General features: G+C 45.4%; 3 protein-coding genes across 3 annotated transcripts; all 3 read left to right on the top strand.

Moving 5' to 3' along the window:
- Positions 1–1,796: 1,796 nt before the first annotated feature.
- Positions 1,797–54,661, top strand: ACER3 (alkaline ceramidase 3). The gene is made up of 11 exons (XM_026097900.2): positions 1,797–2,011; positions 22,757–22,867; positions 30,709–30,761; positions 34,736–34,788; positions 36,830–36,911; positions 38,085–38,120; positions 45,903–45,961; positions 48,730–48,831; positions 52,112–52,216; positions 53,390–53,435; positions 53,662–54,661. The coding sequence occupies exons 1-11, from the start codon at positions 1,909–1,911 to the stop codon at positions 53,713–53,715; spliced, it is 804 nt and encodes a 267-aa protein (XP_025953685.2). The 5' UTR covers positions 1,797–1,908; the 3' UTR covers positions 53,716–54,661.
- Positions 54,662–79,225: 24,564 nt separating this feature from the next.
- CAPN5 (calpain 5) lies at positions 79,226–142,222 on the top strand. The gene is made up of 13 exons (XM_064505208.1): positions 79,226–79,309; positions 99,912–100,088; positions 119,453–119,584; positions 130,752–130,960; positions 131,886–132,078; positions 133,016–133,209; positions 133,978–134,055; positions 134,578–134,773; positions 135,803–135,925; positions 136,978–137,174; positions 137,548–137,669; positions 139,715–139,851; positions 140,188–142,222. Exons 2-13 carry the CDS (start codon positions 99,927–99,929, stop codon positions 140,368–140,370), a joined length of 1,926 nt encoding a protein of 641 aa, XP_064361278.1. The 5' UTR covers positions 79,226–79,309; positions 99,912–99,926; the 3' UTR covers positions 140,371–142,222.
- OMP (olfactory marker protein) lies at positions 124,855–125,502 on the top strand. The gene has a single exon (XM_026097959.2). The coding sequence runs from the start codon at positions 124,855–124,857 to the stop codon at positions 125,332–125,334; it is 480 nt and encodes a 159-aa protein (XP_025953744.2). The 3' UTR covers positions 125,335–125,502.
- Positions 142,223–142,654: the final 432 nt, after the last annotated feature.

Raw genomic sequence — 142,654 nt, 5'->3', positions numbered from 1 at the left:
GGAGAGTACTACAAAAATACATCAAATAAAAATATACTCATTCAAATAAATGGCTAGCTGTATATTTTTGCCTTTCTCCTTTCCATCTAGAAAAAATAGAATGGATAACATCTGATGTTATTGTTGCTGCCTACTCCATAAACTCGTTAACTTATCTTGCTCAGTTCTAAACCAAGTTTCATTTCTGGCTTCTGCTTCTATTATGGTTACAAACCTTGTCATTTCCAGCATACACTTGGAAAAAGGAATAAACATCCATATTTTTAATTATTTATTTAAAATCAGCTGTAACTGGATACCGTACATATTGCTTGTTCTTTACATTGCTCCTGTTTTGTGCTCCTGAATCTGTGAAGGGGATTGTTAACATTTATTTCTTTGGTTTCCTAACTACTGTAATTTCAAATTTCAAATTATTTTTTGTTAAGAACTTTTAATCTTAGAACAGTTATCCATGATGAGAAAAAATAGATGAGAGCCCTGCTAATTTCCTTATTATCTACACAACACAAAGTGAAACTGAACCTTCAAAAATCAAAAATGCTGAAGTGCATCAGCCAAGCTACAACAATCCTCACAGTTTGCAGCCAGTCTTGTGCTTTTCAATCTGTCTGGTGCTTTTCCAAACCTCACTCTCAAAAGCCTAAATATAGGCATGATAATCTATTTCAGGGGGGAAAAAAAAAAAGAAAAAAACTGATAGGTCTGCATGAAAAAATCCACAGCGATTTTGACGATGTTTTCGCAATCTAAATATTTCATCATTGCCATCACTAAAATCCATCTCATTTTGAAGTCTAGGACTTGGTATCACCAAGAAAAATGTTAAATGCATCTTTTCCTGAAAAGAGCGTATATACCAGCTGCACTGAAGTAGACAGGTTATTCTTCATGGGAGCAGGTGTATACATGGCAAAGCATTTGCATTTATACAAGGAAAAGTTTGTAATTAGATTCGATTTGGAGAGCTCACGGGAGATGAGGAGACACGAGACGTGGAAGAAGAAGTCAGAAGTTAGTTTACATAAAAGTGTAATAAATCCTTAAGGCTGGTGGGGCGTACGCCCTGCACGTGACCCTCAAGACCCTCCCGATGCTTCTCATCTCTGGACCTTTCTCCGAAAATATGTGACGTTATGAGGACTTTACTTGGCGGTTTTAGTCTTCACCCATTTTCAAGTCTTTTCCCATTTCAGATCCTCCCCTTTTTAGACTGTCTTTGCCTCTAGTTGCAAACCCTGTCTGCAAAGCACTTTGCATCTGCTGGGTGTAAGTATAGTACGCGCAGTGAGCACCGAGGAAACTAAATGCGGCTCCGGATCGGAGAAACCCCCATGTCGTAGGCAGCGCTATAAAAAACCCTGCTCCCTCCTCCCGGGCTGCTACTACTAGAAACACTCTCATTTAAAAACACACACTGGAGCCGCAGCTCTGCACGGGGATGGGGGGATCCAGGAGGAATAACCATGAGCGGGGGGAACACCAAAATGACCCTGAACCGGTGTTTTTTGACAGAAATGGGGATGATGAGAGGCCTCCGCTCGCTAAAGCGCTACGAGGCAGGGAGGCGGCCCAAACCGCGCCGATGTTTTCCCTGCCACCTCCTCGCCTCATTGAAAGAAAAAAAAAATGTTTATTCATGTTTCCACACACGCATGTAAAAAAAAAATGGCGCAACTGGCGGCCCCGCGGCCAGGCCGCGGCTAGGCCTCAGCCCGTCGCCATGGCAACGCCCGGGCTCCGCTCCCGGCTCCTCCCCCGGCCGGGCGGGCCCAGGGCCGCCGCCGCCCCCCCCCGCCGCCGTCGCCCGCCGCGGCCGCCTGGGGCCCGGCGTCTCCCTCCCTCCCCCGCCGCCGCTCGTCTCTTGCCTCGCTCGTCTCGTCGCTGCGGCCTGGAGCGGGCGCCGCGATGGCTCCGGCCGCCGACCGGGAGGGTTATTGGGGCCCGCCGACCTCCACCTTGGAGTGGTGCGAGGAGAACTACGCCGTCTCCTACTACATCGCCGAGTTCTGTGAGTGCCCCGGGCCCCCGGCGGGGACCCCCCTACCCCCCCTTAGGTGAGGGCCTGGGAGCCCCCTGCCCTGAGCTAGCCCTGACAGGTGAAAATGGGGGGGTTCCCTTTTTTCGGCTCCCCTCGCCCTAAAATCTGCGTCCCCCCTTCCCTTGAGCAAGGGGGTCGGCGCAGGCTAGGCCCCTCCCCCGCCTCGAGTGTGGAGAGAGCGCCGGGGCATCGAGGCCGGGTGTCCGGGGTGCTCGGCACTAAAACCAGGGGTGCCGCAAGGATTTGGGGGAAAGAAGTTTTTTTAAAAAAAAAGCGGGGAATTTTTGCTAATGTTTCTTGGGTGTTGTGCTGCGAGGCGACGCGGGTCTCCTGCCGCACAGAGGTGGGAAGGACTGGCCAGCTGCGGCAGGTCCAGCCGAGCGCTGCGGTGCAGGGAGAGACACTCAATTAATGGTAAGAAATCCTCATGGAGAAGAGATGGCATCGCCCCACCAGCCTCGAGGCACTCAGATCGATTAATGGTGAGAGAACTTTGTGGGGAAGAGATGGCGTCGCCCCGCCGGCCTCCTGGTGCTCTCGGCCCCGTCGTCATGTTGCAGGTGGTGGGTCTTGAGAAGGAGCAGAGCAGGCCCATGTCCTCCTCTCCCATCTCGGTTATTCAGGTTTTAACCAGGAATTTGGAAGTATCCAAGCGTCTTTTCCTAAAAGGAGGTGGTGCTTCAACTGAAGCCTCAGCTAGGGGCGCGGGAATTGAGGTGGTCGGCACATACAGTATATTGCGGTAGTGGCTAAAGGATCCTGGACCTCCCTCACTGATGCTTTGCAGCAAAATTAGGTATTTTTGTGTGCTGGGCAGTGAGTTTACAGGGTGGAGTGGTTGTAGTTACATGCTATCTTCCTAGACACCCAAAAAGCTCTCCAAAGTCCTCTAAAAGCTCTCGCTTGCACAAAGATAAGAGGCTGCTTTTGAAACGCTAAGACTCCGGGAAATTCGTAGGAAGGCAAGCAGGTTGGTCTCCCCTCAAGTGCTCGGAGTGGGCAGTCCGAAAAGGCCGCTCGCATAGCAGAGCTGCTTCGGCAGTGCTTCGGGCGCGCTCGGTATCCAGGAGGTGGAAGTTTCTGGGCTGTGACTTCCGACTGTGAACAGCGACATGGGTGAAGGACCAAAGCCAGTAGCTGTGAAAGAGGTTTTGGAGTGTGGGAATGGGAAGGAGCACAGCAGCCGAATAACAGTAGCACAGACAGCGGGTAGAAGGAAGTTGGTTTGTAGATTTATGGGTGAAAGGGGCAGGCCTGTTTAAAAAGGAACAAAACTTAATAATTTTTGAGAACGGGCCATACTTAGGAGTTTTTAAATAGAATGGCAGTTTTGCAAGGCGTATATTTTTGTGCTTTCCTCATGATAAAAAGTAATTTGTGAAATAATCTGCATAGGGAAGAGGAAGGTATGTTACTTCCCCCATGTAAAAATAAATTTGACTGCTGGTGTGTGTATGTAAATTCTGAAATAATCCTTGCATTGTTGGACATGTGAATTGATAGGTTTCATCCTCCTCTAGATTATGCAGGAGAAAGAAGATGAGGTTGAGATCAAAAGTGCGAGGTAGAAAGGTGTTTGTTCTGAAGAATAAGGGATTAATTATGTGGTATGTTTTCCACAATCGAAAAGCTGTTTTAAAGACTTCTGGTTCCCCCTCAAGGTTTTAGTGTTTGGGACCATGGTTTGTTGTTCCTTCAGTTGTGCTAAAGCAGCTCTGTGTAAGGGCTGTGCTGTAAATTAGAGCAATGGTCCAGGTTAAAAAGCAAAACAGTAAATAGACCCTCCTTATTTTAGGGTTAGTTTAACACTAGGTAATTTCAGTGGTTATGGCAAAATGGCTTAGATAGTAGTAATAATAACAGCACTGTAAAGGTCAGAGGAAATAAAATTCTTTTTTCTTTTTTTTCTGATGATATGAACCCACGACATTTCAAACTTAGCTAGCACAAAAGGACTGGCAACGTATCTTTCATAAAACAGCCAAAGGTTCTTTCCCAGCTTTCTCTAAAAGAGTGAATTTGAAGCTAATTATTTTGGAAGATTAGAGAAAGGTTATTCTGAAATCTAGTAGGGTTAACAAAACAGCTGGGAATATATTTGGGGTCTGTGTGTGACCCAACTGTCTTCTGCCAGTTGCTCTGCCTTTATAGCCTCATTACTCTACCAAATATTCAAATGGAAAAAACAAAACAGAAAGTAGAAAAATGGTGATTCTTGTCTCTCTCAAAGTTCTTATTATGGTGATTTTTGATGTTGCAGTTGATGGTACTGTTATTAAAACTCATATATGGCCTATTTTAAGTGTTATTTAATTTACAGAAAAGTGAAAATTGGTGTTGGACTTCTTGCTCTCTTGGTAACAGCTACAGTGATGGTATATTTTTAAATTTTTTGCATTAAATGCTTTAAATTTAATTTATGTAAAGTAATTTATAAGAAACCATTGGAGGCCTGAAGCTTGAAAGATACTAGCAGGTTCAAGTCAAATATTATGTTTTCCTTAGGTTTCTAAAGCATGCTGAGGAATCAAACTGAAAGCTTGTCATGCAAATTAAGTCTTCCTGCCATGTAACAATTTGTTTTTAATATGCTAATTTTAGTACAAATTGCTGCATTGTGTTCCAGAAGCCTACGTGCAGTTCTTTGCCATTCATTCTCTAAAGAATTAGTAAATGATGGCAGCTAATCAAATCTATTTATTCAGAGATGTGAAGGTGAGGTAACATGTTACAGTGTTGTTTCTATAGCACTTCATATTTGCATTCTCTCTTGATGTACCCCAAACACAATGATTCATACTCAAAGATTCATGTTTTTAATAATGAAAAATGCCCTTTTTTTTGCCTTTCTGAATTTGCACCTAGCCAGTTTTCCTCCTTCATGATGATGGATGACTAACTGCTCTACGTCTTTCTGTAGAATATTAAACCAACTGAAATTGAAAACCTGTTGAAGAGAATTATTTTACCAGCTTAACCGTGTTAGGCGCTAAAATGACTCTTACTTCTCTATCGTATGGTGTAGTAGTTGGTTCTTCAGGCTTTCTCAGACGCTTGTTTTTACTCCTATGTGCTGGAGGGCAAGCAATATGGATGCATTTGTTTTGAACTAATCTTTTTCAGCTCCCGGTGCCTTTATGCTAAATTGCTCAAGCTCTTGTATACCAATATTAGCAAAATAATAATAAACAAAACCCTACCCTCCCACCCAAGCAAACAGAGCAAGGTCAAATGTAAGTGCTGTTGTTAAAACACTAAGTGCTTAAATGTTACAGTGCGCCCTTCTTTTAAAAGGGGTTGTGTTTCAGGTCAGTTTAGCCTATGTAATGTTCAGTTTTGGGGGTCTGTTTTGATTTGAAAGTCTATGTGACCAGTGGATTACCCTTCCTGCATCCGCTGTTATGACTGTAAGAAAGGTTTATCTTGTAGAATATGAGGAATGAGTATAACTCACCTTCATATATTTCCTTTGTTGAAAACATTGAGAATAGTGTCATTTTAAACAAACACTTTAAATTCAAAGAAACCCTCTGCGGTACCTGAGGGGTTTATAATTCTCAGTCAGAAAAACGATAGGGGTGGGGGGGATTTGTTGGTGCTGTGAACTTAGTGGTGTTTTTCAGTGCAGATCAGGCTTTACTGATGTTTTCAAGTATGTGAAATGCTGCCTTGAGCAATTGTTGTCCGTGAGCAATATGCACCGTCTACAGCATGACTGCTTTTGAGATAGTAGAGCCTTATGTTGACATTTCCAGCAGAAAACATCTGGAATATGGCTTCAGGCTTTCCAGGGAATTGGTAGAAATCACTTCTTTCTTGGCTTCTGATTCTATGACAGGATGTTTTGCTACCTTCATATAAGAAAAGGTGCTTTCTATTACCAGTGTTAAATCCACTGCTTTTTATTTTTATTGAGTATCTGTCTACCAGATCACTGTAACAGTGCCTTCTTTTTGGGATCCTTATTTAGAAAAAAAGCAGATTGTGAGAACCTGCCTATGTTTCTAGTCACTTTTGTTGATCTTTCTTAAATTCTTCCTATTTTTGCTATGGGTATATTGAAATAAGATGACTGTTACCTGTGTTGTTAGATGAGGGACATCTCATTCACACGCAAAGTGCCATCAGAGCATTCTTTGTTGCAAACAACAATGTAAAAATATTGTTTTCTTAGCAAAACTCAAAAAAAAGGCAATGTTCACTGAGCTGTCAACAAAGATACCTGCATCTCTGTTGTGCATGGGGACCATTGCTTTTGAACTTACTGATTTGCAAAATTTACTTGAAGTTAGAATAATGTCATTAATATTGAATTCTGACTGCCACACGTATACTGTTACCCTGTCATTTCAGACATCTGGCAGTATTTTAGTTCTTTTGTCAGAGGCCTTGGAAAGGGCCAGAGATTGTTGGGTTAGGTATTATCCTTGCAAATTAAAAAATAAAAATAAAACAAATCCAACTCTCTCTGTCTTCAAATGCTTACAGTATATTTTATCTGTCTGTTCGTTCAATAATAAAGTGGTGGATGAAGGAAGAATCATCAGGATTAATTGGGTGTCATCAGGCCAACCGCCTAGAAGTGGCTAAATTATATAAAGTCGTCATGACAGATGAGTTCTAAACTGGGATTTAAACGAAGACGATGTCACAGTCTCACAGATTTTTTCTTAAGGCTGAAAGGGATTTGAGTGTGCAAGTTTAACGACCTAATTGCAGGAAGCCACATCACAGGTTTCCTTTTTAAGTTTATCGGGCTCCTTCAGGGAGCTCCCTCACCTTGGGGGGCAGTATGGAGGAAAAGGGAAAATTAAACTAATTGATGGTGGCTGTAAAGTCAAGTGGAGTATATAGAATGGTGCTTCGCTGTGGGATGCTTTTTAAGATGAACACTTGTGCTGCGGAGAGAGAAAAAGTTGATAGAGGGGTTCCTTTCTTCAAAGAGTAATGTAGCAGAAGTAAACTCATAAGGCAGGCAGATGGTCCCTACTGTCACGCTTTCTCCTCTGTTTAATGATTTGAAATAACTTTAAGTCATTGGCAAATGCTGTTGCATTATTTTTGCTTCCCTTCATAGGTCATAAATGAATATACTTGATTTAAGCCATCAGATAAACCTGTGACACTATTCTGATGCCTTTTGCTGCGATGAATGAATTTTTTTTAACCCTTCCTTTTTTGTCTCTGTTTCTAATCTATGACACAGGTTTATCTTTTAACTCCTGACAGCTTAGTTTTCCATTTTTCCCAAGAATTTCATGGAAAGACAGGGTCAAAACGCTTTTGGAAAGTGCAGGTTTGTCCAATCAACTCGTTCTCATTTATCCAACACGTTACCAATGTACTTAAAACTTGATGGATGCTGTGGTAATTCACCACATGTGTGTTTATCTACTAATACTTGTGTTGTTATTAAGTGACAATAAAATTCTTAAATATGGTTTAACAAAGCGTTGGATTACACTATAATTAGCACTTCATATTCAGTTCTTGTGCAGCTGGCAATTGGACATCTGCCACTCCAAATGTTAACAGAGCAGTGGCATTTGTACAATTTAATTTTGCTGTGCACAAACTAAGGCAGAGAAGTTTATGAACTGCATGATAGGAATTTGCAGAATATATAAAAATATATGTATTATAGCAAGGTAACACGGCTGGTTTTTAAATGACTTTAAATCAGTCTTTAGTCACAAATAAAAACTACAGTTGTCATAATTGAAAGACGAAAATGTCTTTAGTCTGTTTTTCTTTGTTTTTTGTTTGAAACTGATATTTGTGAAATGCATATTCCTTATTTGCGCGAGTCTTTCACAGAACAGTGGGGAAGATACTTTTTAAACAAAATAAAGATTTTAATAATCACTCTAAAAATGTTAAAAGGAACTCTGGGAATTCTGTCCGACCCCAGCAGCTCAGCACCATGCGGTCATTTTATCTTGGAATGAATGCAAGTGCTAGCATGCTTTAATGTTTCTATAACTAGCTCAGAATCCTAAAGGGGATCGTAGAAAGGTTCATGGATCGTGCAAGATTAGGAAAATTCGAAGAGTTCTTTTAGTTCAAAACATGTGTCATAAATTTATAATAGTAGGAGAGAACCAAGAGTGATTTTTATTTTTTGTGGTGACTAACAAGTCACCAGCTAACTACCTTTGCATTTTCTAGGCGTGGGACTCTATACACCTCCCTCAGTAATTACAGCGATTTTTCAGTCCCTTAGTGGAGAAGCTGAGCTGCTGCATGAATTAAAGGTGCTTGGTTTTTCTGTGGTTACAGAAGCATCACAGAGAAGGAAGAAAGGTGCCAGAAAGAGAGAAGTTCCTAGAGCATGTTACAGCTCGAAAACCAGAGAAAAACTGCTTTAGTGTTGATCTTTTACCATTAATTGATTTGAATATGTGAAAATCCCCATGTAGGGCAAGATCTGGGTGGAGTCACAGTGATTACTCTGCTGAGCACCATCTAGATGTAAGGTTTCAGACGCAGACTCCTTTGTCTAATTGAAAATGCAAATGTAATTTACCCTGGTATTTTTTGTGCTATCTCAAAAACCTGAAGTATCTGATCAGGCTATCTTTTTCTGTCTGTCTCCCTGCCCCCCCCCTTTTAATTTGCTTGAAGAAATATGCTGCATAAGCAATATGATCAGTGACCGAAAAACTGACGTTTGCTCGGTGATCGATGCAGGCAGCCCCTGGAGAATCATCATTACCTCCTTTGCGGGAAGGTCCATGTATTTCCGGCGGAGTATTTGCTTCAGTCCGTTTGGAGCCTGGGAAGCAGAACGAGCCCTCTCCGTCGTTCGTGCACCCTTTGCGCCTCCCTAGCGGTACAAGGTTCCTCTCCAGCTCTTTGCCTTTCCGGCACCTGGTGACTCAGCCTGCTCTCCAAACTGCAGAGCTTTCCTGAGGGAAATTCCAAACTTTATTTCAACATTGAGAGTAACGTTCAGCAGTGTATCTGTTTCCCAGTTGCGTCCCAGGGCTTTAGTTTATTTTATCATTCTATTTTCTTTTGGTTTTGCTGGGGAGAGATTATTCCTCTTTGGACTTGTTTGCAGAACCTAGTGTCCCTGCTAGCTCCCAGGAGTGACCCAGAAATGATCTGTACAGGGTCAGTGTCCCTTAAAGGATCTCAAGCTGGTTCTGTGAGCAGAGGACATTTTCCCTTGTAGCTCAGTACAAACAAGGTTGCCTTGATTCTCCTCTGTAATCAGAAGAGCTGGAGAAGGGAACAAGAATGTGGGCTGGTTTTTCTGGACAGGGTTCAGCCCAGTAGTTTGATATTTGACTTTCACATTTGGGGAGGAGGGAAGGCTAAGTCATCTTTAGGCAGGAAAGCAGACAATCAGAATTAGAAGAAGTAGTGGTGCCAGAGGGGAACTGGACAGCTGCCTGCCCCTAGCAGTTCACGTAAGGTGAGGGAAGCCAGGACAGTGTATGTAACACACAACAGCCGTACCTCCCTCTCCCTCAGTTTCTTCCTTCACATCTGCTTTTCTCTGAGTCATGGGTGTTTGGCACAGGACACCTGAAAATGTTTTGTAGGAATTCCAGCGCTAGTAGGATTTTAAGGTATCAACCTTGTGGTCATAAAATATGACCTTGGAAGCTCTCTGATTCATACAGCGCTTTAATGAGCTTAATATTCGCAGCAAAGGTTCAAGATGCTACTACCCTGTAGGCTGGATTTTCAGTAACTGCTAATTCCAGTTGGATGATGATTTTCATTTGGACAAGATCCATCATCAAGGAGTCAGATGCAATATTAGATCAAAGGAATAGTCTGGACAGCTGTTATAGCATGGTTAAGCATTAGAACTAATCTTTTGGAGCACTGACAATCTTGGGACAGAGTATTTCTGTCCTCTGTTTTAGATCTGCTATTTGTTCATCTTCCCCCCCCCCCCCCCCCCCATCTTCCCTAGTCAACGCATTTCTTTGTTTAGGCAGAGGCCTGCTTCTCAACTGGAAAGCATGCTACTGTGATCTCTTCTGATGGGTATTTTGACCTTACCATGAGGAAAAACAATAATATCTGAAGAAATATTTGCATGTCATCTTTGAGAAATGGGATCTGCAGATGTGACTTTCTCTAAAGACAAATGGGTCACCTACAGCAGGGAGATAAAATGACCCAAAGAACTGAGCTTGTTGTCACAACATGGAATTCGCATTTGTTCTGCTAAGTAAAATAGGTGTCTTTTTTCCTCTACATATACTTAACAAAATTTGCTGTATAAGAAAGGGCATGTTTGTATGATTCTCGTTTGAGACATGATTGCTGCTGGAGGGAGTTTCCATGCTTTCCTCCTGCCAGTGGTTGCCAGGTCTAGTGCTGGCCCCAGCCTGCTCTGTGGATTGTTACAGTCAGAAGGAAGAGTGTTTCAGGGCATATTTTTTCAAATAGTCCTTGCATTCCTCCCACAGGATACAGATTTTTTTGAAATCTTGTAGACTTATATATATGTATATAAACTCAGAGCAGCAGCTCCAGGTCAAATTTGCTCATGAGTGGAAAAATCATGCCTTCGTCTTTTTTTCTTTGTTTTTTGCTTTGTTTGTTTTTTTCCCAAGTCTTTTTCACAGCTGTGGGAATGACCCATAGAAGCAGAGAGGACTAAGTATGTGCAATGTGCGGACCATTGCGTGAGTAAACAGTCTAGACAACTGGAGAAGTGAAACTCTTTTCTTTCATTTTTCAATTTGGTAGCAGAAGTTTAGAAAGAAGGTTGGCAATGCACTTTTGTTCGTAGCCCCCTGTGCCCGCAGGTCTGGCTTTTGCAAATGGATACAGTTTAATGCCATCTCCATAAAGCTGCGGCTAGCAGCAGCAGTAATACCAGAGTTCATGGCTTTCTTTAGAAGTAGCAGAGTGAAAAAACAGATAACCCTTGCCAGCTCGTATTGCTTGTGCCTCTTTCAAACTGGTGAGTGGACTGTCTAACAAGAATAAACTCAACTGAATTGTGTAAATGCTTTGGGAAATAGCAGACAAATGCACTGTGGTAACGAAATCATACAGCAGATGTTGTTTTTGTTCTCTTAAGCAAACTGCTGAGACTTGCAATCTGTGATATCACAGTTACTTTTCACTCCCAGGTTTGGCACTTAGTGGCTGTTAAATCTTTAAAAGCCCAAGTTTTGTTTCTGTGAGGCCTGTCTGAATATTGTCTTCAGCACAACGTCTAATGTCAGAATTCAGTTGTCTAAATGCTAAAATTCTCAGTCCATCCTAATTTCACTTTCTGGTGTTTTTTCTCCTTATTTCTCTGTTCTAGGCTGCAGAGAAAGACTCCTTTTCCTTAAACACATTCCCTTCCAAGCTGTTCAGTTCTTTTTCCTGCCATTAAATCCCTACTTGCTGATTTCTTTGTCTTTTGTATTAATTCATATTTTTCTGCTTTTGTCACACTTCCTCTGCATTAGTCTCAAACCTGTCCTCTGAAAGTTTCCTCAACCACCATTTGTGCTGGGAGCTCAGTTTGCTGTGTGTTCAGTTTTCAGCTATTTCATATCATGAACTTACTTCTGCACCAGTGCTTACCACCCACCATGTGAACTGTTTAGGTATTATCTTAAGTTTTATTTATAACAAAAAGACAATGTTTAAAGCTTGAAACTTCAGTATGTCTTCCTGTATTTGGTTTAGATTGTGAAATACTTAAGATTTGGTCTTTGATCTTGCTGTCTTTGTGCAGAAGAAGATTCATTCCCTTTATAGCTAAACAGCTTTTGTCAAGGTTTGTGGGCTAATAGGCAACTGCCAAAAATGTCTTTTCTTTTTCAAGCAAGAACAATAAAATTGTTTTGAAATGGCATTTAGAGAATGACTGAAGAGGAAAAACAGAGTTGGGGTTAGAAGTTGCAGACTGGGAGCCAAAACTTTTGAGTCTGTGGGTAGTGAATTGGGTACAGTTGAAAGTTCTTGCTGGAGGTTGGGTATTTAGGAGTGAAAGAGAAGAGTGAAAGTCATTTCTCAGATCAAAAATCTTTCTTTTATCACATGTTCTCGTTGGCTCTAGGTTTCTAATTTAAAGGAGTCACACGAAAAAAGAAGGAAGTTAGCTGAAGTAGGGAGTTGCTACCAGTATTGCCGGGAAGAGGGCATGTCACCAACCAGTGTTCATACAGCTGCTGTATATCTGAATCAAGCTGTGGTTGCTGACTGGTTTCATTATCCTTGTGTGCCTCATTCATTTTGCATTTGTCAAATATCATCTCCACTTTATGTTCCTACCGTCCAAGTGGGCCAAACTGCAAAAGAATGACATGGAATATTAGTAGGACAGACTTTAATTATGATGGACACCCAGGGGGAAATCCACGGTGACAGCAAGAAAGGGAAGAAAGCGGGAGAATTTGGATTTCTAAGAAATGCTACCCAGACTAAATTTACAAATACCTGGAGGAAAAAAACCATAGATATGTTTTTCTATGCCACCCACCATTCAGTCAGCTCTTGTATCTCAGTGCATGCTGCATAGAAGAGTCCTGCCAGAGCCTCTGAGGTGATACCCACAACATGTTCTGCCTCAAATTGATATCTCTGTGCTGAAGACAGGAAATGCTGGGCTGGATATACTCTGGTAGCTCAAAACAGCTGCTGGAAGCGATGCTTTCTGCTCTGGACAGAGCCTTAGGCTTAGAGGAGTTGGTGCAGGCACTTACATGAAGCCAGGATATGCTGACAGCAGCTCTGACTCATAGAGGAAGAACAGGGATTGAAAGCCCTAAATAAGATGAAAAGTAAATGAATGATCCCTATAACATCATATCGGTCACCGCTTAGTTTTAGCGGTGGCTCAACAGTGATCTTGCCCTTCTTGGCTGTTTCCTTCCAATCCAACATCATCAGTCTGTCTTAAAATAACATCTAAAATACATTTTATTTTGTTTTCCAGTAAAGGCTATAATAGCAGCAAATCTGCCCTTCAGCAATGAGTTTACTGGGTGTAATATTTTAACTTTACATCATCTCAGCCTGATCTGTTTAGACTTTGATTGCATTTTCCAGCTTTGAACACTTGCTTTCAGTGCACTTGCTAGATTAATACTTCAAATGATGTGCCTATGTCCACCATTTTTACGTTAAATTTACTTGAGAAACCTTTCCAGGTGTGCTTCAAAGTGACTGGTCGTCTTGCTATCATCTTAAGTGAGGTATCCTGCATGTTTGTCTGGGAAATGGTGGTTTCTTTTCCATGAGGCTTCCCATACCCCATGAAAGTAACATTCAAAGGTGACTGGATGGCATATCAGCTAACTAATACAAATTTGTTTCTTGTAGTCCAGTGACTTGTGAATATCCTGGACTGGAAAAAAATATATACTATTAAGGAGCTGTGTACCATCATGTTTGTCCAGGCTTCTTTTTGCAGTCTTAAAAAGATGGCCAAGGGTAGATTCTAGCACTTTTGTGACTTCCTCTAAGACTGTTCCGTATAGTGTAATGGTCCCTTCAAAACCTGCAAGCCATGTATTAAAGCTTCAGAATATTGTACATTTGTGAGCAGACCTAGTTATGATAGACATAGTTACAGCCACAGTGAGATAAGTAGTGAAGCTAGGCTTTGAAAGTCATTAGGAACATGGCTTTTTTGATATCGCTGGGGTAGCTACCTTTATTCTGGCCTGTCACCTCAGAGTATTTTTCTTGCCATTGTGTTCATAATGATCTGCCAAACTTCATGGTTGCTCAGCACATTTTTGTAATCTGCCCTCCAAAGCTGTGCTGTTAACTCCATTCTAAAGAACACTATCTCATGCAGATCTCAGTACAAGAAGGACATGGACCTACTGGAGTGAGTCCAGCAAAGGGCCACAAAGATGACTGAGGGACTGGAGCATCTGTCCTATGAGGAGAGGATGAGAGCACTAGGACTGTTCACCCTGGAGAAGAGAAGGCGGGGGGGGGGGGGGGTCTTATGAATGTGTTTAAATACCTGATAGGAGGGTGTAAAGAAGACAGAGACTGATTCTTCTCAGCGGTGCCCAGTGACAGGATGGGAGGCAATGAGCACAAACCGAAACACAGGAAATGCCACTTGAACATAAGGAAACATTTCTCCACTGTGAAGATGACTGAGTGCTGGACTAGGTTGCCCAGAGAGGCTGTAGCATCTCCATCCTTGGAGATATTCAAAACACAACCGGACATTGTCCTGGGCAACCTGCTGTAGGTGACCCTGCTTGAGTAGGGTGAGTTGGACTGGATGATCTCCAGAGGTCCCTTCCAATCTCAACCATTCTGTGATTCCATTATCTCGCACTTTGCTCACAAAAGACTTCAAGACAGATGCCTCTGAAAAAATTTAGTCATTCTTCCCCAAAAGAACCATAAATGCAGGTTCTGGCATGTTAGGTCCTAAGAAACCTTGTCCTCATTTTGTGATGGTCTCTTCAAATGCCAGGAGGAGGAGGACTCCATAATGCTAAACATTGCAAGAACTGGTAACAAAGATGATGTTTCTAGAAAGTTCATATTCTTATGTACTTTCTACTTTGAAGCTTTTTATTTACAAGAGCTGATGTGGTTACTAGCAAGGGAGGATGATCTGGTGGCTAGAGGAGCACTGTGGTGTTTGGAAGGCCTGGCTTTGGTTTTATGCAGGTTTCTTAGTGACTCAGCCACCTTCTTGTAACCTGTCCTCTTCTTCAAAGGGTTTTGAGGATATGTACATTGAAGACTGGGGTTGCTTAAACACTGCAGTAATGGAAACCATATAGGTAACCAGTATGTTTTAGATTGGAGGGGGAGGGAGAACAACAAAAGCTTCTTAGCCTATCAAGAAATGTTCTGCCATCCAAGGTTAAATAACTGCATTATGAAGACAAATGTTACATTTAAGGAATTGCAAGGGCATCAGTTTCTTATGAAACTTCATATGTTTATATGAAGGCTTAAAATTTGGATTTGTATAGTATTAGTTTTCATTCTTTACTTTAGTATAATGCACACAAGAGGCAAGGTCAGCATTAGTACAATCTCCTCTTAGGTTCTAATTTTTTGGTGTCTTTACTACACAGTAGCAAAAGCACTTCACAGAGAATTGAGGATAAAGAAAAGGATAACTTAATTGTAACCTAGGGCAATTCAAAAACGGTTCAATAACAAGTGCTTTTGTTAGACTAACATACCAAAGGGAGGCTTCTGCATTAGAAAATACACCCACGCTTTGCAGGTTTGAACTGAGCTTTCTTGTACATGCTTTGTTAGTCAGGAGTATTGAGAGCTTTTTCTTCTAATTATCTTCTACACTTTGTTTTGAAGAACACAAATGTAATGTGAAATACATTTTCGGAGTAATCGGAGTAAAGGCATCTGCAAAAGTATTAGCTGAAGTAGTGTTGTGAATGCCAAGAGAATGAATTCTGTGCTAGAATATAAAGTGTATAAGGCCATAAATCAGAACGTATCACTTGACACAGCATGTTGGAACCACTCCTAAACCAGCACTGGGAATAAAAATCAAATTGTGTTCTTAATCTTTTTTTTTTTCCCCCCAAAATTACCTCAATTACCCCTCCCCATCCACTAAATCACTTAAATGGTTTACCCATGCAATTTCTGTTTAGAAGAGCATCAGCATATAATTGTGTATTCCAGAGAAATGATGGCCCAACAAGGGAGAAGCAGTCTAGAAGGCCTAGAAGCACCAGTGCTGGACGCTGACTTTAAATACTAAAACCTCCTTGTTGGCCATCAGCTGAGCACCGGCGATGCTGCCAGCAGCACTTTTGGCCTTGTCCTAGCGCTTGGACATATCGCGAGCAGCTAGCTGTTGCTGCTGGGGCCGGGATGCAGCGTGCTCGTGCTTCTGTGTCGCTTCCTTGTAATCTCTGCCTGGCCAGTATTTGGATGCTTAGTCCTTTTTTTAAGAACTTCCCTTTGCTTTGTAGTACTCTTGTTTGCTCTTACTTGAAGCCCTCCGGTTTGTCCCTTAGAGATTTCTTCATAATAGAAAGCTAAGATGCATTTTGGTTATATTTGCCAACAGCAAAACAGAGCTGTGTTTAATATATTATTCCTTTGTAATGTATTTACGCCACCTCATTTCTCCATGATGTTTTATCTGTCTTTTTAATTTTATAATTCTTGTGACTTACACGGACTTGCTGTTTAGCTATCTGGTTTTATTTTAAACAGCGGGAGACGTAATAGTCACTCTAACAACCTGTTCATTTGAATTGTTATTTATCTGCACCCATTTTTATGGTTCTCCAGTAAGCTTTCATGTACAGCTTATACAGTTCAGTAGTTATTTAACTCTGTGTGCTTGAATAATTGAAGTTGCAACTAAGGCAATTAAGTTGCAACTTATATTAGCCATCATGTTTTTATTAACAAAATGGGGAAATTAATGTCCAGTTAAATACAATCAAAGTTTGCTTAGTATTTGGAAGAGACACCTGAGGAATTACGGGATGTGAGAAGTAGATCTTGTCATTTAAAGTATCCCTTCTCCCTGCCTTTTCCCTCTAAAGTCAGAATTGGTCCTGAGCTCCAGCCTGGAGCAACACTGTGTCCTGCTTCTCTGCATAACAGGAAGTTTACATTGATGCTTCCATGCTCGTTAGAAAGTAGGGAGGTTAGTATTCATATACTGGCCAAATTCCAGTTGGGATGACTTGGTTTTCTTCCCCGAGGTTATTCTGAAATATCAAATGGAAACAGGATTTTTCATTTCCTGATGTTCCAAAGTGTCGTTATTGTGAACTCTGAAGTGGAAGATATTAAAAACAGCTGGTGGAAGTGAAAATCCAATTGCTCTGCTGTCCTCCTGGTGATAAGTCGTAAGCAAAAACAGCACAAGTTGCAAGTCAGTGGCCAAAACTACTTAATTTGTGTAGCTGCGTTTTCTGAAAAATTACGAAATGTCTGCGTTTTGAAAAATCGGTGACACAAACCTGGACCTCCTCTGGGCTCTGACTTGGTTTTTGTTGACTGATGATATACAGCATAAATCGAATGGAAACTTGGTGGATTTTATTCAGATTTATTCCTCTTGTGGAAGCTTAAAAAAATACTGCGATAGGTGCCCTATGAAATACTTGTGTCTTAGCAAGGACCACTGTGAACGAGTTTCCTATTCCTTTAAGGAAATGCCCTAAAATCCTCCTCTCTCATTAAGCAGTTAGGCTTCCTCCTTCTCCAGTCCAAATCTAATTTCCAAAGACCTTTTTATCCAGTGTTGTTCCCCCTTAGCTAGTGGTGTTGAGCCACAAGACTATCCTTTCTACTTCCTTTCTTTTCCTGTTACTCTCCCGTGAGTGGGTTCATGCTTGGTTTCATATGCCTGCAGATCCTTCCAAGAGAAATGCTTTCTTTAAAAGCGAGGATATCCCTGCAGTAGGTGGTTGTGCTCTCAAGCATGCCTGAATCAGTCCTTTCTTTCTGAATTCCTTTAAATTTGGTAAACCCTTTAATAACGAGCTGCAGGCTGCACTGGAGCTGTGTGAGATGATTCCAGAAATGAAAGTTTTGATCTACAATGCCTTACACTTCAAAGTAGCTAGAGGGATGGTTCAAGTACTGCATGTTTCATGATGCCATCTGACAGGCTTTGTGCTTTTAAATTATTTTTATATTTTTCTTTTTCCATCGCTGCATGAAGAAAAGCTGCGCAGTCTGGGTAGTGCACTAAAAGTGACTATGCACTGCACTGCAAAACGCACAAAGCGAAATGGATTTTTTCAGCCTCATTTTTTTTGTTAACTTGCAAAGGGGCACGTTGACTTTATAACAACTTAGATATCTAGTTCAGAAAGTATTAGCCACTTCCCTTTCTCTTCTTTCACAGTAAGATGCAGGTGTCCTTAAAGGGAGAACAAAAACTTGTAATGAATGTCAAGTTCGTCAGTCTTGATTTTAAGTGAACTTTTTATGTATAGTCACATTTCTTATTTCAAAAATTTGCTTCTTTCCTCTCTGAGGGTAATACTAATTTATTTCTACTGTCCTTTGTGTCGTGTAGAAACTACCAGAGTCAAAAGTCTTCATTTGTTTGAGAGAGAACATTTTAACATTTGAAAAGATCCTTGCAGTTTGTAAATCTTATGCTCATTCCAAGTACAAACATAGGAGAAAGGGTTTCTTAACACTGTGCAAATCGCATTGGTCACCTTGTGAGAAGCTGAAGATATTTGCTGCTTTTTTTTTAATATAACTTTTCCTTCCTTATTATAAACTTTCCTACATTCTAACTCACTGTATTGCATTCCAAATATTTTTATACCATGCATAGTATTTCTTTAAGTTCAAGTTCTGTTACAGCTTGACTTAACTTGTAACGTTACTCGTTTTATCCATTTGACTCCGTGATCAAATTTCTTGGAGAAATGACTTTCTAAAATACAATTAACTAGATTTTTTTGGGGGGTGGGGGGGGGGAATTGAAAATTTACGTAAGTAGAGGCCTTAAAATTTTTGTGTGCTCTCTTATTGCACTGAACTCTTCAGATAAGAGTAAGAGGTACTCTGTATCGTGTGCATTATTGCCTGTAAATACTAGTTCCTCTTTAGGTTATCTTTAGATTTTTTGTGTGCATTTGGTGTGATTTCAGTATTTGTGCAGATAATGTGCATTTATGATACTATGTAAATCTTATTAAGGCCTGTAAATGACTCTGAATGAAGATACAAAATAGGAAAGACTTGTCAGTTTTTGGTATCGTACTTGCAGAACACTGTGTGCAGATGTGCTGAAACACTGATACAGCTGTCCTTGTAGGCAGAGCCTGTTGAATTGATGTTTTGCATGGCTTTGATTTAGTTCTGGTACAGTATAGAATTCTTACGATGTATTAAAAAAAAGTTTGAAATGATGTGCATTAAAATAGCGTTGAAACACTTTTGTGGCAATTTTCAAGTTCAGTCACAGAGTCTCTGCCATTTACCATGATTACCATGATAAATTAAACTAGCATTTTAGCTAGTACAATAAATAGCGTTTTTGGACAGAGTCTGATCTACTACTGTCAGAGGCCACGGTGTCATGTAATCCAACTTTCGAACTTAATGATCTTCCCCTGAAAGCAATTAAGTTTGTCATGCAGCCCATTTCTATTGGGAAGCAGTTGTAACTGTCTCTTCCTCAGCTGGAAGCTTTCCCCTGATTTCCAGCTCTTATTTAGGTAGGGCTAGTTCATAGCTATTTATTCTTTCGTCAGTATTGTCCTTTGGTTCACATAGCACCCCTTCGTCCCCAGCTTTTACCAAGGGTGTATTTACAGAGCACAGCTTTACTCTTTCCAGCCTTTATTTTGCTAGGCTAGGTGAGATAAGCAATTTTTTGTCCCTTTTTGTAATGTAAGGTCCCACTTCATCTTGGAATCTGAAAGGTGCTTCTCTGTGCCCCGATGTGCTTCCTCTTTTCTTTTATCGATAACTGAAGTAGGACGGCATACTCCAGCATATTTGCTGCTGGCTTGTGTAATGGCATTACTATTTCCCTGCCTCTACTGGAAATAAATTTAGGAGTTTTGGTGCCAGCCTTGCCGTCAGTCACCCTGTGATCTTAATTTGCTTTTCTGCCTTTTCAAGTAAATTAATCCCACATTTGTAGGAGGGCTTTGTATTGGTATTCAAAGGCATAGTCTTGGCCATCACATTTAGTCCCGTTTCTGGTCATTTCAGTCCACGAATTGATTCATTTCTTCCTGTGCGGTGATCCAGTTCTCCGTGCTGTTGGCAGACGTCGCAGTCTTTGTGGTGACAGAAGCAAAATGAGATCACTCCCTGGGACAGTGTTTGAGGAATCCAGTAGTGACATATAAGAATTCTGTACAAAGTTAAACCCAAGGTCCATCCACATGTATCCATCCTCATCTCACATACTAGTTTTCTTTTTGACATAATCAATTATTTCTTCTTTAATTATTTCATATACCTTCTACCTCTTGCCTTAGTTGCATATTCTTCCATCTCTGATTTTCCAAGTAGATTTGCTGGGGGGGTTGTTTTGTTTTGTTTTTTAATCAAGTGAAAAAGAAAAGGGTTAGATTTTTTTGACAGCTTAATTTCTTTTGTTTTCCACTTCCATCTCTGTTTCCTCTGAAACTTGTTTTACATCTGTGCATGCTTATTAAGGTTAGATTAGTGGATCCGTAATTACTTGTGTCACCTTTTACTTCTTTCTTGGTACTATTCGCTAGTCTCTCTGCCCTTGTTTTGAAGGATTTAGCAAAAATTCCTTTTAATGAATTTATGAACAATTCTATGTAAGTGAGGATAATCTTGAGAAAAAACTAGCTAGACTTTTATGAAATACGCAGTCCTAGGGACCTTGGGTTTGGAAGAGGCCTTGCAATATTTGATCTTCAAAGCGGGATGCCAGGAGACTTCACTGTTTCCCCACCCCCATTCTCTTTTTAAAAAGTTTGCACAACTTTCAATAAATACATTTTGCAAGTAGGCTTGCCTAATCCCTGCTATAAATGTTCTGAATAATACGGGCCAAAAAGTGCAGAGAAGGAGAGGCAGGAATTTATAGCTAGATTAGAGCTATGGTATTTCCTCTCTCAGCAAGATGGTCCTAGATTACGTTAAATTATTGAAAATTTATGAATGTTTAATTACAGCTTTACAGCTAGTGCTGAAACCTTGAAAACAGGCAGGTTTAAGAACTGCTTTAGAAAGCAGAAGATTCACTATCCAGGCCCCATTCCATACCACATAGCGTTTACTTTGCTTTTTGAGGCTACATTACATCTTTGCGTGATTTGTGGGAGGACACGGTAATAGCTAGCGTACCAAACAATACCAAGTTTTAGCAGGTTTCTTCTCAACCTGGTCTCCGCTGAATGCGAATCACTGCCCTTTGCATCACTACAGGAATGTGGTGCAAGGTTAATGATTCCCCAAGAAATTAAGGATGAGAAAAGCCTTTTATATTGGTACAAACTTGTGTGTCTTTGCAGAGCTGGTTTGATTTCAGCACCTCTGTTTCAGTTGTTATAACTTGGTCAAATTTGTGGTTGTGCAGTAAATGAGAAGTTAGTTTCTTAAAGTGTTCATTTCAGATGTGCTTTTTATCTGGTTGTGAAGACTGTTTCAGGTTAATATTTGCATCTGATGTTTGAGAATTTAGAAGAGCTAACGGGTTAAAGTTAAGTTAGATAGTTAAGTAAGTTAAGTAAGAAAGTTAAGTTAAATATACTTCTGCTTCATGTTCTGAAATAATCATTTTTTCCCTTTAAGTTTGAACTTTCTGTAAACCTTCAAAGTATGGTTCTTACCCCTGCCTCCCCCCTCTGCCACCCTTCCCCAGTGTGCCATAATATTTTGGGGTTATGTGATCACAGTTTGATAGTTTTCACTTTTCTTTGGGCAATAATGTTGGGGAGTAGGTTTCATGAAAAATAGGCACTTGAGTGAGAACACTAATATGGACATGGTCTGCTCACTTTTGTTCTTTGCTTTAGAAAGGGAAACTGTTCTAAGATGCTCTGCTGAATAAAAGACCCAGAAATAACTTGTTTTGCCTCATACGTTGCATACGTTGCACTCATACGTTGCACGATATTAGGAGTTTAAATTTCAACATGATATATATTTTTAACTGATGGAGTGTGAAAGTTAATTTATGTAAGCAATGTTCTGCCTTTTTTATACATCTGCTTTTTTGGCCAAATTGCATGTCATTTGGTTCCTATTACATAACCTTTATTCTCAACATTATGATTTGTGGTTAGGCTTAAAAAGCTCAATTTGCATTCCTTCTGGTGAGAAATTTACCCATTTCCTTTCATTTCACTTGCACTTCTCAGTGTTTCGCTGCATTTTTGTATAGGTCATTAGCACCAGTGCGAGGAATGTTTGAAAATGCATCTAAATAAGACTGGGAGAGTAGGCTTAAAAAAAGAAAGCAAAAAAGAAAGGTTTGCTCATCTTCCTCTTTGCAGGAAGAGTCCTCAGAGGCAAAGATTGTTCTTGCTTTCTCTGATCTCTACAACGTGTTGGGTTTTTTTGTGCAGTGCCACAGCTTCAGCAGGAGGGATAGAGACCAGCTCTGTCTTGCTGACATTTAGGCTCTTGATGAGCCATGACAGTTACCCATCATGTTGAGCGTTAGTAGCTTTTAATGTTACGCTCTTCCCTATCTTACCTTATTGCTGTCTTTGGACATACATTGTCATTTGTGATGCAGCACTAGGTTTGGGCATGTGTGCGCGTGCTCAACGACTAGCACATTAATAGTAAAGATTGAACTGGTTTCATTTGGGAATGAGTCTAAACTATCTGAAAGGAGTGTGGAGGACAGTTCCAAGAGTAGCTTAAAAAAAAGAAAAAAAGAAAAAAAAAAAAGAAAAAAAAAGAAAGAAAGAAACCCTTCTGAAATACCCAACTTGAACTATACAGGGCTTAAATCTCCGTAAGGATCTGGGCTTTAATTCATGAGCTATGTAATCAAGGCAATCCTTTTTTCTACTTCCTGCCAAGAAACTAAGTGCCGTCTAAATTAGTATTTTATTACTTTCCAAATGTGAAAAATGACATAAAAGTTACACTATCATTAGCCTTCAAATAAAGTTATGTAAGCTGTAGTGAAATTTAACTTCCTATCAGGTGTCAAAGTAGAAAAGTTTCAAAAAAGTGTATCTTTCTGGATGAAAACGATTGAAGATGTCTTTAGTCAGGGAATGCAGCTTTGTTTATTTAAGGTGTAGAGAACCCAGTACTAAATCTCTATTTTTTGTTTCTGTCCTACAGGGAACACAGTGAGTAACCTGATTTTCATTCTACCTCCAATCTATGGTGCGATTCAGACCTATAAAGATGGCCTTGAAAAACGGTATTTAGCTGCATATTTGTGTCTCACAGGTATGTGTAAAACTTAATTTGCTCTTTAATTATAAAAGGAGCTCAGACGAGTAATAAAACAATATTGAAACATTAATAAATCGAGTAATAAAATCCAAATTTTGTGTGTGTGAAACTTAAAGCTCAATTTTGTTATAGTTCTTAATGTTTTCAGAAAATTGCTATTTGTCAGAAGGATGATATAAAGTTAAAATTCACAAAATAACTTTCTGAGGTTGTAAAGTGATCCATCCTTCGCCTTATGTCCTGCTCAGTGCATCTTTGCTCACTGGGTCCTTCTGTGATGGTTTACAGAAGATGTCTTGTGTAGTCTAGTTTTATACAGTTTAACACCATATTAGTGTTTTTAATTTGATAGAATTATGTGGAACAAGAACACAACAAATGGGCCAGATCTTGGAGGAATTGGGTGAACACTCTTTAACCAGTTTTAATTTGATCTCAAATCCCCTTAGCCATATTTCAGCCAACTGCCATCGTTTGTGAAGTTCTGCAAGGATGGAAGAACAATATGATATTGGTACATGGGTGCACTTCTAGGGAGATCAGCTCTCTATAGTAGCAACATATCGAAAAGAAACTTCCTTTGAACCTTTAATTAATGTATTGTGCAACTGGAGATGATATTTATTATCCTTCCGAGAAAAGGAGATGTTTTAAGATGGTTTGGTTTGGCAGCTGGGTCTGTAGAAGTGAATTACTGTGTTTGCTATAGCTGCTATCTCTGCGAAGGCTATCTTCTCCCTTCTCAGTGATAAGAGATTGATTTATTGTAAATGTTACTTTTAAGACTGGTATACTTAAGTATTTAGGTAAACTTCATCAAAAAGCACATATCTGTATGCTAGAAGTATTCCTGATGCCAATTAAGCTGTAACATACACGTGGTACAACTTCACGGTTTTTCAGGTACTTGAAGACTTAGGTCAGCTTTACTGATGTACGTTAAAGATGAGCAGTAACAATGTACATCCATGGAATTTGTGCAAATGCTTTCTAAGTAGCTCTTTGCAGTCTTTTTATGGCTTTGAGTAGCTATTTAATTTTGTCTCAGGATAAAATAGAGTTCTGTAGAAAGAATTTCTGAAGGTCAGCATTTCCCCTTTTTAAAAGACAGGTTCTTTTCCCGGCAAAGAAGCAGTATTTAAACACTTGTTGCAGTGAACGCTTTGCTTGTTCTTGAATCAAAGAATCTTGCACTGTCTGTTCCTTTAAACTAAATAAATGTAAAAGTTCTGTATATGAGAATCGCTCTCTCCACAATGACTCGTGGCTGCCTCTGGCAGCCACTTTACAAAGGACAAAGCATGCCTCTGTCTGATCAGAACGTCAAACCAAGAGTGCTAGAGGGATTTCCAGCTCCGAATGGGAATTTGTCCTATATGTCATTTAATATGAATGTTTTTTAAAAAAGCCCATCTTCGATGACAATGAGTAGCAAGGACTTCCGCTTTCGTGTTGCGCTTGGCGTTTGAAGAGGAACTCGGTCTGCCTGTTCGACAGCAGTGCTGGAGGGCAGTCCTGAGTTCCAGCTGGGCCCTCTCTGCTCATCTGTGGCTAGGAACAAGCCTTTGACTCCTGTCTGAAGTGATAAATGCTTGCATGGCCTGACTTTCATATCTTCTGTTGGAACCTAACATGAAAGGTCACTCCCCAAAATGTTTCTCTTATCTCTGCTTCAGAAATCATAACACTGGACTGGTTTTACAGCAGCTTTTACAGCAGTTTAAAGATGTAGAGGAATATAGAAGGTTTTATACTTTCTCAGTGAAAAACAGGAATGAGATGGTTGGGAACGACTAACCTCTTGTTTTCAGTCTGCTACAGAATAAAAACAGCAAGTGAGAAGATAAATAGAATTTTAAAATAGTTGAAATGTGCCAGGAACCCTGGCATTTTTTCTGTGTTTGTGATGGAATGAGAAATGTACTGAAGTGGAGATATAGTAAGTGTACAGAAAGGTCTTTTTGTAAGAAAGTGCCAGAGGAAATACTTTTCCTTATAATGATTTTACTTATTAGCAGATTTCACTTTCCACAATTAATTTGTAACAAGCAAATACGGACTTAATCCATAAAGGAAATAATGAATTTAACATAGAACTGCTGATTTCACTTTGGGTTCCATGCTTCATTGAAGACCATATAGTTACTCACCCTTTATGGGTTGTTTTGTTAAAGTAGAAATTCTTCTCAGGTCTGCTATGAAGTTGAGAGGGGAGAAAAAGGACATCTTAGTTTGATTTTAACAAATTCAAATCATTACTGAGATTTTATCAGAAGTTAAAGACAGCTGTCAAAAAGGACATTAAAACAAAATCTGTTAGCATTTAAAAACATAAGTGTTGTTTCTAGACATTATTTTGATCCAAATCAGCTGTTTCTTTTGGATGCTTCCAAATATTTAGCTGATTGTCAGTTCCTTTGTGTTTTACCACACTGTATTCAGTGCTTCACTTTATAACCCACCATTTCTGTTGTTGACATCTATTTCCTCTTTGAACCAAATGCATTTTGAATTAGGGAAGCGCTGCTCATTTCACATACATGCAAAAATCCAAACTTGGCAGGAGAAGAAGGGAGATTTCTAAATAGCTATTTAAATAAATTCCTTGTTCATAGTGGTGCCAAGACTGAACTGCATTTTTCAGCAAGTTCTTTGAGATACAGCACACTGTTCTGAGTCCTCATTTCTGCTACATTTCAGCTCAAAGGGCATATTGTCAATGAGCTCAATAGGATCTGAGTATGATTTTTAAGCTTTAGTTATCTAAAGCTATCTAAAATAGCTCAGCTATCTAAAATAATCAACCTAAAAATTATTAAGAATATTCTTAAGAAATTATCTTAGTATTTTGCATCTCATGAAGTAGGTAGAACAAATCAGACCTCTAAGAATATGCAGCTGTTCTTTTGGATGGTTTCATTTAATGCTTTGGTATATTATCAGATTCTACCATATATAGGTTCATTTATCTCATGCTTTCTGAGGAGCCGAGATTCCCAAATGGTTCATATTCTAGAAGGGTCTTGATTGTAAAATATATTCAGTCAGGTACTGAAATATATTGAATGAAGTATTGAATCAAGAATCAAAATATATTGAATCAACTTACTGTTTTGGACTTAAGGAAAAGCAGAGTCAGAGTCATATACTTTATCTGATGCTTTCCTTGAAATTTGGGGAGTTTCGTTGCCTTTTGTATTTGTCTTTGGCCTGTTTACTAAAATTCTAGGGCTCAGTCATTCAAGGTGTGCCAAAGTGGAGAAAAAAAGGAGGGAAGAAAGTTCCTGCATTATGCGTAGCTATAGGAACCCGTAAACACCTTACTAAATGTCAGTTCCGGTGAACCTCTGCCTCTGTGAAAATAGTTGTTAGAAGCCCTGCAGTCAAAATTAATTCCTTTATTCTTACCTAACAGCCCAAGAAAAGACGTACAAAACAATGTCGATGCCAGTAAATCAGATGTGCTCAGGAATGTTCCTGAGTGCTGAAGCCAAACAGTGTGGAATGGCCGGTGTCTGTGTTAGTGTTAGCCTGCAAAACAAGGTGACCGCATGCAAACCCCTTCTGGGCACGGTCCCTGAGCTCTTCTAACTGCCAGGCTATGCCTGGGAGTCGCTTGGGAAAGTGCTAGTCGGAACAGGCCAAATTCATGCCGTAGTCTGTTCTAACAACTTATTAGCACAGACAGTTGCATTATAGTGTCTGGGAACATTCCCAGCTGTACTCGAGTTTACTTGTAGAGCTGTACCCTTGGAGTAACCAAGGTCACTCCTGTTCCTTAGGTCTTAGGGAGAAACCATTATTAAATGTACAAATGTTCATTTATTTCTACTTTGTCGCCTTACCTCATGTTACATTCTGTGACCATATATGATCTTTTGTTGTTGTTTTGCTTGTTGTTGTTTTGCTTATCTTTAGTCCAGTCTTATCATTTTAGTAAACCATAGGTGGGATTCAGCTCCAGATTCAAACACCTAAATGTGTGTTTTCTGTGCGGGAGGCATCTGTCTCCCATTGCAGTCAACATAGCCTAGAGAATCTTTTAGGTTATCCTAAAATAACTCCTTATGCTTGGCCAGCTGAATCACTCATATAATGCCATTCATTTCAGTGGAAGCTTTGACACGTAGCTCATGTGTACATACCTAAATATAGGTGTTTGGAGTGAATCCTATCCATTCCTTCAGAGTATTTTCATACAGCATTGCATAGCTTAAATTCAAACTAAGTTCATAGAATACTAATAAAATGCTTTTTTTCCATAAAGGCAGTAGGCTTGTGGTAATTCTGAAGGCTGTTGGAAAGTCTTATATCAAAATGCACTATTTTAATAAAATCACTGATTATATGACACTTCTAATTCTTCCTAAAATTATTTTTAAATTCTTAGGGGATATGTGTTTGTGTCCCTCTAAGATTCGAAGCATGAGAGTACATATAATGCGTATGTATAGTTGGATCTCATGTATAATGTCAAATTCTTTCATGGATTAAAGCATGGATGTTGCTTTGAAGTCTCTCGTGGTAGTAGAGCAATGTGAAATAACTTTGTATGAACTAGAGTTTATAGATAGCATTGCATTTATGTCTCCACTAACGCTTAAAAATAACTATTGTATCAGCTGACAGTAATCACACATTGTGTTTGGTGCAGGAGAAAAAAGGCCACATTGGTCAACATATAACACTTAATTTAACCATGCATTTCCAGTCCTTTTAAGTCCTTTTCTGATGTCATCGTACTGCATAGAAATACTGTGACTTAATGTGTAGTCAGTGCATAACACTTTTTTTTGTATTTCCCCTGTAACTTGAGAGGTTCCTTAATGTAAAATGCTGAGTGATCTGTAATATTTAACTTTGAAAACTGAGTTATAATAGTTGAAGAGGAAGTGGTATTGCTTCAGATGGTGTCAAAACTCCTCAACTAATATGTAGCCTTCAGTGAGCTGAAGCTCTTTTGTAAAAGGAAGCACTCAAAAGGAAAACCTCTGCTTAGAAGATAAGGAGCAAATCTGTTTCTCAGTTTGTCATGGGAAAGTTACTTCTATTGAAAATTGCTGTAATTCCTGTGATCAAGTTTGTTTATATTCTGAAAAGTACAAAGCTTGATAGAGGATGTCCTGGTAGAACATCTCATTGCAGTGGTATCTTTTATGAAGCACATATGCCCTAGAAATGCCTTGATCCTGAAGTTACTATGTTATGTGAAGTATATCTAAAGGTGGCTGCATTACAGTAGAGCTTCAGGTAGAAGCTACGTGTGAAGTCAACGAGCTGAAGTACTTAACTATTTACCTATTTATTGGAGAGAAATAAACGTCAAGAACCTTGTAAGTTTACTAGTTGTAATGCGAGCATGACAGAAAGAAGTGGTGTGCTCTTGGCATAGCAGAGGAAATAAAGATTTCTCTGTGATCCCTGGCATATGATACCTGATTCCCATTTTTACTTTGCAGCGTGTTCACTGCAGAATCGTAACCTTGCATTAAACCATGAGATAGCAGCTCTGATTAGCACAGCTGTTGACCACGTAGAAGCAGTTTTAAGGTATTAGTTCCTTTCTGCTGAAGTTTATCAGTAATACAGTGAAGTTAGTGGAACAGAGTATGGCTTATGCATCTACTGCAGTTGTTCAGTTCACCATCTCTTAATGCACAGTTTCCTTCTGTCTTTCATTTTGAACAGATTCATGATGCATTTTGCACAGTTCTTTGTTAAGCCATAACATATGCCAAAGGTAGCTACTCATAAACTTGGTTCTCAGCTCTTTCAATGTTTTAGTGTAAAACTTACCCTACTTAAGTTATCCCTTTGCAATAAGCAGGTGTGATGGGCTAGGTACAGAATCGTGTTTCATCCTTCAGTCTTTGTTTAAACCATCTCTTCAAGAAGATGGTGTCATGCACATTACCACCACAGTGCTTGAGGAAATGGTGGCTGTGGCTGTTGCGAGGGAGTGTCACCTGATGAATAACCGGTTTCCAGTCATCTAACATCCTGGGTTTTCTACTGAATGCGCTTAAACGCCAAACAGACTTGACCCATTCAACTAGTATTAAGGCCATTTCCAAGAGAGGTTTTTATTTTGAGAAGGACTGCATGATCATTCCCTGCAAAGTCCTGTTGCTTCCTAGAATTATTCTTTTGGTACAAAATATAGCTAAAACATACAGTCGTAGTAAAGTTTCATAATCAAAGAAGCTCAAAGTGTGATCATTCTACAGAAGCAACAGTTTTTTAATTAACTATTCTTAGAAATTAATTGTAGATCTCGGATTAATGACCTGAAATACTAGTAGCTGCAACATTCTTGATTTTTGCAAAGACTGAAGGGGAAAAACTGCTAGACATAACTGGTTATAATGGTATGGGAGGAAGGGAAGGAGTAACTGTTTGGTACAGTTCAATAACTGATTGACATATATAACCCCAGTAACATTAAAGAAAAACCTTAAGAGTATACTTTGTTAATTAAAAATTAGTTAACATTTCCTAGGTGATGATTCTGCCCATATTTGAAAATTACAGTTGTTACAAGTCATAAAGGATTTTATCATGAAGATATTAAAATCACCATGACAGCCATGATAATGGATGGTACTGTTTTAATGATGATCTTAATGCTTTTTTTCTTCAGAATGAATGGTAGTTGCAATATATTCTGTATTCACAGAAAAATGCCTATGAGAATTTTTCATTTATATCTTAATGAAGGTGAAGATAGCTGTTGATCATTCTGTGAAAACGTTTTTCAGAAGGAAAACAATTTAATCAGAAGTGCCTTGCAAGTGATAGAAGTGCATGTGGTTGCTGTTTGTTTTTACAGACAGCCATGCCTAGTTTACCCAAATCATTATGACATTCAAGTATTTGGAAATACGTTGTTAAATATAGCAATATGCAGTATTTAAAAATGCATTTCCAAATACTCGAATGTCATAATGATATTGCAGTTTTAGGTTTTGGTAGACAGTTATGGGCTTATGTACTTAATGAAGAGAAACACCTGTAATAATCCCAATTCTAGTCTAATAGCATCTCAAGAAACATCTCCAGACATGTCTATCAACTGTGTTAGGATTCCTTTACAAAATGCACCATTTGTTAGTGATCTGGTTATGCATCAGTGAAGTGTAGCTGTTGTGTTTAGAAAAGGAGGTTGTGCTCTTGCAGCAAAGCATAGCAGCACTAGCCCGTGATCAAGGATTGAATGCAAAATACTTGGCTTTCCCTGAAACTGGGGGCTGAGGTAAAGCATCATACTTGGCTTTCCCTGAAACTGGGGGCTGAGGTAAAGCATAATTTCTTGAAGGAACAGAAGACACAATAATGTTCTTTCTTTTAAAACTGGAGAACAAGCAGAAATGTCACAGGATTTTCGTACTACTGGCTGTAGAACAGTACTTTCATTTTGGGAGGATTGTCACAGATAGATCTTAATGCACTAAAAATTAAGAGAAGCAGAATAATAATACTCCATTAGTTCTGGGGTTTCCCTTCTCTTGTACTGCCAGTGGTGTCATACCAGTTCATAGGAGAGAGTGCTGAGAGGAGCCTCCTCCTCCCCCTGCCCCCCCCCCCCCAAAAAAAAAACCCCAACAACAACAAAAATTCAAGGACATCACTAATAACTAAAGTGTCAAGTAGGCAGCCATGGAAAATTGGGGATGTTTCCCTGAAATGGGATTCTGATGGTTTAAAAATTTGTTTTCAGTAAAGTTTACATGTTTAAGTTAATGTACTTGAGATTTTTTAGAAGGACTAAGGAAGGATTTTTAGAAAGAGATTTTTAAAGGACTTCTATGCTAACCATGGTTTTGGTTTGATTTCAGCTGTGGGATTGGGATCTTGGTGCTTCCACATGACCCTGAAGTATGAAATGCAGGTCAGTATTCATAAGTGGCTGTGAATCATTTTACATGTGTATATAGTCATATTATCATTTCTTGACTGGATGAAACTCGTGTAACACAGGTTAATCTACATTAAATATAGTTGCCCATGAGTCCCAGTCTCAGCAGATATCTAGCACAGGTCTTGTTTTGTTAGATACTTTCACCAGTAGGTATACAGGAATACATACTTATATCTAGAACAGGTGCTGTAATTAATTACTTGCTTTGGTAGGAAATACTTTCTCCTTTAGGCAATTATACCGTCTTTTTACTGGGGATGTTATTTTAAATGTCTACAGCTTTGGCTTAATAGCAATCAATATAGACTATTGTTTTTCGTTTTATCCTTTCGTTTGTCTTAATGTATTATTATTGACCTGGATGTGCCTTTACATAGAAAGCAGAAGATGAGTTTCTCCTTCTTTCTGTCTCTTATTTTGTTCTTAGGTTGAAGGTATTCAGTAATATTTCACTGGGCATAAGGATTTGGTCCCAGTATTTTCCCTTTTCTAAAGGGAAGAGTCTTGTACTGTTTTAGATTTGAGAAGTCTAACAAAATTCATCCTCAAACTGAAGTCAGGAGGGATTCAGTTCAAGATTAAGAGACCCACATTTAAAAATGTATGCTGCAAGTCTGTGCTCCCACTGTAGTCAGTGGAGATACAGTTAGTACGGTTGGAGTTCATTAGCAGTCTTAAATTTTATTTGTTTGCCTAAATACAAGTATTTAGCATGATTTTAGTCCCTGTGAGTATTCTCTCTGGCCTCCAGCTTCCATCCCATAGGGATGGAGGTAGTGGAGACCCCAGAGCATCTCAGATAGCTGTAGGCATCTCTGCCTTGGCAGCTGAATTGAATCCTGGATCTCTATTGACCATGATGGGACCTGAAACACTTCTTGCATATGTAGACACCAAAAGTTAGGTGTCTTAAACTTGAACTGAACTACAATCCCTAGTGATTTTTGCCTTTATAATACGCTTCTTCATGCCTCTGGCATGTGTTGGAGATTGTCAGCCTCAGAGGAGCATACTGTTGCCACCATATAAGAATATCTTGTGATTTTTTGGCATGGAAAAGGTTTCTAGATCCATTCCTCCACTCTCTCTCAACAAAACAAAACTTGGTGTGATTTATCTGTATTCTCTCCAGTGTTGAAACTGCCTCAAATTTTCACCTTTTCACCTCTGTTCCCTCAGCTCTCCACTAATCCTGCCACTGTTCACGTCATCTTTCTTGCACTGATGCAGATGTGAGCAGTGCCACCCTGTATCCCAGATCATTGAAATGATCCAGGCTTAAAACATCCTTAGTGGTCTTTCTGTGTGTAGAGGCTTTTTTAACACATGTGACTGCTGCTTATGGCATAGCTCCATCAGAGCAATTCAGGGGCCTGTGAACTGTGGTAAAAAAAAAAAAAAAAAAAGGTGGACAGAAGCAGATAAGGGGAGCGCGAATTTCTTAAATCTTCTTTACCCCTGGAATAAAAGGCTTGGTATGAGACAGAGAGAGTATATTTGTTGTTTTGGCAGCTAGCTAAATCTGTAAGCGGTCCGTAATTACTCTGACTGCTAACTGATGAATCACCAGAGAGGAAACATTTCAACCAGTAAATAATCTTTTCTTGTTCTCTTTATTTCTTATTATGATTAAAAGTCAACACTATTTGAAGAGAAAATTTTGTCTGAGCTTTGTTTCACCATCTTAGTATTGTAAATGGTCAATTTGGTTACTTAATTAAGAAAAATATAAAAACTTCTATTCTTGAGAGCGGATACTTAGAATACTTTTTCTGAAGCTATTGCCCCTATTTTCTCTCTCTCTCCTGGTTTTTAAATTTTATTTGTATGGAAACCATGCTAGATTGTGGCTTGAAGAACAATGGAAAATGCTTATTTAAATAGCTAAATCAGCTCAGCAAGTTTCCTTCTATCCATGTTTTTCTGTGTTCAAACATCCTGTTAACAGGATTTCTGTAAGGATCAATTCCTTTTAATGAAAGAATGATTCTCTTCTCCAAGCAAATTCTCATAAGGATCTTTTGAGAGGCTCTTTGCTATTACCTTTATGTCCCTGAAAAGCTGCCAGCAATTAAACTTAAAAGTGTAACCAACTGTCCAAATTGGAAAATGTCTGTTATATTTTTCCTTTCCCCCCCTGGTTTTCTATTATGAGGTCTTAAGTGAGGCACACTTTGAAATGAAGACTGGCATGAATTAATCCTTCAGCTAATTTGTATCAGGCTAGATGAGAATAGTGTTCAATTTTTAAATAATAGCTATTAGCATATAGCTAAATTGAGCTATGGCTTCTGTTTTTCTTGGCTTCTGTGGCATAGCAATGGAGATGATAAAACAAGGTGCCACTTAACAAGCTGGTCCCATTCTTATGCTGCCATCTGCGTTCCTGACACTTCATGGTGACTCTTGCAGTCCCTGACCCGACAGTGCACAGGTTCAGGGACTTAAACCAGCAGGATATTATTCCCTTTTTGCAGAGTTAGTTTTGTGCTGGTTCAGCTCTCTGAACTTGCTCATTGTGGATCAGATGAGCATGACGGCAAGCTGAAGAGAAGTGCTGGGAGTATGGGTAAAGAAGCAAGACATGCTCTTTCAGTGGCTGCCAGTCATTAGATCTGCTTAGCTATATTGTGAAACACTTCCTGAAGTTTCTGTGGCCAAAACCAAGAAAAGCTAATGTTTCACATTCCGGGTAGATCACTTTTTTCCTATATGAAAGCTCAAAATTAAAGGAAAGTTTTTGCCCATGCAGAAAAAGAAATTCTCCCCAGCTGAGCAGAATCAGCATGGCTATATAAAAAAGGTTATGTTAGCTGTTATTGCTCTTAATGTTGTTCATTATTCAGAAAAAAAGGGATCTCATGTACCAGTAATAGGAAGGGATTTTCTGTACAGACACAACTTTCAAAGTGATAGGGAAAAACCCCAAAATCAGTTTGCATCCAGTTCTTGTTGTTCCTTGGGAAATATCAATCCTGGTGGCAGAATAACAATTCTAAGATGCGTAAGTGTTAATGTTTGCTTGACATATCAGAAATTGGAGTCAGTGGATCTTAACTGATCCATTTGCAACCATTTTCATGGTTTTCGATCCTCTTTCAGCAGGAAATCAGTTAACTATAAGTTTGAGCAAACTTTAATGTTCTTTGAGAAAAGTTTCAGAAAAAAAAATGCTATGGTGCTGTCCTTATTTCTAGAGATAAATACATGATGAATTTGAGCATATGTGTACCTACTCTTGAGAGATCACCTTTCTTATGTTTACTATATTCCATCAAAATTGGTGTGCAGAATTCCTGGAGAAGTAACTGTTGTAGCTGTAACATACCAGTATTTTCCTACAAATGGTATAAAAATGATTTAAGGTAATAAAACTGCATTATTTGGCAGTCATGTTTTTGGGGGAAAAAAAAAGTCTTTGAGTTAAAAATGTAAGAAAAATTTTTAAAATTAGAAAGTAAACAGATGCAAACCCTTCACAAAGTATTTCTTAGTGGGGTAAAGTTCTATTTTATGTTATGGATGAAAGATCTTGTTACAGTTTCTCTGTGAAGCTTGCATAGAAATTAGAAAATGCTCCTCACTGTTTTAAGCAGGTTATAAATGATGCGGTCCTGTTCAGTGTGGCTTTAAAAAAAAAAAAAGATTTGTATAAATATTTAAAGAGGCATGAACATTGAAAATGGCATGATTCTTTGAAGATGTGGGTTTCTTATGAAATGTAGTATTGAACAGATTCAGTACAATAAGCTTACTAATGCAGCAAGCTTTCAGTAGTTGAATAGGATTTGGCACTGCCACGTACTTGGACACAATCAAGAAGGTGGATATCTAGATGATTCAAAAAACTCTTGTTTTCTTAAAATGTGTCTCTTTTTAATTAGCTTACCCAAGCGTGTGAGTTAAAAGTAGTTTTCATGTTTTGATGTCTCTGCTTTTTGTAGCTGTTGGATGAACTGCCCATGATATACAGTTGTTGTGTTTTTGTCTACTGCCTGTAAGTATTTGTTAAATGTTTTTCTCCTGAATATCTTTGAAACATTAATATTTGTAATATAGGATATGTGAAGCCCAGTCTAGTGTTGAGTGAAGCTGACACTGTGAAACTTCTGCTGATTTTAATGAAATGTCAGTTTTGCCAGCAGTTAAAGCACGTCATTTAGTATGTCAACAGCAGGCATAATACAATTAACTTCTGTCACACCTACTAAATTATCAGCATTGTTGTTTATTGGAGCTATGTTTCTATGATACACTCTGCCCTCAAATGTGAATCTCGGATTTCTGGTTAAACCTCCTTCCTACTCATCTCTAAAATTAAAAACAAAACCAAAAACTGCAAGAAAATAAAAAGAGCTGGGTATGTATGTTAGAGAGAGTATCTTGGAACATGCATTACAGCTGTATGCCGTGACAGGAGGTGTTCGCTAAATTAATTTAGTGACGAACAACATAGCATTTAGTGACTGTAAAGACACAGTGTGCTGTCTTTCTTACCTGTTACTGCAAGACCTAGATTTAACAAGATTTGTTCTGTCACTTGGAAAATCCAAATGTTAAAGAACTCACTGCAGACAGAAAAAGTGTCTTTTTTTCTATTTGAACATATGATCAAATCTTCAGCTATTGAAAGTTAGAGTATCTTTTGGAGGAGGTTTCTGGCAGCTTGTAGTCGAAGTGGAATGGTATAGGACTAAACCCACATCTGTGTAAATTCTCCTCGGTTTGTGGTTTATACATTAGTATGATTTGTTCAGACTCGGGAGTAGTATCACGATGTCTGTTAGTCAAAATATTTCCCTTGTAGCTGAAACTACTGTCTCTTTTTGAAATCACCTTTGGATTTATTTTGCCTGATTTGAATGTGGTTGGGGAAGGAATGGGAAGGGACTTTTTAAAAAAAACTATTTGAAATATTACTCAATGTAGTTGCTCTATCTTCAAAAGCACTGAAGTCTGTTACTGCCCATGTAGCTCTAATAACTTTTTATGTATGTATGTTTGGTAGTAATTAAAATGCTCTGAAGAATGAGCCAATGCTATTATGGAAGGCAAAACAGGAGGCCTTTAATAATCTTTTTGGTTTTCTTGAAGGTAGTTGGCAGGGTGGTTCCACACTGGCCGTTCCCTTATGCGTCATTCAGTCCTACCAGCTCTCAAGCTGTGCAATTACTTTAGCAAGTTTTGCAATGTAATGCATTATATTGTCTTGCAGATTTTTTTTCCTACATACTCCTACATTTTTCTTCCTTCCTTCCTTCCTTTTATCCTTTCATGGTGGTCACTGTTTTCAAATGGTTATAAGCCATAATAATAAACCAAACAGATGTAGTTTCATATACAATTTTCTCTAGCCCTAATAATTTTGTTCTTAAAGTTCATTTTGGTTTTTCTTTCACTTTTTTATGGTAGTGATACGGTCTGCAATGCCTGTGTAATTCCATTACAGTTGTGACTGAAGTGTAGTGCTAGGATCTTGAAGCTAATTTTAATTACCTATTTTGCATACCGGTAGCAATTAGCTGTTTTTACCTTCCACTTCTGCCAATCCCAAACTAGCAAATTAACTGCACTGCGACTATAGTAAAGCCATAAACAACTTGTGACTTTAACAGATCTCCAGAGTTCACTGTTTTGTAAGTCAGGCCCTTTTCCACACTGACTTTTAGCTCACAGATGTAGTAATGTTTTTTTGGCAGCTGTGTTGCATTTTAAATTCACTTCTAATTTGCCAACCATTATCACTCCTTAAGCACCTCTCAGAAATGCTTCTGCTTCCCAGACTATTTCTATCGACTGGATTATTTTTTGTATGTTGTACATAAGAATATTGGTTTTTCACTATGTTTCTTAAGCATTTATTGGTAAAAGTATGGAAGTATGAAATAACAAATTGTTGGAAGAGGAACAACAATTTCTTGAAGGGCCTAAAACTCATTTGGGTCAATTTTCTCCCAAATCATCTGATAATATACCTTGAAAAATATGTCCTTTATGTGGTGAGGAATGTTATTGCTCTCGTTTATGTTCTGTTCCAGGTATGAATGTTTCAAGTACAAGAACACAGTCAATTATCCGCTGCTTTTCTTGTTAATAACCTACAGCTTCGTAGTCAGCATAGTAAGTAACTTTCTCTAATAGAGCATTTTCACCTGTAGGTTGGCAGTTTTCCTGCCACTAGAGGAATGGGATACAGGCAGTACTGTATCTCCCTCACTTCCAGCCAAGAAAGGTGAATTGTTCTTCTGGTGAGAAAACTACGTTCTGGCCAGAAAAATCTGAAACCTTTCTATAAGCAAACATGATTTTAAAACGCTTTATACAGAAAAAAGTAGAAAAGTAGTAATCCAGTTGCTAGAACAGGACTGTGCGGAAAACAGTCACTTCTGACTTTGCCTTGTTATGAGGCCTTTGACAAACTGTGATTACCTGTCTGGACCTCGGTTTAACTCATCTACAGAAATGAGAATAATCCTGTTCAATGGACTGGAAAAAGTGCACTGTGATATACAATCCAGTGCATTGACTGGTGTTTTAAAACAAAAGCCAGAGTAAGAGAGAAACCTAACTGTTTTTAAACTTCAAAGAATTTTAACTGTATTATGGTTAACTCTTATAATTCCTTTTTTCAGTGCCGTGTGCTCCCTGTCTGAAAAAATGAGTTATGTACTGTCTGTCAACCACGGACGAAATCACTTTCATTATTTTTATTGATAACCACTTTTTAAAGAAGTATTCCAAGTCTTGTACCTTTAAAGAACTTGGCTGTTCTGTGTCTCTTAATATTTATTTATTAATTTAAACTCATGGCATGTTAGTAGTAGTGCCCTTCTCACTTCAAAAACAGAATTTGAATGACCTGCCTTGACAATAAGAAGAAATACCACCTTTTTGTAAAGTGAATTGAAATGTTGAAGTATAATTATCAAAAACATTAATAATACCAAATCAGACTAGAGTGCATTTCCTTCGTACAATGACTATCAAGAATGGTCTGGTAATTTCTGTGTTTTAATTATGTTTCCATGTGTTGCAACTTTATTAAATGAGATTTTAGATATTAATGTCTCTTTGTGCTTCTTAGCTTAAAATATTTCCGCAGTTAAAATCTGTGGAAGAATCTACAGGTTTTACCAGGGGAAACTGCAAATGTTTAATCAACTCTAATGGTAAATAGATAGGCACTTATGATTTTATTCCAACAGAACAAATCTTCATGATATTCAGATTAATAATGTTATGATAATTCTCTGTTACCAATTACTTTTTTTTTTTTTTTTTTAATCTTTGCAGGTTTACTTAAATTTGAAAGAGCCTGTATTCCATCAGGTAAATCTTGCTCTGTTGGAGAAGCTAATCTTGTTTAAATCTTGCTTTTTTAGAGAAATGTTTTATAGTCTTTTATGGTTGAAAGGAAAGAAGGGAGAATGGAAGGCAAACACAATTTGCTGAGTTTTGCTGCCTGTCATGTTGCCATCCTGTTACTTGGTGGTCTGAAAAACTAGAATGTGTTTAATATGCATTTTCTTTTAGTATTTGACCTAGTGTTTTTATTCAGTTACTAGTATAATAAGAGGTGATCCTAAATAAAATGTAAGGTACCTCAATTTAAGATAAAATATAATATAAACTGAGGTGTGTGTGAGAGGGAGGGAGTAATGAATCCTTGTCTGCTTTATTCCATTAGTGCCTGCTGTGAAACTGTGTACCAACATAACGTGGCTTGGGTGATTCAGCCCCATTCCCTCTCCTTTTAGTATATTAAACTTTTTTTAATTGCTCAATTTCCTTTTGTGTAAATTCAAGCTGAATTTAAACACAGGCATGTCTTTTTGGATTATAGAGCGGACTAGGTGTTACAGTCTTACAGGCTTAATGATGCATTTGGTACCTGTTCTTTTTTAGTAGCCTAACAGTAGTAATATGCATTCACTGCCTTTGGGGAAAGCATTTATATCACTTGCCTTTTCACAAAAGGTTAGAAATCATGCTTGCTTATCTATGCTGAAGTAGTTTTTCCTCTTTTATAACTTTATGATTAGGGATAACAGCTGAAAAATTGCCAAGCAAAAGCACAGAGCTCTTAGCAAGACAGAGCTTTAAAGCCTTAATTTCTGAAATTGGTAGTGCCATCACTTGTCAAAATGTGCCTGCTGGATCAGCAGTCATAAAAAGTGGTATGTGATTCGTGTTGGTGGGTTAGTAAAGGGCTGATGAATAAAATTCTCTCATAGAATCAAGAATCTTTACCTCTAGATTAAGAAGAGAAACTTGCATGCTATTTTTCATCATGTTAATTAGATGCTTTCTTTTTTCATATTTGCATATTTGGCAATAAGATGTTGGCCAGGGTTAAAATGGCAATTTCTGATGCTTTTACTGACCTCCCCATAACCCTGGTTTTGAATGAAATTCTTTGAAATAATTTTGCTATCAACAATGGCAGAATTCATTACTGATGGTGGACTGTGTTACTTCATAAATCAAATATCCATTCAATATACATTTATTGCAGTAAATATATCACAGCTTCACTATACCCTGATTCGGTGCTTACACATAGGTATTGCTCTGTGTTAGAGAGATTAAGGTGATAGATGCTATGACTTGTCTGAAAGAAAGAAATAAAGAAACACTAAACTGTTTCCCGAAAGCTTTAATTTTTCGTATGTGGTTTCTCTTAGATTCAGAATATGGATTCCTTGTTATAATTTATCCATGAGGAATCAATGTGGAAAAGATTTAGATGCGTACAAGTACTGGACTCTTTACAACAACTCTTTCCAAATTGATTTTTATAGAGTCATACAGTTATGGACAAATTCCAAGCGTTCAAGTACTGCAGTCATTTTCTGCATAATCTTTACAAGCTATGTTGTAAATTCAGAGGAAACATTTCTCTGACTACACAGCTAAGCAAGGTTATTTTCTTAATACTTTATTTTGGAGTAGATCAAAAAGTCTCTGTGTAATTTCAGTAGATATTTTCCAACTGAATGGATTGTGCAGACTTAATGTAAACTTAAATACATACATGCAGGCGTAGTTTAACTCTTAGTCCGTAGCTGTGTGAGAAAGCAGTTTTAGGACATAAATGGAGATGAACACAAATACCTGGAGGAATCAAATGCTGTTTTATCAGCCTTGCAGAAAGGGGAATAACTACACGGCCAGCTTTAAACTGTTTGTTGTTTCGGGGCATTTCTGTCGCTGGCCTTTTAGGGAAAAGAATGGCGAAGGGTCCTATTATATTTAGTAGCCAGGATCCAAGTGTCATTTTTCAGTGAATTACTTCCTACTTTCCTTCTCAGTTTATTCCTATAAATTGCTCACCGCCAGCAGGGCATGAAGGGGATTTCAGTTTGTTATTCATGGTAGAGTAACAACAGACATCATCTCTCTCTCCATTCAGATATTGCAGAACTTTAGGGGTCTCCGTGCTTCAGTTGTGGGAGGGATGGGATGCACATTTTTCAACTAGTTGGAGACTATGCAGTTAGTAGAAGAAAATACTTGCCTGCCTGACAGCCTGCCTCGGGGGGGGGGGGGGGGGATTTTTTTGTTTTGGGGTGTTTGTTTGTTTTTTCTTCCCCAGCTTTTATCAGTTAAAGATACCACTGGCCCACACAAGCATATATTGTCTTGCTTATGTCTTAATCTCTATGGCTGGAACACTATGACTGCCTAATTTCTATAGCACTGAATAGGCCTAGGGGACAGTTTCGTACCTGTTTTATAAGCCATTGTCCAAGCTTTAATGAGCATCATTGTCAAAGGAAACAGCTATGTTCTCTTTCCTGTGTGGCACAAAAATTAACCTTGTGACATGAATTTCATTGAGGAACTGAACAGGTTAAAACTCTCCTCGGGATTAGTTTTAAATCAGATTAGTTGCTCATCCCTGTTTACCACGTATGTATTTGTGCTTACACAAGGGAAAGGGTGGGGGAAGATTGGCTGCTGGTATGGACTGATCCTTGGACAGGTAGATATAAGACAGTCCTGTAAGTAAAACAAATGACCCTGACAGTTAAATTTTTAGACTTATGTCTTACAGGTGGCCTCCTTTCCAATATAAATAGCATGGATAGCTATCACCTACAAACTTTCGTTTTCCATCCTGATTTAGTTAGTTACTACATACGATATGCTGGCTATACACCTGCAGTGATCAAAACCCAGTTCATCTAGTTGCCAGGTTATGTAAATGGTAAAGTAGATCTAAATACCTGTTTTCTTTGCGTAGTCATCTGCTACAAGACTTCAAAGCAAATTTTGAACAAACAAATAATTAAAAAGGTAAATATAAAATGAGATGAAATGTCCAGGCTAACCTGATAGCTTTTGGTCGTTGCTGTTGCTGTTAGCTGCTTTTTCTACATTAGGAAATGTAGTTAAAAGTTGTCTTTTGTCTAGACATTACAAAAACATTGAATGTGGTGTCCCATGAGACACGGAACAAGCTGGAGAAGTAGAAGATCAGTGTAAGAACTGCAAGAGGGTAAGGGAACAACAACGAGTGGAAAAATGACAGAGAGCTGATGAAAAACAGCCTCTGCCTGGACTTTCTCAGAATCCATAGTGGAAGTGTTTTTGTTTGACCTGTAGCAGGGAAAAAGGAGTCACATATTGATGGAGTCTGCAATGACATGAAGTTGTGAGGCATCACTGAGTACAGCGGAGGGTGAGGAGGGTAGCTGGGATACCCTGAGGACTGGAATAACAGAAACAGGACAGTATTTGAAATGATTCAGAATGGAACAACTTGCACTTAGGGGGCAAATACCAACTGTTCTTGCTCTAAGCCATCCACTGATCACTGGCGGAGGAGTGAGTGCCTGCATGCATTCATTTGTCACAGAATAAACACGACCAGTGAATTTTCTGCATCAGTGATGAAAGTAAACTACAAGTATTGGGTTAACCAATTAAGATGACTTTGGAGAAGGGAGGGGAGGAGAGGAGACAGAGAGGCAGCGTAGGAGAAAAAGGCATTTCGTTTGGCTAAATGAAAAACGGATGAACAGGATTATCCTCCGCAGATATTTTCAATGTATAAATGCAAAGAAGGAGTAGAATGATTTAGGGGAGTATAGAAAGCATATATGGGAGCCTGAAACTGCATGAAGAAAACTTTATGGCAGGGTACAACCTTTTCAAACTTATACGACTCCTCATTTTGGGGAATCTCTGTAGACCCACTCGCTGTCTTACAGCTCTCCGGAGTCCCCCTGCTGCTAAGGCAACAGATAGTTGAAGGCTTGTGGCTTAATATATTGTGCCTTTAGCGGAACATGTTTCATAGTTTCTGGATATTCAGGTTGCCAGGCAGTCTGTTAAAAATGACCTTTTCAGTGCACGTCTTCACCGTGGAGGTCCTTATACTTCCACATTGCCCTGTTCAAGACCATGTATAAAACTAATCTGAGGGAAGTTTGAGCAGCAGTGAGTTGTGTGTCTCTTTATCATCTGTGTATTTAAACAAGGCTAAACCAGGTGCAGGTCACCTGAGTTAGCTCTGTTGTTAGCTCTGTCCTCAATGTGTTTGGACAGTGTACGGTACTAAACAGCCGTGATTTTGCTGAATTCCTAAATGTTTCAGTGTCGTGGTGAGGATTTTCCTTCCTCTTTCTCCAACTCAGATTTCTTCCCCAGAAATCCGAGAACCCACAGAAGTCTGTTTCTTTTGTTGTAAATTGCAAGTACGATTTCCAGCCTCAAGGACTGAAGATTACTGCTTTTTGATGGGTGGTTTGTATATTAATATATAAGTGGTGGCCAGGAACACCCAAATCTCTCAACACCATTCTCGATGTCTGCACTGATATTTGAGGCTGACAAATTGACTTTATTAAAAAAAGATGGGCAGAAAGCCAGGAGCACAGGGAATAGTAGCAATCACAGGCGCTCGAAGCTTTCTGTGTTAGACGTATAGATGGAGAATCCGTTTTGCACACTCCCCAGTGTGGAATCTCAGCCTTGCCTCTGACTTGCATAAGAAGTGAATTTATATGAATTACTTAACTGCCTACGCTTCGTCTTCGAAAATGCTGCCAAATAGTGCCCAAATGCTTACCTTCCCTTTGTAAGCTAGAAGCATGTTCTTCCTGTTTGGCCTTATTGTCAGGTAACATACTCCGTATCAATAACATTTGGGGGTTTTCCCCATTGCAAAGACAAGGACTTGAAAGCTGAAATACATGCAGCTTTATTTGCATCGTAAGCAGCCGAGGGGGAACTGTCTCGCAACAACAAGAGATGATGAGGTACTGCTGTTTCCTTTTGTTTAAACTGTAACACCAGTGTGTTTATTTGGCTTACAGTTGCAAGGTACTTTGAGGCAAAATTGCCCAAAACTAGCTTGGCTTTTCATCTGTCACTGAAACGATGCGTTAGTTAAAGCAGAAGATCAAAGGGACCTGAAGGAATTAAGAAATACAAGTAGACTTGAATAAGGTGGGGCTTTTGATTTATACATCTTTGGGTGCAAAGATAGCACCTGACAAATTTGTTGCGTGATTAAAGCAGTAAATCCCTAGATAGTAGAGGAATAAAAGTAAGCACTGCTGCCAGAGGAATGGGCTAAGTTACGTCACTGTGTTTACAGGCCACTAGTAAGAAACGGTTGTAGCGAGACGTGCAGCTACGGTCTGTGCGTGTCACAGCAACACCTCCTCGATGTTTGCCTTCAGTGTGAAGAGGAGGGTTGGAGCACGCAGAGAAGAACAGTTTGTTGTTCCAGTCTTTCACAGGCTTTTAAACACCAATGTGTTTTACTGCTAACAACCTGTTTGTGTGGGGAGCGGAAAATGCAAGAAATTGAAGTGTCAGCTATGGGCATATTTTTCTTCAGTCACTGTAAGGCTTTTTTTCCCCCTCCCTCTGACAAGACTATCTTCTTCTGCGAGCTGCCAGCAGCTCTACGAAGAAAGCTTTCCTTTAGCTTTTGCTCTTCCATGGTTTTAGCAGCTGCCACCAAAAAAAAAGCTTTTTTAGCCAGTGTTTTATGTGGGCTTTGGGCTGGCTGTAAGACATGTTTCTCTAGACAGTCTTAACACTGTTTAACTCCTTGTGCAAAGTGCCAGAGATAAGTGAGCAATAAAAGCTCATAGATGGTCATGCCATTAACCGGTATGATAGAAATCTGTCTCTTCATGGGTAGGTTTTTTTGTGTCTGTGCAGCAGACCTTAGCTTAGACAGTCAAAATTGTAGGAAAGCGGTAAGGAAATGGGGTAGAACTGTCTCCTGGGTTCCTTTTTATGAGTTTCTTCCTCACCTGCCTTCCCTCTCTTGGAATAAATTACTGGACTTAATTAGGAAAACAAAATAGGCTCTTCTAAATGAGATTCACAGAGTAAAATGGTTGTTGACTTTTAAAGTTAGCCTGTGTTTGTCATACAGTGGGATCTTTCCAACTGTAGCTTGGGACCGATAAGCACTTGATACTTGGGCCATGTCTAGCAGGGCTTTTTCTGGTTTATGTGCTCAGGGCTTTTTCTAGTTTATGTGCTACGCCCCAGAGAGAGGACTGGAAATTAGTTATCACTTTTGTATAAAGTTTGGTCCAGAACCAATTAGCCTTTCAAGCAGTTCTGTTTTATTTAGCTCTCCGGAGCAGAGCATACAGTAGCAGTAGCTCAGTTACTGGAGTTATTTGATCTTGCTGTGAATGCAAATAAAGGACTGCTTCTGCTGAATGACTTTACATAGTCAATACTGGAGCTTTGTCTTACCTGTTGTGAAGCCTCGGGACTGCGTTGTGTGTCATGTTCTGTATATATACATTGGCAATACGGTGTGTGCTACTAACTTCATCCCTAAAGTTCAAATGAACTTGGAATTTGCCTTTAATCTTTAAAGGGTAGTTTTTATTTCACATTGGTGCACCAATCTGTATTATGTCAAATGACTAAAGTATGCGTGTGCTTGCAGGATGGTAATAGCTGAATACCCTAGTTACAGCAGAGTAAGAAATAGTCCTTGCCTTGAAGATGGTATAGTCTAAAAGAACGGAAGGGGTGAGGAGGTCGATAGAAGAGTGCTCGTTTGTAAATAAGCTACTTCCGTGAGGTTGTCTGTTTAAAAACAGCAAAAGTTTCTCGTTTTATTTTATGTGAAACATGGGAGAGTTAGATGGGAATTGACTAAAAGCAAAAATGAGGAAGGAAGCTCTGTACGGAGAAGCGAAGAACTGAGAGGGCCTGGTGGGCAGCTGGAGAGAGTCGGAGAACAAGGCATAACTGCCTGGAACAAACGGCCTTTTGGCAGGAAGAAGACAATATTAGAGTAAAAAGCATGGGAAAATACTCTGGCATTGCCAGTGTCTGAAAATCTTCACTGCTGCAGTGGCTTCTGCGTCACTGTGTTCAGGAATGGCTCAGACCTGTATTTCTTCTCTTTAAGTCTGTATGTCTTGGGGATGGTGTTACATGGATCCTGAGCTTCTGAAAAAAGAAAGGCAGAAAAGAAATGATCACTTTGACCTTTTATATAACTCAAGCCATTATATTAAACTTCATCGAGCCTACATTAAGCCAGGTTTGGATTGTGTCCTTTTTCAGAAAATGCAGCCTTCTCACTGCATAATTAGACAGAATCCCAACAGCCTGTAATGGTTTATTTTAAACGCTTCGTGGAAAGTTTCTTCCATGGTTGTGTTCAGGGTGAGCATACTGCATAGTCTATTAAAGTTTTTGCTTTCAGTAAAGAAAATGAATCTGAAATATCCTTGAAGGAACTATAATTTTAATGAAGAAGAGATGATAGGAGTTACTTACCATTTTGACTTGAGGATGCTTACTGAGTGCCACCTAGTGTTTGCTTTCTAATTCGAAGTAAAACAGCAGTTTTACACAACTGAGTTTTCCTGTAATTGTTTTCCTGTAATTGCATGAAGAGCATGGATGTAATCATATTTTTATTTGAAATGTTTTTGGAAGACTTTGGAGAGGCATTTCAAGGGGAAACTATTTTCTTGAGACTAAGAAATAAAAATCAACAGGGGCTTCAGAAATTTTTACTTCTGTAGTATTCTGTGTATGTGTTCCTTATGTGTTATGTAGTGCTCTTTGAATACCACTGCTGAATTTTATCTCTGTTTTTATTTCCAGATCATGTATGGAACGCTAGTTTCCATTATAGTTCTACGGTCTGTATATATAGTATTATGGTAAGTAGCCATTTAATTCTTCATGATAGGATAGGCTAAAACTTGGCATTTGCATCTTTGTCAATGCCAATTTCTCAAGTTAAGCTCATAAAAAAACTTTCTGGAGCTAGGTATGTGATGCTAGCTCACATGCTCTCTTTGGTTTGAAAAGGAATGGCTCACCTCCTTGTATTTTCTTGAAGCCAGGGGGATATTGTTAAACAAGAGTAGCTTCTCTCTTCTTATGATCGGTGTTTACCACCAGGTGTTCTGCTGGTGGCTTCAGCGGTTAGCTTGAGGCTTCAAGGGGGAAAATGTTTCTGTCTTCCTAGAGCTGGAGAAAATGGGAAGGCTTTTGCTGGTGCCCAAACTCCAGTGCTGATACTTGGGGAGAAGTAAGAGTAGGACTGTGGAGATGAAGCATCAGTTAATGTTTTCCTTTCCTGTCCTGTAGTATAGTATCTAAAACTCAAATCAGAAGTATATCAATACAAAAGGTTTAAATGATAGTTTACTTACTGTTTTGACTGGGTGAAGTTAGATATACATGATGGAAATTCAAATAAAAGCTATTTATAAGAAGCAAAAGGATATTAGAAATGTTGGAAGACACTGATAAGCATCAGAGCACAGAGTTGTTGGATAAAACTGAAGACAAAGGAATTGAATCAGTATTGGAATAAATACTTTTGTTTAGCTTTCAGGGGCCCAGTTCCTGGCCTCCTGCTGTCCCTGTCCTGTGAGCAATTGGCATTCCCATGAATATGGGGATTGCCTCTGAAAATTACTGATTTCTCTATACTACATCTTTAAGCTAAACCTGATTTTTGTTAAGCTTTGTTTCAGGTTACACATATAATCGTTCAGGAACTCAAGGAAGAATTTAATAACAGGTGTGACTTTAAAGCAGACTCATTGAATCACCTTGCAATTACACTTTTAGTTCATTTGATTTAACTTTTCCTAGGAAATCTTCACAGACCAAGCGTAAATGTTCACAGACTTTAAGGGGAAAAAAAAAAGTTAAAATAGATTGAATGTTTTCCTTCTGCTATAGGAACAATTATCAGTTTAAATTCACTTTTTGAACCCATGAACGTGGAAATTCTAATCATAACCTAGAGATCTTAACTGATAGTGCCTTTATTCACTTCCAAAAGAAACCAACTTGAATCAAGTTCCAGTCACTTTAATTTTGTGTTTGCACAAGGATTTAGCACAGTTCTAGCCATTCAGTTTAAATTTATGCATGTCTGTTTAGACAACCCTTTAGGCCTGCTATCTTTCCAGTTTTGCAAATTCCAAACACTTGTGTACTGTCATTATTTCCGAAGCATTTTGTTGTCTTCTGTCACTATCAATAACACTGCCATCCTCCCTCTCAGGGTCTCATTTGTTGTTAGGTTTGCTTCAGCAAAGTGTCTTTGATGTTGCACCTGCTTTTTTCCCCACTGATTGCAGTTTTTCTGGTGTATATGTTCTTCATTGGCTACATTGCTTCATTACAGCATGGCCCTACAAAGACCAGCTTCTCCCTTCAGTTGTGCTGACGCAAACAGTGGTCATAAAGTTGAGATGGGAAAGGAGTAGGTACATTTTAAACTAATTCTGCTGCTAGAGAAGCAGTGCCAACCTGACAGTGCCCTTTTGCTTCTCTGCAAGTCAACCCAACTTCCATTTTCAGATTTACTTCCTCCACGTTGTTAAAATGTATATTCATAATGGTAACACTTGTCCAAGCCTGTTTTAACTTACATATTTCTGCTTCTTTTCAGTCTCATTTCCTAAATATGTAATGTTAGCTTCATATCACTCATACTGCTTAGTGTAGGGCTGGAAGTCAGTCTGAGCTCAGTATAAAAACCTTGAAGGAACAGCATGTTTGTCCTTCCAGAATTCTTTGGAGCGAGACTTCTACCTCCTCCTGTCCTCATCGTTTGCAGTGTATTCCTACCTATTTCACCCATGCTTTTCATCTGCTTCTTGGGTCTCTCTGCTTCCTTCCCAAGATTACAACTTGGCACATGTCGTCCTCTGTTCACAAAGCATATTCAGTGCTATTTAGTCATGCCAACCGCTCACTCCTTCACAAAACAACTCCGTTTATTCCTTGAACCATTTCATCTATAGTTACCTAATTACCAGCGTGTATAACATACTGTTTAATGCTCTTTCATGTCCTGGGTTTGCTTGCATCTCCAGAACGCGCATTCTGAGTTGGGAATGTTACAGTGTGACTCCAGTCATCTAGTGCGTGGTGCTCCATGCATTTATTTGACTAAACAAATACTGATTGTGCCAGTTTATATTGGCAGTGTTCTTGTTGTTAACATGTACAACGTGTATCTGATTAGTTTGCCTTATGGAAGAAGCTGTACCTGTCTGTTTTGCACATTTTGTGCTCAAAGCTCTGAAATGTGCGCTGTGTATGACATGTTGGAAGAAAAGCTGCTCAGGAATGTGTTTTAACACAAAATCTAAACTGTGCATTCATAATGCTTAAAAATAACTTAAACTGTATTTCATGGTAGCCTCTTGAGACTGGAATTGGGATTTTTTTTGGACTTGTCTTACTAGTGAGGAAGGAGCAAATGCCACCAACTTCTGTTACGAAGTTAACGATTCTGTGACCCAGCATGAATGCAGAAAGTAAGGGTGGGTTTATTAATGATGCTTGATTAAAAAATAAAGATTAACTGAAGTGCAGTTTATTTGTATGTAATATTATTATATATGCCACAAGCTGCATCTTGAACTAAATTTTACGTTTTGTCTCTTTCTCTCTCTAGGGTATACCCATGGCTTAGAGGTCTGGGCTATACATCTTTAACTGTATTCTTAATGGGATTTTTTCTCTGGAATGTGGACAACATTTTCTGTGATAAATTGAGGTGAGCACTTTCAATTTGTCCAGATAGCTCTCAGTAATCTTTCAGCACACAGCTTTGCTTTTTCTGTGGCGTATGTTCAGATCCATCTCGTGGTATGTGTGGTACATTACTACATTACAACTAAAACATCCACAAGGGCTTTATCCAGTTTGCTCATGACTAGATTCAGTGCTCAACAGTTTTTTGGTTTGGGTTTTTTTTTTTAAATTGCCTGATGATATAACTATTTGCAGTGTGAAATACCTTTTTATTTTCTCAAGGAAATTTTGAAGTGTAATGGAAATTAGGGTAACTTAAGGGCCAAGTAATAACAAGTTTTCTTCAGTTAAGCTGGTTCAAAAAAATTGATTTCTGATAATCTTTCTCTCTCATTTTAATAACATTCTCAAGTGCCACGGTGCTCAAACAGCACTTACTGCCTGAGAAGAGCTTTTATGTCACCCCTACAATGAAACCGTGGGTAACTTCTAACCTGTATGCCCTTAGACTGCTTTCCCACCCCTGGCTCTGGATATGCACTCGGCCACAGTCGGACTGTGTGTTGGAACAGCACTCAAGTGCATCCCCCCCAACATCTGCAGCACCAGTTTGCCCTCTGATGGAAGTCAAGCACAGACAGAGAAGTTGTCGTATGCTCCAATGGGGCTCTGCAGGCTAGACAGCTAGGGTACAAAGTGCAAGGCAACTCACAGAGCTTTAGAGACCCTTTAGAGAAGGGGTGTTTTGCCATAGCTTTGTTACTTCTGCTTATTTCTGAATCAGAACTCAGTTTTTCTTATCCATGAACAGAGTTTTTTATAGCCGATATTTCTCTTTAACTTCAATTTAAATTGAGTCAAGGATCTGTGGCATACTGAAATCTGCTGTTCACACTTGACTTCATCCGAATGAGCTTTTTATCCTGCTTTGGTTTCTGCTTTTGTCATTTCCCAGGAAAACATTAAAAGCAGCAGTTCTGCAGGTTAAAGAAATATCTAATGCAATATATTAGTCACCAATAAACAGCAGCTGTTTGAATGTCTCAAAATGAGCAGCAACTCCATGAGCCGATTCATCGTGCTTGGCTGTCATTATTAGCCTGAAGTCTTCTGGCTTAGAATTTGTAAAGGAGGCCAGGAAAGGCTTCATTTCTGTTTAGTCTATTGTCAAATGGGGTAAAAAGGCTTCTAGACGAGGCTTGTAGGAAGCCCCCATCTAGTTGTATGACTAGACATCACACCTGTGCATGTAAGAACACCAGTCTAACAGGTTATTCTCTGAATGTGTGTTCCCCTGGAACTGGACAGCTGCCTCGTAGCACCTCTCTTTTGCTCAGTTGTGATGGTCGTGTTCCACTTCAAGCTGGAAGAGATGGAAAGGTTGATGCCAGTATCAAGAAAGTCCCATCTGACTCTGATCTGTCTGTTCTCCTTCAACATACACTGTTACACACTAGAATCTGTGGTGTACAGAATTGTCCTAGTAGGTTGGTTTAGGCTTAGATCAGTGTGTGCTGTAAGGACAGAGTCTAATGTTTCCCATCTGTCCCTTTTGGCTCTGTCAGCCTTGCACTATGTTAGGCTAACTGGAACTTTATCACAACAGAGTTTTCTTTAAACTTTCAAAAATGAATATCATACACAGTGCTTCAACCCAAAAAGCACTTGATATAGCTGGCATAAAGTTATTTGCCAACACAAGTGGGTTGGTTTACAGCAACTTTGCAAATTCTGGCGTCAGGGCTGATTTTTGCAGCTGCATCAGATCAGTAGTGAGATCATAACCCCCAATTTATCGAGCTGCTGGAGGTCCATGGAGCTTTGGAAGTTGCTCCTGGACTCAAAGATTACACCAGCTGCAGAAGCACTTTTTTCCATCCTTATTTTGTAAAGGGAAAACATGCCAGTATATTTCCTGTTATACTTGTTTAGTTATGATGCTGGAAAAAAATAATTAAGCTTGTTTACTAGCTTTAATCAAATGTTTGCAGAGCCTTTGAATTTCTCAAAGTGGTATTATAACTGGAACCTTTGGAGAAAATATATTCCAGTTCCTTGTGATTTTTTATTCTCTAAAGATCTAACTTGTGAATCATCCACCCACCTGCTCTTTTTGTTTTTTAATGTTCAAAATTATATTTTGACTCTGTTTTTGTTTTTCCATATTTCATGAAGTCTGGGCTGATTTAAAAAAAAAAAAAAAAAAAAAAAAACGATACCCCTGTAGCACTCAGCTTCCCTGGGTGGATTCATGAGCTTTTGAAACTTGAACTTTGAGTTTTCCTGCCATCGAAAGGCTGTGAGGCTGTGCCAGGAGTGACAGTTTGGGTGTTCCACTGTGTCATTCCCGGCTGACTGAATCGTGACTCTGTGTTCATCTTTGTGACTGAGCGGCTCTGAAAACTCAGTAGCAGCTCAGGAATTAGCACTTAGTCAGAGGCACTGGATACTAAAACATCAAGCACTAAATAAGTATTACAGTAGCTGCAGGTTTTTCTTCCTTAAGATCTGCAGTCATTGTTATTTTCCCTTTTTGTTTTGTTTTGATTTGGATGTGAAATACATGTCAAAAAAAAAAGACAGGCAGATGTGAACATTTGCTCCACCATCAACCAAAATAGGCATCGTTATTAGCAGAACTCTGTGGTGAGCAGGAGAAGCCATGGCAATTCAGTTTTTTCCCCTTTCTTTCTCCATCTCTGTCTTTTAGCCTCTTCTTGAGTAGCTCATGCCCCATAACAGTTCAAAGATTAAATGTGTTGGCAGAGCATTTCTGACTCTCCACCTTGTGCTTCCTCACTGTACACCCACTTTGTCCCTGTTTTGCGTACAATAGAGAAAGGCAAGCTCAGCTCCCATGGAGCTGGAGGGTAGGTGGCATGGTTGCCAAACATGAAGTGATGTCTTATGGATCCCATTTCCTCTCTCAGACCTCATCCTCAGCTTTTCTTCCTATGGACAGTAGTTTATAGGATTTTATGGATGGAGAATGGTAAATTTAGCTCATTTAGGACTGTGGGATGCCATAAATATATTTCCAGAAATTTAAGTCCAGAGGTAACTGATCACTCACTCTATGGAGGAGTGGGTGCTTTGTTTTTTTTAAATACATGAGCAAGCCAGTTTGCTGTTAATTTTTCCAGACTGGCAGTAGAACTGCTGTTGCTGCCCTGCTGAAAGCCTGTCTACATGAAGCACAGGCCTGGGACAGGGAATCAGTAATACATGATCTGGCAAGTAAGCACTGCTATTTGAGATTGCTTAGCTTTGAAAAACACATCGTGTGGCATTTCTTTCTGCAGGGCACTACGAGAGAAGATGCCGCCTGTTGTGGGAGCCGTGACACAGTTTCATGCTTGGTGGCATATACTTACAGGCCTGGGCTCTTACCTTCATATCCTTCTGAGGTAGGAAATGTTTTCTAAACTGGATGGTCATAAAACAGCCTTAGGAGTTTTCCCAGGGTCAGATTTACTTCAGATTGTCATATCAGCCAGAAGAACAGGAAAATAACTTATTAAACTAGAGGAGGTGGGGATTTCTTTCTTTTTTAGTATTATTTTTAGAGAGTTTTTAGACCAGTTATATGTTCTTCAAAATGTAATCGTAAGTCTTTAAATAGTCATGGTTCTTCAGGACGATGCAATTCATAAATGAGAACCCTGTAGTAATTACACTGAAAATGTATTTGACAGTATGTTGATTTCAAAATACCTGCTATTAACACCTTTCTGTTCTTGCGCAGCGGTGCTCAAGCACTTACACATGTTTAATTTTGGAAGTATTAACTAATCTTTTTGATATGAACTGTCACTCCTGAAAGCTCGCAGGCATTGCACTATAGAGCAGGAGAGTGACGGCTGAAGTGGTTGAAACTGAGACGGCGTTCCCAGCACAGGATACTAGTTTTAGAAGGAGATTTAGACAGGAGCCTAAATTAGCAAGTTTGCAGCAGCAGTTTTTGGCTCTGTTTTTGCTCTATACCACCATCTACTGGAATGAGAACTGAAAGTGGAATTTAACATGAAAACTGAAGAATTTCTAGAGTTTGTTCGTTATGTAACGAAAACTCTTTTACCACTTAACTAGAACTATAAAATAATGTCTATTTAAGAGATGTATTCTGAGTAGCTGGGAAAACTTGATCATGTATCAGTTTTCCTACTTCAAACAAACGTATGATTCTAAACTGACTAGTAAAAGGAAAATGAAAGGAACTTTTTTCCTGGTATCTGATTGCTCAGATGGCAATTCTGCTTCATTTTGTGGTACACTGATGTACTTTCATCCTTCCAAAATGGCAGGGTCTAGTCTGTATTTAGTCTTTCCCCTAATGGAGAGAAAATTTACTTGTCTGGGATTCTCTCTTCCTCCACACATAGGGGCAGGGTAAATTAATTTGCTAATCATAGTCTAGCACTAAGGGATTTTGCTGTAGGCTAACCTGTTCTAGGGCAGAATGGGTATCCCTGCAATCACAGAGGCAATTCTTTTCTGGTTGGAAAATGAAACTAGGATTAGTACATCATTATTTTATATGCTTTAGAGAATTTTAAGCATGCTTCTCCTCTCTCCCTCAGTTTATACACAAGGACACTCTTTCTGAAACACAGGCCAAAGGTGAAGGTAAGCAACCACTATTTTGTGTCCATTGATGCGCTGTGGCATTCAGATGTCTTGTGTTTGAACATGCATTGAGGCTCAATGGTTGTCCTTGTTAGGGTTCTGTCTTTGATTTCTACATTGATCCCAAGAAATATGGTTGAAATGATGTTAATGGTATTTGATTTCTGTTCCAAGAGGCATAACATTCCAAGAAATCTTTCCCCTCTTCCTATTTTTCTTTTAACAGTTTGTTTTTGGAATATGGCCTGTCCTTCTTGTGGAGCCGCCCAAGAAGCTTTGACTGAGATCTAGGCAGTTGCATTCAACCACCTAGCCTGGCTGAATAAAGAGATTCAACAGTTACTACAGCTGAGGTGTCAAAATTATGGATCAATTCAAGTACCACTGCTATAAAAGGACTTCTCTGTGTTAATTAGCCTCCCAGCCAGACCAGAGTGAAGAGTCAACACATTAGGGAAATAACATTTAGTATGGTTTTATTCTAAGTTGTTAAAAAAAAAAAAAGATTAAGACACAATATTTTTATGTATATATTGTATAGCTGATGATACTGAGCTAATATTTCGTGCTGGTCACAGAAAACTAACCGTTTTTGAAGTGGATTGCGTACATTTTTCATTCAGTTGTTGTTCTTTCTGTGGTTTAAGCTAATATTAGTAACTGAATGGTAAAAAATGGGCCATTGCTGGCCAAGCTAAGCATCTGTGTGGCCTATAGTGAACTGAATGCTTAATCTGAACTACTTTAATCTTGCACTTTTATACAATTAATGAAGTATGTAATGATTTAGGGCTTTATTCTGTCTTGCTTCTCTACAGCCTCATTTGCAATTTATATTTTAAGCAAAATGGTTGGGATACATAGTGCCATTTATTTTATTTTGCACCAGGTTTCCATTATCTCTGTAGTCCAACTGAGATAAATCGTGGAGGATGTACCAGGGTGTGATCAGGAGAAGATACTTAAGATGTTGAAACCCTTAAAAGGGTTCTTGTTTTGTATGTGGAACCTGAATTCCTAATTTTTGACCAGTAGTGATCTATCAGGAGACTGCAGGGTCCTTTGGGTGACTCTATAACCACAACACTTTTGTTTCTTATAATTATTACTTACATGCCTCCCATTTTCTCTCCTCATATCCCATTCCTACTACAGATTCACAACCACTTTAGAAATATGGTAGTGCAGCTTTGAATTCATGTCTTTCCCTTATTTTGCAAGTCTTTTTTTTTTTTTTTTTTTTTTTTTTTTTTAAAAGGTCTGACTTCCAGAAGCATCTTATTTGGAAATAGTGAACAAAGAGTGAAAAACAAGGCTTACATTGAGGATACCCCATAATATAATTGGCAGTTCTTTGATTCTTCTTAATCTTTTCATAATGCAGTTACTCTGTGGAAAGTTTGAGATTACTCCTCACGGCCGTCCCTTCTAAAACCAACCTTTGGGTCTTCACTGGGGACAAACCCTCTGGTTTCTGCATATTTTTTTTTCTACCCAGCTGATCAAAATTAATAAGTAAGCATAAAGAAAACATTGAACTAACACGGTTTTTCAAAATACCTCATATCAGAGGCTGTGGTTTTGACTCTCCAGACCTTGGAGTGACTAATGGAGCCTGTCTCTGGGCCTCCTAGCTGCTGTGCTTTGCGATTTTCATCAGCTTTTGATGCTCTGAGGGGTTTAACCTTCTTGCCCTAAAGGGAGTGCAAGGGAAATGCTCAGACTATATTGGAAATCCCATTCTCTGTTAATTTAAAATCCAACAGTAGCAAGGCACAGTAATCTAGCTATAAAGCTGTTTCCCACATCACAAAGCCCTGGATAGCATAAACTTCCTTGCTTTGACTGCTGGAAAAGTTAGACCGAAATCTGTATTGTAGAATCAGTGCTAACTAAAATTGTCTCTTTTGTCTCAATTGTGTTTGTTTCTGGTTGGAGCTTAACTGCATCCTCCATGTACATCAATAGCACCCCTACTGCTGCTGTCTCCATACAAAATCATGGCTTTTGGTCATGGTGACTGACCCTGAACTCTTGGGATTGAATAGACCCAAACACAGGGCTAGAAAACGATGCTTAATTCTCAGTGATACAGTGAGGTTTAAGCACATGCTGAGAGCAGTGTATTTCAACCTGTAATCCACAAACCACTGTGAGGGTCTCTGAATGAATCTACTGTCAGTAGGCTTCAGTTCCATAGACGAGGTCTGCATCTGTGCTGGACAATTTGAGGGATCTTCAGACTGAAAGAGGTTGAAACAACTAGCACAGACCTAGGAAAATGCTGTCTTGGATCAGTGCCTTTAATTACCCAGAAGGAGTATTTTTGATAAAGAGATTTGAGAACTGTTTTAAAAATGTAGCTTAAAAAAAAGTGCCTGTCTATTCACCTCCGGGCTCTCCTAAGCATGCTGTTGCTTCTGCACACTGTGTTAGGTTTTTTTTTCTTATTTAGTATGTTTACATGCTTTCCTAAACTAGGGAAAAGAGTCCCATAATAGGAGTGGTGCAGCAACTAGAAGTATCAACAGTCACTAATGACATCTGCTTAGCATGATATTATTTTTTTAAAAAATGAACAAAGCCTGTATTTCAGTGGCCTTCATTTTGTTACTGGAGCATTTGGGGGATCTGTTTGACTTGCCTGTAATAACAGTTAGCATGATGTGCTAAGAAGCCACTTTCTTAGTGACAAGGCATCCCTACAACAGCGTATTTTAAAGAAATTTGTTGATTGTCCCACACACTTGCAACAAGGAGGTGTATGTTTCTTTTCAGATCCTGTTGAATTAAATTGTCAGTTTTTTTTTTTTTTAAGTAAGTTGGAAAAGCCTCTTGTATGAATATTATGCTGCTGTTAGCTTTTCATTTAGAAGTCATTTCTCACTTATGTTTTTATCTTAAGAAACATTATGCAAGTTGGTTTCTTCCTTCATTTGAAATGACTGAAACATGTACACCTCCACCACCTTCCAGTAGTGTTTTTTCAAGTTATGTTAGTTCCTGAAGAATGTAATTTACGTGTGTATCCTTCTAAGCATAAATAATCTAATTATGGGTCTTGGGTTTTCTGCCTTATTGATCTTGTAAGTGATATTGAAAGTGTGGCAAGCCAGTTTTAACTTCATGTCACTGAATTTCAGACTACCTTTTCTAGTGCCTGGAAAGATGTAAATCCTTTCCCCTGTATTTTGTTAGATGTCTGTTACATTGTTCTTTATTTATATCACTTGTATGAGGTGCTGTTTTTTCTAAGATCCTTGGAGCAGCGTATCCCAAACTTGTCATGTACTAATCTTTCAAGGTGGGTCATCTTTGTTCCTGTCTTTTGAGTGGGATTCAGACAACAGCTACTTAAAAGGAAGTAGCAGGTGTCTTTTAACATGAATCCTACAGCATGTGTTGAACAGACTTAATCACAGCAACGAACTCTTCTGTTCTTTAACATATGTGAAGAACCAGGAAATCTGTCACCATGTGACCATCAGCTTGGCACAGATCAGCAGCAAGTAGTTCTGCAGACCATGATCTGAAAAATTCTTCCTTGGAAATAATATAAAAATCTCGTAAGGACTCTCCCAGTGCAGATCAACACCATACCTTACTCCAGGAATCAGGATTTTCTGGAGAGAGCTCAAGACATGCATTATCAAGCGAAGATGAGACATGATAAACGAATCTGCCATCAGGAGGAATCTCATCTGTGTTTTGAAGGCAGTGTTAGAAGTTGGCTAGCAGTATTAGTCATCTCTGGACCTCATTTTAGTGCTCTTTCTTTTAGCACAAGGGAGATGTACTACCAGCAAGTGTTTAGAAGACTACCCTATAGTTAGAATTGGAATATGCAGTCTATCACTTGCCAATCTACCTCTGTCATGTGTTGTACAATACCTGTGCCCTTAATTACATCTGCCTGTAAAGGGCAGACCTCAGAGCAGCCTAACTTAGCACATTCAACCCCTGAGGTTTGCAACAGTATTGTATTGATCTGTGGCTGATTTGGCTTGCACTCTGCAAATGTATTGCCTTGTTCAGTGTCTCTCTGACTTTTAGGTTGCACTTGGTCCATTTTCATCTGCACACAGAGTTCTGACTGCTGTAGAAAGAGATGTGAGCAAGAGGATTTTAACTCGGGACAGCTGAAGTCTTTTTGGCAATATATTGTTAAGTTAGATTTAATGCTAAGATACAAACACTGTACAGCTTTTTTGACTTGTGACATGGGAAGAGATACGATGGAAAATACTGTTCTATAATTTATTTTAATTCTCTTTTGAGCTAATACTGTGCTGTGTTCGTTCCCAGGTCTGTCTTGTTTGGCTAAAAGGAAACTGTATGACTTGAAATGTAGTTGATTCTTTTGGCTTTGGTGCATATTCTTCCAACACCTGGTTTCTAACAAGTGAGTTTTCCAGCTAACTATCCCATGTGAAACTCTTAGCAACAGAAAATCCTCTCATTGTCACTTGTTTCTCATGGTTAGTGCCACCTTGTTTAGTTTGCGTTGAACAATTTTGGTAGTACAGCGTTTAAATCTGTTTCTCTCCATGGATGTATTCTTGGCATTCGATGGCAGGTGAGGAAGTGATTCAGTAAAACACTACTTAGTGGAAGGCAAGCTGTAATGAAGCAGCATTGCTCTTCAGCAAACCTGTGAATCCAGAAGCACATCTTCATTTTGACAGCATGTGTGCCCCAACATTTTAATTAACATGTTCAGGTGAAACAGTTGGTTTACTTTAGAAAAACTCTGTCTCCCTTTCTGCACTTTACAGTAGGCAGTGGGAGGCTTTAAATGCAAAGTACTGTTTAACTGTGGGACTTCATTATGAACAAGGATAAACGATGGAATCTTTATTACCCATGAGAAGCGAAAGCCAGAAGGAGATTAAGAAATTTTACATGGAAGGAGAATAACAAGAGATTAAGCACAGAATCCCATAGAATTACGTCAGCCACCCCCCTGATAACTGCACTTTAGATACTTATGTAACAAGCTTGAATGTTCCGCTGTTTAGACATTTAACTTTTAATGCCGATTCTGCACTCCTTACCATAGAGGTCAGGTAGACCTCTATATATCACATTCGGTTCATTATAGATTATTCAGCTGTTGTTTTACGTGGGTGGAACATGACATGGATTGTTGGATACATGAAAGAAAATGTTTCGTACACATCTGGAGTGTTCTCTGCCAGCGTTGTTTGAGAGTCCATGATGTAACTACAGAGAATATACAGTATAACTATTAAGACTGGTTTGGGTTTTGTTTGTTCAGTGTTTTGCCCACAACTGCTTACTGCTGCCAAGTGCCTGATCTCTCTGTCATGACTTTTTCTCAAGAATGGAGGCTGTGTTTTCTCATGGGACCCACAGGCAAGGTCCTTGGCAGTTCCTGGTTTGGTTTGGGGTTTTTTTTGTTAAAGGCTCTCCTACTGCAAGTGCACTCCACTTTAACTACATTTCTGGAAAGCAGCTGTCCAGTTCATGGCTGTCTCTGCTCAGCTCAGACCGTGTGTGTGACTTCCCTCCACCCCAGGTGATTTTGAAAGCTGGACGGGGGATTTAGCCTCTCAGCTGCTGTTTTTATTAGTGGGTATAGCTCAGTGAGCGGCAGTGTGAGGGCGCAGCAGTCAGACACGCACTTTATGCAGGGTCCCATTTGCTTACAGGAGCTCCCAGCCAGGTGCTCCAGGCAGTTCGTACGTATAATTTTGGGGGCAGAGTTGATGCCTGAATCTCTTGCTTTGCTTCAGAACTCTCCATTTTTCACGTTTCACAGGTGTCTAGATTTGTTTGAACATGTAATTGCAGATTTAAGACAAGCCAAGTTCAGAATCCAGCTAATGCAAGACCTAAACCAGTGCCTGCAAATTTTTTTTTTGCATGCATCTCACGCAAGTTAAATACACACATCTGTCTGATGTTGAGAGCAGAGAGTTGAGATTTTACAAATGCAAAGTTAAAGACCCTTTGGGTTATCTGCCCTTCATCACCAAAACATTGAAGCATAGTTGTAAGCACCATCTCAACTTCATCCTTCTTTCCCCAAAGCCCTAGAACATGTTATGTTCCTCCAGAGCAGATGTTGAATAGAGATGGGCTTTCACACATGCACACAGCAAATCATGTACCAAACTGTTTCCTAAATTAAAGCCTTGATCAGTGGCTGCAAAAGAATTTAGGCTGTATGTAGTATTGCTCCTTGGATTTGGGAAGAGAGAGTCTCAAGGAGTGTAAACACTAGTTACTCCTTAGACTGAACAGAAACGGATTTTTCTCTTGATCTTCCAAATTAATGTTGGCTATATGTTGACTATTGAACTCAGCTTAATGCACTGATGATGCCTTGTTTACAGTTTTAGCAAATAGCATCTGTCCAGCTGCAACGGACTTGAAATACCCCGCTCATTACGTGACCAAACTTTCTTACATTGACACTATTATTAATATTTTTTTTCCTGAAGTTCAGTATATTGTTGCAGATAGATAAATACACTGTGACAGATAAATAGCAGTTGACTTGTAAAACACAGCTGCATTAAGCAATGTATATTGAAAATTTTGATATACTGATTATTTGTGCCAGACCAACTGGTATCTAACATTAGGCTTGTATGTATCAGTGTATCTTGTTTTGCAAAGCACAGTAGCTTTGAGATATTTAATGTATTTGGTTTGTTATTCATGCTGCAGTCAAGCACTAATTTGTGTCTTTATAGTTCAAATTATTAAAGAATTTTGTTTTAAATACAACTTTTTTCCCAGGCATTTCTTGGTTTTGTGTTGCACTTAGCTGTTTGGTTCATCTGAATGCTATTCAATAGCTGGATGCCTCGATAAGTGGGCATGAGTAAAACAGCAGGATTCGTCTGTACATTTACCAGAGAAATCCCAGACAGTAAGCTGAGAAGGATTTACCCAGAGGTAGGCTACACTGTACCCATCTTATTTTTTTATAGTTACAGTACTTAATTTTTTAAAGTTGTTTTTATGACCTGCAGTGGTTGTCACTTTTCCATTTGCTCTGGCAAGTTGTTTAATGCTGTATTATCCTTAATGTTTGGTTTTTGTTGTTTTTTCATGATGTCTAGCCTTTTTTTCTATAATTTTTAAGCCCATTACTTCCCCACAGCTCTAGTAGGATAAGAACAAATTACTTTCTTTTACTTTCCATCTCCCTCTGTCTCTCATTTGAAAAGTAATATTTGCCTGTGGCATACTCTGGACTAAGTAACTTCGGTTTGTTCAGCCTTACCATGTAGGTCACGTTACCTACATCTAATAACGGGCTCCTCTCTGCCTGGTCTGTGCTGCAGCCTATTTGGAAAATGTTGCCTGGAGCTGGACACTAACTTCCAATGGTTCTGAGTGGGATCCCCGAAAACCATCCTCTTTTTGTACATCCAGTGAAGGTGTTTGCCTCTTTCCAAAAGCCGCAGTATTGTTGGCTCGTGACAGTCTGTGGTCGAAGCATTGCAATTCCCAGATCGTTTTTGGCAGCACTGCTGTCTGCCAGTCACTGCCCCCTCTGTATTGGTATCATTAAATATCCTGGCCCCAAATCACAACTTTGCATTTGTCCTTGTGTTCTGGGCTGAGTTTTTCCAGTTCTCCATTTATCAATGCCGCTTTAGAGTGCAAACGAAGTATCCCTCTATTATCCTTCAGCTCAGAGTTTTTGTGTGAACTAAATTTGCAAGCCTCTCCATTTCCTTCACTGGAAACTTTCATGAAAGCACTGAATAATAGTGGACCAAGAAAAGACCTTGCAAAAGCTCATTTGATGCATTCTTCCATTTTGACTGTCCCTTTTCATCAAGAGCATGCTTATATAGCTTGTCTAAGAGCAGCAGGGAGACGATACCAAAAGCCTTGCTAAAGCCAAGATATGATGTATCACAGTCTCTGTTTCTGACCTCTTCACAAGGCCTCTTACCTGTCATGAAAGAGATTAGACCTGCTTGACGTGATCTCTTGCTGATGAATCTATGGTAGTTGGGGTTTTTCCCCTGCTTAGGAAATTTCTAGATGCTCAGTGGTTGATCTTTCTCTGATTTCCCCCCCCACCCCCTTCCAGAAATTGAAGTAAAAATGACTAGTTTCTAACCCCTTGGCTCCTCTTTCCCCACACACATCCCCACATCCTTTAAGGATGGACATGGTTTGTCCATATCTACTTTTCTGGCAACTTCTCTTGTCTCCTGATCCTAGATCCTACAGTGTGTCATCCTGGCCCTGTTGCCCCTGAGCAGGCAATATTTCATCTCTCTCTGTCTCCTAATATTTGGCAGTAGCCTCAGTCGCTTCTAACCCTTGTTCTGTGAAAGCTGCACAGCAAGACCTGAGCTGCAATGATTGATTTCCCAAATACAACCTCACAAAATGATGCTGGAAAGGCTGTTGCAGAGGGCAAAAAGCTGCCATCTCCATCAGCACTACTTAATTGCCTTCAAAGGAAGCAGGGAGGCATTTGACAAAAACAGAACGTGGCAGAGGGTCTTTGCAGCTCTTCACACAGGAAATGTTCATGTTTCCCTTTAGATTACCTCCCTATGAAGCTGGCTTTCACTGTGCTTTCATCCCCTCTCCTGGTTCAACACAAAACCAGTTTGCTCGCTGCACTGGTTACTTGTACTTCCTTAGGGAAAACAAATAAAACCTTTTCCCACTATCCACTGTCTTTGTTACTAACCCATGATGATGCTATAAGGCTAAGTTTGTATTAGAAAGTGCACATCTCGTGGTGTTTCTGCTTTATGTTAACTTCTCTTATCTTCTCATTTATTAGCTGCTTCCACTCTGCTGTCAGCCAACAGCACTGTATTTGAATGCTTACTCTCTTTTTTGCTCCATATGGAAGTCCCAGGTGGGAGATCCAGGTTAACACGTACAGCAACAGAACTGGAAAGCTAGCTCTCAAGCAATCTGCTCGAGGCTTTTCAGGGTTCGATCTTTAAGCATTTGATCTTTGAGTGGTCCTAAAAATGTCAGCTGTGTTGAAAGCCCTTGAGTCTCTAGACTGGCTTTTAGTAGCCAGTGCGTGCTCCATGCCTTCCTGCTAGTCCTTTGGGATTTCAAAATTAAGTCTTTTGTTCCCCTACTTCAATCAGCGTTTGAGATTTTCTGTTATTGGTGAGTATGTGTCTAGCATTTGCAAGCTGTAAGAGGCTGGCACGCAGCACTGCAAAGCTCGCTGTCTTGGCTTCTTGCTTGCAGATGGCCAGCAGGCATAGAAACATATTAAAAGGAAGCAAAATGCCATTGTAGTCATTTTAAATTCCAGCTTAATATTTTGGGGTTCCCACCACCACCCTCTTCCCCAGTCTTCACCCCCTCCTTTGTCCTGCCCTGATCGTCTGATGCTGATTCAGGCTGTCAGTGACATTAGCAGAGCACTCGGCCCATGCGAGCACTGATGCAGAAGATGCCACTGAAGATCATGTTGTCTGTGATGCCCAGCCCTTATCACAGGCACATGCCAGAGAGGGTGGTGGAGCAGGTCCTGTGGCAGTGGGCTGCCACCTGGAGAACATGGCTTTTGCTGGGGCCCTTTGAGCGTAAGGCCCTGCTTGGAGGTGCAGTACTGACAGCAGATAGTGCAGTGGCTTTTCTCCTGCTTCAGAGACCTTCTCCAGCACATACCTGACTTGCTGTGAGTGGAAAAGGTGGGAGTCAGGCGAGCGTTTCATCAGCTCGGAGCATGCAGTTTGGCTGACAGAGTGGGGAACAGCAGGTCCCTCCTAAACCTCATCTTTTTCTGCTTCTTTCAGTGGGAGAAGAGGGTAACTGCTGTGTGGCAGAACCTCTCCAAGCTGAAATCTTGGACCTGTAGATGCTTACCTAGCAGGTCACATCATACCTCAGCAGCCAGGGTCAGAGAGCAGCCCTTGGTTATTTCCCCTACTTCTGGCCAATCTCCTAAGTCCTAGTCAGAGAGCCTGTTTCCATGTCCTGGAAAAGAAGGAACAGGAGGAAGGCAGACACCACAAAAATCCCGCTTTAAGTCATGCTAAAGAAACTCATGCTCGTGTGTCACTGTGTGACAGGCAGGACCACAGTATACCACAAGATGCACATGCCCATGCTGCGGCTTCTTGAATGGAGGGATTCAAACCTTCCTCTGCCTCTGTCTTGCAGCAACCATACAATTACTCTGTGCCTTCCTCCCTGTTTGGTGACTGCATGTGCGTTACATTAAGGTACGCAGGTATCACAAGGCTGGCTCCATGTCAGCATTACAGCAAGAAATCCAGCCGTGTGCTCGCATCTCTGCAGGTGTGTCTCTGCAGCAACAACCTGGAACTAGGTATTCAGGAGCCAGCCTTTGAGAGGGGTTGGTGCTTAAACGTTTCTCCTGGAACCCCTAGAATTAGTGAATCCGTCACAAACGGATCCGTTAGCATTTTGGATGGGTCATCTCAGCTTTGCTTGCCCAGTGCTGCATGCAGGGGCACATCCAAACTCTGCAGCCAAATGCCACCCGAATTCTGAGCTGCGTGAAATCCAGCTTTGCATTTTGAGCTTGTGGCTGGCCTAGAACTGACTAATACTTGGAAATTTCCCTGTGTTAAATAATGTTGTGGTTCTGCCAAAGACCTCCTCCCAACCAGAAAACTCAATTTTGAGCTTGATGACTCCCTTTCAAGACTGCAAATTTACTTGCAGGTTTATTAATTTCCAATTCCCTCTTTTCCTTGTTTTTTCTGTCTGGTGAAAGGCTAAAAGCAAGACTGTGTATTTGCAGTGCTTTAATCCCAGTGGCTCTAACCAGGGACCCAGCTATGCTTAATGCTGTACCCACGATGAAGGACCTGGCGACATGGCTGCCAGCTTGGCAGAGGAGCTGGCAATCCAAGCTGGACCTTTGGTGTGAAGCAGATGGAGATATTGGAGCTAATGGAGTCATTTGTGCCAAACTGCAATAGATCCATCTCCTCTGTGGGTCAGTGGGTGACTGTTTCTTGCTACAGGGGATGTATAACGCAAACGTACCTAGAGCAGTCCAGCTGACCCTGACTTGGCTCTCCCCCAAAGGGACCGAGCACTCGATATGCAGCCCCCAGGTCTTACGGAGGACAGGATTTGAAGTGGCTGGAGGAGGTGAGATTTGGCACAGCACAGGAGAACTTGGTGTCCTCAGAGGCCAACTTCAGGGCCGACTGCCGCGGCTGTGCCTCCTCGAACAGCATCTCCAGCAGCCAGGACAGGGCTAACTCAGGTTGCCCAAAGGGGTAGATCCAGTGCCAGATTGGGGTCCAGCAGGCTCCTTGGATGGGTCCCCGCAGCGACAGGATAGACCCACACCTCCATCATAGCCGTACTGGCATGGGAGGAGATCATCAGGAGAGGCAGGACGAGGACAGGGCTGGATGGAGCTCCAGCCACCTGAGAGCTGGAGGGAACAACAGGGTGAGATCAGGAGGTCAAGGAGGTCCCCTGCACCCAGAACAGCAGCCTGAGCAGGGACAGTCAGGGCTGCAAAGGTCTGCTCACTCAGCTCGAGGGGGAACCCACATTTGTCAAGAGGGAACTAATGTTGTGTGGGGTATCACGTGCGATAGATAAAACATTGCAACCTACAGGCAGAAGCTGCGTGGATTTGCTATAGACCCACTTCCCAACCACTGTGGTTAAATTGGCATCCTGCCTCCTAAATTACTTGCCATCCAGCCTCCCCGGCTGGGTATCTCAGTTTGCTCCCAAGCAACACCCAAAGGTCTCAGCGCACGACACTTCCCAGCTGCTACCACAATCCAAATAACCACTGAGAAACATCCAACCCTGATTAATCTGCTCTGCTCGGAGACTGACTCCATAATTTGCGCACAAGGGGCACATGCCGATGTAATGCAATCAGCAGTAATTAACAGCACTGAAGTGCACACAGGGCGAGTGCATGGACCAGCCGGCGCCTGGCAGCTGCAGCTCCCTGGAGCCCTGTGACACCGTGCACCCACGGCACAGCACCCGGAGACACCTTCAGACGCCGAGGGTCTGAGCCAGGGGTTTCTCATCTCCGAGATCAGGCAGGTAAATGATAATGAACAACGGCCTGCATAATCCCACCAAAATGGAATTAATTGAATAACTGTGCTGATGTAAACTGACATCAAAAACTCCCACATTTATAGACCGGCTGAGCATCAAAACTGCGCTGATTTATGCGGATGCGTAACTTTAGCTGTGCTTTCCCTCGGAGCTGGCACACTGACTCACTGCTGTGCAGTGGGACGGAGTAAATTTGTAAAAATACTGCAGCGTTGTGTTAACCTGGGGCCAAGTCCAACTTCCTTGCTTCAGGTGGGAGAAGTGATGAACCGAGCAGGCAAATCCGCTCTGCACCCAGGCAAACCCATCCAGGCACTTTTGAGTCATCACTTAACAGGATTTTGTTAGCTTGAAGTTTTCTACGGGTGTTTTCTTTTTCTATTTGTTCAGCTTTCTTTTTAATCATCTTGTTTTTAACATCCCAGCTTGGCTGGAATCAGAACAGGATTAAGCACTAGTTACAAGATTAAAACAGCGACGAAACTGTGAGCAACAGTGTCAAAGCAGAGCTGTTAGAGAGGCGATATTTTTATGCAGGTTATTTAAAAAGCAAACAAACTCCAGCTGTGTTTTCTTGCGGCTGGCATTAATTTAAGTAGTAGGGCTGATCAACATTGCGGAGTTGTCTCCGCTGAAGATGCGATATCTCTGCTGCTTGCCCCGAATTTGACAGTTCAGCCTGCTTTGCAGCTCCCAACGCACACCCCTCCTTAGCAGCGCAGGCTCTTCAGTAATGCCCAGGTGGAGTTAACGCTAGCCCGCTCTGCCAGCTTGAGACCTAGCTAATTTAACTAGAGGCATGAGCAAACCTGGCTGTTTTTGCCTAAAGCAGATTTAACAGCACTACACAGAGTGCTGGAGGCAATTACCACCAGCAAGGGCGGTGATGAGTATCTGAAGCAGAAACATCCTGAACTGGGAAGACTGGAGGTGCAAGAAAGCATTCCTTTACAGCCCACAATTTCCAATGGTGTTTTCCTGCCTGAGGGAGAAAGAATGAAATGGGAATATACTGACTGGCAATTGAGCTATATATTAAAAATATATATGCAGTCAGATAAGATGTGAGAGGGCTCCTGTTGCAGGCAGCTTGAATTCAGGAGTCAGCAAATTAGCGAGAGCCGAATGAGTCCCCAGTGTTATTCATTCAACACATGACACTATTTGTAGGTCTCATGCATCAGCCCCAGAGAGAGACGTACATCTATAGGAGCTGTGAGGACGTGGTCCTTGTCCACGTGACGTGTAAAACCCTACTGAACTCAAGCTAAGGGCCTTGTTTCTTTTTTTCTCGGCTCCACTAATGGGAAGTAGCTGACCCCATTTTTTTGCTACCGGCCAAAGTGATTTCTGCAGTCGCCTGCTCTGACCCAGATATCAGGCTGCAGGATTTCACCCCGCGGAGCCCAGTTTGACAACGGCAATCTGTGGTAGTGCTGGAGCGTGACTTTTGAATCAACACCTCCTTCATCCAGGCGCTTGGAGCAATGGACGCTGCCCCGTATCCCTAACTACGCTGTTTCACTGATTAACTCCCCCCCCTCCAGGTAAAAACTGGGATCATATTTCCAGCCTGCTTTTTTAGCTGCAGTGCTGTGTTTTGGAAGGATGCTGCCACCTCCTGCGCACTCGCACAATTGCACTAGGCAGATAGCAGCCTTGCGGGTCACTTTTGCAGGGGTTGTCTGTCCAGCTGCAATCCAGTTGCTTGGGCTACTGTGGTTTTTGGGCAGCGGTCAGATGCTGTCGGCTGGACAAGCAAGGCCAGCGGAGCATGGAAATGTCTTATTACGTGAACTGCGCCAAACGGGGATGCTTTCAGACCCACCACTGCAGAGGGTGTGCACCAAAGTCATGGGAGCTGTACCCAAAAGCACAGGGATGCCACAGCCTCCCCGCTCCAAAGCAAGACTTGGAAGGTCTTCTCTAGTATCTAAATGAGACACAAACCTTGTCCCTCCTTTGTGTTTTGCTTCTTCTAATAAGCTGAGTGTGACAAGGAATTTTCTCTCCTCATTTTTTATTTCCTTTTGTATTCCTTTTTGTTTTATGGAAAACTGGATGTCACTGAACTAGATTTTTTCTTTTTTTTCTGTCCTCACAGTTGAAATAAATAGAAACTTCTCATTTCTGAACACACTCTTTTCTTTCCCTCTGTCTCTTTTTGGCATCATCAACTAATAGCGATGAATAGAGATTCACTGGCTGGGCATCATCAGACTTAGTAAAACCCCACGGGCAAAGAGGAAACAACCTGGATTGCTTTGGGATGGATTTATGTCCTTGGGCAGAAGGATTTCACAGCACCGGACACAGTGATGGGGCACGACACAACTGGGGCACAGTTTCTGTGCTGTAGTACCCCGTGGCTGATCACCTTGGTGGATTTTGCACAGTTTCTGCTTCTTCTGCAGCTCTCCACTGTCCCGGTTACGCTGCACGAGGCAGTCAGCTCGGCGCTGCGCGGGGCACAAGAGAGAGCACCCTTCACCCCCCGTGCTGGCTCTCCGGTTTTGGAGTGGGAAGGACGCGAGTCAGACAGCCCTGCTGCTGCCCAAGAGGTCCTGCAGACAGAGGCAGCTCTTGCAGGTATGAGAAAACTGGTTTGCATAGGCCTTACCAGAGCTCCAGTTTACTGGGGGATTCAAAAGTCGAGTCTCAGCGTATCTGGCCTCCCAAATCACCTAGAAATCCTCTTCCCTGCCATGGAGATCCAGCGAGGTTAGCAAGCAGCCACGTGAACACCAGGCCAGGGACAGGCAGCAAGGACCCACTGCACCCCGCCGAGAGCGCAAGGGCAGGGGACGCTGCTGGCTTTGGGTCAGCACGTCGCGTGCAACCAGTGCTGGCTCTGATTTTTCCTTTCTTCCTCTTCCAAAGACGGAGGTGCAAGGTGAAACGGTGCCATCTCTCCGTGAACCCGCTGAGCAAGACCAAAGGCATAAAGACCTTGCAAAGGGCTCAGCGCCCAGGCGGGGTAGCCCAAGCCCGTCCCACCAGCCCCATGCAGCAGCGAGCATCTCTCCTTCCACAGCCCTGCACCAGGCGAGATCTGCTGAAACCACCGAGGAGATTCCCGGGGCTGGATTTCGACTACAAACAACCGCCCAAAGGAAACGAGAGCCTCCGCCGAGAATTCAGTGCAAAGTAAGCATTTTGTCTTGCCTTTCCCTTCCCAAATGCTTCGCACGCTGCCAACACAACACACTTATTTGCTAATTGAAACAGCCCTTTCTTCTAGGGTGGCGAGTAAGTGAGATCACTTCGGTTATTAAAAAAAATGAGGAGGTCCTTGGATTACAAAGCCTATAAAATTTAATAGCTGGCTGGTGGCCCCTATTGCTAGCCGGGGATGATAATTATTTTCCTGCTGATTCAGAGGGAAGAGAGCCAAGCTGTGAACCAGCCCAGCGCTTCTTGCAGCACCTGTCTTTTCCCTACACCTCCTCGCCAAACCCCAGCGAGGTCTGGCTGCGCTTCATTAATACGATCAGGCACAATTACAGCGCGAGCTGGTGGGGTTGCAGGGTCAGAAGAAAACTGGAGTAACTGCGCTTCCTTCCTCACTACAGACAGCAGGAAATGTTATCTGCTAGCAGACAGTATCCTTTCCCCAGAAAGACTGATCAAGATCTGCTCTTGTGCAGGACCAGAGGGTTCCTGCTGCCTTGCCCATTGCTCTGACCATGAACTGCTCAGTGTCATCTCCTTCACAGAAACCACTGAAATACCAAACAGGTCCAAATTCTTGTCTCGTGCACACTGCCCGGAAGCGGAGCCACGCGTCCTTGCGTGAGAGTGAGCGCATGTATGACACAGATTTAATGAGGCAACAGCCTCTCGGCAGCACACAGGCTGCTCAGAAACTGTATCATTATTCATTTATTTGACAAATGCAGCGCTGTTGTGAAAAAGGCTGTGGAAAACTATCTGGAGGGCTAAGTAGTGGGAGGGAGGTTTTGAAAAAGAGTGCATTTAGCCAACTCAGCATGGTCTGCTGAAGCTTAGATGGGCCTTGGGCATAACTTTGCCTTGAGCAGAGAAACCCTCTTGAGGAACCAGCCAAAGTTTTAAGTCTCTCATCTCTGTGCATGTAATCCACTGGTTGCACAGACCACTTAAAATCAGTGTCACGTTCTCTTTAGCATTTCTGATTGAAACATCCCTGTTCTCTAAAAGTGACAAACACGGGGGAATCAAGGCATGCCACAGGCCACCTGCATCATCATCATCTGCATCACTGGAATTTGAGGGGAGTAGCTGTACAAAGCAGGGGGTAGCTAGCAGTCTCGCCGGCATTGCCGTATAACTGTTGCTTCTTCCAGTATATGATGATGCAAGACAAAAAGGTTTCCATGGTGTATGCAGAGGTCTTAAAATGACGGTTGAGTCCATTTCCCAAACAGGCAGGCAACAATGAGAAAGTATCATTTCAAAGATCTCTTTGAAAAAGTAGATTTAAGAACATCTTCTCCTACACACCATGTATCAGCTAATTTTGGCTGCAATACAGTATTTTCCCCTGAAATAGAAGGTCTGCAGAGAGGGAAGGGGCAGAAGTTAATCGCTGGACACTGCAGGAAGAGGACAACTTCTGAGCACACGCTGAGAAGCTGTAACCAAGTCAAGGCTCATGTGGATTCCCAAACACAGCAGCTGAATTACGGTTCAGGGGTTAGACGAGGACATTGAGTAGTGTCTTGCTGCTGAGAGTTTACACTAAGATTTACATTACTGTTGTGTTTCCCACACCCTCGGCTCCACCTTTATAGCCAGCCTGTACTGCAGCAAATAAATCTTGATTGTGCTAATAGTTTTTATGCTTGCCTGGTGTTTGAAGCTAAGCCCAGATGAAGCTGACAAGTAGAGGTGACTCCTCTAATTAATAATCAGGCTCTGTAATCGGAGACGGTTGGGGAGCAGAAGTTGGTGCTGGTTCCCTACCAACTGTGGAAGTCAGCACAAGCGCTGGAGTTGCTGCACGTTGACATCAGGGTGAAAAGTTAGGCGGAGAAACCATAGGTAGAAAGAGATACCTCAGGAGCCTCCAGAACATGTCCCAGAGATGTTCCTTACAGATGGCGAGTAGCTGGTTGACTGAAAATACCTTCCTTGGAAATGGTGGGAAAAAATTCCTGGATGACCAGTTCTCATGGAGTAATGGAAATATGAGTACACTGTTGCCAGCACAGGGGGGTGAAGGGACTGTTGGGACACACAGCCATCATGGCAGGTTATCTTCAGCCACTCTGAAACCTTCCTGAAATGCAACAGATGTGACTGGCCAACTCACCAGGCCTGGTGGGTGTTAGAAGCAGCTCATTTAGAAATATACTGCACAGAATGGGTAAATTCCTAAGGAAATCTGTCATTTCAGAACCACTGGTTACTCAGTTTACTGCTTTGTATTGTGGGGAGTCATCTATCCCTATGTCATCTTTGGTCCCATCTTCTCCTGCTTGGAGCTTTGCTCTACATAGGTAGGAGCAAGGACTTGGTCAAGGGTGTTCCTATGAGATCCAACTTTTACCCACTCCTCCTCCTTCTCCAGAGACGGCCACTCCAAAAGCCAGTGAGGGCAGCCCAGAGGTGACATCTAAGGATCACTGCCTGGAAGAACAGTCTCTTCTGACACAGGAGACAGTATTTCTCATGAAATCATGTTGCTGTGCAGATGTCTCATGCATTCAGGTAGCTCTGTGCTCTTCTCCGCAGCGGGATGTGGTCACAAGATGTCCTCACACTGGGCTGGAGCTGGACTGTGCCAGTTGCCGTGCCTTCTCCGCTGGGCGTTCGAATAGCTCGTCCCCTTGTCACCAGGTCTGTCAGGCGGGAGGCGATGCTATTTGGGAATGTTTTACAGCAGGATGTTGCTGATGGATGGGTTTTGGAGCTGCTCCAAGCTTCCCTATGGATGACTTTGTATTTTTCCTGCACCTCATCATGACATTTGAGATATCACCTTTTTCACAGCACATCTGGAGACTGGTAGGACATTATCTGGGACAGAGTTTTTCACTCGGCTCAATAGTTCTCTGCTTTTCTCTTCTAAGCAAGTTATCTGACAGTCACACAGGGTGGGTGTAGTAGCTTTGGAGAAGAATTTCTCAGGAGTATCATGGACTGAAGACAGTATATAGCTGCCAATGTACTCAGAATTTTTTTTCCCCCTAGATGGTTTTCTGTAATTCCCTTACAGTCAAGTATCACGGTTATTATGGGGTAACACTGAGCCAGATGGCAGTGGGGTAGGGTTAGCTCAGTCAGAAGATACCACAGGGCCAGAAAACTACTATAAATGGGAAGTCAGGCAGTGCCTGATGTATCTACAAACTACAGACATGCAATATTTTTAGGGGACTGGGAAAAAATAGAAACTCAAAACGCAGCAGAATCAGAGGGGGGCTGACATTTTCTAAGATTTGCTTAGGAAAAGCAAATGCTGCCTTTCTGTGAGTCCTTCTGATGTCAGAAATAAACCAGTGTTTTTGCACAGTGAGCGTGACTTGAAGCAGAGGCATGCTGTTATCAAGAGAAATTCTGGTCTCAGTTACATCAGTGTAAATCCAAAGTAATTCCACTGATCCCAGCATTGATTTAGGCTTGTGAAGCCAGGATCAGAAGTTGTTCTAATATCACAACAAGCTGCTTATCTGCAAGAAGAGTTGTGTGGAAAATCATTGATGTGCAGCTCTGCCTTTGCTGGCTCTCTGTATGCTCTTGGGGGCTGCTGGAAACGGGATCTTCAGATGCCTGTTTGCTAGGAGCTGAAGGCAGAGACAGGGAGCAAGGGAAAAATTTTTTGTGTTTGTTTGTCTCTGGGGTCAGGAAGAGAAACAGAAGGGAAATTGCCTGAAAGACTCTTGGTGGGACAGTCTGGAGTCAGCGTTTGTTAGGGCTGCTTCTGATTTACCGTAAAAAAAGAGCAGCTGAGAGGATGGCAGTGCCGTTTGCTCCTTTCCTTCCGCTCTGCTCCAAAGACGTGGGATTGCTGGCAGCTCTCTTGTTTTTCAGACTATCTTGTTCCTCACTATAGAAAACCCCATGGAAAAATCAAGGTCACTGATTAAACCCCCCCTATAATGCTGTCTGCTCCCATGCAGAGGTCTATCCCTGCCAAAGTAGCTGAGCCCTGGTTGCCTCCAGCTGGGTGGTCACATCTGAGAGGGCAGCGAAATCCCACAGGGTTTGTAGCCAGGAGATGGCATTGGCTTCCCAGCACTCTGGCAAGCAGAACCACAGTCATGCTGCTCGTGCCAAGAGAAACCTTGGGATGGTGGGAGTTCTTGGCTGCCACTTTTATCTGCTGATGTTATGGGCTTTGGCAGAGGGCAGCACCTGTACGTCAGTCTTGACTGATCCTTGCATCCCACTGGGCTTTCAGGAAAGATTTTGATCTCTTCACTTAAGGAGGAACATGGGGAACATGACACAGAGATATCATCGCCTTGTTTTCTGTATTAGTCCAGCAAAAGGTGGATGACAGATACACCGTCCTGGCATGTGTAAAATAGATGTTTACCACTGGCTGTACTTCACTCCTCTGCTATGTCTCAGTCCATCAGCTTATGCCTGGAAGCCGTGGCAACTCAGGGGTTTCTCCGCTCTGTTGGGAAGACGGCTTCGGGCTCTCAGCATTCAAAAGCCCAGGCATAAGGGGGCCGGGTTACACTTGGCTCCTGGAGCCCAGAAGACATTATGGCTGGGCTCTTTGCTGTTAAGGGGGCTGGAAAATGCTCACATTTGCATCACTCAACCTGCTGTTTAGGTGGTGGGGTACCGCGGGGGCATCTAGGGTGGAGGAGACCCCTCGCTCTGCACAACGGTTTAGCTCTTCAGCAAGGCAGCTGCACACCAGTAATTACCCAGCCGAGGTTTAGCCAAGGCCCCAAGCTAATCTGCTTGTGTGCAGATTACCCCAAAGTGCTTCAGACTGGGGCTGTCTGAGTTAATACTGCAGCATCTCACTGGACCAGGCTGGAGCTTTGCGACACCATCTTTTTTTCAGCACTTGTGCTTTTTCCTCTGAGGTTGCTTATTCATAAGCAGGCAAGTCTCTGCCTAGGAGATCAGATCGATGCCGGATAGGAAAGCTGTTAGAATAAGCCCAGCTCTTCTCAAATTATACCCTGCTGAGAGGAAGGCTGCTCAAGTGGCCAGGGAACAGGGCTGGGACTGAGGAGACCTGAAGCCCCGTTTCCCACGCTCATGTGGCCCGGAGTCACCCCAAAGGGTGATTCAGCTGCTGCAGGGATCTAGGACCAGACTAGATGCTCAGGCAGCCCCGTGTTGCCACGGCTTGATTTCTGTGACACTGGAATTACCTCCTCTACGTATAATCATGCACCCCTTGTCTTTCTCTCTTGTTGTTCTTCGGACAGATACTTTCAACTGTCGATTTAGCTTGTTTGGGGTTCAGGGGAAGGCCAGACTCTTAGCATCCCTCTGGGCCACGGCTCTCTAATGAAACCCTGATCTCAGCTGAAACACCACGTCTCTCCTCTAATATAAATCACCATTTCACGTTTTTATTACTCTTCAAGTGAGCTTCTTGCTGTTCGACTTCTTTGTCTTGCTTGATGGTGGCTGGTCCTTTCCAAAGCTCTGATTTGTGCCTGTACAGAAATAAGCGCTGATACAGGCAGTTAGGCACTGAATTTAACAGCGTGAATTTCCCAGCAGAGCTATCAATTAGCACGAGCTCTTTGCAAGGCAGCTGCTGTGCGGATCCAAGCATGGGCACATCCACTCTGCACGGGCGCGTTGTGTCCATGTTTGTGCTGGACCCACGCCAGGCCAGGCACAGCCGACGTGGTCGCCAAGGGATCGAGGCAGAGGGTGAGTTTTGTCAGGGCTTTTGATGTGTTATGATTTCCTCTTTTCATTTTATTTGGAAAGGATATGAAAAAATGAGCTTTCCAGTGATGAATGGTTATGATACGGACCTTTGTATGAAAAGGTCTCTTCTGACCAGGCATTGCTAGCATCCAGGAGCTGAATTATTTATGTCGTTGTGGTGCTTTCCACCTACAGTAGGTGGTGCTGGGAGCTATGAGGTGTGGATCCGTATTTGTTGTCTTCAGCGACTCCAGGTTGTACCTGCCCAAGTTACTGGTTTTTCCTAAGTGAGCGGCACCAGTCAGTGTAGGACATGGTAGAGAAGACTGGAAGAGTCTTTCTGCCCTCTTCACTCGGGTGCTCTCAAACGACAGCAGATGTTTGATGTTACTTCTTTGCTAAATGGCCAACGACTGGGTCCAGTGATCCACAGCCACGTCCACGGTGCCGAGGCAGGTCCAAGGTGAGGCTGGGAAGTCAGCCCAAGTTCAGGGTCTCTGGGAGGAAATTCCTAATCTTAAGGAGCTCCTAAATGGGAGAAAAGGACATTGCAAGATCTACTAGCTGGATGTTGAAGTCAGTGAAGTTCAAGCAGGAACTGAAATACAAGTATTAACAGAAAGGATACTCAGCTGCTGGACCGGCTACCAAGAGAGGTGGCAAAATCTGCATTAGTGGTAACCTCCAGATTGGGATTTGTCTGAGGGAGGGAAAAAGGTGTCTTAGGTGCCCTCCAAGATCTCCAGCCCTGCAAGGCGCCTCTCCCATGGCTGCCTTGGTTTCCAGCAAAGGAGCATCACCAAGTTCGGCCATGAGCCCGACTTCGCCGGGGGAATTCCTCGGATTTGGCCACAAGGAGGTCTGCGGGAGTCTAAGCACTCATCATAACACTGCCTTTTAATAGACTAAACTTCTCTGTCGTGGTCAAGGACAGTAATTTGATTTCTCATCCACGAGCTGCTGCTGCCAAAAAAACAAGTGTAGTTGCTGTAGTTTACCTTCTCGTTTGCAACTGCTGGTCCATTGGTTGCAATGACCCCCATAAATAAAACAGTTAATTAATACCTTTTTTCTCACATCAGTGATTGAATATGACCTTGAACGACCTTGCCTAATTTAACTGTCTCAACCAGCTATTTTTGACAGCGAATAATTTAGCATCCTTGTGACCCCGGCCTTGTCTCTCTCCTGCCAACTGGCTCTGCAGTTTAAATGAGCAGCAATAAATAAATACATATCTGCAGAGGGACGTAAATGACTCCCATTACTGGAGCATCTGAAGGCCTGTTTAAATAAATCAAGTGAGTAGGAGATGATGCTGCAATCATGTGGAGAGGAAAAGGAGGGAATACATTACTGATATTCCAGAGGCTGCAACTGGGGCAAAGAACTTTAAAGATTCAGAAGAATGTCATTTAATTAAAGTGATGATGCGCCACCAGGACAAACAGTCTGGAGGACCCACAGCAAGTTCAGGTCTCAGTGTCTTCAGAGAGGAGGAGAAGACATCGACCTGTGAGGTTCAAGAGCGCTGGGCTCATCATTGGGACAGGGCAACGGGAGGCTGCTCCCTCTCCACCCATGAGGATGCGGGAAGCAACCACACACCTGCAAGCGTTTCCTCCCTTTCCTCCTTGAAATCCCATGTGGGATAATGCAATTCCTTTGTATTTGTTGAAGGACTCCCCATGTGCAATTTGCCTCCTCTACCTTGACCTTTACCTTTCCTTATTTCTACTTTATTTATGGGATATGGTTTTACAGCATCTTTATTTCTTCCTTCCCCTTTGCATAGCCTCACTCATAGTTCCCCTCGCCGTGGCCTCGTTTGCATGTCGCTGAGAAGCACCGAAGCATCGTTATAAATCGTATTTGCAGAATTCTTCCCCCGCTGAGGCTGAAATCGAAAACGAGACGACGTTAGTCATTGATATTTGGGCCAGCGATGAGAGCGGGACTTGGGCTCCGCGTTGCCGCAGGGGGAAGGGATGCGCTGCGCCAGGCGGCTGGGGACCCGCGCGCTGCGTTAATTCAACAGAGGAGCTTCTCCCTGATGCTTTCCAGACCGTTCACAACATAAAAGCAGGGCTCCTGCTGCTGGCTTGTCTCCAGGGAGAGCTCCTTTTTTTTTCTCTCCCCCCCACCCCACCTCATTTGTCTGTTGCTGCTTCTTCATTCCTTTCTTTCACCAACCTCCCGGCTTGAATTCCCACGGTGAGAGGGGCCGTGGGAGCCCGGGGAAAAAGAGGCAGCGAGCGAGAACCTCTAGGATGAGGCCGACCACACGCCAAAAAAGCCTATTGCTGATGGAGGAAGCCCTCGGCGGCTAATTGCAGGAGGTGTCTGCACAGGGGGGGAGGAAGGGCTGATGAAGACATTAATCAATATCGATGGAGTCACTCCTGATATAAGCACACTGCAAATCAGAACGGGCTATTTGCTCTCCCTGCCCTCCTGGGAAAAACAGCAGCGCCCTATCCTGCCCTGCCCGGCAGCTGTTTTTGGGGCCATTACAAGATTTGGGGCTTGGAGCCCCATCCTGCAAGTAGGGGTCCTCCTCCACCTTAAAACCCTTCGGAGACAGAGATAACGTCTTTTCTACTGCTGGAGTTTTCCCTGTTGGTGGATATGATGGTTCAGCGGACACATGGCCAGACTCCGGACCCAGTCTGAGTAACTAGCATGGATTTTAGGACTTTTTTTCTTCCTGAGAGATTTTTGTTGGGGCATTTGGTGAAGAGAAGAAGGGGAAGGAAAAGGGGTGCCTGAAATAGGATCGTGTCACTGATCTGGTTTTGAGCCCACAGGCCTGCGGGGCAGAGGCGAAATCAGTGAAGAGGAGGGAAACATTCAAAAATGGCTTTTTCTGCTAGAGAAAACATTCGTGGAGCTGCAGATTTGGGCAGTGGCAAAAGAAAGGATGGGCTGGAGGGGGACAAGGAAAGGGACAGGAGGAAATACTGACCCCAGGCATGAGCTGGGAGACCTCAAAGAACCAGTCCTGGAAAAAGAAAATGCTCCAAGGTCCCAGCACCCGGAGCTTTCCTATCCTTTGAACCAATAAACCAATTAATATAATCATAATACAAACATTGCATGAATCGAACAAGTAATAAGATTATCATAAGCTTAAATCTAATATGAAAAGTCCAGGAGGGTTTTAGATGGTAAGAAACATAAGGAAGTGGCCGCAGACGAATTGCACGAGCCTGTGTGTGGCTGCAGGTGGAAACCTTGGTGGGAACAAGAGGTTGTGCCAGGCCACAGCTGCTCCAGGCACGACCCTCCTTTTTTTTCTTATCTTATCGCTGAAATTTTGCTGCCGATGCAGCAATAAATGTCCATTCCCACTTCCTCAAGCACTCTGCATTTCCTAGTCTGGCTTTATTTTTAGAGCAGGCTCTTCTGCACAGCATCTAGCCTAACAAGGGTTCGGTGGAGCTCCTACCAACCCATAAGTAATGAGTTTGATTGGGCCAGACTGAGCTAATATCTGCTGAAAAGCTGGTCCTATCCCCTTGGCACTGGTCTGACCCTGCAGTGAGCTGGTTCAGATCACTAAACCAGCAGAAAATGGGTGACTTTTTTTTTTTTTTTAAGGCTACTTTTCTGCTGTTTTAGCTCTTCAGTATGGCTCACGGCAGGGACAAATGACTGCTGACACCAACGCATAGAGGAGCATCAGATCAAAGCTACCTGTGACAGCAGGTCTATAAAACTGCTCCAGCCCCTTCCCATCATGGGGGATGTACTTTTGGATGGGTCATGTCCCTAGTTGGGTTGGTTTTGCCCCTCTTGGGTGTACGTTTGTGTGCTGGGAGCCCATGTTTTCCTGTGGGGCACAGCTGGTCTGGCCACCGCGGTCCCATCGCCAGCTCCGTGATGCCCATTGCATGTCCACCCCCACGAACGTGCGGGGGAGCCAAGCACTGGCCTGGCTTTGAACCTCTTCCCTGATGCCTCAGTTTCCCTCTTGCACAACAGGGCAGGGAATAACTTTTGTCTCTCGGGCTGGAAAACGTGGCTCCTCTGTCCACACCAGTCCTGCCCCACATCACCCCCGATGGAGGGATGCACCCTTTGCACCCAAAGCCTGCATCCCCCCATCTGCTGTCCCCTGCACCCTCCGTGGGTGATGCCATAGTGTGACCGGGTGCAGTGCAGGGGCCTGGGTGGCCCTGGTGCGGGGCGCCCAGCTGGTGCCCATGCATGGTGTCCCAGTTGGCCCAGTCCCAGTGTCGGTCCTGGTGCCAGTACCCAGGCAGAGCAGGTCCCAGTTCCCAGCTGGTCCTAGTCCCAATTCCTGGTGCCAGAGCTCTGCCAGTCCCAGTGCTGGTCCAAGTGCTAGCGCCTGGGAGGTCCCAGTGCTGGTCCCAGTTCCTGGTGTGCAGGTGGTGGTGCTGGTACCAGTGCTTTGCCAGTCCCAGTTCCTGATCCCAGTTCACAGTGCCGGTCCCAGGTCCCATGCGGTCCGGGATCCTGATGCCTGGGTGGCACTGGTCCCAGTTCCCGGTCCCAGTTCCCAGTCCCAGTTCCTGGTCCCGGACTAGTGACAGGCAGCGTTGGTCCCCGTGTCTGGTGGTGGTCCGAGTTCCTGGTCCCAGACCAGTGCCAGGCAGTGCCAGTTGCAGCGTCTGGTGCTGGTGCCAGTTCCTGGTGACAGGCAGTGCCAGTCCCAGCGCCGCACCAGTGCCGGGAGCTGCCGCTCCCAGTGCTGCACCAGTCCCAGCCCCAGCGCGCGGTGCCGGCTCCCGGTGCTGGACCAGTGCCCGGCGCTGCCGGTCCTAGCGCCGGTGCTGGGCGCTGCTCCCGGCCGCGGTGGGCGCTGGCGGTGCCGGTCCCGGTGCCGGAGCCGTGGCCCCAGCGCAGGCGCGGCGGCGGCCGCTGCCCGCCCCGTCGGGGCGGCGCTTGGGGAGGCGAAGCGCTGCGGGCAGCGGCGCGCCCGGAGCGGCGGCAGCGGCACCGGCAGCGGCACCGGCGGGCAGGTAAGGCGAGCCCGGCCCGGCCGCCCCCTCCGCCGGGACCGGGACACCGGGGGCAGCTCCGCGCCCGGCCGGGGCGCAGCCTCCCCGCGGGGGATGCTCGGGGCACCTGTGGCTCCGGGGCGGCTGCACTGCACGATGCGCTTGGGTGGGTGGGGGGATTTTTGGGGGGCAAAAAAAAGCCAAATGCAGGACCTGCCTCCTCCCCCTGCGCTGCCTTGCCTCGGAGCGCGTCGCTGCCCTTGGCTGTTTAGCTAGCGCTAGCGTGAGGTCTAGTTTTTGGAGATGCTGCAACTCCCGGGGAGATCGGTGGCACCTGCCGATGCTCAGGGCATCTGAAAGTTAGGCCCCAAACGGTTAAAACCTGGCAGCTGCTCTGAGTCCAGGCTGTTACTGCTGGTGGAGCCAAGCTGGAGAGAAACTTTGAGCAGCGAGGCCTCGTGGAGGCTGGTGTTGGCTGGAGCACAAGATTTCTGCATCAGGAAAAATTCTGAGGTTTCAGTATTGTTCTTTGTTCCATATTTTTGGGACAAACCCAAGAGCTTTCGGAGAGTCCAATGGAAAGTTAAAGGGAGAGAGAGAGAGATCCTGCCACCCAGATAGTCCAGGCTGCTGATGTCTCTTCGGGTTTCCGAACAGCAATATGAATTTGGATTTCCCGTATTACAGCGGAGGGAGGCACCATCTCTTTTTACCTTCCTTCCTGCCCTGAACCAGCCTCGCAAGCTGGCGTCTCCTCCTGGGGAGATCCTGTCGGAAGAGCCAGAGGAGCTCCGGCAGAGGGTCCCTCTTCTCTCGCTTCCTCCGGCTCCGGTAGCTGTCAGGTGGGCTCGGGCCGCTCGCCGGCTCCCGCAGATCCAGCCGAGTGCAGCGCTTGGATTTATTGCCTGTAACATCATCGTCCGGATGCCGGGGTAGCTCAGAGCTTGGTGGGGGAAAGCAGAAATGTAGGAAATGGAGATAAAAGCAGGGCAGCGAGTGGGGGGGGGAGGAGGATCCTGTTAAATCCACCGGCTGCTTTTCTTGCTGCATCTGTGCGACCGAGAAGCACCGTGCTGCAGCCTTTCCCGTGACTGCCTTTCCTCGCCGATGCTCTCGTGTTTTTAGGGGCTTGACTCCAGCAGCGCCGGGTGCTGGCTTTCCCCTCGCGGGCTCAGCCTGGTGCGCTGAACTGGTGTTATACTGGGACGAGGACAGCGCAGGGTCCCCGCAGCCCCGTCTCCCACCCTGCGCTCTTTACACTGGTGCGCGTGGCCCGCGGCTGGGGCAGGGAGCTGGGCTGGCTGCACCGCTTGGAGCAGGCACCCTCCGCACGGCCAGCGTTGTCAGGAGCGCTCCGGGGAGGGAAAAGCTCGCGGATGCCGGCAGAGAGCAGGAGGTGTCACCTGTTGGGAGCTGCGTCGTGGCCGGTGGGAACCAGGGAGGGTGAAAAGCAGCAGAGCCAGGCACGGGTGGAGGAGCCGGGGCCTGATGCTGGGAGCTGCAATGCTCTCACCCTCTTATTCCCCCCCTCCCCAGGGGCTTCCTACTACTCATTAAATGTAATTCCTGTGCTTGAATGGCCTGGGGCTCAGCTCCAGCCCACAAGCCTTCTGACAGGGCTGCAACGCCCAAGAGGGACTCTCGGATGCTCTCGTTAGGAGAGACCCTCCACCGCCTGGGAGCAGGACGTGAGGTCTCAATCCATCCTGCAGCACATACGTGTGCACAAATAATACGCGCTGGTGGCTCTGCATGGCTGGGGGCTGGCTGGCTTAGTGCGGTCATTAAATGAGTCTCACGTTTGCCAGGAGCAGTTTGCCAGAATTGTTCAGGAAAAACTTTCCCGTTGGCAGCAGAATGGAGGATGAAGGCATCAGTGAAAGGCAAAGCAGGTTTTCAGGAGGGCGGCAGCAGGACTTGCTGGAGCAAGCCCTCCTCAGCTGCGTGGTGTGGCAGGTGCTGCTAGTAAATTATTTGAGGAAGAGGAAATTAAGCAGCAGCTTTGCAGGTCAGTGGCTGCTGGGGAGCATGCTGCAGCCTTCCCACCCCCTCTGCGCTCACCTGTGTTCCCAGCTGGCAATTTCTCTCCCTAAACGTCTGCCCTGCTGACTGCAGAGGAATTTTTGCCGGAGCCCAGCACTCACTGTAGCGAGCTCCGAGTCCGACCCTTCTGGTGCCACGTTATCTCTTGTGGGCTGTGAATTTCCTGAATCTCTTTATAGCGCTTACGTGGACCTGTTAGAATACAAATCAAGCTCCTTGGTCGCGCGTGTGTCCTAAGGACGCCCCGCGTGAGACGCAGAAACAGTAACCTCGGCTGCAAAGGTAGGGAGCAACGGTGCACAAAAAGGCAAAGTGGCACGACCAAGGCGGTCGGAAAGTTTGCGGCAGAGTCGAGACTCAAAACCTGCTCCCTGCCGCCAGATCTACCTTCTTGCCCATTCTTGCAAGAAGTGGCTTTGGGGTGGGGGGGGGCTCATTATGGCCAGCGAAATCCCTGCTCAGCACCCCGAAGGCTCTGCTGGCTTCTTCTCACCTCTCTTCTGGCCCTCGGCTCTATGGGGCAGCTTGCTCCCCAGACCGCCGCTTCCCACCTCAAAGCGAAACCAAAAACAAAGCTCTTCCATGCCTGATAAAGCAGGCTGCTGTCTTGCCCAAGGGAGCTCTTTCGGCTGGTGATGAATATTGCTGACCTTTCACAGCTGGGTCTCCAAAAAAGGAGAAATATGTGGGCAGCAGCTCCCAGCGGGAGGGAGGCTGCTGCTTAACATGTCCAAGGGAGAATCTGAGCTCGTTCTTGTTTTTCCTGCCAAGATTCACCTATGAGACCACGCTGAGAGGGAGGGATGACCAGGCAGAGGGAACCAGGAGATGAGAGGTGCGGGGTGATGTCCCCCAGTAGAAATGTCAGGTCGTATGGGGGGAGCAGCAGGGCTAGACTTTGCGCTCTGTTTTGGGAGCAAATCCCTTGGAGACGGCAGAGGTCGGGGGCTTGGAGCTGGCTTGGTTGCAAGGACACCTCCGGAGGGATTGCAAAAGGGCCAAGGGGAAAGGAGGCTAAGGGAGCGAAACACTGTGGGGTGAGGATACGGAAGAGTTAATGCGGCTGTACGAGGCCCCGGCGCACGCCGCTCGGATCTCATCGCGGGTGCTCAAGACGGATTAACTCAGCCCAGAACAGGTGCAGAGAAAAAGGGCTCGGAGGAGGCTCGGAGGGATGGAGAGCCTATTATACGGGAGGCTATAAAAGCCCAGTGAAACAAAGGCGGAGAGGGGATGTGATTGCTGCCTATAAATACATCCGAGGGGTGAAGAGCAGGGAGGCAGAGGAGCTATTTAAACTGGAGGACAGCACTGGCGCGGGGACAAAGGGGTGTGAATGAATTCCTGGCCAGTTTAGCTTGGGAGACTTATCTAGAGGCTCTGAAACTGCCTCCTGCGGGAGAAGGGTAGGAGTGTGTGAATTTGGGGCCATTACCTCTTTCTAAGGTGGAGCTTGACTGTGATAGGAAGGAGGATGTGGGGCTTGTTGAGGCAGGAGGCTGCGACTCTCTGGTCCAGATACCCTGTCCTGGTATCTCTTTTGGGAAGGGCTCTGTGGGCAGAGCTGGTTTCTTGTCTGCCTGATGGAGCACCCCACTCAGCATGTAGCAGGTGAAATCCAGCCGTCTCACCTAGATAAATGTCGTTGATTATGCCTCAGGAAAAAAAAATCCAACCCTCCCTTCCCTGCTTGCTGCACGGATTAATTATAAAGCATCAATGCTTTAAGAGGCTTTGGATCTGATCCCAAAAGCAGATTTAGATTGCATTTGTACTTGGGTGCGATGGTGCTAAGAATGGGCGCATCCTCTTAATTCACACTTGTGTATTCGTTACCAGACACCTTCGGCCAGTCCAGAGGTGCCAAGACCCTTCTCTTTACGCTTAATCCAATCGGAGCCTCAGACGCCTGATATGAGGAGAAAAAGGAGGAGGCAGCTGTGTCTTGAAGGCTGGGGTCAGGCACGTCTCCTTCCTCCTCCTCACTAGTATCTAGAGATGTCACCTCCTTTCTCTCCAAATGTCTGGTGATGAGGCCTCTTCCCTACCTGCGGGAGGATTTCGTCCCCTGGAAAGGTGTCTGGCCATCCTTTGCTCGTGCTGAGGTCTTGTGGGACGTGCTTAGATACTATTTATTCACTGAGATCTTATTGCCTGAGCCTTCACTCTTGCGAGCTGCTTGTGGCACAGGAAGGCTCAAAGACGGGCTTGTGTTGCCCTGGTTCGTGCTGCAGCCTCGACGGCGCTCCATCCATCTCCTTTCCTGGCCTGTGTCCCCATGGGCCGTGTCATGCGTGGGGAGTGAGTTGCTGTGATTGCTCCATCTCTGTTCACTTCCAGCTGATTACCTAGGGATAAAGGGCTAGGCTTGCTCTCGGGTGCCGCAGAGAACGGACACAGACCCGCTGGCTTCGTTGGGGCCGCTTTGATTTGCACCGGTTGAGTGTCTGGCCACGTGTTCAGCTGCAATGTTAACCCTTTCCCTGCTCAGTTTGCACCACGTTTGTACCTGTATGGAGCCTTTTCAGTGCCGGGGTACTTGTGCTGAATTGGCTTGCTGTACGGGGAGACACCAGTTGTTGTGCCTCAGTGTAGGGATAACTCCTTGAGGTCATGGCAGGAATAGGAATGGTTGCCATTGAATATCTCACCCTCTCAAGGATGAAATCCTTTCTCCCCCGCGCTCTGGGACAGGGAAGGCTTCGGTAGCCTTTGCCTTTCTGTAGGATGAATTCGTTTTCAGCTGCTCTTGCAGATCGTTGTGCCCCGAGGCTGTGCCGAGGATCCTACTGCCTGGTGCTGGAGATGTGACAGACGATCTCCCTCCAGTGCTGCACTGTGTGCCCTCGGGGTATGCAGCATGTAGGTCAGAGAGCCGGCTCCTTTGGGCCTGATCCAGGGCTTCAGAGGGGGATGGACCGGGCTTTTCACCTCCAGCCTGCTCAAACGTCCCGTGCGCAGCTTTCATGCGCTCTAGGGGACATGTCCCAATTCAGCAACGCTTTGACTTGTTTTATCTTCAAGTACTCGCCGGCACAGAACTGCGTTCCCTGTCCTTGTGCGGAGGTGGCCGGTTCTTGTCCTTCCATCCTTCCACCTCCGGCATCAGTTTTGCTCTGTCATATCCTGTGATTTCAGTCTGTTGTGAACCTCTCACACTGTTTGTTCACCACGGCCGGCAAATGGCCCTGGGGGAGGCCTTGCCTTTGGGTGGGCAGTGTCCCTGCACGCTTGTGACACCCCATTAAGCAGAGGAGCAGTGCACGGTTAAGGATCTCGGTTTGCATCAGTACCGAGGGGGTAAGTGAACTTTTTTTTTTCTTTTTATGAGACTTTAGTTTTTATAAGCCCAGGAAATGTAGAATAAAGATCACCTGTGAGGCAATACAAGTAGAGTAAGAGAGATAAGGGACTTTAAAGCATCCCAGCAAACTCAACTCTGACCTCAGCTGGGAGGCTTCAGCCTCCTGCATGGCTCTGAAATGACACTTGGGAGGTGCCTTCTGGTCCCCCCTGCGCAGGGCCTTCCTTAGGTTATTGGGCGTATCGTCTCCCTTGCTGGAGCTCAACCTTATATGAGGGAGGTTGCAGCTGTGTTTTATTGCGTTGAGGTTTAAACTGAGGGCTATCAATAATTAATGAAAAATAACCGTGGCAGCCTGGTATATATACCCTTCCTTTCTACCGTCCAGGAAAGGGACATATGCCAGCATGTTGTACAGAATTAAAACACAATGGAAGGCACCTTTCTCTGATCACAGGATGAAAAGGGCAAGGGCATAGCTTTTCTTTTGCCTGCAGTAGTTTACCCAGCACTTAAAATGCCTTCCCTCCGCTATGTTTTTGTTGTTGTTACTGCCTTTTTCTTTATACCTCCGTATAATTCATATAGCGATTTCTCCGGGTGAGAAAACACATCTGCCCTATCAGTGAAAACAAGACCTTTGTCCCGGCTTACGTTATGTTTCCATTTGTTGAGATTCTCTGGCTTGTTGGCGTGGGATGCAGATGGCTCTGATCAGCCTGGGTGAATCCAACCCTTCCCAGGCCATTTTTGAGCTGTTCCACCATTTCCCCCCAGTCCTCTCCTAGAGACGAAGGAAGCACGCTTGTTTGTTGCTGAGGGTTTATTTTTTTCTTCTCTATTTTTTTTCTGGCAAGCCACACCCTGGTAAGCGGGAGCTTCCTACGAAACATTTGCAAGCCTGCTGCTCCAAGAGCAGAGTTGCCTTGCAGAGCTGGTCCTACCAGTTATCTGAGGGTATGAAAGTATTAAGCATTGCTCTGGGGTAGCGACAGAGGCTTGGGAATGATTAAAGGAGGCAATTTCTCTGCCAAGCAGAGGGAAGTTTTGCATAGATCAGAGATCTAGGGCTTTGCATTAGCGCTGTGTTCATGGGCTGTTTGCACGACCACTCTTGCCTTTGGCTGCCCGGCAGGTCTTTGCACGGGAGCGAGGAGGGCAGTGATTTATGGCGAGTGCCTAAGACGTGGCTGTCCGCAGGAGCGGTGCCTGTGGCAGAGACCGCGATAGCAGACAGCAGACTTCTGTCTTGTGCGGGGAAGTGAAACTCTTCCCCGTGTCGCTGGGTACGTCTCGAGGGATCCTTGTGACTGGCTGCTCTAGCTCAGGGCTGCTGCAAGCATGGAAGTCATCTAAAGAGATATAAAGCAAGGAATTCCTACAGAATAAAGAGCCTTTCAGCACCTTTTAGAGGGAGCTGAGGGAGGTTTGTGGGTTGGGAAGTTCTTGGTTTTACGCTGCCCAGAAGTGCTGTGTCCCCAGATACTCTTTTTATGGCCCTGTCCATGTGTTATCCCTGAGTTTTCAGTGTTCAAATGCTCCAGGAAAATCACACTTCCCCCGGAGAACTCCTGGAGGACTGTCCACCAGCATGCCCATGGCTTTTACCTGCTGGCTCTTCGGAGAGAAGGCAGAGACTTAATTCCCATCACGGAGCTGCTGCCCTCCAGCTCTGCCCTGCACGTAGCCTGTGCGCTCCCCGGTTGCGGTTAACCGTGTGGGAGTAACATGCCCTGAGGCATGCTGAGCCTGCTCAGGCTTCGAGCAGAGTTTCCAGACACATAGTGACATAATTATTCGCTGCAGTGAAAGCAGAGGTGATGGATCCTGCTGCCTGTCACAGTGGCAGGAGCAAGTGCTGGCTGTGCTGGGCTGCTGTGGAGCAGCAGAGGTCTTCAAAATAGGAGAAATTCTCCTTTGGAAGAAGTCCTTTGACCTGGGCAGATGGCTGCTTCTTTTATCCTCTCAGTGTAGGGTTTCTCCTGATGATGATGTCTGTGATCCCCGCTTCTGAAGGATGTCCGCTAGCGGCAGCCTCAGGAGGGTGAGTGGTGCAGGATGGTGAACGCTTTCAGAGGAGCAGGGATTTTAGAGGGGTTTCACCTCCAAACGTGAGGTTGGAGATGCAACACAAGGAGCAGGGCTCCTTGGGAACAGGGACTCATTAAAATAACTTCTTGCTGCTTAGTGTCTTGATCTGCCAGCAGGAGGGAAAGGGTTGCCTGCCTGAGTGCTGGGCTCTGGAGCGGCAAGGAGTGGTTAGCAAAGAGCAGGGTCTTCCTGTGGGTCACCACCGAGGTGCCCGGAAGAAGCGTCTTTCAGCCAGGCACGTCACCAGACCTGTCATAAATGTGTTTTCCCTTCCTTAGGCAGCACAAGAGCTTCCTGGGAGCTCAGATGTGTCTTTGAAACCGCAGGGGTTGAGCCCTGCTATAGCCTGACAGAAATGGCCCAAGGAGGACCATATGGACCCCCCTCAGGGACAGAGGTCTTGCCTTGCCTGCTGGACCATACAAAGCAGGATGACATGGAGATGTATCATTGTGAGCAACCCAATGAAGATAGCTGGAGGTGTGGAGTTTCTGATCTGGTTGTTGAAGTGCTGGGATGGGAAAGCAAGCAAGGGTGTTCTCTGGGCTGGGGCATGAACTGCTACCAAAGGTTGTGTTAAGTTGGTGGAACCCCTGGAGACTTGCTGTGCTTTCTGGGGGTCACTGTCACTTGTAAAATGGAGCAGTCCCTCCCCAGGTATTTCTGCTATGCAGGAAGAGCTTAGGGCATCTCCATGGCAGGAGACCTTGCACCAGCGAAAACTGCAATACCATGGCATGCGTTAGCCACAGCGTGTAACAGCAGTTCTTACGATGCTGATTGATTCTTCAGGTTTGTGTTTGCTTCCATATTTCAGCTATAGCTCATTGACCAGATCTACCCTGTGAGAGGTCTCCATTCAACCTCCTGTTGCTTGGTGGAGGAGATGATGTGGGCACAGACGGGGGTGAGGCTGGATGGATGTAAGCTGCTGCAGCTGAGCACAGCATCATGAGCTGTGTCCATCTCCCTGTGGGAGGATGCTGGTGTCTGGTCCCTGCCTCTTAAAACGCTTCAGCCTTTCCGATCTGAGGGCAGTATGACAAACTCTTGCTTTCTGTTTTTTTAGAACAGAGCTGCTGAAATGGAGGAATAGGGGCAAAAAGTTGGCCAGGATGTCCTGGAAGTTGCAGCATCCAAGGTAGAAACAGGACTCGAAGAGCTCAGACTATGATAGCAGGAACTAATATTCAGACCTTTTAGCTTGCAAGAGAAGGGTAGATCCAGTAGCAAAGATTTCTTACAAATCTCACAAGTTGGGAGTGGTCCAATCTACCTGAAAGAGGCTCCTCTCTTCGCAAGTATCAGAACACCTTCACTATTTGAAGTGCTGCAGGCCCTTAAATATGACCTCTGTAGAAGGTGAGGCTTTAGAAGAGCCACTGAAAGAAGAGCTCACTAAAAGCAGGGAAGTAAATGGAGGTAAAATCAAAAATGGGATTAAATCAAAGGCAGATCTTGCTGGCCCAGCCTGAAGGTTTTGCAGACAAAGGGAAATGCTCTTCTGAAGTCAGATAATACCCAGATGTGGTGTGGGTATTTTCTGTTGTGCCTATGAGAAATACAGTGCAGCTGAAGGACACTGGGTTTAAGAAGGGGCTTGCAAGTGGATTAGGAGCCTAACAAAGGGGAAAACTGAAAACAGAAGTAATAAACTGGAGAAAGGCAGGAGCAGATTCCCTTAGTGCTTTTATTCGGGTCTAGGTCATGCGAAGAGGAAATGCCAAAGATACTTATGACCCTGTGCTGGGAGATATTATCTGCGCAGAGGTCTGAGTGCTGATATGGAGACCTGGAGCTATTGGGTTGGGGGAAAGTCTGGGGTCCAGAGCCCAAAGTCAGAGGCAGCGTGGTGACCTCTTCATCTGAAATGGTGGTGCTGTTCTGAGCCCCTGCTCAGTTTTAACTGAAACAGGTAAAGGGCCACCTTGCTGGCATGACCGGGAGAGGTGAGCGGGTCTTTCAAGAGGGGACCAGAGGGGCTTGGTTGTATCTCCTGGCCTTCAAGGGAATGCAATTGCTGGCTCTGCCTACACCAAGGGGTAAAGGTTGGGGAGAGAGAAGAGCTCCATGGGCCAGGGATGGTGCTGGTGTTATAAGAAGCCTTGATTTAGGCTGAAGCTTGACAGAGGGATGTTTTGGATCAGCCCTTCCAAAGGGAGGTGGAAGGGACCAACAGAAGAGCTAGTTTGAGAGGCACAATTTTGTAGGATCCAACTGCCTTGATTCAGTCTCTTTAGACTAACCCGCAGCCCCGTTATCTTTTCCACTCCTCAGACATGTGTCTCTGCATCTCTTGATGTTCAGTTGCTTTAATTATTCCAGAGGCTACAGAAGCAATTGAAGGCATAACATTTGCATGGAGATGTGCTGCATTTTATCTGTGCTAATGATGAATTTTCTGAATGAATTATCCAGTTACCCAAACATCTTAACTAGGCACCTCTGTGATCCATAATGCTCAGGCAAAAGGCTCTCTAGGATAACTGAAGCAATGCTATGCTACCTTTCTGTTCTCCCCTTTATCCACATAACAGAGGTGCAGGTCTGTGTTTAGACCACAGTGGTTTTGCCCAGCTGGCAAGAAAACAATGTGAGTGCCTATTGTTTTTGTGTAAGGCTTCCAGTGGAGTCAGCATGACTGGATTTAAAAGAAGTTGGTCCAGACATTCAATTAGAAGACCTGAATAAATAATAGAAATAGGCATTCAGTCCACTCCTACAAAGATAACATCCTTTTGTTACCAGCATTGGGCAAAATAGAAGCTGAATCAAGCGCTGAGGCCCTGGGTGTTTCCTGCAAACTCGAGGTGTGGCTAGCCTGCGCTCAAAGCGATGCCCGTGTCGGGGTGACCACTGTTTGCACCTTCTCAAAACAAGGATGACCAAGTGACTTTAGATGGAGATGGCTTAATTCTGCATGTTCAATAGTCTCTGCTCTTCCTAGGCTGTATTTCTCTGATGCCCAAAAACTGGCTCTGTCTGAGCAGTGCCATGTTTGAACATAAACATTGTCAGGAAAGACCAGGTCCATGTCCCTGTACTACTCCATCACTTGACAGAGCAGTAGCCCAGGTTTGGGTCACAGTATATAAACCTGGGAGCCCCAAAGGAGCTTCCTGCCATGAGCAAGGTTTTATTAGGAAGCCACAGGGCTCAGAAGCAAACTCAAATGTGACCTTTTGCTGCCTTCCTATCCTGGGCACTCTGCACTGCTCCTTGTAATTATTAACCAGCTTGGCGTGACTCATGGTGAGGGTGCTAGGGCATGGAGGACTAGCAAAGCCATGGATGTATCAAAACACTGGGGTGGCTGGGCATTGCAAAGGGCAAAATTCACCTTTCAGTGCTTGTCTGGCACCTTTTGCTGATCTCCAGGCGTGTTTAGCCTTGCCCTGGCCTGGGACGCAACCCTAATATAATGTGTGTCTGCCACGAGAAGGCTTGCTCAATGTCTGAGCAGCACCTGAGGGTGTATGTGTGTGTGCGTGCGTGTGTGTGTGTGTATATGTATATATATGTGTATGCACAGGCCAAGGGATACCTTATGCTGAGCTTCTCTGTTCTCCTTGAACTGTGAGTGGGATGGACTGAGCTAGACCCACAGTGGTGAGGATCTTCTGCTCCTCCCTTCTTCTCTTGGCTGAGGCTGGCAGCCTTGAGACATATTAGACTCCCCCTTCCCGCTGCTTCTGGGCATGGTCTGTCCTCCTGCTATCTCCGTTTCCTTTTCTTTCACCCCTGCTCCTGCTAGTCTTGCATGCATCCAGCTTTTTGCATTTGCCAGCCCGGTGGGGGAATTCTGCTGCTGGTTTTGCTTGGAGCTGTAACTCCTGCTTGTGGACATTTTCAGAAGGATGTAATGGTCTCATCTGACCTTAACGTCTGTGATGAGCAGGAGGGTCGGTCTGGATGAAGTTGCAAGCATAGCACAAATACATTTTGTGTGCAATTACACGTGCTAGGCAGAGCTTGCCCGCGTGGTGTTGGTGGTAGCTCCTGGGGAGCTCAAGCAGCGCTGGCTTTGCCTCTGTGACGTGCGTGCGGTGAAGGTCTAAGGCCTCGTATTAGCCAGACTGAAGGGGATGGGCATGGGTGGATGGGGTCCTGCTCCTCCAAGGGAAGACCCAGCTGGGGGGTGGGACGTGAGCCCCACGGCACACTGGAGCACAGGCTGTGAGAGCCGGCTCTGCTGCCAAGGAACGTGTGTGTTTCTAACCCACTGCACACTGCACTGCTGCCAACATGGGATTATTTGGGTGTTGACTAGAGCAGGGCTGCCCTCTGGTCCTGCAGCTCCAAAATCAATTCTCTGCAAACACTGAGTCATTCCTGAAAGGAATGAGGAAGTCCCGAGGCCAAAGGCAATCCTAAGGGTGGGTTATCCAAGCCAAAGGGAGATCCTGGCATTCACACCCTGCCTGGCTCCTGCAGGAAATGAGCATCCAGGCACTGGGAGACCCTCCCTTTAACCCCAGCATTCCCGGTCAAAACCCATTCTAGCTGGAAATTTAAAGCAGATCTAAGCGGAGCACCTCCATGCAAGCTAGTAGATCTTTTCTCAGTGAGAGGCTTTTTGGAGTCAGTGAATAAGAGGTGTTGGTGCACATGGTGGTGGCAGAGGCACCGAGCTGCCGGCTCCTCGCTGGCTCCAGCCTGTGTCCTGCCAGTGCCTGGCACTGCCTTGTTTTCTGTCCCTTCTCGGCCATGCAGCGATTGCTTTTCCATCTGCCCAGCCTCATCTCCTCTGGGAATATGCAACCCCTCCTGCGTTTGCTCTTTTGCCAGGCTGGAAGCTGTGAGACCCAGTTTGTTGCCGTCGGTGGGCAGTGATTTTTATTTTGGTAGTAGCCTGCATTCTCCTTCTTCCCTGCCCTGAGCATTCGTGAGGCCAGCGCAGAGGTGATGTGCAAATCTCAGAGGAAGTGTTGGTCCCTGGAAACCTATCGTGGGACGGGGGGAGGTATTAAATCTGGGTTTATTGCAAACAAATTTGTTGAAGATGGTGACACAGTGTAGTCATAGCAAGCGAATCTTGCTGCACATTTATTATTGCCCGAGTCTCGGTTTCTTACCTCTCCAGCAGCTTCTTCTCAGAGGTTCTCTTAACTCCTGGAAAGCAACCTTGAGAGGTGTCCCAGCTCAAGGGGACGTTCACCACCGTGCAGCCCGCTGCCGTGCAGGAGACCTCAATGGGCTCTAGGCTGCAGCGCTATTTATGGGCGCCGAGCTTGACTCATGGTCATACGATACTTGGTGTGGAGATGTACCTTTTTGCTGACCTCATGCCCTGTTGGGGAAAAATGTACCTTTTTGCTGAGCTCATGCCTATTTCTGGCCTCACCAGTTCCAACCAGTATTGCCTAGTTCCTCCTGGTCAGCACTGGATGCTGTCAGGTATTTGTGGTCAGCTGGACCCAAGAGATAAGGGAGTGTGTGTGTGGGGGGAGTTATGCTCTGCCACAAAACCTGTGAATCTTGTATTTATTTATTTTTTTGCCTATGCTGTTTGACTGGCAGTAACATGGCCCTGTGCCCTGGGGGAGAACAAAGTAGTCCAGAAGGAGACTTCCACTGACCTGCCACGTCTCTCTCAGCTCTGTCTTGTCACTGTTAAGCAACTAAGGAGTGATGCTTTGGAAGAAAAAGCATGAAGAAATAAAACTAGCATGATGAAAATCACTGTGCATTGCTGGAAATATCCCCTGAGTGTGACATCTGCCCTTCAGCTGATTTTGTTGCAAATGTTGACAACCAGGCTCGCTTTGGTGACTGCTGACTCCTTGCACTAGATTTCTGCTAGGAGGAATGACCATTGCTTCTTCCCTGGATGTGCTGCAGATGCACTTTTTTTTAAAAAAAAACAAAAGATTACATTTTTCTTAAGTTATTACGCTAATAGCCAGCTCTTATACAATGTCTTCCTCTGTAGATCTCGGGATGCTTTACAGAAGGGGTCAGGAGCCCTTCAAATGGAGAATGATGCTTTTTCCCACCCCATAGAGGAGGAAGATTAAATGATTAAAGTCATATAGTGATCTGTGGCAGAGCCTGGAAGGACTTTGCAGCTACCCCAGGTTGCTCTTTGCGTGTGATATCAGTTATCTGATATCACTGGAGGATGCTTTGGGTAGGCTTGTCCCCAGCTCCTTTGCAGCTGCAATAGCACCCACTTCTATGGGATTTCACTCTATTTTCCAGTAATTGCTGCTTCAAACCATTTTTTTTTACTTTTATTTATTCAGTGCTTGCGCCTAGATAGAAATCTACAGGAAAAAGACTGCATTTGCTATACTTTTTGTGCTTATAAAAAGCTGTGCATCAATGCAGTGGATTTACTCACTCCAAAGAGACAGCATCAGGATTTTTTTGAGAGACTAAGTTCACTCCATGTACACTGAGTTTTTTAGTGGGAGGAACATGTCCTAGTGTGTATTCACACAAGATTAACCCCCTGGTTGAAAGGCATTATGTTCAGGTGTTACTGCCCAGATTCAGATTCCAGTCATGTTGCAGCAAATCACAGGCAAAATCAGAGCTTTATATAAGTATAATTAAGAGAAAATATAGTTGTTCTACATTTAGCCTGATGGAGCTTACAGCTGTTAGATGAGGACAGAGAAACTGTTTGACCGTTGGATTAACGGGAGGGATAAAGACCAGAAAGGAATATTCAATCTTTGGTTCTTCAGTAATTTTGTTTCAGCCAGATAGTGCTGTAAATGCACATTAATATTTATTTTGGTAAAAGTGCCAACTCTAGAAAGATGTTCAGCTCTGTCCAGAAACATCTGGAAATGAAAAACCTGTGACTTCCCTGAGGAATTAGTTCCCCTGCTTAACTGCAATCAGCCTTAGAGAAATTACATCTTGTTTTCTCATTTTCATCAGTGTGGCTTCACTGTGAACACTGCTAATCCGAGGCAGGATGTTATGCGGTCCTGGTGGCTCTATGCCATTACCACTGTGAATCCAGAGCAAAACTGCAGTAAACCCGTGTGTGGGAATGGGAAGGGCTTTGGGAAGGGCTTTGGGAAGGCAACTGAGACCTGCTGCAGACCACGTATGGCTGGTCCCAAAGGCCTTTAAAAAGGGACGGTCACTCTGTAGCCTGGGAGTCTAGGCTTTTTTCTTCATAGAGATGTTGGTAAAGAGGTATGGCGTGCTTACCTCATGTTTGGTGTAGAAAGTGGACGAAGCAGTTTATTTTGCTCTTCTGCATTTGATAGTCACCTGAGTCTTCCCAGGGTCTTCTGCCTGCACCCTCAGGGCTGTGCACTGATGGAAAAACAAGATGGGTCATTCACGGCTGGACTGTGCCTCTCCTGGGTCACAGGGAAAAGGTATATAGAGCTCTTGTGTCGGCGGGGTTTCTCTGTACAGCTGGACATCTATGTTTATAGGTGGGAAGGCAACCACAGCGTTGTCCTATCCGCGTCAGCTGAGATGCTTGTCAATGGGAGCACCGAGGTGGCTGGAAAATAAGATATTCTTTATAAAATTTTGGTAGAGAACCTGGCTGCTTTGAATACCCTGCCCTTAGCCTTTGAGGCTGAAGTATAGTAGGTTGCCTCCATATGACTGCAGCTGGTCAGGGCTTCTGCAGCCACATGCCTGGTGCCCACCTTGTCGTCTTCTAGGCCCCAATCCTCTGCCTTTGCAGTGCAATTTCAAGGCTATCTGCTGTTCAGTGAGAACATAGCTGGAAAGAAAAGGCCAGCCAGTCCTCTCCTCTAAGGACAAACCATTTTGTCTGGTGTGGAGGCACTGCTGAATAAAAACTGTAGGATCTCCAAGCAAGATCCTTTGCTCCTTGCCGGGATGCAGCCTTGCGATGGACCAAGTGCGGCATGCCTGTGCTACAGGAGCCTCTGAGGGGGAAGGGAAGGAGAGAGAGTGGTTTCTGCAAGAGGAAGGAACAGCCTTTTAGCAAGATTTGGTCCTGGCCAACACAAGCACTTTCAATAATTATCCTGGTTTCACAGCTTGGAGCCTTGATCACTATCAGCTGGTGGGAGTGCTGGGCTTGGACGCCTGGACCACGCTGGAGTTGAAAAGGGGGATTCCATGATACAACTGAGACATATACTTGGCTCCCTCTCAAAATAAAATTGTTTTTCACTTAACTCCTTCATGGCTGAACTGAGGTGTGTTCAGACCACTGTTTCTGAAAGTTCAGCTCCCCACAGAGGGGTATGAATGTGGATTCCCCTCCCTATGCACAACCACCCATGTGTAGTTTTGCTAATTTGGACCAGGCATGGAAATGCCTGTTTACCATCCTTGTGGAGTGTCCTAGCTTTGTGCAAGAAGGCAAAAAGTAATTAGGCTGCCCTGAGCATTTTAATGTGGCAGATCTGAAGGTCTGTCTGGTAAGCATGAAATGCTGCAAGTAAGAGAGAGTAATGAATTTTAACACAACTCTCAGAACTCTCCCCCGCCTTTAATTATTTTGCAAGCTTTAAAAATGTTCCTTAACAATATCCTTTCTCCTTCTGCTTGATAATTCCTTTGCAACCCAAATCCATTTCCACCACTGAGTCACCCATTCAGAAAGAGGGTTACATTTGGCATTGTGCCTCCTTCTCCCTGGGGATCACAGCATGCTCTATGAGCAGTGCCTGCACTTCCCATCCTGCTAACGTTGCTTCTGGGGTGGAGTGTTGTCCCTGACAGCAGTGGTAATGAGGAAAGTGAGCAAGTGAAACAAGTCAGGTCTGTGCTGTACACACAACTGGAGGTTGTGGGTCAGAGAGATCTCCATCTGTCCTCCCTGGCTTATTAAATTGATCTTTGTGTTAGAGCTACGAGGGCAACGAAAAGGAGCTGGAGATCCCTTTTCAAGTGAGAGCAGCCCCGCAATGAGGACATACGGCTGTCGAGGTGACAGTCACTGTGGCGTGGGAAATCAGGGCAAGGAATTGAACCACTTCTCCCAAGCAAGGCTGGGCTATAAAAAGACTGGGAATCCTGGGCCAAGAGGACCGCGGTGCAGTTCCCAAAGGGCTGGGCATCTGGATTATGAGGTCTCGTGGAAATCAGTGTTGCAAAGGTTGTTGGAAAACACAGCTCCAAGCTGTTGTTGCAGAGCTCCTGGGGGAGGAGCAGTAATTTTATGAATGAGCAGCCAAGTGACAGCCCTCTGCCACGGGACAGGCTGCAGAACAGCAGCCAGCATCTCCTGCGTCAAACCCATAACTCCTGCTGTAACTCAAGCGTGGCTTTGAGAAAGGCACCAGACCTCCCCTCCTCTCCAGGCTCTGTTCCTAAATCTTGCTGGCTCTTTCTGCATGACGTCCCATAGAAATGTCCTTTCCTGTCTGTCAGCCCAGCTAACGCACCAGTCCAAGCAATTCATCTCATGTCTCAATTACGGCAACATCTTTCTCCCTCAGCCTGTCACATTCATTCAGGAGGTGGCTGCCAACCATCCTTTCCCGGTCTGCTGCTTTGACTGTGTCTCTCCCTGCAGCAGTTAGTGCTGTCACTGTAACGGTCCCGGACTGATTGTCACTTAAAAGTAGCTCCTTTGCTGCTGAGCTGTCAGCCCCCATGACCTCCTTGGAGACATCTCCCCTGCCTCTTGCCCCCTTCCCTGCGCATCTCTGCCCCAGCCTGTCTCTGTGCTCCTGGCCAAGGGCGCAGTGTGGAAAGCATGGCATGACACGTGCAGGATGACCCTGTCCCGGTGGGACCAGGGCGCAAGTGCCTGGAGATAATCAGGATGAGCAAAAGCCTCTTCCAGGTCCCAGCCAAGCTTGGGCCGATGCTGCAGTGTTGTCCCCGGGCACTGCTGATTTCGGTGGACCGCAGCACTCACCCGGGCAGGCCGCCCTGGGAATCTCAGAGCACTTACTCATTCACAGCACTTCTCTGCCTGTGACGTCCCCATGGACAAACTGAGGCACAGACCTGGGCCGTCCCCCGAAAAGGAAAATACAGAGTCCTGATAAATAAAGAGCAACTGGTTTCTGGCTCTTGGAGAGAGATCATGACCAAGTGATGTGGACTGTTGGATATCAGGGGTTAACTTGTTTCCTGGCCCTCTTAGTAGGATGGATGTGTGTTTTGACCCTGAGTTGTGTTCCTTGACTGCTCAGTAAGGCTTCTAGCTCTTCTCCAAAGAGTAAAGCTGGTGTATTACTCAGGCCGTGATACCATGCCACTTATTTTAAGGCCTTTCTGAGGCCAGGTGATGCATTGTGTCGCTTTGTAGCAGCTAAGAACTGGTCATGATGCTGAAGGGAAAATGCTTGGAGCATCAGTAGAAGCTCTTTAACCACATCACCTCAATGCACTGCTGACTTGCCTTCAAAGACTCCTAGATGAATTAAGTCCTTTTCTTCTGGGCCCACCCAGGCAAGATCCTAGCTGTGGTGTTCAAATAGACCAGGTCATGCAATGCACTGAACACAGATCTGGGACTGCTCTGCTAGTCTTCTGCGTATAAGCTGTCGATTTTATAAACTGAAAAATCACAGGTATAAGAGGCAAAGCTGCCATTTACTGTTTCTTCCATTACAGGAACTAGTGGAGAGCAGAAGCAGCTAGCTTCTAGGAGGGCTTCTCAACAGGGTCTCAACACAGTGTGTATCTAAGCTGCAGAAGGCCTTGGCGCAGGGTGCTGTGGATGCTAAGAGGCTCAGAAGGGAGAAGGGAGAAATTTGCCATACAATGGCAGCAACAAAATGGTGGAGGATGGGAGAGCATCATGGAGGATTATCACTACATGTTTGCTGTGCTCTTCCTCGGGTGTCTGCAAAGACAGGACATCAGGGTAGGTGGGCTGTTGATCTGGTGCAGTTCAGCCATCCTTTGCTGATGGTTTCCTCATGGGAGACGCATCTACCTGCTGCCCTAGTCCATCCTGTGCGCGTTTCTGTATCTCTAAGGTGGTCCCTCTCCTGTGGTTGAGATCTTATTTAAGTAAAGGGCTAATTGTCCCTTCCGCACAGTTATTTGCAGTCACTGTCCTTCAGGGCGGAGGGCTGTGACACACTAGGTGATTTGGAGAAATATTGCTGGCTGGCACAAAGCGCACAAAAAGACTTCCTTAGCAAATGATCCCTAGCAGCAGAGACCTGTGGAGCATCCCTTGATGCAGCCAACAAGGAGGTTATTTTGCGTTCATTTAGGCTCTGAATGATGAGCACCACTCGTACTGCTAATCAGACTGATAAATACAGTCAATTAAAGCCTATCCTTTGCTCTCCGCAGAAGTCTTTAGTGAAGTGTTTTTGTCTCACCCAGGTGAGAAGAGGCAGGCTTGGTGGGTAAGGCTCAAAGGTGATTGCTCTGGTGGGATGGGACAGGGTTAGCTCTCTAACACCTACTTTCCTTTCGCTAATCCTGGCAATTCATTAGTGAAGGATGTGTCACTGCCTCCAGACTGGTGCCCAATTGTAAGCAATCACATAAACCCTGGGACCTGAGGTGTTTCCAGATTAGGTGCTTCTGGCCTGCCTTTATTGCAGTTTTCTTGTCCCAACACACATGAGGGTTTCCAGCATCTGTGGACATTTGCCAGAATAAACACAGTTTCTTTACATCTCGCTGGGAGAAATGGCTTAGGTCAGCTTGCTGGATGCATCTGCCCGCTAGACGGGGGCATTTTGCCGTGGGTGGTGTGAGAGATCACAGGTGGGATTATGAACGCAGTTGGCAGCAGACAGGTTTTCTCTGGTGCCTTTCTGCACATAACCACTGCTGGGAGCAGCAGAACCGAGGCACCTGGCATCCTGCAGCTTTTCACATAGCAGAAGTCCTGTGGCACACACAGACACCATTTCTTCAGGAAACAAGACTAGGTGTTTCCAGACTAGGGTCATTAATGATTTCAACCAGTCAGGACATCCCATTTTGGGGAGGAAGAACAGTTGTATGTGGATGTTAAAAATAAATATAGGGTAAACTTTAGAAAAGTACCTATGGAATGAGGTCTGTGATTTAGTAGTTGAGAACAACATACTCAGAGCTCCTCCTTCCCTTGTGCCTGCTGTGACAAGGTGACTTGGCCCTGTGGGATGGAGGAACACGAACCAGAGCAAAGGCACTGATACCCAGCTACCAAACTACCAGGGTGGCAGAACACAATCTCAGGTGCTACTCTCTTTTGGGAGCATTTTGGGAACGGTTTGCTGCTTTTGTCTGGATCGCTATATTCACGTCTGGGCCCTGGAAGCTAGATGCTTGTCAAGACAGAATAATTAATCCAAAAACACGTGGTCCTCTGCCAGGAGATCTTTTTTTAATTAAAAACGGGCCAGAGGATCTGATAAGGTCTCTTGAGAGAGTCTCTGTTGAAGTCATGGAGCATGTGTGTAATTTGGGGCTGTGCAGTGGGGGCAGAAGGCATTTCTTCAAGCACCAGCACTCCAGGGACAGCCCGTGCTCTCCTGGCAGATATATGGCCATCACTGTGCGACAACCAAATGATGATGCCTATAGTCTTTAAAGGGGGCAGCTGGCATCCTGACCGTTTAATATTAATCACGGGAAAGACAACCTGTGGCTTGAAAGCTGCTGCCCCTCTGCATGGGAGCGGGCTGGGAAGCCACACCAGGCGAGCAAAGCTCGGGGTCCCCCCTCAGGGAAGAGGCACATCTCTGTTGCTGGGAATGAAGAGCTTGAGGTGAGAGCTCAGCCCTGGTGAAACCTGCTCACAGCCAGGTCTTTACCGGGACAACTCTCTGGGGATGTCTTCTCTTCTTTCAGCTCGGAGAGCTGTGTTTTCCCGAATGGGTTACAGTTCACTAGGATGCTGGTGCCCACGGGCAGGACGCCGGTTATGGTCTCCTGCTCAGCTCGTTCTGCTGGTGTCTGGCCAACTCTGGGATCAAGTTAGGCATGGGCTTAAAGGACTAATCTGTTTCTGCTCGCTCACATGCAGGGTTTTTCCGTGGGTGTTTAATTGGTAATGGAGCATGCGGATCCCTCCCAGCGTCACTTAACCCATCTAGGTGAGGGAGCCGGTAGTGCTTCGAGGGACGATAAATGTGGTGTCTAGGGATCTAGACCATGCCATATGGGCCTTACTCTGCCCCTCGGGGGCAAGGCAAGGGCAGAGGCTGGGTGGCTGACTCCAGCCACGACTTTTCGGTGCTGCCATCCAAGGGTGCAGGGGAGGATCAGGTGTCCCTGGCTGGGCTCTGCTCCATCTTACTCCTGCTCTGTCTGTCCTCCCAGGGCCAGTGAGGAAGGATGTTTTCCTCGGTGAAGCTGTATGAGAACCAGCGCTACGCCTCCCTGAAGAAGGAGTGTCAGAGGCGGAAGCAGCTCTTTGAGGACCCGCTTTTCCCCGCCAACGACGACTCGCTCTTCTACAAGTCAAGGATCCAGGGCATCCAGTGGAAGCGGCCAAAAGTAAGTGTGCTCATCAAGGTGATATGATCAGGTGCGAGGGAGACAATGTGCCAGGATTTAAAACCAGACATTGGGAATTGCTTTAGGAAGTCCCTGGAGCTGTTACTTGAATACCTGCAGCTTTCGCTGGGAGCAGATTGCTTGTGAAGCCAGGGAGACCGGCTGCCCTCGGGTGCAGGCTGTTCTGCCCCCAACAAAGCCCAGGAGCAAAGGAGTCCCTTGGCTTCTCTGTGACTTGTTTTCCCTATGTGTAAGACAGAGAGATGGTTTGCAGCTGACTTGGAGCTGGATGCTGTTGCTGAGCCTGGCAGGGCAAAGCAGTATCTCCGAATACTCTTGCTGATCCCTTTGGAACTGGAAAAGAAGATGAGCTTTGGGCAGACAAAGCGATTTTTGATTCCCTGGGAGGCGGGATCTGAGAGCTGAGTGCAGCGATGCTGGGTCTGCGCTGCAGCCGTGACTTACTAATGCAATTGCTCAGCAGCTGTAGCAGCGCCTGTCCCTCCCTGCACCCGAAGAGATTTTGGTGGTGGTTGCCAGAGGCTGAGGCTTTCTGTGGATGGCGCTGCCTGTCCTCAGTGCTGTCTGGGTCCCTTGTGCTGTCCCTGGTGTCTGTCTGAAAGGTACATTTCAGAGCCTGGGGGCAGGTTGTCTTGGGGAATTTGTCTGCCCTTGTATGGCCATATTCTTGGGAGGTGACCACAAGGCCACCTCTCTGATTGCAATGAAATAGGAGGAGTCCCAGGGAGTAGCAGTATTTGGGGCTGGAGAAAGGCAGTACTGCAGCGCCTAACACATCTGGTTCTCCGCCTTTCTGTAGTAAAGAGCAGCCTCGCTGCCTGGCCTGCGTTCATTTTGCACGTAGCTTGGCGACATTTCGGTGGGGCAGGGCTGTCTGAGAAGCCGTTGTCCTCCTCGCCCCCATGGGCAGCCCAGAAAATCAGCTGGTCTTTCACAAGACAGTGTTGTCTCTGTCTGGGTGAGAGTGGCTTGGGTGAACAGGGAATAAAAAGGCTTTGTGCAAAGGGAGGGAAGGAGCTAAATTGACTCTTTTTGTGTGGCACAAGGGGCTGAGGGGTTTGTGCAAGACCCTGTGTGCAGTTCAGCTTATTGCCCTTCTGCAGGGGACTGGAAAGATGTTCTGTGCACAGCTTCCTTCTGTGGTCAGGCCTTGCACGGTGCCAGACAAGGGGATCAGCCCTGCAGAGCTTCGTGCTTTGCAGGCAGAGCTGGATGGTCCATGAGCAGAGCTGGGACCTGGGCCCAGGACACGGAGCTCAGGGCTTAGGCTTATCAAGATACAGCAGATAACTGATGCCCACAACTCTCTGAGCTCCTTTCTCTAGGACTAAAGGGAAGGACAAGGACAATTCTTTTGTCTAATCTTTCAGGTGGGACCATCACCTCTGTGTGCATCTTCCCCCATAAGGGAATGGTACTGCTGAGATGCTCTCAGAGGAAGAGCTAGAGGTACCTGCTGCTAGGAGGACAGCAACAAACTCTAAACTGACATTTTAGTTGGCAGGGAGCCGACTGATACGTTTTCTTGATCTTCTCAAAACACTTTGCTTCAATCTCAGGGTGTAACCTGTCTGAAAGAAAGTAGATGACAGCAGGGAGGTATTTCACACCCCCCTTCCTGGTTTGCATTCAGAGGTGGGCCAGCCACAGCTTGCCCCCATTCACACTCATTAATTAAGCCCACCCCCCCCACCCCCGTGTCTAATGACACAGGGCTGGATGCCGCTGCAGATGGGCAAAGTTTGCTCATCTCTTGCTGAGCATGTGTGTCCTGGAGCTCGCTGCATGAGCCGTGAATGGATCCAGATATTCAGACTTTATCACACATAGACTTATTGGTGCTTCTTTTCAGGGAGAAGGGAGACCCATTCTGAATGGGTGGCAGCCATAGTTGTCTACCTATTTGCCATTTGCTTTTCTGGCTTTCGGCACATTTGCGTCTCTTGTAGTTCAGACCTGTAGCATCCAGTCTTGGTTGGGAAGACCCGAGCTCAGCTGGTGATGTATCCTATTGCTGCCTTTCTCCAGAGGGCATGATGTCTTTCTGAAAGGTCTTCCTGGACCTCCTGGTGTGCACCTGGATGATAGCATGGTCAGATAGGTCCAAGCCCACTTCTGCTGAAGCACGGAGTGAAATCAAGCTCTTCCCATCCAGCCAGCCCTGCAGTTTGAGTGGGGGCTCCCTCTGGCTCAGGCTAGCAGTGGGAATGGGTGGTGGAGAGGGGTTTGCAAGTGGGCCTCATCCACTTGACTGACAGTGGAAATGGTCCCTTTCTTTTGCCGCATCCACACAAGATAAAGGGAATTCTGTCACCAGTTTCAGGACGAAAAGGAGTCTGCATGGAACAATAGTAGACTCCTTGAGGTCACTGTCTGGGGAGATCATCTGACCAGAACTGACTAGCTGCCTTAAGGACAAAATTGGCATAAAAAAGAATTTGAGCTCTTATCTGCCCATGTTACTTCTGCAGTTACTTCTGAAGCACTTCTCCAGGTTCTTTCCTTTCAGTTGTCCATTTCAGCAAAAGTGACTGAATTCAGTGGGGAGAAGAAACACTTTGTGCCAGCCAACACAAAATGAAATTTTTAGTTGCAGGCCCAGATTCTGCCTGAATTCTTACCAGCTCTCTAAGGGATGGGCCTAGCAGGTTTTACAAGAAAGCAAATGCAGTGCATCTATGTTTTAAGGATCTTGGTATATATCTTGCCACTTTGCTGTCTGCCAGAGAGGTGAAAGAGGGCGTAAGAAACTACAAGAATGCAGTAGTAAAATCCCGCTCTGTTCTGAAACAATTTTACACCTTTTGTAATGGGTCTTGCTTTGTGCCCAGGCTGATCGCTGTTGCAGAATTAGCCATGCTGTGCTCTACATCTGTAAAGTGCTTGGGTCTGGTCTTCATATGGTACCTAATGGTGAAGCTCAGAGATTGCATGGGAAGAGCTGGAGGCAACAACTGGAGGCTGCATGTTCAGGGAGGTTGGGAGAAACTGGGTAGTCTCCAAACAGAAAGTCTGGGGAGGGAAGCAGCATAGGCTTAATACAGTGCTCAGTAGGGTCCAAAATATCAGTGAAGTTCAAATCTTCTGCTCTGCTTGCGTGGTAATTATGTGGTATGTTCATTAAACTACACTGAGTCCCTATAGCATCCTCTTTCTAATACGACCAGGAAATCTTTCCTTAGGCAATTGCATTTTATTTTTATTTAGAAAAACAAAAAGAGTGACACTCCCAGCTCCTGGCATCTGCTAATTTGGGGACTTTCTGACCCAGAAATGGAGTTTGCTAGTCCCCGTGACACTCCCTGCAGGGGATGGATTGTGTGTGTGTGCCTCTGTTATCTCTCAGGGACCATAGCCGTGGTTTGTTTTGGAGAGTTTCAGCTGAAAATGCATGATAAAAACATAAGAGTTCACCATGCTCCAAGCTTCACTGTAGAAGCAGAGTGGGTGGAGAGTGGAAGTAAAAGGTTTCAGCTATCAAAAACCACTGTTTGCACTCAGAGCAAGGGTGTCACCTAATATCTATGCAGACAAGTGATATGCAAGAGCAAAGTTTTTCAGGCAAAGCACTTATATGTGAGAACTATCCCTACCAGGATATTGGGAATTAGGTTTGGTAGAGTGAAGATCTCATTTCCGTTTATTTATATGGCTCTGGTACTAGTCCGATCAGCCCATCCCTCATCTGTATGTGTTCCTTCCTTCCCAGCTGGGACCTGCAACCTGCTCTCATCTTTTCTGCTCTTCTACACGCTCCCAAAGCCAGAGGCTGCTTTGACCAAAGAGAAGTCTCTGCACTGCCTGCCCTTGTGGTTGGGAAAGGGGCAGGCTGAAGGGCTTTGCTTAAAGAGCTCCCTGCTTTGTAGGAGAAAAAGCAGTGTGGACCAGCCTCTCTTGTTCAGCCCCATGAAAAACTGCACATAACTCGCATGACGACAGAGATTTTCTCTTTTTTGTGAGAAGGGGAATCTGATCCTCTTTTTCACCTCCCCTGGTGTAAATCAAGAGCAATCCTTTTGTGGGCATTAATCTCACCAACTTTAGGCAGAGAACAGAGCTGGTTTCAGTCTAGACCTCCCATAAAATCCTCCAGCCCCGGGTGCTGCCGAAGGCTGCAGGCGTCGGCAGTCGAACCTTTAGCACCTGACGTCACCAGCCCGGTCTGGCTCCCAGCAGACTTCTCCCCTCTTGAATAACCCTTCCCGGGTCAAGCAGAGTTTTGCTTCGACTTCCTCCCACATCTGGCACTGCAGCGTTTCCTGGAACGGGCTTAGCCTTATTCTTTCCAGCAGGGTATCCTCCCTCCCCTCCTCCCTGCTCTTTCCCTGGCTGGGAGCCCTGCTCTGGGTGCCAGATCTTTGCAGAGGGAACAGCTGTTCAGCTCTCGGATCGGGCTTCCTTGACTGTTCGCCGGGCGTCTTCGTGTTACAACGCAGTAAAGCCAGAAAGCTGGTTACTAGGAGGGTGTATCAGAGAGAGGGAAGCTGTAGCATCAGCCTGAGCCTGGAAGGGGGTCCTGAAGAGCTTTGTTTTAGTGCATCCGCTTAAAAATGAGACTGGCTGCTTGGTTTTCCTCACTGCTGAGCCAAAGCATATTTTGGAGCTGGCTAGAGCAGCAATACTCGACTGTTGCATTAGAAATGAAATCCAGTGTTTTTGGCCCTGGACAAACAGCCAGATCACAGTGTCTTGCTTTAAGCTCCTTCTCCCTTGCACTGTACCTGATATCACATGAAGATGAGGGAGAGCTCTGTTTTCAGGCAAGTTGTACCAGTGGAGAAAGTCTTAGTTTTACCCCAAACTCTGAGTTATACTGTGTGAACTACTCCAGGCTTTTGGGAGCCAGGTAAATGAGGATAGATGCTACAGAGAAGAGGGGAAGAGGGTTGATAAGACTCAGGCTGGGAGGGAGAAATAGGGGTGAGGGAGATCAAGGACACCGGGTTGTATGTGTTGATCCCCTGGAAACAAAACCAGCGATGGCATGGAGAGGAAGAGGATCAGCTATCCCAGGGGAAAACTCTTCACCTCTTCTAATAATCACTGTCCCAAACTCACTTCTGGGGTACAGGCCATTTCCAGACATGACGTATGATTGGTACTGGGTTAAATTAGGGTTTTTAGTACCCCTGGACATATGCAAGGGTTTGTTTTCTCTCTGGAGAAAGGAGGGCCATGTGGTGGCCTGAGGCTCAGTCCACAAAGCGACTGCCTTGGTCACCAGCCAAGACAAATTAGGGTGTCATTATGCTCTTACAGTACATAAATTAGGCCTGGTGGGAAGGTTAGGCCATGAACAGTTGTGGCATCAGCCTGGCTGTGTGCTCTGGCCCTTGAGTTCCTCGCTGGGAGCAAGATCAAGCCTGGGGAAGGTTTTCCTCCCTGTCCTAGAGGGCAGCCAGACTGCCATGTGCTGGCTGTTTCCGTGTCCACGCAGCAGTGGGTTGCGGGACCCTACAGCGTTCCATGATCTTCTCTAAGGAGGCTGGGACAAGGGCGAAGCATGCTGCAGCAATCCCAAAGATGCTTGGAGGGGACACGGCAGCAGCTCTGCACAGACTAGCGCAAAGCAGGGCAGGACCAGGTGAGCTCAAGGTGGTGCAACGGGGAGAGGCTGTGTTGGAGCACGAGGGTTTCCAGGCAGGCTGCTCTGACAGTGACTGGGTGGCTCAAGGTGACGTTGAACCTGAGCTGCACCTCTGCACTGTGAGTTCAAGCCTGGCTGGCTGCAACAACCGGAGAAACTCTCTTGGATGAACACCACACCCTCCTCTCTTTGGTGGGGTAGAGTTTTGCCCTCCAACCCTGTTTCTTTGGTATTTTTATAGATCTCTCTGGAGTTTGCTTGCGAGCACTGAATTGTCTCTGCAAGAATTGTCAAGGGAGGTTAGCACTGATTAAACAGCACAAAGGCAGATTCTTGCTACACAGGCAATATTATTTTATCTGAGTGAAGGCAATATCATTTGGAGGAAAAATATGTGGGGTGACAGGAGAGGAATAAGAGTAGCATTTCAGGAGAAAGAGGCCAGGTGTTTGGGAAGGGTCGTGGGAAGGGGAGAGTCTTAGGGAAGCAGGAACATGCCATTTTCAGCCCTACTTTGGCACTGGGGAATGATGCTGTCATTCATAGCCCCGTTTTTTGTTTCTTTTTCCAATCAGAAAAAAGAACATCTTGATTTTGAAAGTGGGAATATACTGTTTTTCAGTAGTCACTTCCATGTCAGCCTGACCTACATCTAGCATGACTAATATATAGCCGTTTTGTCCATTAGATCCTTTACCTTCTGGATTTGATGCTGCTGTCCTTGGACCAGAAGGAATTGGTGCAGGATGGGAGAGCATCTCTCAGATCCCCTTTTCCTTGTGTTGTTAAGCACTTAGCTCCTTTTGCTTGCCGAGTGAGGGTTATACAATCAGTCCCTGTGGGATTTTCCTGGAAGGGGAAAGGAGTCAATGAACTAATTCACTAAAAGCATGACTGACACTTGCCTGCCTGCAAGTTTCTGCATTAAAAGGTCTTTTCCCCAGTGTATAGCACAGTCTGGGAAGCTGGCAAAAACGGAGAGCAGTCAAGGGTAAAGATAATGGGAAAGTCAGAGGTTAAGTTCCTCCAGTTCTTTGCTCTGAAAGCTCACCCGAAGCAGCAGCTTGGGGCATACAGAGGAATTAAAATGGCAATGGTCAGAGAGCAGTAACCTTCTGTGCCTTTGTCTCCAGCTTGGACCCTCTTCTGGCAGAAATACTGACCTCTGGCATTTGTGCTCAACGGCAGTCTCCACTCAGCTTTTTCAAGCTTTTTGGCCAGCTGCACCATCAAGCAGTTCTGGTCCTGCCCGGAGGAGGTCGGGGCTGCTCATGTTTAGTATTGCTGCTACCTCTCCAGGGTCCCACTGGACAGACCAAGGGATCGTCTCGTCTGCGTGGGAGTCTGTCACCAGTCTGTAATGGGAGTCAGAGTCCATCCAGGCCTTAGTGTTTCACAGCTTAGGAATTTATGAGCCACTTGCTTGTTAATCTGTCTCTAGCATTCAGCAAAGCCCAGAGCTGATTGCCCGGATGAGCCTGATTGCTTCTCGCCAGCAAAGGATTTGGTCACCATTTAATGCGATCTCTGAATTTATCTTTTTTTTTTAAGCTAGCGATATTCACTGATTCCCCACAGCACTCCTGAAGGACAAGGATAATTTCTGTTATTATTTATGGCTGTTTACAGAGCTCTCAGTGAACGCGATTCTGACCCTGGCTGTCTCGCTGGGTCCTCCCAGGGCCGTGGCCCTTCGGTGCCAGGCTCCGTACAAGCACGCTCTCCCTCTTCGCCCCAGTGACGATACGGTGTGATAAGCTGCCCGGCATCAGTGTGGCTCACTGCAGTGTTCGATAAGAAATTAGCCCATGAGTCTGCTCTTTAGTCAGCATCAGAAGGACATGGCCTTAAATGCAAAACCGGCAGTAAGATCAGTGGATTAGACACACAGCCTGCATTTTAATGCAACGGCGCTTCTGTGGCTAGAAATTATCATCGTTGCATTTGTAATGGAGAACAGCATAGTGTTAGCAGAGAGCGTCTCTGAAATGAGCCCTGAGCATCCTATCTCCTCTCTGAACTCGGTGGGAGAGAACGGTGCAAATCCCCGCAGAATTGGCTCCAGGATGCAGGAGGGACACATTCGGTCTGCGGAGCAGGCGGGGAGCTGGTCAGGCCCCAGGTTCAGCCCCATCTCCTGGTCTTGGTGCAGGCTCAGAGGTGCTGCACTGCCCGTGAGCCGTGGCAGGAGGGGACCTCGCTTGCTGGGCTCTCGTGTCCCCCTCCAGCCCAGTTTCCCATGGTTCGAAGGCAGAGCAGGGCAGGCGTCCCTCCTAGCAAGCGCTGCCAGCAGACAAGGGGTGTTTCAGGTGAAGCACAAGGTTGCAGACACCCCCGTGGAGATAAACCGCCGTGCCAGGGTGTGAGGAAACCCAGCTGCTCGCACCCAGCCTGCCTCCGCTCCCGTCACGAGCCCTTACGGGGGAAAGCCTGAGCGCAGATGCCGATTTGCCGCTGGTTTCTTCCCCTCCCCATTTCCAGCCATGCGTGAAAGCACTCAAATTAACCGATGGCCCGATGCTCTTTGGTGTCTTGCAGGCAGCTGATAAGGTGTCTTCAGAGCACCAACTGCATGCTCGAGCTGATTTTGATTGTGCTGCTGTGAGCAAGGCAGGTGCTAGGAGAAAGCTGAACCCAGCAGTGTTTTGTGCCGCTGTGGTCCCGTGGCTGGGGCACGTGGCTGGGAATTTGCCCTGCTGCTGCCGTCCTTGTTGGGGGCACCTTGCACTCAGCGCTCAAAGCCCCTCTGGGACCTCCTAAGGACCAAGCTGACTTGTGTCGGTCAATGCCAAGCTCTAATTTTGGAGCCCCCAGAGTGGAGGGGATTTCAGGGTGCTCCATGTCTGTTAGTGGTGGGTTCGGTCCTGCTGACACAAATGCCTTTAGCTGAAGTCCATGTGACATCCCCTTGCGAAGGCGGTGAGTCAGTAATACCAGGTAAAACCGAGGTCTGACTCCAGCAGCAGCAAGAAGTGGTTAAACAAAGGAAGAGGAGGAAGTGTAGGGGGTGGAACAACACCCTGACCCACGCTGGCCCTGCAGCTAGCTCTGGAGCAGAAAAGAAACCACTTCCTCAGCCTGGTGGGTTTGAAGGCCAGAAGGAACTGTTGTCAATGTGTAGGCTGAATTTCTGCGTGACAAGAGGTCACAGGACTTCCTGGAATTAACACTCCATTGAACTAAACTTCAATTGCATCCTCTAAGCAACATCCACTTTTATTTAAAGCACTTCCAGGAGAGGAAAATTCACTGCAGCTCTGGAGCACTTGCTCTATAGACCAGTTTCTGCTCAGACTTTTCATCTTACTTCTCGCTCTGAATTGATTTAGCTTCAGCTTACACCTTTTGCATCTTATGTGTACTGGGGTGACCTTGCTTTTGTGTTTCCGTTCCCTGGGTGGGTTCCTAAAAGCTGTGATTAAATCAGTCCTTCCCTGTCCTTTTGGTCAGCATTTGTAATGGAGAACAGCATGGAGCCTGGTGTTGGACTCGCACGTGTGTGAGTCCTGCATTACTCTTTGGGGAACTCTTCCCTGCTTTTGAAAGTGTTTATTTAACATGCAACAGCAAGGTCCACCTCCACCTTCTTCCAGGACAGAGTAAAGAGTTGCACTGTCCTGCCATACCCCTGCATAATCCATATCATGGTCTGAGTAGCCTTTAAGAATTTTCTTATCTGAAGTCCTGCTGTAGTCCTGGGTGTGGATGGGAGCATTTCCTCTGTCACTTATAAAATCAGTCAGGGCAGAGAGAGGGAGTGAGGGGAACTTGCAAGATAGGACCCATGCTGCTTAGATAGCACTAAGTAGTAAAAATGAAGTTTTAAGCTTCAAAAATATATTCCAATAATATATTCAATAATAGATTTCTATAACAATAAATAATAATCACAGCATGATTAGTAACCCAGGAAAGGAATTTTGTGCTTAAAAATTATTTTAAATATATGGTAGCCCTGTAATGCGTCTGTGATCAGGGCAGACGACTATCTATACCTGTAAGGAAGTGGATGCAAATCCTCTCTCCATCATTTTTTCCTCCTTGTCTTGCTCAGCAGGGGCTGGACTCCTCTCTGGCCCAGGAACATTGGTGGGTTGACCAGAGATGAATAAATGCAGCTAACGTTTGTCCTCTGCTTGCTGCCAAGTGACTGACACTGTCTGAAGGATTTGTACAGAGTATTAAATTCTCCAAGTCTTCCCTTTTTAAAATACAACCCCAACACTGTCTGACAATAAGTGGAATGGCACTGTTGGTCCTCTACAGCTCTCTGGCATACATAATTTAGCACAGAAACTGTGCAAATCCTGTTCCAAAGCCCCTCAAGGATCAAGAAGTTGTTCATGAGGTGCACTGCAAATGTGCAGTAAGATAAAGGTTGGTAGAGTGGGGTTTTTGTCTCAAGGGAAGGTGCCTAGTGCAGTCACCGACACTTGTGTGTGCTGAAACGCTGTTTAATGGGGGGATGAATTGCCTTGGATGAAGCTGCTGTGTTTGACGTCCTACCCAGGCTCTTGGCCATCCGCCTCCACCCTCCATGCTGCCCCGCTGCTGCGTGTGGTGGTGGGACCGGGGCTTCAGTTCCCTGCTGTGCTCCAGGCACTCTTTCCCCCATGGCCATCTAGCAAGACCAGTCCTGAACTGGGACACTCAGGGAAGCAAAGCAAATGAAAAGCATCGCTGAGAAAGGACGATGGCCGCAGTGCTCCCGCAGGCTTTAGGCGGTGACAGTGCTGTGGAGCAGAGCCCAGGTGTGCTCAGTAGCTGAGCTAGCTGGGACCTGAGCCTGCACCACAGAGTGCTGAGCTGTGTGAGCTGCTGACCCCTTCACGTCCTCTTTTGGAAGCTTGTCTCTCTGAAAACCTGCCACCAGGTGTCTTTTAGATTATCCTTCTGCATAGAAGGGGGAGCCAAAAGGAGCACTCGAAGATGATGCTGTCACTCAAGTTTGCCAAGATTGACTTCACCCCTTTTGGCCCTTGGCTTCCCAGGTGCTGCTAAGGAGATCAGCACTTTAGCAGCTGTGCATTGTCCCTGTAGGGCAGACAGAAAGCTGACACTGCTTTCCCGTCCCTTGAGGCTTGTGGTGACGTGCTCAGCTCTCAAAAGTGTCACTGTCCTGAGAGGACTTCACCTGCAGCTACAGGAACCCCATAGAAGAAAGCAGAGCAGCAAGGGAGAGCTGAAGCATCCTTTGGGGTGATAGCTCAGCCTAGCAATAGGTCAGGAGCTCTGCTGACCAAAGGAGACTGCAGCTTGAGAGTGGTGACCCACCCTTTCGCATACAGACCGAAACAATTTGTCCTAAATCTTTGGTGTTTCTGGATCTGTGGGAAGAAACCCCCTTTTGGTGACACATTCTTCCCAGTTCCCCTAAAGAAAAGAAAAGGTGGGCAAACCATCTTAATGGAGAGTGTTTGTGGATGCTTAAAGCTTGATTACCTATAATGTGTTATCGATAGGTATTTGAGCACGAGTTGATACAAATATCACTGATGTAGATGGTTAAGCATTAATGATGAACAGAGTGCTTCATAATTGGACAAACCAGCTAAAAGTCTAACCGTGTGCATGTTTAGCTTGTGTACGGTCCATGGAAATCATATGGTGAATCTGTGCAGAGACCCACAAGCCTGTGCTACCTGTCACTGTGAGATCTTGTGCACGTTACTGTCTTGGAGCTCCTGATAACATACTGTGTCTTTGTGTGTCTCAGTAAACTGGCAGCATGCTTGGCATGAGCTATAGCCTTCGTAGTCTCCTCCAGAAATGCTGTGTATTGTCTGTGTTATTGGGAATGTCGAGCAAGTCAGAAGGAAATCACTATAGAGGAAAAGGATGTCACTGAGGAGAGATGAAGCTTGCCTGGGTCTGACTGCTCTATGGACTGTTCTAGTTTCATGAACTCAGCCTGTGGCCTCAGAGGGAAGATCCCTACTGAGTCATGTTGGATAGTAAATACAGGCTTCATCCTGCTTGATAAAACTCCCATTGGAGGTGCCAGCCAGCACTGGCTAAAGGTCTGTGCTTACAGCCTTATTTGAGTCAACCCCACTACTAAACCTCCCTGCACTTCCTTCTCTTGGCAGGGACGGGAATGCAGCCTTTTTCCCCATGGCTGAATGATGAATAATTGTCTCCGAATAATGCCCCTTTTTGTCCTCCCTCCCACCTCAGTCCAGAGACGCTCACGTGCCCACATCTCTAGAGGAAGGCTTTTCTCTTGAAGCAGGTTTCTGTGTTTGTAAAGCTACGCCCAGAGTTTAAATAACCAGGATAGGTGTGGGTTGAAAGTAGTTTCTTTGTAGACCAAACTCAAGATAACCTCTTTGTCATTGTTTACATATTCGTGGATTAATTTGGGCTGTGATGGGGCCGAGTCCCAGTCTTGGATCAAGGCGCTGCTGTGCTATTAATATGGTACAAACACAAGAAAAGGGTCAGTTCCCAGCACTGGCGCAGTATGGTCCAAGGAGGGGTGGGAGGTATTCCTGTGGAAAAGTATTTAGGAGATTTTGCTTGGAGATATTCATAGTGGAGGGAGGAGGTAATTTTCCTTTGTGGCTTTATGTTCTTTCTTTCTCTATCTCTAACTTGGCTCTTAAGATAATTAAAAAAAAAAAAAAGACAAAGTGCATGGTTTAGATTCATAAATCCTGTTTTTAGAAGATTGGCTTTCAGTGAGACACAGGAGTTGGGATTCAGGCAGCTGACTACCAAACAGGGCAGTGTTTGGCAGGCATTTGTGCCAAACCTGAATTACGTCGCTTGGAGGCAGGAAGAGTGCAGCCGAACTCGTGGCCACACCAGCTCGCTCAGGGATTTCACATGCAGAGTGGGTGTTTTTGGATGATTCCTCCCCAAAACGCTGCTTTTTTCACTGGCGTTTTTCACAGCAGGGCTTGCTTAAACAGGTCCCACCTTTCCCACCAGCACATTCCCACCACCACGTCCTCCGTGGTGGGGCTCGATGGTACAAAAGTGATGCAAGCTGTGGCCATACTCACAGCTCCCACCCAGCCTGCGACGCCCGGTCTCTCGCTTGCGCTAACATGATTGTGAAGCTGCCCCAGGGAGCTGGGTTGGGGCCTGGTGCACATAGTGTCCAGCCAGAGCAGGTCCCCAGCCTTGTTCAGAGTAGACCCTGCAACTGCATGTGCTGGCATACCTGGGGAAGCAGCGTGCCACAGCGTGGGAGTGAGCGCTGGAGGGTGGATGTATTTTAAACCCATGGTGCTGCCACACAGGGGCTCTCCCTTGCCCTGTGAGTCCTTAGTGCTGTCCCAAGGGGGCTTGGTCGAGGGTGATCTTTAGGAGAGCTCAAGGCTGGGATGTGATGGAGGATGGAGCAATCTAGGAGGAGATGTACAGCAACACTGTGGCGAATTGGAGGGGTATATCTGTCGCAAGGTGTTAAAGTTAAAACAGCCGTGGGACCTTATTTCCATTTCCACTTTCCCACCTCTCTGCTGTAGCTCCCTTGAGCTCATCCATACACGTACTAGCCTCTGGGACCCAGGAGAAGGAGGTGTGAGTTTTTTCCTTCCTGACGCAGCAGAAGCAGCTCGCGGTCAGAGCCGCAGTCTGGAGACGGTTGTGTTTGAGTGCATGGAAATGCTAAAAGCCGGGCTGTGATGGCCTTTGCATCAGTCTCAGCTGGGTGGAGACCAAAGAAGTCCTGGCCATAAGTAACAGCAAGGCTTTCCAAGAGCACGTCCCCGGAGAGTGCACGTGGGAGAAACAGGAACACAGGGTCCGAAAACTCTGCACTTGTTCCATTTTGCTCCTCATCCTTTATTTCTTTCGCCATCTGTCTGTCTGCTCCCAGGGAGGTGACATTGTGTTTCTCTCCCTGTTTCATTGCTTTAACAGAGATTTCTATATTGCATTTGTACTTTGGATCCCCGGAAGAGAAAACTGCAGAGAAACCTGTCAAGGCTGCTAAGGCTGCAAATTGACGTTTAAATCTTGTTTGCAGACATCTCCGTGCCCTTTCTGTTTCTGAAACAAATGGTGTGGCTTGGTGCTGGGGTACACGAGCAGAGCTATGTGGTTGATGGGGAGTGTATTTTTGATACCTCCCTTTACAAGTAAGTCCCGTTTGCTGTGGGTGGAGTGTGCAAAGCCCTTCGTGTGGGGTAAGAGTTGGTAACAGACACAAATATACATAAGTTGAGATATTAGGGATAGTTAGGGATGCCTGAGTGAGACAACACAAACCCCCCCAAAACCCAGCTTTACAGGGCGTAGGTATTCAGTGTTCCCTGCAAACCAGGCCTACGTGGTGGTGCAAGTGAAGCTGGGACATTAAAGAAATGTTAATCGCTCTGGGTTTCTAAACTCACTCCCATTTCCCTTTCCTATGTCAGTCTGGAGCAAATTTTGTAATTGCCCTTTTGCAAAACTGCACCTTGATGCAGGTGTTTGCAACAAGGCAGCACAGAGACCTGTGAGTCGGTTGTGTCTCAGCTACCTGAAGCTTCACGCAAGCTTAGTACCGTATCCAAAGGGGTTAATTCTCCTTTCCGGCCCTATTCCTCTGCTGTGCACTTTAACCTGCGAGTCTGCTACTCGGAGCTGACGTAGCCATCACCACGTTGTTGCCCGCTGTGCTTGGCCACTTCTGCTCGCTCAGCTGGGTGAATGACATTTATGACACACGGTCGTTTTGGTTCTCTGCTGTCTGCGAAGAGGTGAAAGCATAGCCATGCTAATAGATTATCTTGCTGATATTGCAAGTCTGTTATCCTGAAAAACATTGTTCCTGAAAAACAGTCTCTTGTGTCCCGGTTCTGCAATGCAATTAGACTAGTCCGCTCCTTACCAAATCTTGTTAGCAAAAAACGATCCTAGCATGCAGCAGATGTTGTATTGCACATAGTTATTTTCCCTCTTAGCTAATTCCCTCCCTACACCAGGCTTGACATGATCCAGATCCCCAGTGAATCAAAAGCTCAGAAATCTGCATCAGGAAATACTTATGATGAGACAGCCAACAATTATAAAGCCAGTTAGAGGGTGATTTGCTCAATACTACCCTACATGGAATTGGACTAGCAGGAGAAAACAAGGATGATTGTTTCTGAATTAATTGCATTTGGAAGGAAAATGTTTGTGTTGAGGGAAAGAGTACTACAGGAGAGAGTGGAGGAGGAAAGGCTTCATGCTTTTCTGTGGGAGGCAAAATTATACTGCTGAGTGCAAGGTAATTGCAGTGACTGGGTCTTGTTTTCCCTAATGGACTTTGGTTACCCCTGAGCCAGATGGAGTGAACTGGCACAGATCTGTTCCAGATGGTCGCTGTACTCCTGTAAGCCGGTCTTGCTACCTTTGCAATCAGCTTTTCCTTGAGAGGGACCTCAGAGTCCTCTCCAAGCCCTGGCTCTCATTTCCAACTCTGTCCCCCAACCCTCACAGGAAGGAGGATGTGAGAAAGAGGAGATGAAGTTCAGATCACTAGTTTGGCCCTCCCTATGTTATCAGGCTATACTTCTCCATAGGAGCAACCACGCAGACCTTTTCTAAGTTATATTTTCTTGCCAGGAGTGCAGCAGCTACTTCAGCAGACACTTCTAGCAAGGGCAAGCCTTCTTTGATGCTGCCTAGGCCTCCTTGGGATGCTCCAAGCCAGGTTCTCCTTTGGGGTGAACAGACACTGCTCTCTTGGCCAAGGTGGAGTTGAGAGCAATACATCAAAGATTTCTTCTTTGCAGCCATAGCTTTCAGCTGTCCCCTTGCATAGTCCTTGCTGCTGAACATCTGTGTCCAGTCTAGGGGCACCATGACTCAGGAACCAGCTGTGGTGAGAGGAAGGACAGGGTGGACTCACTATTTGCTGAAACCTCCTGTGCTGGAGTGCAGTTTGAGCTGGCTCTGGGGTGGCTGGCATTTGAACCCAAAAGGCTCCCAGGGTGTGTATGGGAGTGGGTGTGTGTTTCTGTGCTGCTCTCCTCTCCCGGGCCTGCAGCGCCAGGAGGATGACGTCGTGTTTGCTTTCCAGGAGGAATCCCCACCTAGGTAAATGACTTTGTTCACATGGTTTCTGCCTCCTGCACGGGAGGGAGGGGATGAAACCAAGGTGATGACCTTCCACAAACACCACAGCTGCCCTCCTTTCTCTCATCTCCCTGCATATACAAACTCTGGGCCCTATAATTCAGTCTAGCTGCGAAACAAACCCTTTATCTCTTTCAGTTCCAAGCACAGGCGAAGTTCAATGTCTTTCTTGGTGTTTTTGACCCAGTTTCCTTTGGTGCCTTTAGCTCGTCACCCAGCTCTGTGTGTGGGCATGGTACATTATGGCTCTGAGGGGGCTTTGCACCCTGAACATGCTGCGTGGCACACCAGGGCCCTGCTGCACATTATGTGAGTGGGACCTGAGCAGCTTCAGCAGGGACTGGAGAACCTGAGTAAATCAAGATTTGGAAGCTGCAGTCTAAGGGATTTAGGAAACCTTCTTGGTACGTTTTGGTGGGGAAGCTGGCCAGCAGATGAGTCCTACTCTGATGGGAGCAGCTACACAGCATTAGAGCAAGGAGGTATTTGCTGCCTTCCCCTGTGTGAGTGCAGGATAGGACCACAAAGATTATTAAGGGATTGGAGCATCTGAGAAACAAGGAAGGGCTGAGATCTAGGACTGTTCATCTTGGAGAAGAGAAGACTGAGGGGAGATCTTATCAATATGTATAAATATTGGATGGGAGGGTGCAAAGAACATGGAGCCAGACTCTTCTCAGTGGTGCCCAGTGAAAGGACAAGAAGCAGTGGGCACAAACTGAAATACAGGAAATTCCATTTAAACATATGAAAACACTTCTTTACTGTTACGGTGGTGGAACACTGGACCAGGTTGCCCAGAAAGGTTGTGGCATCTCCATCCTTGGAGATATTCTCAGCATGACTGGACACAGTCCTGAGTACCATTCTCCAGCTGACCCTGTTTGAGCAGAGGGGTTGGACTAGATGATCTCCAGAGGTCCCTTCCAATGTCAACTATTTGGTGATTCTGCACTTAGGACATCCTGGAGCTTGCACGATCCATATGCGGGGAAGCATGGCAGTCCCTGTCCGCCCTTCAGGGTGGACTCAGTGAGCATTTTGGGACTTGCCCAGGTTGTGTGTAGAGCCCATGTTGTGTGTCTCCTTGCAGCCAGGCCTGTATGTCGTGCTAGGGTGATCAGTGAGTAAAACATCCCTCCTGCTCCACAGCCTGATGCATCTCCTCAGATGGGCACCAGACATGCAGCGTCACAGGGGCAGGGGAGAAGCCATCACCCTCTGCCAGAGCTGAGGACTGTGGTATTTAGGGACCTTTGTGCTCCCAGGAGACTTGCAATTTAGCTGCAGCCTGCCAGGGCGGGTTGAATGTTATGAGAGAAGGGGGTTAAAAAGTCTGTGGGCTTCTGCATGTTAGAGCAAGTGTGTGCCATTAGCCACAGCTATGCCAGACCAACAGCACCTAGAAACTCCATGTCCCCATCCATTGCATCTGGATGGGAAACTACTACTGCAGCAGCCAGACAACTGCCTGAATTAATCCTTCAAGGACGATATGCACCTAAGGACACATCTTCATTAACAGGAAGAGAAGTTGAGTCAAATGAGAAGCAAGTTGTGCAGTGGGAGTCTGCCTTGACATGAGCATTTCTGTGAGCCTTGGCACCCTCGGTGCTCCTGTGGATCTGAGAGAACAGGATCTAGTTAACTGCACCCCTTGTCTGTGCTGGGACAGGCTTCTGTTTTGGTGAATGCACAGGGCTTCTCTCTCCTAAAATGAGCAACCATGGAGTTTTAATTTGCAAACTCTTTCCTGATGAGGCCAGCAGTCACAGCTAACTAGTAGCTGTGCTCTTGGGAAAGGTCCCTGAGCATATGACACCCTTTACTCGGTGGTAATTTCTGTAAAATGGGATATGTTTTTCATGCTTTGGCCCCACTCCTCTTCTCGTCTGTTTACATAAGTACCAAATGACTCGCTTTTCTACACTGCAGATTTACCTAAGGGTAGAAGGTGCAGCTGTGATCCTCAAATGGGGAAAACACGGTGCCTCTGCCCACCATGGCAGGAATGCTACGAGCTAATTTTGCAGAGTCCCATTGCTGACAGATGGGGTGGATGCATCCCCTGCTGCTGGCTGCTTCCTCAGCAATGTGAAACAAGAGTTAAATGCCGGAGGTCTTCACCCATCCCTCTCGGCACTCAGTGATGCTGAAAAGCGCGGGTGCCTCTTGGCTTTGGTGGCTGTTAGACTGCCTCCCTCTAGTGCTTATCTCAACCTCCTACAACTCCTGCATCTGGAAGGGAATTAGTCCTCTCCTTACATTTGACCCCTGCATGTGTCCTGATGGAGCCCAGGTTAATTTTTCGGTGTATGGTGCTGGTTGAGAGGAGGCAGCATTAGGTAGGATTATCAGGAGGTGCTCATGTAGCAGTGATTCCTGTTCCTCCCCGTTATGAATAGAAGAAACACAATTACTCACATGCAAAGACTGGTGGGAAATGTTATTTTGGGTGCAGCAGCCAATGTGAAAAAATCAGGGGGTGGGGCGGAAGAAGGAAAAGAGGAATTGTTACAGCTCTAAGGAAAAGTCTGTCTTTCCTTTGACACCTCCAATTAAATATAATAGCAGAGTGGAAGAGTTTCTTTCAACTCTTTCAGTGACCCATCCACTCCCTCCCTCCAGCTGGACATGCCCTTCCAAACTGGATTGATCAGGAGCAAATAAAAAAATAGCAATGTTTCACATGAAGCTTGCTCGATGCCCTCTGTTATTTAAGTGCTTTCTTGGCAAGGCTGTAAGTGGGAGTGGGAAGGAGGGAGGACAGTCTGGCAGGAGCCGGGAAGAGGAAAAGCAGTGGGTGTGGTGTCTGAGTGGTTGGAGGGATGAGCTCACCTCCTAGCTCCCTCCTACCAAGGTTTCTCCATTCATGGTCTATTACATGGTGCCTGTGCACAATCCACCCGCTCGGTTTTCATAGCAGGGTGGGCATTTAATCCTGCTGGTCCAGCCGCAAAGTCTTTGTCTCACCAAAAGTTCTCTCTCCAGTGTGATGGGATATGGAGGACAGACCCCCTGGGTGAGAACACTTGGCTTTCAGGCCTTGGCTTCTTGGGACCATGGTTGAGCCCTCGATCTGCATTGAGCTTTCCTGGGTGAACTGTCCAATGTAGGCGTTATGATTCCTCGTCTAAATTCCTGCTTTCCCTGCTCCCACAGGATTTAATTTCTGATGTATTATCCACAAGCCCCAGTGTGGGAGACTGTGGCCTTGGGTGATGCTCTCAGCTCCAAATGCTTTTCTACTAGAAATTCCCCAGAGCAAATGAGAGCAGAGGAGAAGCTTATGACACAGCCAAAGGATAGGGAGACCTGAAGGACTTATGACAAACGGCAAAGGACTGACTTAAAAGAGGAGATGGGTCACAAGGGCTGTAATGGTGTGATAATGTACCATTTTCACTGAGGATAATTATAGCCAAGCAAGGTGGTTGTGATGCTGGAACAGAAGAGCTGCCTGGGGAGTTGGGCAGGTGTCACTTCAGCAGTGATGCTACCCATGTCCCAAGGAGAGCCCGAGGCAGGACAGGATCCTTCTGCCACTGGTGTGATGAGCCAGGCCAGCAGAAAGGCTGCAGATGGGATTTAAAGGGGATCTGAGGAAGAGAGAAAGAGTTTTTCATTTGCTAGGAAGGCTTGCCCCTGATTCCTCTGACTCCTCATTTACCTGGTGTGTCTGTTTTCTCCTGTTCCGCAGGAAATCTGCAATGACCCACGTCTCTTTGTGGATGGCATCAGCTCCCATGATTTACACCAGGGCCAGGTCGGGAACTGCTGGTTCGTGGCTGCCTGCTCCTCCCTGGCATCCCGGGAGTCCCTGTGGCAGAAGGTAAGCAGCTCCTCATGCAAGAGGAAAGCCTGTCTTCAGCACCTTGGCCTTGTATTGTGTTTGTCCAGCTCATAAACTGGTTCTTCTGGGCCCATTTCCCTAGTTCCCATGGTGTTATCTCTCTCTCTGCTTGTTGTGTGCCCATCTTGGCAATGAGACACCATGCACTGGGGCAGGTGGGGTGATTCAAGGGTATTAGCGTCTCTCCCAAGGCACAGCTTCCTCAAAGCAAATGTCCCTGGCTGGTCAGCCCATGGCTGGATTGCCTACCACATGAGAAACTCTTCCTTTGAGCATAGGGTTCACAGGGACCATGCAGCTCCATGGCCTCTCCGTCACTGGCCGGAAAGCTTCACCCACAGCCTCCTACTGCAACATACCACAGGGTCCAAATATTCCCTCCCTCCTAAGCCTTTGCATTGGCTCTATGTGCTGTGATCCAGTCACTGCAGCATGTGTTTTTTTGTGATCATAAACACTAAGCTCAGCCTTGGGAGTTTGTTTGTTGCAGCATCACTGTTTTCTATTAAAATGGAGTCTCTTCCTTACATGAGAAAGGAAGTTGTTGGCTTCTGGGTAATCAGTAAGGTTTCCACCCATCCGTGGCTGCTTTGGCTGTTGTGGCTCTTGTTCCAAGGGTGGTGCATGGTGTTGTTTAGCTTGTTCCCCCACATAGCCATCTCCCAAGAGCAAGGGTGTGAGTTGTCTTCCCTGCTCACCATTCACTTCTAGCCCTGCCCTGGGAAATGCCAGTCAAACAGAAGCTGGGTCCCTTTGGAGACCTCATTATTTCGGTTTGCCAGCTGCACTGCTTTTCCTCCCTTGGTAATTTTGCTGTAGCTGTTTGTGACTTCTGATTTTCCATGCCCTTAACAGGCTCTTCTTTACCTGCCTCCTGCATCCCTCTCTCTTTTGGAAAGGTTTGTTTTCAGGCAAAAGCAAAAGCTATAATCCTCTTCCCAAGCCTTCCCTTCTAGTGATGTTTAGTTTGCTGCAGTGCTCATCCTAGGGCTACAGTCAGGCAGCACATGCCTATCTTTGGAGACCTCTAAATTAGATGGGACCTTTACTAACAGCTCTGTCTACTGCACAAGTTGTGTTGACCAGCCTGCATTTGTCACATGAGCAAGTTTCACCCACTTACCCCTCTGCGGAGCCCAATAACATGCATTTGGTTAAAAATATCTCTCCTGGGATGGTGTCCAGCTGTGAAGAGTTGGATGAAGAATTTCTTGGGGGCACTCTCCAACGGTTAGTCCCGCTCATGGGCACAGGCTGGGATTGCGGTCTGTGCCGCACCTGTCCAATGAGTATGGTGGGACCTTCGGAAAGATCTTTGTGCCTCAGCTCCCCATCTGTAAAAAGAGAGAGCAGTGACAGCTTGTGACAAACAGCGCTCTGCAAGGGATGAGCATGGCTATAAACTGCAGCAGCAACTCAACGCAAAACAGGAGAAATCGAGTGCACAGACTAACTCCTAGGTCCAAGGGCATCAGCTCTGCAAGATGTGCTCTGTTTGGAGCATGGTCCTTGCCAAGGATCTCCAAGTCCTTCACTGGCCCAGAAGTAATGGGCCTCCTGGTCCCCGCTACAGTTGTGTGTACAGTTGCAATGCCATTGCTGGAGGTACCATTTGTCCTTGGCCTTCAGGCCTCTCCACACTGTGGCATGACCTGCGGACCCTGGGGATCACACACTTCTTAAGGGATAAGACCTAGTGCCTACAGACTGAAGGACAAAGCTCTGCTCCTAACTGATCAATACTCCAATAAAAGTGACAATCATGGTGACAGACAAGACCGCAGAACACTAGGTTCTTAAACCGTCATTAGACACTGAAATGTCTCTGATTCAGAGTCCAGGATGAAATGAAAGATGCTGATGTACGTGTTAGAATTGCTGAAATATCAGCACAGGGATCTTGGCCCAGGTTTCCCATTGATCCTAAAAAATTTAATCCCAAGCTACATCACAGTGTAAATTAGGCTCTGTGTGTCCCTTGCTCCATTGTGCACAGCAAAACAGTCTCTCTGCCATCGAGGTGAGCAAGTGTGGGGAGGGGGAATTCCTTCAGGGAAATAGGATGGAGTAGCACATCCTTGGTACCCCAAGAGATGGATTTTATTCACACTCTTTCTTCCACCTTGGCCTAAAGCTCCCTCCCTGTCCCTCCTGCTCCCTCGGGAGGCTTGTTCTGGATATAATTAGGAAGCAGCTTTCAAAGCCAAGTTTACTGGCACAGCATGCACTGCGCATTGCTCCAAGGCTTTCCCTGAGCCATGGATATGGAACTAGGGAAGCTGAGGTGGGTGGCAGTCCTTGTCTCCTCTTGGCCATATGTTTCCTGTGGCTGCACGTTTTTCAGCTACTGTCAGGAGATGGTGTCGGCATTAAGCCCTTGGTGTTTGAGTAACCAAGTGGGAGTGGGGGACTGGTAGTAAAAATTTAGAGCCATTTTCTAATTGTTTGAGACTTGGCTGCCCCTCCATGGCTTTACATTTGATCTGGCTCTTTAACACCCTCTCTGTGGCACTTCAGAGGTCCCTAGCTCTTATGAAAAGAAATGAAGTCCTTGGGAGTGGGACGGTTAAGGCCATTTCCAGCAACTCCCACAGGCTGCATTGGTACCACTGAATAAAAGAGGGACAGGAACCAGTCTGTGAGGCCAAGTGGCGCAGACAGCCTTGCATCTCCACTGCTTAGCCTGGTCTCCTTTCCCTGCAGTCCCTTTCAAGAGTGCAGGGCTGTCTTGGATGGGACACCCTGAGCAGAGTGCTCTGAGGGTGCCCACATCCCAAAGTCCATTTTGCGTAGCTCTTCCACAGCCTCGGGTCAATTATTGCTCTCTGCGGAGGCCCTGAAGGCTGATTTTGTAAGTAACATCACATAGCACCTGCAGCTGGTCCCCCACCACAGCTAGTTCATCATCAGGTGCAAGAGCGTTGCTCCTTCTACTGCCACCACATGTAGACAATGCAGGGGACAGTAGGTAAAAGAGCTGAGGCCGTCCAAGTGAGGTCCATGTGACACTGACACATGCAGCTCAGCTCTAAAAGGTCTCCAGAGATACCTGAATGCATTTTAACTTTAAAAACCCAAGGGTTGGATTGACAGTTGCTGCTAAAGGTGTTTTAAAGCTAGTAAACAAGTGAGGCAAGAGCTGAGAGGACATCCAGAAGAGTCTGGTTTCCTCAGACCCCCCCACTTTTTTCCCTTTGGATGGTGCTGTTTGTAGCTCTTAGCTTTCTTGACTCTGTTCTCAAGTACTTCAGAAGTAATAGCAGACAGGTGACAATTCCCAGTAAAATGACCCAACCTTGGTCCCCTGGTGCTTATGGCTTGTCAGGCCAAGGCTATATCCTGATGGTCTTTTTTTGGGACTTCTTCTGGAATTTAGAGTTATGTCCTCCAGGGATGATGTGGACTGGTCATGTGTCAAGTGTGACACAACCAAGATGCTGGCACAGCCTTTTATAGTGATGTTTAAAAAAAAAAATCCTGTTTCCTGCACTTGATTTAATACTGTTTGAGCTCCCAAATGCCCTACAAACACATCACGTGGCAGAAGCCAACCTGAGTCGTGGGCAGGCCAGAGAGAACACAGGTGACCTGACTCCACACCATATCCCCTCTAAAGCTTTGTGCTGTAACTCCTGGACTCTCCAAGTACCCAAAAAAAGTGACTTTATCCCGAAGATAACACAGCACACTTGCAGGAGTCAGGCCTTTTCCATGGTGCACGTAAAACTGTGGCTGTGGTTTAAACATCGTTTCACAGTGGAGCTTGGCAGAGGGGACATGGTTTGTCATGGCACCTCTTTTGGGTGTTTGCAGCCTCCTGGAGCCACCCAGCCCATTGCAAGAACAGCGGGTGCACCTCTATCCCACCTGCTGACTGGAGAACCCACCAGCATTGCCCCAGTGCTCTGGATATAGCCATGTCCAGCAGCTGTAAGAGAATGAGCACTTCCAGATATGCAGAATGGCCTTTCTGGTGCTCACTTGGGCTCAGAGACAGGCTGCCTGTCCACTTGGCCCAAAGAAACAAGATTTAAGGCTCTGACGGTGTCTGGGCCCCCCTTCCCAGGAGTGCTAAGGTAAAGTCCATGCATGAGCATCCTGTCATGCTTTGGGCAAGTCTGTTCAAGGGCAGGCAGACTCATGAGCATCCACTTCTTGCTGCTGCAACAGCAGTGTGGGGCATGAGTCCTGCCAAAAGCACCATCCAGGAAAGGACTGAGGGGTCCTGATGGACAAGCTGACCATGAATCAAATATATGCCCTTGCAGAGATGAAGATCAGCCACACACTTGGACAAATTAGCAAAAATGCATCCAGCAGAACAGGGGAAATGAATCTCCTTCTCTGTTCGGCATTTGTGAGTCCCTATCTGGGCACTTTGTCCAGTTTTGGGGTCTCCAGTAAAAACCACTGACAGACTAGAGTGAGTCCAACGAAGGCCACCAAGATGGCCAGGGCCTGGAGCACAATTTATGCAAGGAGAGGCTGAGAGCTGGGTTTGTGCAGCCAGGAGAAGGGAAGGTGAAAGGGAATCTCATTGCTGTCTGCAACTCCCTAATAGGAGGGGTGCAGAAAAGACAGAGCTAGACTCTTCTTGGAGTGAGGAGAAAAGTCAACAAGCTGCAACATGGGAAATTCTGACTAGATATAAAGGGAGGAGAAAAAAAAGTCTTCGGCATAAGGGTGGTCAAACACTGGAATATGTTCCCAGAGAGGCTGTGGGATCTCCATCTGTGGAGATATTCAAAGCTTGATGGACAAAGCTCTGAGCAACCTGAGCTAGCCTTGAAATAAGTCTGGCTTGGAGCAGAGGGTTGGGTCAGACCCCTGCAGGGGCTCCTTCCACCCTTAGTTATCCTATGAGTCTACATCTAGAGAAGGCCACTGCAACGGAGCCCTGTAAGATGGTGGCCAGGCTGCAAGCACCTTCATTTCAGCATGACGAACCGTGCTCCTGCTTGCCTGGGAGCGGTTGTCAGGGAGGTTGCCAGGGAGGCTGACATCAGACATCCCTTCCCTATAGATTACTGTGCACAGCAGCACAATCAGTTCCTAATCTGCAAACGAGACGGGAGAGCACCCAGAGGAAGCCCCGGAGGGTGCTTTGCGTCACTGGCCTGGGTTGCCTAGCACTGCTGGGACCGTGGAGAGGGGGCACCAGCTCTGGGGGCTTGGTGGCTTTTTACCCCTGAGTGGCTTATTTGAGAACCAAACACTGCTGAGGGCTTAGCAGAGGAGAAGCCGTGGCAATGGCAGCCAAGGCAGGAGAGCTCAAGGTGCCTTTCATCCGAGATGACCATCTGACACGGTGCATGCGGCTGAGAGTCCAGAGCCTACATCAGAAAAAGGAGAAGCCGCAGGATGGGGAGAAGCTGCTGCGTCCCAACGAGCACATCTACCGAGTGGATTTCATCCAGCAGCACAACTTGCGCTTCCTCCGCTGGGAGATCCAGCTGGAGAAAACTGGGAAGGTCACAGTGACCGGTACTTCCCAGCATTGGACTCCTGATCTCACCCACCTTATGAACCGGCAACTGCTGGAGCCAGCAGGCATCTTCTGGAAAAAGCCAGGGGCCAAGGAGGTGGAGTGCAATGAAGCAGATGCCCAGGAATTTGGGGAGCGACTGGTGGAGTTAGCCAAGATCCGCAAGGTGATGTATTTCCTCCTGACTTTTACTGACGGCCTTGAACCAGCTCAGCTGAAGGGCTCTGTCGTGTTTAAAGCCTGATATCCTCTTGCTCAGCCCACCTTGCTCCAGCTATGTTTTTGTCTTCATTTTTCTTTCTCTTAGTTCAGTTCTTGGTCGTTTTTGTGTAGTTCTTCGTCAAGGGACGACATTGCAAAAAGGTGTCGAACAGCCTCACAGCACTTCTGGAGATGCCTTCCCCACCTTCCCCCTTTGAAACTTTCCCCTAACATGCTGTCCTCTATCTGAATGACAGGGAAGAGGGGGAACAGGCCATGAGGGCTTGTTACTGTAATCGCCTGGAGCATAGAACTGCATGCTTGTGCATTTAGCAGGGAAAGAGCAGGTCTAACTGCCAGGATCTTGCTGGCTTGGAAACGATGAGGCTGCCCTGACCCCTCCAGCCATGGCACCTGGATATCAAAAGCCTAGTGTAAAAATCAGAAATTTCCACACTGGAAACAGGAGAGGCGACCTAGAGGGAGCACTGGCTTCAAGTTTCCAGCCTAGACATCCAAAAGCGGGGCTCGTGAGAGATGCCGTGCTTGTCCTTGTGAAGATGATGAGTGCTTGCAAGTTGCCGCGACTCCAGCTGCGACTGTGGCTGCTCGGTGTCTCTGAAGACCAGGTCCCTGGGTTGTTCACGTTGCCGTGAAGTTGAAGTACCTTCTGACATGCCGTGTTCTGCAGATTGCAAACCAGCTGGACAAACCAGCTCAAGGAGGTTGGAATCCCCTTTTCCTGGCAGCTGTGAGTGGTTCTTGCTGGGGGTCGGTGTGGGGAGTTGTACTCCAGCCTGTTGCTCACCTTGTGCTGCCTGGAGATTTTTGGTACTGAGATGGGTTAGAGCAGGCATCCGTCTGTTTGCAGTGCCGGGCAAATGAGACAGCAGCTCTGAGCAGGCTGTAGGTCTGAGCGAGTGATGAGTCCCCTGCAGCAGACACAATTTGTGCATTGTTAAGGCCTTAAAGCACCCAGGAATATATTTATTCTTAAGCATTTGTAGAAAGCTGCGATGTTGCAGAGCACTTAGCAGACCACAGAGCAAGAACCTTCCTCTGCTGTCCCCAGAAGGCAGTGTCTACTGAACCCCCCCAAATGCCTGTTCTCAGGCAGGACGCTGTGTCTGGGTGTCCGGAGCAGTGGAGCAGGGAGCCACTGTCTTTGGAAGTTAGCAGCATGAGGGTGTTTTGTGCCTGGCTTGTTCCTGGGAATAAATCACTAACTTTGGACATCCCCTTTTCCTCCACCAGGAAGTGGAAGGTACTTTGGTGAAGCTGCTTGTTAGGATTGTACCCAAGTGTGGGTGAGGATCCCTCAAGGTACGGACAGTGGTTTTAATGGGCTGTGTATGGAGAAGGCAGTGAAGGGAAACCAGGACGAGGTCCCTTCATTCCCATGGCCTACTGACTTGCATGGACCACCCCAGAGAGTTGTCTGACCTCTTCTTCAGCTCCTCCAGAGACGCAAACTACGTGCCTTCCCCAGCCTGCTTGTAGTGTATAAAATGATATGCACAAGCTGTGCCAGGCAGAGAGGGGAAGGCAAGCAGGAAGATCGACTACTTACTGGAGTGATGGTGGGAGCTTTGAGTCTTGCCCACAGACAAAGCTCAGCAAGCGTCGAGTCATACAGCCATGCGTGGGCACTGCTGGAGGAGTTAATGTCTGTCTTCATTCAGAGCCCAAGAAATGCAGGACTCAGTGAACAGAGAGAAAAGTGGATCCATTCCTGCTTGGCCATAACATGGACTCACTTGGGGCCAAACTCGGTTCTCGTATCCCGGCATATTTTCCCACAGAAGATCTCTCTGAGTACATCCCAGGGCAGATCTCCTGACTACAAATGTTTGATCCAATAGCAGGAATTGCTGTCAACCTCCAAAAGGTTTTTTGCATGCCAGGTCTCACAAAGACATTGCTATGTTGCTGGTTGCTTGGATAGAGTTCCTTCTGCAAGTACCTTGGTGGGTATTGATGTACCACATTCAATAAAAGCCTAATCAACAGGGTTCCCCTTAAGGACCGAGGCTGTGCATGTCTTCTTGATGCCTTTTTTTGGAAACTGCACCAATTCTGAACACAATAAAGCAGAACCCACCATTTTTCAAGTCACTTGTGGCATTTTTGAGTGCTTTTCTTCCTAGTAACAGTAAAATAGAGGATAAAATTAACATTATCCTCTTTTCTTTTGGTGTGAAAGGCTTAGCAGAGCATTTAGCCATTCATGTGGTTTGTGGAGAGGGTTTTGAAGCTGGGCAGAGGAGAGGTAATGTTCCTCAGGTGTATCTCACCTGTCTGTCAGAGCTGGGGGTGGAAAGTGAGTGGGGCACTGCTATTTCTCTCTCCAACAGGGGAGCTGAGTGACTTTATACCAGAAATTCTCCCTATGCACTGTCAGCATCATGTAAAGGCTTTTAGATACATCACCTTATCCCAGCTCCTAGGGGAATTTCATCCCAGTTTGTATGTGTGGTTCAGCAGATGATTGGCACAGTCTGTGTGCCCCCCTCCCCTTCCTGAGTTGGCAAGTTCCCAGCGGAAGAGCCCTTGCTTGGAGGAATCAGCATCCAGCAGTCCCTGTTTCCTCCTGGGGCCATTTCTCCAGGGTCAGAGATACCTTTTCTCTTAATTAAGCAGTCTTAAGAAAAATAAGAAAAGCCTTAAACTAACTTAGGGAAATGTTACAAATTAGATCTGGAACTTCATATTTCTGGGCCCCCTACTTACCTTTCTCTGAGCCCTTTCTCTGTCCCAGGAAAGTGTGTTACAGCTCCAGATTTTGACAGCCCCTATGCAAAAAGCAGCACAGTTGTGTGAATGAGGAGATCTTGTTTGCACTGCCTCAGCATCAAACAGCCAAGTTGAGTCCTGGATACCTTGGGATCCTGGGATGGGTTGTCCAGGGCGTTGATCACCAGTGTCCAGTGAGGAGGAATGGAAATGTCGGGGATGATTCCTGGGAGTGGGTGGGAGCTGTGGATCTCTGGAAGGGATCTGAGCTCCAGCACACTGCTGGGATCAGTAGATGTGCCCAAGGTTAATCCTTTAGGTAACACAGAGGCCCACACCATGTCTGGTCACAGGCAGGAGTCGTGATGCCGGGCAGCAGTCATGCTGTATGCCTTGAAGTGTGACTGTCCTGAGGATGGTGTCCTCATAAGCACCACATCCAGAGCTTCCACCTCTCCCCTACCGTGCCAGGACAGCCATCCATGGTCACAGACACCTGGGCCAGGGAGCCAAGCAGCGGAGTGATCCATGGGCCTGGACAGGTTGCCTGGGGACAGCAAGTTTCTTCCACTGTGATGCTGAGGAGGGAGGCAGAGTTGCTTCCTTCTGTTGCCCTCTGAACTCCCACAGTTGAACACCCACCCTCAGACTCAGGATGAGATGTACAGCTGTAAATAACCATTTCCCTTCAGGTTTGCCCCCTTTCAATATGTTTAAACAAATACTGCTGCACCTTTACTAGCATTTTCCCTCCATGGCCCCTTTAACATGAATCTGTTGAATCTGTCAGTGCCTGCTGCTCCCCCTCTCTGCTGCCACTTGCTTGTTGGTAATGGGCTGGTGGAGGTAGTGTTTGCCTCATTGCTTGACCACGAGCTCTGTTCCCATCAGGCTTTATCTACAGCACAGAGACTTTGCTGCAAGCCCACTTGGCTTTGCAAGCTGAAGCCATTCAGCAAAAATTGCCTCTAGCTTAGCAGAGGAGGGCAAACTGGGTTTCAGATAGTCTGTTTGGACTATGAGCTCTAGAGTCCGGGATGGTCCCTCTAGGAGACCGAGGACACGCAGCATGGCAGAGAGCTTGCTCAGGGCCTCTCTGCTGCATAACACTAATAATTAATGAGTAAGTGCAAAAGCAGCAGCCCTGAGGTCCCGTCACCAACAGTGCCCTTTGTGCTATCCACATCCTCTCTCTCATGGGTGCTGGATCAAGGCATCCTCAGCACTTCACTACAATGCAGGGAGACCTATGGGAGGAAGGTGATGTATCAGCTCACACCTTGCTCTCTTTCCCCTTGGGTCAGTGTCTAAGCATGTAGATAAGCTCCAGTCCCTGGATCCTGCTCTGTGTGAAGGCAGATCGCAGGTCCTGCTGCCTTTGGTGGCAGAGGGTGTTTCAGCACTGTCCCCAAATGAAGGGACAGAGCAGGAGCGGTGGGGAGCCAGTATCTCCTGCCACCCTGATGGTAATGGCAAGAACCAGCCAGCTGGAAACACTAGCTACAAGCTCTGGCTGAGAAGCTGCTGCTAATCAATGCCGTAATCATTTCTAAGCCCACATTAATAGTGAGTTGATTAACACGATGGTCCTCTATGACAATTCATTAGCATGAGCTCCAGTCAGGAGGGGATCGATGGGGCGGATGGAGGGCTGTCTGATCCTTCCCTGGCAATGTCCCAGAGGGAGTCTGGCACATCTTTATTAGCACTCTTGGAAATCACCAAACCCTCCAAAAGCATCTCTTTTTCATGGCTGTCTGCTCTGCCTCTATTGATCCAGACAACTCAAGAACGCCAATTAGCTCACAGGGGATGGAGCTAATGGCATCATTAATATTTCAATGTCCTTCATTCCTAGGAGTGGTAAAAGCCCTGGACTGGATCATTTCTGGTAGCTGAGGAATCGGGAGGTTCTGCAGAAAGAGGGCTGAGTGCAGGTTATGACTTTGAGACCAAAAGCAGCCAAAGCAAAGGATAAGGCTTGGGCAGCTAGACAAGGGCCAAGGCCCAGTGCAGGCTCACCATGTCCTGGGGACTTTCTGAAGAGCCTCTTTTCATGCAATATAGCTGTGTCCTATCTTATCCTAGACCCTCAGAAAGGAAGCTAGTTGGAGCAGAGGAGGGGACCGAGCTAACAAATCTGTAGTGTGCATGACCAGCGACCCTGTGATGGAGATCTCATTTTCTCCCACTTGTATTTAGTAGAGTAGATGTACAAAGGGAGGTGTTCCATGTTCATTACCCAAGAGCAGGTGATGAATGCAACACGTGCTCTTGGGCCAGTCTGGTCACACCAGGATCAAGCAAGACGATCAAGGAAGATGATTTTTACCCTTTTGACAATAAAATACTCAAATATGTGATCATAAGAACAGCTATCCCAAGGCAGACAAAGGAACACTCTGTAGCAGTAGGCAGCAGCAGATGTCTAGGGTAAAATTATAAAACGCAGGACAAAAATGAAGTTTTCATGGGAACAAGGCTGTGAGAGATCCTATCCTCCATCCTCCAAGACAGGACGAAGGCTAAACTGTTCTGAGAGATGTTAATCTAGTCTGCTTTGGAAGAACCAACCCCAGAATACGGCCCAGAGGGGCTGTAAACCACTCCATCCCCCTCATAGTCTTCCTTGGTTTTCATATTCTCTGCATTAGTTCCAGGATGAGAATGACACCCAGGAAGAGAAATAATCTGGGTGCATGTCTCCCCTCTGTCTTCTCCCCACAGGTGATCCCGGACTGGAAGGAGCAGGAGTGGAACCCTGAGAAACCTGAGAGCTACGCGGGGATTTTTCACTTCCAGTTCTGGCGCTTCGGTCAATGGCTGGATGTGGTGATAGATGACCGCCTGCCTACACTCCATAATCAGCTCATCTACTGCCATTCCAACTCCAAGAACGAGTTCTGGTGCGCCTTGGTGGAGAAAGCCTATGCCAAGTAGGTACCTGGGCAGAAGGAAGAGTCCAGTGACTGCTGTTAGCTCTGGAAGGCAGTGGGGCCCTGCAGTTTGCAGAGCAAACTAGGACATGGGCACCCCAGGAGTTGCTCTCTGTGCATACCATCAGTTGGTTGGCATCACTGGGTAATGGGTCCAGTGACAAAATGCTGTAAGCTCCCAGGTGTCTGATGGCATATAGGAGTTGCAGGTGTTTAGTGCGGAGTGTGGCTGACTGCTTTGTGAAGTGTCAGAGCTGGTGCTGGTACGAGGAGGCAATGGGAATCTCTGTTCTCCTATATGAGCTGAGGATGTCTCTTTTTTTTTGCCATGGATGCACTAGTTTTCTAGGTTAGAAGCAGACTTTTGGGAGAGTGCCCCATTGAGAGTCCCTCAGAATACTAGCCAAAGGCTATTCGTGAATATGGTCTCCGTATCCAACCTCATCTCTTCTCCTTTCTGTGTATAGAGTCTGGTCAAAAACTGGAGCTTATGGTTCTAGGCCATGTTAGCCTCAAATGCAGCCCAAAACCTCATAAGAACTGACATTCGTATGACGTCATCTTGTCAAAACAACAGCTCTCATGGGGATGAATGGAGCATATCTCAGACAGACAGAAACTGAAAAAAAAAGAAAAGCCTTCACAAGCCTTAATTTGCCCTCAAGGTAGACTATCCTCTAGCTACTCTTTGGCTGAAATAACAGCTATACCAGTGATTTTGAGCTCCCTTTTCTTTGCCCTGTGACAGCAAGGGTGCTGCAAGCAGCAGAGGTACTACTTCTTCACCATGTTTTGCTTTTTGCTCTCCCCATCTGCTGAATGACTTCCAACAAATGTCTGTTCTCTCAGCTGTCCCAGGAACTGTCCCAGACCCCTTAAAACGTCAAGCCAGTGCTGTTGTTCTATCCCTCTTGCCCTCTTTCAGGTTATCAGGCTGTTACGAGGCCCTGGATGGAGGCAACACAGCTGATGCCCTGGTAGACTTTACTGGTGGGGTCTCTGAACCTATTGACCTGACCGAAGGGGACTACATTGCTGATGAAGCCAAGCGGAACCTCCTCTTTGAGCGCGTGTTGAAGGTGCACAACCGGGGAGGCCTCATCAGCTGCTCCATCAAAGTAAGCAATGTTGTCTGTACGGTCACGGGTCTCCTTGGAGGCAGCCTGACGGTCCTGTTGGCTGGGCCCCCTGCACATGTGGTGTAAAGTCCATCTGCACCTCCAGCTGCTCAGGGCCCCGCAGATAAAGCTGGAGCTGCTTTTGCATTTGGCTGCTGTTTTATGGGATGTCTCATCACATGATAATCCCCCAAAAGACAGTTTTCTTCTGCTGGAGTCACACTCTGAAGACACTCCGCAGGGGGTGGAAGCTGTGTGACCAGATATGGATGTTCTCATTGCAGATGGTCCACATCAGAGCTCATCAAAGGGAAGGGAATAGGGATTTTAGGATGCAGTTCATTCTACCCTACTGGAGACACCTAAAATAAGTCAGATGAATTGTGCATAGGGGTTCCTACTTGTTTCTGTGGATGATAAAGGGAATCAAGCCTGCATACCAAGCCTGTTTATTTCTCACTGCTATGTCCAAGATCCCAGACTCATCCCACCAGCCTTTAAATGCTAGGAAAGGATTCACTTCCAGAGTAAGGCATTTAGATGTCTGCATGTGGACATCTCCACAACACTGGGTGCCTGACCTCCCAGTATAACCGGTAGGATTAGCTGTATTGATTGACAGTGTGTGAGCTTGGAGATCTCATGCAGCAAGTGAAGGCCAGAAAGGATCTAGCATCTAAAATGACACATGATACTTATGCTTAGGCAACTGACTATCTCTCCCTGAGCAACAGTGCTTTCCTTTTTGTCTCAGAAAAATCCACAGGGAAATTTGAGCTCTCTTTTGTCCCAGTCCCTGCCAAGTAGCTGCCCTCCCTACAGCCAAGCTAGAGAGCTTTATGAAAGCAAAAGCTGAAATTTAAAGCTGCATCCAGAGCGCAAGCAAAGGCACTCACAACCTTCCTGGTGTGAACATCATCTGTGTCCCCTTGCCCAGGCTACGTCGGCAGCAGACATGGAGGCCCGCCTGGCCTGTGGGCTGGTAAAGGGACATGCGTATGCAGTGACGGATGTACGGAAGGTCCGCCTGGGGCATGGCCTGCTCTCCTTCTTCAAGTCAGAGAAGCTGGACATGATCCGCATGCGCAACCCATGGGGTGAGCGGGAGTGGAACGGCCCTTGGAGTGACACGTGAGTAGGGCAAGCAACATCATTGCCTGATTTTGGTGGAGAAGGTTGGGCTAAAGCAAGCCCTGAGGTGTGAGACAGTTTGGGTACATCCACTGCAGTAGGATACCATTGTATGGGCAGTTGTGGGATACTGCTTCAACCCATGACCTAGCCCTGCTATTTTACAAGGTAGTTGCAGTTCTTGCATTGGGGTCCCTGGAGGGGAGCAAGAGGACAGCTGGGCTTGCCAAGCTTTCTTTGTGTCATTGAGGCTCTGGTGGGTGTTGTGGTGAAATCGTCAGCATTTTCATAGGCGATGAAGGATGGTTGTAGCTCAGGTTTCTGGTCTCAATCCTATTCCAATCAAAAAGCACCCAGCAGAGTAGGCGTCTGGCACCACTGACTGCTGTGGTGTCTGGACATGGGGTGGGGAACCAAGAGCCAGAGCCTTTGCCCAGAATCACAGAAGTTGTGACAGCACCAGCCAAGCAGAATCTGGCTGAGCTGGGTTCAGCTACAGTGGTCAGGAAGAAAGTTAAAGCTCAAAGTCATGCCACATTCCCCCCATCTTTAGAAAAAGGCGCGAACAAGAGCAGTGCAGAGATTGGGTTAGTTTGTGCCATCCCTGGAGACAAGCCTGTACCCCTTTCTCTGTCCTGAAGGCCTGTTGCGTGGCATGAGCTTTATGTAAGCCTCGTGCCCTTGACAGATCTGCTTAGGCCAAGTGGCCTCTTGAACTCCTGTGTGTCCCCGTGCCCTCACAGTAATGATCCTGCACTCTTCCCACAGCTCCGAGGAGTGGCAGAAAGTGAGCAAAAGCGAGAGAGAGAAGATGGGGATGACGGTGGAAGATGATGGAGAGTTCTGGTGAGTCCCTGCTGGGTTTCTCACCAATGGCCATGTCAAGAAAGTCCTCCCACCCCACAAGGGGTCAGAATCATTTCCATTAAACCAGTTATCTAGAGCAAAGAGCCATCCAAACCCTGGAATCTTTAGTGAAACATTTTCCTTGAGCCCATGGTTATTAGCTTTGGATGGTTGTGATCCCTTTTACTAGGGCACTGGAAATGTCCTGTGCCAATGGTATGAACGTGCTGAACGTACCAGACTCACGGGTACACATTTCCATGCAAGCTGTACCCATGTGTGGAGGAAGGGCCACCACTCTGCCCCTCCCACTCCAAAAACATATGGTGCTATTACTTGAACCGAAGGAGTGGTGTTCACTGCGTTCATGCAAAAACGTATCTCCATCCCTTTTTTTGGTCATCCACCATCAGAGATTACCCCTGCATGGTCTCTGCATAGCAGGTAATCAAGAAATTCCCTGCAGCATACTTCCCAGAGGAAAAAAACAGTACAACCCAGCTCTGTCCTTTGCTGTCTTAGGATGACCTTTGAAGACTTCTGCAAATACTTCACAGACATCATCAAGTGCCGTCTCATCAACACGTCCTACCTGAGCATCCACAAGACCTGGGAGGAGGCCGTGCTACACGGGGCATGGACAAGAAGTGAAGACCCCTTGAAGAACCGCTGTGGGGGCTGCATCAACCACAAGGACACCTTTCTGCAAAACCCTCAAGTAAGTCACAGAGCAGAGGGCCTTCTGGAGCCCTCACACATGTTTCCAGGGCTTTAAGTCTCCTACAGTGACTTAGAAGGCCAAAACAGCTACCAGACCCGATGCTACCTCTGTCCTAGTAAATTAAATGTGCCCAGGACCATTCTCTGGCTGAGACCTCAGGCACAGCATGACCAGCATCCAGACCAACTCTCTTAACCTTATCCCTGTTAACAGAGAAACTGCATCCAAGTGCTTAGTGTAGAGAGCCTCTGGCACAAGCAAACTCCAAACTGTGCCATGACGTAGTCTGGGAGAGTGTTAGCTGGTGTCAGTCAACTAGAACCAGAAACCATTTCCAGCAATTTAGATGTCTAAATGATCAAATTCCAGTTCCTTTGTCCAAAGGCACTGTTATATTTACTAGGACAGATGTAGCCTATTGGGACATTTCTTCTAACTGGGCTTTTTGAGAAGGCCTTGTCCTGGAGCTAATCTCCTGGAACAAGCTCTTCTGTCCTGCTCTGAACTAGGATTCTCAGTAACATGTGAGACAAGTTCCTTTTAGCCCTTCATCTAAGTAGATGGAGGACAGTCTGGTCCATTGTAGAAGCTGTCGTCAAGAATGTGGGAGGGTTGTCCTCTGCTCCCAGCTGTGTGTTAGCCTTCCTATGCTTCTTAGGTCTCTGTTAGCATCAGTCCCTCCTTCCATGCCTTTGATGGAACTTGTGGCAGACTGCAAGGGGTGAAATGCTCTGATACTAGACCGCATCCAGACTCCTTGGAACCTGCAGGGCAATTCAGCCACCAGCCCTGGATTTGCCAGTCTTTTCTAAGACAAACCAAAGGGGCCTCTGGCTTGGTAAGATGGTGCCAAGCCCCAAGGGCAGTGGGTGCAGGCTCTCAGTGCTGGAACTGAAGCCAGGTTGTCCTTGCAGTGAGGTGGGTGGGGAGAAGCTGAGGTTAACTCCACTGTGTGTCCACCCCACCCATGCCCAGTGCACCTGTCTTAGTAGAATGCCTCCCTTACCTTCCTCCCTTTGCTTCTAGTACGTGTTTGATGTGAAGAAGGCAGAAGATGAAGTACTGATCTCCATCCAGCAGAAGCCGAAAAGGACCAGCCGCAAAGAGGGCAAAGGAGAGAACTTGGCCATAGGCTTTGATATCCATAAGGTAAACTTTGGATCCTTCACGCTGGCCTGAATCCCCGCAGTAGATGTGCTAGAGGTGGAGTGATACCCCTGTCCTGCATGACAACTGGTATCATGCATTTAATCATTACGCTGGTTGTCTGTTGGGTACCTTCAGCCCAGCCTGCAATCCTTCAAGTGATGGTGAAGAGGCAGGTACATAAAGACTGTGTCTGAAGGAGGTTGTGGAGAATGGACAAATGTTCCCGCTCCTCTTGATAAAAAACAGTTAGACCATCGGGGTGAGGTAGAAGGATGGGCAAGAACAGGCGTCAGCTCCTGACACCTGCCTGGGTCAGGTACAGCAGTGGGTTGTGCTCCGGGGCATCCTTGCACAGGGGCTGTAGCTCTTCTCTCCTCTCTGCCTGTCTCTGAGCACAGGTTCCACCTTGCACCCAAAAACCCTCCCCAGGTTCACACTTCCTTCAACTGATACAATCCCAAGAAAGGATTACAATATTCTTTACCGCACCACAGTTTGAGATGAGAAACTTGTGGTGGAAAAAGATTCCTGTTCATTCACATTGAATGAGATTCTTTACAAACCTGGAGTGTGAAATCATTTGAGCACAATAAGTAACATGAATACATTGCTGCCTAGTATAATCACGTCTGACATTGGAGGCTGCAAAGGTGGGGAAAAGACTGACCCTCCGTCCAGCCTCTTCAGTGTAAGAGAGATTTCAGAAATGGACAGTGACAGTGCAGGCAGATTTTCCCTGCTAAAAGCAATAGTTAGTCTGTTATCTCCAAGTGTTGAAATCCACTAGACTGATCCTTTTCTGTTGCTTGCTGGGACCCTGTTGTCAGGTGGGGATGTAACAGTGAACAAGTCTCTGAGCCAACAGAGGTGGGAGAGCCACGTCCAAGCTTGTTCTCCATCCGGCTCAGTTGGGATGGTTGTGCTGGTTCTCTGAACTCCAGCTATCCCAATTCTTTGGGATCAGTCCTTGCAGGCTGGCCCCCCAAGTTGGATACCAGTATGTTGGCCTTCAACAGCATCCTGCTGATGGTCACACTGTGGTCTCCGCTCAGGTTGAGCTGAACAGGAACTACCGGATGCACACCCTGCAGCAGAAAGTGGCCAGCTCCATTTACATCAACTCCCGCAGCGTCTTCCTGAGGACGGACCTGAAGGAAGGCCGTTACGTCATCATCCCTACCACCTTCGACCCTGGTCATGTAGGCGAGTTCCTTCTCAGGGTGTTCACAGATGTGCCTTCGGATTGCCGGTAAGGAGCACCAATGATGGTGGGGAGGAACTAGTCATTTGGAGAGATCCCTGTGCTTTGGACATATGCTTGTTCTGTTTGGGATTGGTCATAGTCTTGCCTAGAGCTGCCGTTTGACTTCCTTTAAAGTGTGGCCAAGAGACTGGGCAGCTTTACAGCTCTGACCACAGACGTGCAGAGGAGCTCCCACCCTGCTTCCCAGCATGATTTGGTAGAACACCCCTCACTCCAGGATGAGAAGGAACTTGGAGGGGGGCGCAGAACCTGGCAGGGGATGGTGCATAGTCCTTCCCTCCCACTAGAGCAAACTCTCAGGCCTGCCCATCGGGTAAGGATGAGCACCTCACAAAGGCAGCACATTTCTCCCCGGCAGAGAACTGACCCTGGATGAGCCTCCACACACCTGCTGGAGCGGGATGTGTGGCTATCCGCAAGTGGTGTCCCAGATCCACGTCCTTGCTGCAGCTGGGCTCAAGAATCAGGACACCCAAGGAGGTACAACTTTTCTGTTTGTTTTCTGGTCCCAGAGGAGATGGTTTTTCAGTGGGAAAAGACATGGGAGATTTCATGAGATGGGAGATGGTTGGGATTTATTTTGTCCTCAGATACTCCTTCATTGAAGGTGTCTGGCTGTTGGAGGAGAAGGGCCATGAACTATCAAACTCCTTGCTGTGGACATGATCTGGGAGCTGTTACATTTAAGCTGTTTTCTAGGGTTCTTAGGAGACACTCCCACAACTTCACCAAAGCTAATGACAGTGGTCCTGTAAAGATCTAGGTTTTCCTGCTAAGTAGAAGCAGTTTTAGAAGTCCAAAATCTTACATAAAAGCTTTTTAACAAGAAGGACAGAGAAGCAATGGAATAAGGTGATGTGTGATGGGGAAGGCTTCATCACTGGAAGCTGAACTATTGGTGGGGGATAGGTCAAGTTGAGCTTGCTGTGGGATGGCGTGGGTCAAGGAGCTCTGCCTTTATTTTCTGAGTCCTGCTCCACACAGCTCTTCGGAGCCACTCTGAGATGATTTCAGCTACTGCCAGCACAGCACACTGCTTGTCTCCTTCCGCCTCAGTCTCTAAAGATTCATCTTTATGGTCCATGCTCTGACGCAATTTTGACAGACAACACTTTTCTTGCATGAAAGATATCTGTACCATGCTGACCCTGTGTCCTGCAGCCATACAGAAGCTCATGGCAAGAGCTCCACGTTCAGTCCTCCTGGGGCATCTGGACCAAGCAACCCAGTGCTTGTGATGACTTGCAGTGGAAGATCATTGGAGTAGGGGTGGAAGGTCTAGACATTGTGATTAGAGAAGCAAATGCCTCTCCACAATGGGAATGGACCATCCCATAGCTTTTCTTCCCTCTTCTGAGCCAAGTATATGGGTCTGAATGTGGCAAGAATTTTCCAAGCAAAATTAGACAAATTTAAAATTAAAAAAATCAAAACTTAAATTTAAAAATGTGAATTAAAATTTTAATTTAAATATATATATCTAAATATTTTAATCCAAGCCTTGTTAGCTATGCAGCATGTCACTGGAGCTCTGGAGGTAATGAGCACATACTAGCCCAATTTCCTTCCTTATCAGATGCCACAAAGGGAGTCCTCCATTCCTGTCTGGTGTTTGAAGGGGCGAATCTTCCCCTGGGTAGGTTGATTTTTCTCAGGTTACCCTCAATAGCTCAGTGTACCTGTAACAGTGCAGGGAGATCTGTAGCCAGAGGTCTCTGAACTCTTCACAGAAACAAGCTCTATCTTTCTCTCCTACAGACAGGGATATGTCTAGATCCTGGTGCCATAAAACATGTTTTCAGGAAAATGCTCCCAGGAATGGCTTTTCCCAGCTGTATTCCAGCTGTTCAGCTCCCACTGCCAGCAGCCTGCTGGTTTGGTGGTTTCCAGGGCAATTGCATCTCTCCCATCTCCCAGCCCCGTCCTTTCAGACTACTTTGGAAGTAGTGTTTTACAGACTGGAATTTGGCTCCAGATGGTGGAATATGAGGATTTCATTGGACATCCCAAAAGACAAGACTGGTTTGGAAAAACAGCTGCGAAATCCGGCAGCTGTGTCTCACCAGGGGAGCCACGGACATTGCAAGCAGAAAGTGAGGAGGTGGTCTGGCAATCAGAAAGGAGGTTATTAAGTCCCTGGCCTCCAGAAAGGGGTTATTTGTTCCTCCTTATTCCCATGCTGCCCTTGGACATGAAAACACATCCACCTGGTCTGTGTTTCCGTCATGTCCACTAAAGCCCACAATGAGAAAATGCAGTCTGGCAATTAAATTCCCACAGCAATAACTCATTCTCTACTGAAATTCCCAGAACCTGCACTTGCTTTTTAAAGGGGAAGTACTGACTAATGGAAGCTCAGGTAACTTCCAGCCATGGTCTGATAGTCTCTGAACTATCATGAACTTTTTGATAGATACCCATCTTCTGTGGTGAGGTATGGAGGAACTGCTGCATGGGACCTCTGGAAAAGGTCTGAGGAATTACCGCAGTTACAACAAAGCATGAATTCTCTTTTCTCTCCCCAGGAGCAGACCCTTACGTGATCATAAAGTGTGAAGGGGAAAAGGTTCGCTCGCCAGTGAATAAAAACACAGTGGCTCCAGAATTTGATGTGAAAGGTCTCTTCTACCGCAAGAAGCCAGGACAACCTATCATTGTTCAGGTACTTGACAGGCGAGCAGTCATCTGAGGAGTCAAGAGCCTGCCTCACTCAGACCTCCCTGTCCACCCTTTCTTTGCACTCGCCCCCCTCCACAGCAGGACCATTTCCCATGGCTGAGCACGGTCAATCCACGTAGCTTAGCCAGTTACCACTGCAGCTGAGCACCAAGAACTGGCGAGTGCATGTCCTTAGCCCCTCAGTTGCAGAGTGAAACCCACATGCTTCAACCACCTCCACAGCTCCAGCTCAGAACGTGCCCCCAGTAACCTCATCTCTTCCCCGGTACAGGAAGGTTGGCTGCAAGGAACTGCCCTCGTGTCTATTTTGTTTCCCCAGATCTGGAACCACAACTTAATAAGTGATGAGTTCTTGGGCCAAGTGGTGCTCACGGGGGAACCCAATGACCAGCAGTCAGTGCACACACTGCATCTCCAGGACAAGGGGAACAGGAGATCGAATGATCTTCCCGGAACCATCGCTGTGAGGCTGCTCAGCAGTAACATCCTCACCAATGTCTAAATACTCAAGGACTCTTCTTCTGGTGCCACCTATGTATATTTATACATATATATATACATACTCACACACATATATATATACACACGGAGCATATATACCATCTGTAAGTGTATATGAACTATGCATGCATTCCACTCAACAGAGCCAATCTTGTGTTTTCGATGTTCAAAAAATGGTGCCTTTTGGGGGAACCGAAACAATTCTTTGGCTTGCATCTTCTACAGCCCACGCCGCTGACGTGTCCCGTGGGATCGTTGTGGGCATGCTGTGTCTTCTGACAGCCAGAGCAGGATGCCATGGTGCTGTTTGTTTACATGGGGCTGGCACGCACGTGCCACCACGCACACGCGTGGCCACCGCGGTCCCACCAGGCACTTCTCTGCACCCTCAGTATGTCTGCTTAACTTTAGACTAGTGTGCAGAAAGTCATTTCCAGTGAACTGCCGCTCAATTGCTTATCTGCAGAGGCACCTCAGGAAAAGAGATGGCCAAGAGCAAAAATGGACTGAGGCTTTTGGATGTTTTCTGGGTATGGGTTTACACACAGCAACTGGAAAGAAAAAGCACCAGGACATTCCCACATTCCCAAATCCCAATCAACAGGGCCAAAGCTATCCTGCAAGACTAAAGCTATCCAACAAGACTAAAGGCTCCATCATTTTATGGACCAGATGTCTCACGCGAGTCCTGTTCAGCCCCACACCTCTCTGAAGGTACAAAGCCACCAACAGACAGCTGGACAACTGTTCTCCAGGGTCAGGTTTTGAGTTGCTCTGGTCTCCTGCATGTGCCACCACTGCCTTGGTGCCTGCTGTCGCCATTGCTGCATGCGGTCCCCATCCCTACAGATCGAACCCAGCCTTTCGCCGAGTGGGACAGAGATGCCAGAGCTCCATGGCCAGGGTGGATTGTCACAGGCACGAGTCTGCTAGGGACATTGAGCGTTCAGAAGGATATTGGTTACTCTGAAGGCCAGAGCGGCAGGTCCAGGGAATGGGGAGCTTGGGCTGACTGGGCTTGACCTTTACCACTGCATACGTATTTCCAGTGCATCATTTCTCTGTGCCTCGCTTTCACAAATTCTTTTAAAAACAGTGGTATGTTAGTTTGCGCTAAAGGAGAGAAGAGGAGCACTGCTCCCAATGCAGCCTGAAAACGCTGGGCATATTTAATTAATACCAGTGTCCATCTTTCACTTTCAATTTCTGACCTATTGGCCTGGAGAATTGGCTGCACTGGACTAGATGCAGTCTCACAAGCACAGCCCCAGTGCATCTTCGGGGACTGAGCACAGTCCTCCTGTATCTAGGGCCGCGCTCTGTGCCTTGCTTGCGATGAATACTGGGTTTATCCTGCTTATTCCACTGGGTGGCAGAATCTGGCTTCTTTTAAAACCATCCCAGATAAGGAAAACCGCAGACCCTTGGCTGTCCTTCCGATAGCTGGTCAAGGCAGGTTTCAAGGCATTTTTATTTTGTTGTTTAGGGTTTGGGTTTTTTTTTTTTTTAATGTGCCTTTAAAAATCGTGCAAGTTAAGGGAATTTCTGTCAGATGTAAATGATTTTATATGAACCAAATCTTCTGCAGTCACCTGCATACAAAGGGAAGGGAATACACATGACGTAATGCTTCCTGCAAAAAGCGGTACAAGGCAATCTCAGTAAATTCTTGCCTAAGCAGAATTTGTCTGCAAGGACAGGTGAACATGCATGCCTTCTTTTATCATAGAGAGCAGGGTTTCTGTCTGTCCTACTAAATGTCAATGTTTGTGCTGTATAAGGCTGTTTTGTTTTTTTTTTTTAATTCCATACAGATCTGCTAAGTCTGTAACATGATCAGTTGTTCTACAAAATCAAGTTAGCTGCCAGTTCAATTTTTGGTGCATCAGGAAGGGTACAGTACAACTTAATCGATTTTTGCAGGTTCCCCTTTCCTTATCTTCGGAGTTTAGGTGTTCATCTCTTGTGGGTACGAATTAGGTTGTTGACCAAATTGCTCATTTTCTTAGGTCTTGTTTTACATGACTCAGAGGCAGGCAGTGGCCCACACGATGCTCTCTCCGCCTACCAATTTTTCCTGGCTTATGCTGAGCGCCTTCTGACTCCTGTTGCCATCACTGCGACCTGGATCAGTTTGGCAGCTTTCAGAACTGGCTCAGATGCACTCGGTTTGGTTAAACAATGTCTTGACCCCTCCCAAGGTCAGATCAAATCCTTGAATTTGGGCAGCCCTCTGATTCAGAATTATTTTGATTTGATCCCATTGCTGGGGGGGGGGGGGGGGT

This window comes from Dromaius novaehollandiae, chromosome 1 (assembly GCF_036370855.1).
Source record: "Dromaius novaehollandiae isolate bDroNov1 chromosome 1, bDroNov1.hap1, whole genome shotgun sequence".
In the NCBI taxonomy this organism is placed as follows: domain Eukaryota; kingdom Metazoa; phylum Chordata; class Aves; order Casuariiformes; family Dromaiidae; genus Dromaius; species Dromaius novaehollandiae.
This window is presented reverse-complemented; position numbering and strand designations above follow the sequence as displayed.

Bases quoted from the DNA above. Each gene is read 5' to 3' on its own strand.
- CAPN5 (XM_064505208.1), top strand. From the start codon at position 99,927: ATGTTTTCCTCGGTGAAGCTGTATGAGAACCAGCGCTACGCCTCCCTG. The intron at 100,089-119,452 runs GTAAGTGTGCTC...CCTGTTCCGCAG, and splicing joins TCCAGTGGAAGCGGCCAAAA to GAAATCTGCAATGACCCACG. The intron at 135,926-136,977 runs GTAAACTTTGGA...GTCTCCGCTCAG, and splicing joins TAGGCTTTGATATCCATAAG to GTTGAGCTGAACAGGAACTA.
- OMP (XM_026097959.2), top strand. From the start codon at position 124,855: ATGGCAGCCAAGGCAGGAGAGCTCAAGGTGCCTTTCATCCGAGATGAC.
- ACER3 (XM_026097900.2), top strand. From the start codon at position 1,909: ATGGCTCCGGCCGCCGACCGGGAGGGTTATTGGGGCCCGCCGACCTCC. The intron at 22,868-30,708 runs GTATGTGTAAAA...GTTTGATTTCAG, and splicing joins TGCATATTTGTGTCTCACAG to CTGTGGGATTGGGATCTTGG. The intron at 36,912-38,084 runs GTAAGTAACTTT...TAATCTTTGCAG, and splicing joins ACAGCTTCGTAGTCAGCATA to GTTTACTTAAATTTGAAAGA.